Consider the following 101023-nt stretch of genomic DNA (forward strand, 5'->3'; position numbering starts at 1 on the left):
TGTAAGTCCAAAACCGAGCAGGACAGTATTCACTCAATCTTAAAGCTCTATTATCATCAAGAGAACTCACTATCATGTGGACATTACTAAGGAGATAGTGTTTAATCATTTGTCAAGGATCTGTCCCCCATCCTCATCTTTCAACCCCACCCCCAAAATAATCTCCACCATTCTCCCCACACCCTTACCGCCAACACCCATGCTTCACCATGATTAAATACCTTCCACCAGGTCCCAACTTTCACATTCCCCATTACAATTCCACATGAGTATCACTAGGGACACACAGCCAAATCATATTGTTCTGACCCTGGTTCCCCCAAATCTCATATCCTTGTCACACTGTGAAATACAATGATGCCTTTGTTACAGTCCCCCAAAGTCTTAACTCGTTCCAGCATTTACTGAAGTGTCCTAAGCCCAAAGTTTTATCTGACACAAGGCTGCAGTCCCTTCTGCCCCTGAGCCTCTGAAATACAAAGTAAGTTAACTACGTTCAAGGTACAATGATTGTACAGGGATTGGGTAAGAATTCCCAGCCAAAAGAAAAACTTTTGCCAGAAAGAAGCACAAAACACGGATGGGACTTATAGACCCCATGCAAGTCAAAAACCCAGCAGGCCAGTCATTCCATTGTACAGCTCAAATCATCTCTTTCAATCTAAATCCCACATCCAGAGCACAGGGGTGTGATGGCTGGGCTCCCAAGGCCTTGGGCAGCTCTGCACTTGTGGCTTTGCAGTGTCTTTCCACCACAGCTGCCCTCATGGGCTGGGCTAGTGTTGAGTACCTGTAGCTTTTCCACACCAAGGGTACAAGCTGTTGGTAGGTCTATGAATCTGGGGTTTGTAGAATGGTGCCTCCATGTGTGGGGGTTCCAACCCTATATGTTCCTTCTGTACTGCCCTAGTAAAGGTGTCCCATGAGGGTGTGCCTCTTGGAAAAGCTTCTGCCTGGAAACCCAGATTTTTCTGTACATGCTCTGCAGTCTAAACAAAAGCTCCCAAGGTTCTAGTCTTTTGCTCTGTGCACCTGTTGGCTTAACACTATGTAGAAGCCACCAAGGCTTGCAGTTCACACCCCTGAAGCAGTGACCCAACCCATACCTGTGCATCATTCAGTCATGGCTGGAGCGGAAGCTGCAGGGATGCAGGCAGCAGTGTGCTGTGGCTGAGACCAGCAGTGGGGCATTGCTGAGAGCAGCCATGGAGCTAAACCCTGCAAAGCCACAGGTGCACTGCCCTAGTAGAGGTTGTCCATGAGGCTCTGCCTCTGAAGCAGGCTACTCCCCCTTCCTACTGCCCACCACCCTCACACCACCCTACTGCCAGCCCGCACCTCCCCACCCTACACACGTGTTTTTCCTTCCACCCCCACAAACCTCCTGTTTATGACTAAATCACCTCCCACCAGGCCCCACCTCCAACATTCAAGAATACAATTTCCTATGAGTTTTTGTATGTAAACACAGCCAAACCATATTATTCTAATCCTGACACCCCCAAATCTCATGTCCTTCTTAGAGAGGAAAATACAAACATGCCTTTTGAAAAGTTTCCAAAAGTCTTAACTCATTCCACCAGTAACTCAAATGCAACAAGTTCAAGTTTCATCCAAGACGAGGCTGCAGTCCCTTCTGCCTATGAGTCCCTGAATGTACAAGGGAGTTCTTTTCTTTCAATTTACAATGATGGTACAGGCACTGGGTAAGCTTTCTCAATCTGAAGGGAAGATTTTCCCAAAAAAATAACACAATTGGGACACAGGCCCAATGCAAGCCCAGAAGCCAGCAGGAGAGAATTCATTTATCACAAGAACTCACTATCACAGAGACAGCATTAAGGAGATAGTGTTTAACCATTTGTGAAGGATCTGTCCCTGTCTCCACGTTTCACAACCACCCCCACCATGAACCCCCATTCTTCCCACACCCACACTTCCAACCCCCACTGTCCACCATGATTAAATCACCTTCCACCAAGCCCCAGCTTTAACATTCCCCAGTACAATTACACATGAGGTTTGGTAGGGGCACAGAGCCAGATCACATTATTCTGCCCCTGGCCCCCGAAATCTCATGTCCTTCTCACACTGCAAAATACAATGATGTCTTCTCTACAGTCCACCAAAGTCTTAACTCATTCCAGCATTTACTCACATGTCCAAAGCCCAAAGTCTCATCTGAGACAAGGCTACAGTCCCTTCTGCCCCTGAGCCTCTAAGTTAACTACTTCCAAGGTACAATGATTGTTCAGGCATTGGGTAAGCATTCCCAGCCAAAAAGAAGAAATTTGCCATACAGAAGCACGAAACACTGATGGGACTTACAGACTCCATGCAAGTCAAAAATCCAGCAGGCCAGTCATTCCATCCTACAGCTCCAAATCATCTTTTTTTGAATCTACGTCCCACATCCAGAGCACAGTGTGGTGTGATGGCTGGGCTCCCAAGGTCTTGGGCAGCTCTGCACCTGTGGATGGCGGGGTCTTTCCTCAAAGTGCCCTCATGGGCTGGGCTGCTGTTGAGTACCAGTAGCTTTTCAACACTAAGGATGCAAGCTGTTGATGGGTCTATGAATCTGGGGTCTGGAAAATAGTGCCTGCCTGTATGGGGGCTCCAACCCTATATGCTTCTTCTTTAATGCCCGAGCAGAGGTTTACTGTGAGGCTCTGCTTGTTGGAAAAGCTTTTGCCTGGACACCCAGGCTTTCCCATACATCTTTTGGAGTCTAGATGAAGGCTCCGAAGCCTCTAGTTTTGTGCTCTGGGCACCTGCTGGTTTGACAGTACATGGAAGCCACCAAGACTTGGAGCTTATACCCCTGAAGCAGTGACCCAAGCTATACCTGTGCATCTTTCAGCCATGGCTGGAGCTAGAGGTGGAGATGGAGGTGTAGGGGTGCAGCCAGCAGTGTCCTAAGGCTGCACAAAGCAGTGGGGTCATGCGGCTGGCCCAGGAAAACATTCTTTTCTCCTAAGCCCCAGGGCTAGTGACAGCAAGGGCTGCTAGGAAGATCTCTGAAATGCCTTCAAGGCCTTTTTTCCCATTGTCTTGAATTATTAGCACTGGGATCCTTTTTATGCAAATATCCAAAGCCTTCTTGAATTTTCCCCCTGAAAATCAGCTTTTCTTTTTGACCACTTGGCCAGGTTGCAAATTTTCCAAAGGTTTAAGCTCTGCTTCTCATTTAAATATAAGTTCCAACTTAAGGTCATTTCTTTGGCCGCATATAATACCACAGGCTGTTTGACACAGGCAAGACAACTCTTGAGCTTTGCTGCTTAGAAGTTCATTCCACCAGATACACCCTAAATCTTCAGCCTCACGTTCACAGTTCCAGAGATCTCCAGGGCAGGGACACTGCAGCCAAATTCTTTGCTAAGGCAAAACAAAAAAACTTTGGCTCCTGTTCCCAGTAATTTCCTCATTTTCATCAGAGACCTTCTCAGCCTGGCCTTCACTGTCCATTCTTCTGGCAGCCTTTTACTCACAACTATTTAACAAGTCTCTTTCCCTCATTTTCCTGTCTTTTTCCAAGCTCTCCAAACTCTCTAACCTGTGGCCATTACCCAATTCTGAACCTGCTTCTACATTTTCAGCTTTTTTTGTCACAGCCTGTCAATGTGGTAAAAGAAGAAAAGTCCATTATCGGGGGAATCTTCAAGAAGGTTTCAGATATTTGTATAAAAAAAGCCCAGTGCTAATAGTCAAGAGATTGGGGAAAAAGCCTAAAAGTCACTTCATAGCTTCACTTCGCAGCATTAATTTTCTGTATGTCCATAAAGAAAAGAGGATTAATTGACTCACAGTTCTACAGGCTGTAAGGAAAGCATAGTGGTTTCTGCTTTTAGGAGGACTCAGGAAGCCTCCCATTTGTACCAGAAGGCCAAGCGGCAATGAAATGTTTTGTATGGCAGGAGTAGAAGCAAGACAGAGAGAGGAAAGAGGTGCCACATCCCGTTTAACAACCAGATCTCATGAGAACTCAGTGTCAGGAGATCAGCATCAAGAAGATGGTGCTTAACTACTGGTGAAGGATCCGCCCCCAACCCCACATCCACCCCCTATCCTTTCCAGGCAGAAGCCTGAGGCAGAGGCAGAGCCTCTTGGAAAACCTCTACTAGGGCAGTGCAGAAGGAAAATATGGGCCTGGAGCCCCCACACAGGATACCACCATTCTCCAGACCCCAGAGTCATAGACCCACCAACAGCTCACAACCTCAGTGTGGAAAAGCTACAGGCACTCAACAGCAGCCCAGCCCATGAGAGCAGCCATGGGGACTAAAGCCTGCAAAGCTACAGGGGCACTGCCCTTGTAGAGGTTTTCTATGAGCCTCTGCCTCTGCAGTAGGCTACTCCCACTTCCACTACCCACCACACTCATACCACCCTACAGCCAGCCTACTCCTCCCCACCTTACCCACCTCTTTTTACTTCCAACCCCACCCCTCTCAAGTACATGAATAAATCACCTCCCATCAGGCCCCACCTGCTACATTCGGAATTACAATTTCCCATATGTTTTGATAGGGACACACAGCCAAACCATATTATTCTGACCCTGATCCCCGGAATACCATATCTTCTCACCGAGTGAAATACAATCATGCCTTCTCAAAAGGTGCCAAAAGTCTTAACTCATTCCAGCATTAACACAAATGTAAAAGGTTCAACATCTCATTTGAGAAAAGTCTACAGTCCCTTTTGCCTGTGAGTCCCTGAATTTAAAAGGGAGTTCTTTTCTTTCAAGGTACAATGATGGTACAGGCATTGGGTAAGTTTTCTCAATCCAAAGAGATTTGTCAGGAAAATAACACAAATGGGATCACAGGCCCACTGAAAGTCCAAAACCCAGCAGGACGGTATCCACTTAATTTTAAAGCTCCAGAATCATCACGAGAACTCACTGCCATGAGGAAAACATTAAGGAGATGGTGTTTAACCATTTGTGAGGGATCCTCCCCCAACACCCACCTTTCACCCCTCGCCCCCACCATAATCCCCCCATTCTCCCCAATTCCCACCTTCCAACACCCACTGCCCTCCATGATTAAATCACCTTCCACCTGGCCCCACTTTTACAATTTCCAATTACAATTCCACATGAGTTTCTGTAGGGACACACAGCCAAATCTTATTCTGTCCCTGCCTCCCCCAATCTCATGTACTTCTCACTTTGCAAAATACAACGATGCCTTACCTACAGTCCCCCAAGGTCTTAACTCATTCCAGCATTTACTCAAATGTCCGAAGCCCAAAGTCTCATCTGAGACAAGGCAGTCTCTTCTGCCCCTGAGCCTCTGAAATACAAACAAGTTAACTACCTCCAAGGTACAATGATTGTCCAGGCATTGAGTAAGAATTCACAGCCAAAAGGAAGATTTTTGCCAGAGAGAACAAAACACAAACGGAACTTACAGTTCACATTAAAGTCCAAAACTCAGCAGGCCAGTTATTCAAACCCACAGCTCCAAAGTCATCCTTTTTTAATCCTTGTCCCACATCCAGGGCGCAAGGGTGTGAGGGCTGGGCTTCCAAGGCCTTGGGAAGCTCTGCACCTGTGGCTTTGCAGTGTTCAGCCCCCGCAGCTGCCCTCATGGGCTGTGCTGGTGTAGAGTGCCTGTAGTTTTTACCCATGAAGGATACAAAGCTCTTGATGGGTCTATGAATATGGGGTCTGCATGATGGTGGCCTCCAGTGTGAGGGCTCCAACCCCATATTTTCCTTCTGCACTGCCCTAGTAGAGGTTTCCCAGGAGGCTCTGCCTTTTTGGCAGCCTTCTGTCTAGACACCCAGGCACTTTCATACATCTTCTGAAATGTGTGTGGAGGATCTCAAGCCTCTGGACTAGTGCTCTGTGCACCCAGTGGCTTAACACTATGTGGAAGCCACCAAGGCTCATAGCTTGCACCCTCTGAAGCAGTGACCCAAGCTGTACCTGTGCATCTTTGAGACAAGGCCAGCGCAGGAGCTGGAGCTGCCCGGATGCAGGCAGCACTGTCCTGAGGCTGCACACAGCAGCAGGACCATGAGGCTGGCCCAGGAAACCATTCTTTTCTCCCCAGGGCCTGTGACAGCAAGGGCTGCTGCAAACATCTCTGAAATGCCTCCAAGGCTTTCTCCCCCATTGTCTTGGCTATTAGCACTGGCCTTCATTTTATGCAAATTTTTGAAGCCATCATGAATTTTCCCTCTGAAAATCAGCTTTTGTTTTGACCACTTGGCCAGTCTGCAAATGTTCCAAACTTTTGAGCTCTGCTTGTCATTTAAATATAAGTTCCAACTTGAGGTCATTTCCTGGGTCACACAAAAGAGCACAGGCTGTTTGACACAGACAGGACACCTCTTGAGATTTGCTGCCTAGAAGTTCATTCCACCAGATACACCCTGAATCATCACCCTCAAGTTCCAAGTTTCACAGATCTCCAGGGCAAGGTCTTCCTGCAGCCACGTTCTTTCCTACAGCAAAATAAAAGTAATCCTGGTTCCTATTCCCAATAAGTTCCTCGTTTTCATCTAAGACCTTATAAGCCTGGCCTTCACTGTCCCTCCTTCTGTCAGCATTTTAATCACAACTATTTAACAAGTCTCTACAATGGTCCAAACTTTCCCTCATCTTCCTGTCTTCTTTCAAGCCCTCCAAACTCTCCAACTTCCAGCTGTTAGCCACTTCTGAACTTGCTTTTACATTTTCAGCTATCTTTTTCACAGCCTGGCAATGTAGAAGGAAAAAAAAGTCCATTTTCAGGGGCAAACTTCAAGAAGTATTCAGATACTTGCATTAAAAAGAAGACCAGTATTAATAGCCAACACGATATGGAAAAGTAATTGAAGGCATTTCATAGCTTCACTTTGCAGTACTAATTTTCTGTATGATCATAACAAAAGGAGTTTAGTTGGCTTATGGTTCTGTAGGCTGTAAAGAAAGCATGTAACTTCTGCTTCTGGGAGGACTCAGGAAGCCTCCCCATCATACCAGAAGGACAAGCAGCAATAAAATGTTGCATATGGCAGGAGTAGGAGCAAGATAAAGGAAAGGGGTGTCACACCCTGTTATACAACCAGATCTTATGAGAACTCAGTATCACAAAGTCAACATCAAGAAGATGGAACTTAACCATTGGTGAAGGATCTGCCACCCAACACACCTCCACCCCCTACTGTTTCCAGGCAGAAGCCTGATGCAGAGGCAGAGGCTATTGGAAAAACCTCTACTAGGGCAGTGCAGAAGGAAAAGATGGGCTTGGAGCCCCTAAGCAGGAGGCCACCATCCTTCAGACTCCAGATTCAGAGACCCACCAACAGTCTGCACCCTCAGTATGGAAAAGCTACAGGCACTCAACACCAGCCCAGCCCATGAGAGTAGCCATGGGGGCTAAAGCCTGCAAAGCCACAGTGCACTGTCCTAGTAGAGGTCTTCCATAAGCCTCTGCCTCTGCAGCAGGCTACTCCCCTTCCCTACTACCCACGACCCTCACACCACCCTACGGCCAGCCTACTCCTTCCCACCCTCCCTACCCCTTTCTCCTTACACCCCCACCCACCTACCATCCATGATTAAATCACCTCCTACCAGGCTTCACCTCCAAAATTTGGGATTACAATTCCACATTTTTCTAGGGAAACACAGCCAAACCATATTATTCTGACCTTGACCCTTTCAAATCTCATGTCCTTTTCACAGGGTAAAATACAATCATGCCTTTTCAAAAGTTCCCAAAAGCCTTAACTCATTCCAGCATTAACTCAAATATAAAAAGTTCAAAGTCTCATTTGATACAAGGTTACAGTCTCTTTTGCCTATGAGTCCCTGAAGTTAAAATGGAGTGCTTTTCTTTCAAGGTACAATGATGGTACAGTTATTGGGTAAGATTTCTCAATCCAAAGGGAAGAAATTTCCCAGAAAACTAACACAAATGGGACCACAGGCCCAATGCACATCCAAAACCTGGCAGACCAGTATTCATTCAATCTCACAGCTAAAAAATCATGAAGAGAACTATCAGAAGGACAGCATTAACCATTTGTGAAGGATCTGCCCCCCACCCCTGCCTTTCACTCCCAACCCCACCATAATTCCTCCTAATTTACCCCATCATCCCTCCTTCCAACCTCCACTCTCCACCATGATTAAATCACCTTCCACCAGCCCCCACCTTTAACATTTCCCATTACAATTCCACATGAGTTTTGGTAGGGACACAGAACCAAATCATATTATTCTGTCCCTGCCCCTGCAAATCTCATGTCTTTCTCACATTGCAAAATACAATGATGCCTTCTCTACAGTTCCCCAAATCTTAACTCACTCCAGCAAATGTCCAATGCCCAAAGTTTCATCTGAGACCAGCATACAGTCCCTTCTGCCCATGAGCGTCTGAGTTATAAAGCAAGTTAACTGCTTCCAATGTACAATGATTGTACAGGCAATGGGTAAGCATTCCCAGCCAATAGAATAAAAATGCCAGAACGAAAAGCAAACACCAGTGGGACTCACAGGATACATGAACGTCCAAAACCCAACAGGCCATTCAATCCTACAGCTCCAAAATCATCCTTTTGGAATCCTTGCCCCACATCCACGGCAGAGGGGTGTGAGGGCTGGGCTCCCAAGGCTTTGGGCAGATCTCCACCTGTGGGTTTGCAGTGATCAGCCCCTGCGGCTGCCCTCATGGACACGGCTGGTGTTGAGTGTCTGTAGCTTTTCCACACTGAGGGGGCAAGCTGTTGGTGAGTTTATGAATCTGGGGTTTGGAGGATGGTGCCTCCCTGTGTGAAGGCTTCAACCCAATACGTCCCTTCTTTGCTGCCCTAGTAAAGATTTCCCATGAGGCTCTGCCTCTTGGAAAGGTTTCTGCCTGGACACCCAGGCTTTTCAGTACATCCTCTGGAGTCTAGACGCAGGCTCTTAAGCCTCTAGTCTCTTGCTCTGTGCACTACTATGTGGAAGCCATCAAGGCTTGGAGCCAACTCTGAAGCAGTGACCCAAGCTGTACCAGTGTATCTTTCAGCCATGGCTGGAGCTGGAGCTGCAGGGATGCAGGCAGCAGTGTCCTCATGATGCCCGCAGCAGTGAGGCCATGGAGCTGGCCCAGAAAATCATTCTTCTCTCCTCCGCCCCAGGGCCTGTGACAGCAAGGGCTGCTGCAAAAGTCTCTGAAATGCCATCAAGGCCTTTTCCCCATTGTCTTGGCTATTTGCACTGGGCTTTTTTTAATGCAAATACTCTAAGTGTTCCCTAATTTTCCTCCTGAAAATCAGCTTTATTTTTGACCATTTGGCTAGGCTGCAAATTTTTAAAATTTTTGAGCTCTGCTTCTCATTTAAATAGAAGTTGCAACTTGAGGTCATTTCTTAGGTTGCAAACAAGAACACAGGCTGTTTGACACAGACAGGACAGCTCTTGAGCTGTGCTGCCTAGATGTTCGTTCCACCAGATACATCCTAAATGATCACCCCCAAATTCATAGTTTCACAGATCTCCAGGGCAGGGTCACGGTGCAGCCACATTCTTTGCTAAGGCCAATCAAATGTAACCTTGGCTCCTGTTCACAGGAAATTCCTCATTTTCATCTGAGACCTTTTAAGTCCGGCCTTCACTGTCCATCCTTCTGTCAACCTTCTCATCACAAGTATTTAACAATTCTTTTCAGTGGTCCAAACTTTTCCTCATCTTGCTGACTTCTAAGTGTTCCCAACTTTCCCGACTTCTGTCTTTTACCCACTTCTGAACCTGCGTCTACATTCTCAGCTATCTTTGTCACAGCCTGGTAATGTGTAAAAGAAGACAAGTCCATTTTCAGGGTAAAATTCATGAAGGCTTCAGATATTTTCATGAAAAGAAGCTGAGTGCTGGTTGCCAGGACAATGGGGAAAAGGCCTTGAAGGCATTTCATAGCTCCACTTCACAGCACTAATTTTGTATATAATCATAAAGAAGAGAGGTTTACTTGGCTCACTGTTCTGCAGGCTGTAAAGGAAGCATAGTGGCTTCTGTTTCGAGGAGGACTCAGGAAGCCTCCCAATCATACCAGAAGGCCAAGGGGCACATAGGTGCTTCATATGGCAGGAGTAGGAGCAAGACTGAGAGAGGAAAGAGGTCCCATACCCTGTTATACAACAAGATCCATGAGAACTCAGTATCAAAGGTCAGCATTAAGAAGATGGTGCTTAACCACTGGTGAAGGATCCACCCCACCAACCTCACTTCCACCACCCAGTTTCCAGGCAGAAGCCTGCTGCACAGGCAGAGCCAGATTCATAGACCCAACAACAGCTTGCACCCTTCACTATGGAAAAGCTACAGGCACTCAACACTAGCCCAGTCCATGAGAGCAACTGTGGGGACTAAAACCTGCAAAGTCACAGGTGCACTGCCCTAGCAGTTTTCCATGAGGCTGTGCCTCGGAAGCAGGCAACTCCCCACTCACACTACACCCCACCCTTCCACCACCCTACAGTCAGCCTACTCCTCTCCACCCTACCCACCTCTTTTTCCTTCCACCCCTACCCACCTTCCATCCATGATTAAATCACTCCCACCAGGCCCTCATCCTTCTGTCATTCTCTAATCCCTCCAAACCATCCCAATCTCTGTTTGCTACCCACTTTCAACCTGCTTCTACTTTTTCAGGTATCTCTATAGCAGGTGGGCTATGTAGCAATAACACAAAACCCGATTTAAGGGTGAACATTCAAGAAGACTTCAGAAATTTGCATATAAAGAAGTCCTGTGCTAATAGCCAAGACAAATGGAAAAAGGCCTTGAAGACATTTCACAGCTTATCTCTGCGGTTCTAATTTTCTGTATTATCATAAATAAAAGAGGTTTAACTGACTCGGGATTCTGCAGGCTGTGAAGGAAGCATAGTGTCTTTTGTTTCAGGGAGGAGTCAGGGAGCCTCCTAATTATACCAGAAGGCCAAGGGACAATGAGCTGCCTCCCATGGCAGGAGTAGGAGCAAGACAGAGTGAGGGAAGAGGTTCCACAGCCTGTTAAACAGCCAGATCACATGAGAACTCACTCACTGTCAAGAGGACAGCATCAAGGGGATGGTCCTTTATCATTTATGAAGGATCTACCCGCACCATTTTATGACTAAATCTTTTTCCACCTAGGCCCTGCCTCTAACATTAGGGAGTATAATTCCACATGGGTTTTGGTAGGGACACAGAGACAAACCATATTATTCTGTCCCTGACCCTACAAATGTCGTGTCCTTTTCACATTGTAAAATACAATCATGCCTTGCCAGCATGAGTCTTAACTCATTTAAGCATTAACTCATTTCAGCATTCACTCAAACTTACAAAGTCCAAAGTCTCATCTGAGTCAAGGCTACAGCCTCTTTTACCTATGAGCCTCTGAAATAAAAAGCAAGTTCACTGCTTCTAAGGTACAATGATGGTACAGGCATTGTGTAAGCTTTCCATATCTAAAAGGAAGACATTTTCCAGAAAGCTTCTTATTTCTATCTGAAGCCTCCTCAGCCTGGCCTTCACTGTCCATGTTTCTGTCAGGATTTTTGTCACAACCATTTAACCAGTCTCTAAGATGGTCCAAACATTTTCTCATCTATCTGTCTTCTTTTGAGCCTCCAAACTCTTCCAACCTCTGTCCATTGCCTAGTTCCAAAACTGCTTCCACATTTTTAGGTATCTTTATAGCAATGCTCCAATCCTCATTTGCTATTTTCTGTATGATTTATTTTGAAAAAGAGGTTTAATTAGCTCATGGTTCTGCAGGGTGGACAGGAAGCACAGTGGCTTCTGCTTCTGGGAGGCCTCAGAAACCTTTCAATCTTCGTGCAAAGAAAACAGTGAGTTGTCTCACACGGCAAGAGGAAAACACACAGGGTAGGGACATGACACAGAGTTTTCAATGAACAGGTCTCATGAGAAGTCACTCATAATTGTGAGGACAGTAGCAAGGGGATGCTGCTAAACCATTAATGAGAACTTTGCCTTCAGGATTCAATCACCTTAGACCAGGATCCACCTTCCACATTAGGAAATATAATTCAACAAAAGATTTGGTGGGGACACACACTTGAATTGCATCATCAATCTTTGAATATAAAGACATCCACAGCAGGCTTTATCCAGCCAACTTCTTTGAGACTCTTCACAGGGCTTGAGGTCCACAGCATATAAACTAAAATATTCACACTTCAAAAGCAATAAAATAAGTGGTATCATTCTTCCAAAAGTTACAATGGTAGTGTAGGCATTCATAGGCTGATTTAGTTCATGTTTGCTGCTCTTTCTATTCTACCACCATATTAACTGTTTCCTACACAATTCAGTATTCAGCTGAGTTTCCGCTGAGAACAAAACCATCTTTGTCCTACCACCAATAGCTGGCACTAGCTCTTTGCTAGTGTTATTATTCTGCTGTAGAAACTATCCTTGAACTGGAAACAGTCCACAAAGGAGTATCTAGTCATTCAATACTATCAATTCCTGGGTGACTTTTTGAAAAACTAGTATCTCTTGTTGCAAGAAATACTGCATCTGCGAGTCCATGTCTCTCATTTGAACTGGATGGAAGCAGTGAATTTCAGCCAAAGAGGCCAAAGAAATCCTGTTCCTGTGATTCTGGCGTCATCAGCCTCTGCACCTCTGTCTTCCCTTCTGCCACGTGTTGCCTGCTCTGCATGACTTTGGTAAGAGCTTCCTTGTGTATACGGATAAAGTCCAGGATTTTGGTCTGGTGTCCCTGAGACAGCACTAACAGGTCCATGACTGGGTCCAGGTCCTGCCTGGGCTGATTGGCAAAGAGCCAATCAGTGTTGAAGGCATCTCTGTGAAGTGATGGCCTGCTCCAGCTCCAAGACCTGGCCGAGGCTGAAGAACTGGCCACCTTCTGATGCTCTTTCTTAAAGCCCATCACCATCACCTGCTTGCATGTCAACTCATTGACTGTGAAGTTGAACAGAGTGCTCTGTTGTCCATCTTCTTGGTAAAGCACTCAAAAGCCATCAATCTTGCTCTCTCACTTCTAAAGGTTGAGGGCCACCTTGGAGGTGGGCTTAGGGTCGGGAAGAACCTGGAATTCACCATCTCATCCTTCTCAGCCTTCCTCTTGCCCTGTCTCCAGGCTGTCTCTTCAGCGCTGGTGGGGCACATCAGGAAGTGATGGAAGATGTGGCACTGTGCCCGCACCCAGAAGCTGGCTGTGTGGTTCACCCACCAGACTGGGCCCTTTCTGTACTTGAGCATAGAGTCCTCCTCAAGATGGCTTGTGGTCTGCCTCTTGGCACCAAAGAAGCCCACAGTGCTGTAGGAGCCCTGATGCATGGACCGGAGCCCCAAAGGCAGCGCACACCCTGCTCCTGAGCCTGCTGCTCATTTTCTCTATGTGGCTCCATTTGTAGCATAGTTGTTGCACTGAGGCCTGTGCATGCCAGGCAAGGCCAAGCTGGCTCAAAGAGCAACCAGCCACCTCTGCAAGGGTGTGCCAGGAGCAGGTGGATCAGCCACCAACTTCACTCGCTGCCAGTCAGGGTAAATCAGTTATTCCTCCCTGGAGGTAGGGCCCCAGTGCCATCTGCTTTTCCTCAGGCCTCCGCTCCATCAGCTATCAGGTGGCAGCTACTCAGGCTGTGGGAACCTGGCCACCCCTGCTTCCTTAAGGGGGTGAGGTTGGTGGCTGGTCCACCTGCTCCAGGCATACCCTTGCAAAGGTGGCTGGTTTTTCTTTGACCCAGCTTGGCCTTGCCTGGCATGCACAGGCCCTGGGTACTGACAGGCTGCTCTGAGTGAGCTTGTCCTGTCTTGGGCCAAATTCTAAGTCTGGCCAGGGCCATAGAAGGCTGGGTCCCCTGGGTGGTTATCCTGGTTGCTGCTGGGGGCCCATGGTGCCCTTCGCCTCCCAGGGCGCAAGATGAGGCCCGACTGGGCTAGGACCCTTTAGGTATGGATCTTATTGGGCCTCTGTCCCACAGGTTGGGTGAGAAGATGTATGGTATGCTGCTGGCTGCCAGGGTTGTCGGGATGCCACGTTCACCTTTCCCTCCAGGGACATCAAAGTGACCAGCTTCCCCTTTGAGAACGACTTCCCAAGGCCCAGGTGCCATCTGGGGCTGCAGGGCAGCTGGCCGCATGCTGCCCTGACTTCTTCCATGTTTGCTCATCACTACCCATCAAAGGGAGTCAGATGCAGCCACCATGCAGGGCTGGATCTGCTTCTTGGCTATCATGGAGCCAGACTGGGCCTGGTGATAGGGCCCTGATGGGGTTGTCCTGGTGGTCCTAGGGGTGTCCAGAGGAGATGCAGAATGGAATTGCTGTGAGGATGAATAAGATGACTGTCAGCACAGAACAGGCACCTGGTGAGTGCTCAGGGATTACCCTCAGTAGCTGCCCAGAGGCCAAAACCACCCACCTGATAGCGACTGCTCCTAAGCCAGGAGGAAGAGAAGAGAGCAGGTTCCACTCACCTGAGTATGATCAGTCAGCTGTGCTGAGATGTGCCTTTCACCTAGAAAACAGTCCTTCACGCAGAGCCACTCACGGATACTGCTGTGTGTCTCTAACTGCTCCACAACACAGAGGCAGTGGGGGCTCAGCAACAGTGACATCGTGGGGTGACACAACCCACCACAACTGGAGCCTGCTTGGGTCAAGAGGGCCCAGAGTCAGTGTCCTCTATCCACTGAACTGACATGTGTGCATGCAATGTGTTTGTGCATCTGTGTGTGTGTGTACATATGGGTGTGTTTGTTTGTCTTGCTTCTCTGGCCAGACCTAGCTGCTCCACTCACAGGTGCATCCAGGTCCTCATCACTGTCACCACCAGGGCCCAGGGCCAGCATTAGAGCCTCCACAGGTGCTCCTCAATCTCTGCCCTCCCCTCGGAAGGTGGTCCTGGGAATGCAGACAGAAGAGGGGTGCCGGACAGAGTAGAAAGGGCTGGCACCCTCTTTAGGTGGAACCCAGGTCATGTGTAAAGTTCTAGGTCTGTCAAGCAGGGTGGATTCAACACATCTTCTCACGTACTCTTTCTAGCAACCCTCCAGGGTGCCCTGACCCAGCTTCTCTACAGATGGAGGCAAGGAGGATCCACAGACAAACCCCCTGCCTGAGGTCACACAGCGGCCAACTGGCCAGGTTCCTACTTTCCAGGCACCCTTAACCAGGTACCCACTGACGAGTCCCCTAATGACCACTCCTCCATTGACTAGGTCCCACTGACCAAGTCCACACTGACCATGTCTCCATAACCAGGCTCCCATTAATAGGCCTCATGGACCAGACCCCACTGACCAATTTCCCACTGACTTGGTTCCCACTGACAAGAGCACAATTTACCAGGTTGCTGCTAACCCCACCCCCACTGAACAATTCTCCATGGATCAGTCCCTAGCTGACCGAGCCCCCTCTGACCAGGCCCTCACTGACCAGGTTTCAAGCCACTAAGGCCCCACACTGACCATGCCCCTAGTATACTGAATAGACCCCATCAATTGTTTACGTTCCAGCAGTTCAGGTTCCATGAATAAGGCCACCACTGACCAGGTCCCCACTGACTAGGCTTCCAATGACTAGGTCACCAGGTTCCCACTGGTAAAGCCTTCACTAAGGAAGCCGCCACTAACCTGGTCCCTGCTGATCAGGTCCCAGAAAGAATCAGATAACTTATAATAAGAGAAGCAGCAAGGGAATCTCTTTCTTTTTATAGTTGAACTTCTTTTCTTCAAAGCCAGGACCTCTACTTGTAACAAGCTCACCTCATTCTTAAGCCTTTCCATATCTTGCTGTAAGTCTTCTTCTAGATATGCTTTTGATGTTCTGTCACTATGTGGTGGAGAATAACTCACATTTTCTAATTCGGGTTTCGTGCTTTTATAGATATTAGCAGTGGGACTGTCACATGTGGGTCCCTGAAACACACTTGCCAGTCATCTTCTAAGCTTTAGAAGAGCTTCTAAGTTCCATATGGCTTGTGGAACAAGCGCTGTATTGGTTTTTGGTTTTTGTAAGTGTCTGTAACAGCATAAATACTATGGCTTTCTATCTGCATCACATGCTTCAATTCTTTGGAGTAAGCAAACCACAAATCAAAAAGACTTTTTGGATTTCTAGACTGAGGCCAATGTCTAATGTCTAATTTCCAATCTGTGGTGTTTTGGGTTATATTTTCTTGTCATTTGCATATCAAACTCTTGGTCTTCTTTCATTTCAACCATAACTACTGGGTTCCTTAATTTTTCAATTTCTGTATCATTACAACAATTCTCTTTCTTCTTCATCTCTGTGAGAAACAGGCTACATGTCTGGTTTGTTATAATTTTTACAGTCTGATTTATTTTCATTTGAATAAAGCTTAGAAGATGACTGGCAAGTGTGTTTGAGAGACCCAGAGTATAAATGCAATGAAAAGACCTGAGTGAGATGGGCTCGTTCTGTTCAGGCAATGCCTGGAATACTACAGAGTTAGACACTCCAGGTGCATCTACTTCCTCACTATCAGGGATGTGATTCATCAGATTACAGGGCACTCCCTTTAAGTTTGTCCCCCTTTAGGTTTTCAGTGTAAGAGCTCCTCCTCAGGACAAACAGTAATTTTGGATTTTTCAAAACTTTCACCAATCTTCAGTTGAACTTTTTTGTAATGAATTTTTTTTTTTTTTTTTTTTTTTGAGATGGACTTTCACTCTTGTTGCCCAGGCTGGAGTGCAATGGCATGATCTTATCTCACCACAACCTCTGCCTCCCAGGTTCAAGAGATTCTCCTGCCTCAGTCTATCGAGTAGTTGGGATTACAGGCATGCACCACCACACCTGGCTAATTTTGTATTTTTAGTAGAGACGGGGTTTCTCCATGTTGGTCAGGCTGGTCTCGAACTCCCGACCTCAGGTGATCCACCCGCCTCGGCCTCCCAAAGTGCTGGGATTACAGGTGTGAGATACCACATCCAGCATTGTAATGAATTTTAAAAGAAGTCCTGAATATACAGATATATCCTCTTTATTACAATTCTTACTCGGTTCTGGTGCTTGAGACTTTTTTTTGCAGGTGCAAAAGTGGAAAATTAATTTGCTTCTTTTGTTTCTCAGATATCTTTTCTGACAGGGTGCATGTTTTAAAATTAACTTTATTCTAAATTAAGTATGAACAAAGAAAAAATAGAAAATAATTAAAATTGAACTGTGAAACATAATCTATGTTTTACTATCTCTAAATTACTGGATTATAACTAAGAAATAAAAAATAATTTGCCTTGGCTTAATATAGGAGAAAAAAGTGAACAAGGAAGCCTAACTCTTACTGTTTGTTTGGAGTAAACTTAATTCATTATGAATTAAATCTGCCAGAAATGGGTTCACAGATGATATGCAGTATTCTAAAGGCTTTCTGTCTTGGAATGATTTTTACCTCAGCATACCCTAAATAGTGAACCCCTACATTGAATTCATATTTCTAAGGATTAACTAAAGAGTAGGCAAATGCTAAAATATTAGAAGTCAAAATGAACATCAATCAGAAAGAGAAGAAAATTTTTAGATTCTATTCCAATGCTATACTGTAATATGATAGTGTTATCTAGAAGGTTATCAGCTTATATCCAGGTCTAATATATTCTAAGCTCCACTGGTGACAATGGGTTAAAAAATTTTAAAAGCGTTTTCTATAAATGTTAAAACAAAAAAGTTATTTTTTGGACCCTGATACCAAAGTGCCATTCTGGAAGGCATCATTCTCTCAGTAGGCAGTTGGCTTAATTTTATGACCCCATCCTCTCCCTGAACATAGACACCAAAGGCAACCAGAAACCAAAAAACAGACGAAGTCTTTAACTTCAGCACTGGTGACCAGCAACATCAAACTGCAAAGTTTGAACCACTTGGAATGATGACTCCTTTAACATGAGGTGAACTCAGGGGCCGTCACTGTCCAATTGTTCATAATTCCTCTTGCTTAGTAATACAACTCCATTTCTGATGCTACCTTCTTTATCATGAAGAAGGTTATAAAAATGAAAGAGCAAAGAGAGTTCTGGAAATTTCTGGCCTCAATTCCAAAGGGTACAGATAGCTATGAGTTACTATAGACGGTAAGAATATTTCAAATTTTATAACTGGCTAAAATGTTTTAAAATTCAATATGAAATTACGCTCTGTTGGATTCTAAAAGGATAGTCTAAAAGGTCATTTCATTTGGACTATGCCATGGTATTAAAGAAAAACAAGCAGACAAACCAATATTAAACCAGAAATTTAAATTGTTATATACCTGTGGCTGTTTATTTTCACTTCTTTCAAGTCTTTCTTGCTTTTCCTCTGAAATCACTTTTAAGTTGTGTTCTGCTGACAAATCCATATGTTTAGTGAAAATGAATGACTTAGAACAGTTAACTTAAAAAACGGATACAAAATAACATATACTTTGCTTTCTATATTGAAAGTTTAAATGAAGCTTTATGTTTACTGGAATATTTACATTTTTAAGAAACACTTCTAATTATCTAAAACTTTAACAACCCACTTGGGGAGACACTAGATATCAGCAGGTTCAAGACACGCAAAAGTCTCAGTGTCAGCCACAAATTATTCCACCTTAACGTAAGTAAACAAAAGTGCTGGAAACAAAATTTAAAAATATAGTGAAAACATATAAAGTAACACTTTACTATTCTTTACTTCATAATAGTATCTGTTTAACAACATGCTAAGCGAGTTATTATTTACTAATAATTTGCAAAATTTTTGTTACTGTTATACCTTTATAGTGTACACCCTGTTTTTTACATCTGAAATATTTCCTTCTACTATTCTGACAAATTCATTGTTGTGTTTTTAGACTCAGAATGTAGGCTGGGCACAGTAACTCACACCTGTAATCCCAGCACTTTGGAAGGCCCAGGTGGGATAACTGCTTAAAGCAAGTAGTTTAAGACCAGCCTGGAGACCATAGTGAAATCCTGACTCTATAGAAAATTTGCCAGACATGGTGGTGTGTGCCTGTAGTCCCAGCTATTCAAGAAGTTGAGGCAAGAGGATCCGTTAAGCCCAGAAGTTCCAGTTTGCAGTGAGTCTCGATTATGCCATTGCAGTCCACCCTGGGTGACAGAGTAAGAACTTGTTTCCAAAAATGGAAAAAGAAAAAAGGCTCAAAATGCTATGTGAAGTCCTCCTTGAATCTGGCTATCTTTCTCCACATACACAGGCTCTCCTTCCTTGGGGCTCCCTTAGTACTTTGTCCATTTTTCTAGTGTCACTTCACCATCTGAACTGCACATCATGTCTTTGCACGTCTATCCCCTTTGTTGCCAGACTGTAGCAGTCATCTTTGTATAAACAGTCTTTATTTTACTAAATATTTATTGAGTTCCTGCTAAGTGGTAGGCACTGGGGTTTAAAGAATGAGAATAAAAGCTGTCAGGAATGGCTTTTGGAGAAAACATGCCTGGACTGAGACTGAGACAGTGAGGTTCACCAGATTAAAAGAGGCAGAGGGCAGGAAAGATAGTACATGCCAGGCAGTGGCAAGAGAGGGAGAGAAGCCTCCCAGAGTGTATGTATTTGTCTACATGAGAGGGATGGTGACGGGGGCATCAGCAGCAGCTCAGTAATGCCAGAAAAAGAGGCAGACAGAGAAAGGGCTGCAGATGGAGATTTGGGCAGAAGCCAGTTTCTGAAAGCCTTATATAAACCAACTATTATTGTCGTTTCTTAAATTTTTTAAAAAGCAAAACAAATTAGAAAAGCATAATTCCAAGAAAAAGACCAACATTTTACTTTATTGTATCTTATCTTATTTTACTTGATTTTTATCAGAGATGGGGTCTCACTCTGCCCCCCAGGCTATACTATAATGTTGTTATCATAGCTAACTGCAGGCTCAAACTTCTTGGCTCAAGTAATTGTCCTGCTTCAGCCTCCCAAGTAGCTGAGATCACAGGGGCAGAACACCACACCCAGCTACAGTTTTTAAAAAACAGACACAGGGTCTGGCAATGTTGCCCAGGCTGCTGGACCTCCTAGCCTCAAGGGATGCTTCTATCTCAGCCTCCAACACTGCCAAGATCACAGGGAGGAGCCACCATCCCCGGCAACACCAATATTTTCAAATGAATAAACTGGAGCTCCACCGTTTTATTTTATCATGGATGGGTGAAAACCTTGTAATAGACTCATGTACTCCATGGATTTGTGACAAGGAAACTATAGCATTAACTACGGCTGAAGCTTCCCTTGTCTCCCCGTCTCTTTACGTGGTTAAGAGTAGAGACACTCAAGTGTCTTACCTTTTGCAACTTCTTTTCCTTTTTTCAAATTTGCAGGCTTCACAGCTGCTGTTTCTGCCAAACATGCAAGCTTGTTAGATATTCCTTCTAGAAAACATCATCCCTCTGCCGCCTTACCTGGCAAAGTTTCACTTATGCTGCAGGCTTCCTCTAAATCCTACCCATTTTTTTAGAAGCTTGCAGTCATCACCAGAAATTTAAAACTGCATGGCATCTAATGAACATAACAAATACCCAGTAAATAATAACTACACGCTCCCAGGTGACATCTATCCTCCATCTACCCTCTACATAATGGGTCAGCACACTGCAGACCACAGGCCAAATCCTGCCTACCATAAGTTCTTTCTCAGTAAAGTTTTATGAGAGTACAGTCATGCCTATTCACTGACATGCTGCCTATGACTGCTTTCACACTACAATGGCAGGGTTGAGTAGCTACGACAGAGACCACATGGCCTTCAGCTGCTTAAATCATTCTTGAAAAAGACAGAGAGAGAGAGAGAGAGAGAGAGAGAGAGAGAGAGACTCCATGGCCTAAAATATTTCCTATTTGGCCCTTTACAGAAAAAGCTTGCCAATCCCTGCTTTATACCCTGAACAGAATGCCCTAATTCTCAAATCGAATCTAACGCCTCCCCTGCTCACAATTTTCCAATGAATTTCTAGAGCAAACGCTGCTGGCTCCCTAACCAAGAGCAGTTCCTTGTTGTTTCTTGCTGGAGAATCACAAATTTGGATATTTCTTATCCCAATACCCCTTCCCAGCTTCAAAAGGTAAGTGATTATTCAAAGCTAATCACATAACCACATTTGCTTTCCCAGTGCCTGGTTTAGGAATGAGCATGTGGTGTGACCCAGTCAATAAAATATTACAAAAAGGGCTGAGCACGGTGGCTCATGCCCGTAACCCCAGCACTTTGGGAGGCCGAGGCGGGCAGAACACGAGATCAAGAGACCGAGACCATCCTGGCCAACGTGGTGAAACTCAGTCTCTACTAAAAATACAAAACTTACCTGGGCGTGGTCGCACATGCCTGTTGTCCCAGCTCCTGGGGAGGTTGAGGCAGGAGAATTGCTTGAACCCGGGAGGCGGAGGCTGCAGTGAGCCGAGATTGTGCCACTGGACTCCAGACTGGTGACAGAGCGAGACTACATCCCCGAAAAAAAAAAAATTACAAAAAGTCCTCTGCAAGCTTCTGAGTTTTTTCCCAATTTAAAAGACACATGTGAAGAAAAGCAGCCCTTCCAGCCTTTAGATACTGTCTTGTGAGAACATGATGTTTGGAGCTGTTGCTAAGTAGCCAACCATGAAAGGAGACATGAACAAGACACTGCCAACAGCATAGCTGAAAGAGGAACAAGTGGGATCCAATAATATCACCGGACAACCAAAACAAGCCTGGTTCTTATGGTTTGGCCACTGTTATGTCCTCTAGTACCTGCAGCCAGAAGCATTCTACCTCAGAAGTTTCCCCTGGCCTGCAGGATGAGATCTACTCATTTCTATGCTATTAAAAGTCTTTTATTGAACTTGTTTCTAGACACAGGTAAAACAACAACAAAGTCTCTCCTAAGCCTGCCTTCACTGACACGTACTAAACACGATAAATATGTAATAAATAATAACTGTAAGCTATTTTCACCTCATTACCAAGCACTCCATATACATTTTTTTGCACTAGTAAATTTGAACTGCTCATAAACTCTACAAAGTTCACTCAGGTGTCCTATCTTTTGAACTTGCTTCTCGTGTTTTAAAACTTTCATTCCTCGTGGCTGCTGCTTCTGTCAAACATGCAAGCTTGTTAGATACTCCTTCTGCCAAGCATCATCCCTCTGCCTCCTTACCTGGCAAAGTTCCACCCACTCTGCACGCTTACCCTAAATCCTACCACATTTTAGAAGCTTGCATTCATTACCACAAATGTAAATGTGCCTGGCACATACTGAACATGATACATATGTAATAAATACTATAAGCTCCCAGGTGACACTGGACATACAGTAAGCACTATTTAAGGTGGTAAATAAATAACAGTGGTAATAACAATCTCCTAACTGTATTTTTTAAATGTATTTTGTAACATTGGAAAAATGCTTAGTCTATAAAAGATAAATGATAGTTATTTTTTAAGTGGATAAGTATATGAATGAATTAAAATATTTTAAAAATTCTGTTGAAAAAACACAAAAATTAACTAGTTATCTATATTCTATTATGAGCACCTTAAAGACAAAAACTATGTCAATTCCATCTTTGTCTCCTGCAATTTGCCAAACCTAACTTACAGAAGTGGTTTGATAAACATGTATGAAATTAACAGTGTCTTTATACAGTTCAGATTGTACAATGCATTAGGTGTTATATTTGTGTTATTGTGAACCATTTTTATAATTTTATTATAATTTTTTGAGCCCAGAGTTTGGCTATTGGAATATTTATTATGATCATCCCTTGCCTAATGATTAACAGAGTATCTAATCTTTTGTTTTTTTTGAGATAGAATCTTGCTCTGTCACCCAGGCTGGAGTGCAGTGGCACATTCTCGGCTCACTGCAATCTCCACCTCCTGGGTTCAAGCAATTTTCCTGCCTCAGCCTTCTGAGTAGTTGGGATAACAGGTGCCCACCCCCATGCCTGGCTAATTTTTGTACTTTTAGTAGAGATAGGGTTTCACCATGTTGGCCAGCCTGGCCTCAAAATCCTGACCTCAAGTGATTTGCCTTCCTTGGCCTCCCATGTGCTGGGATTACATGCATGAGCCACCATGCCCAGCCTGATAACAGATTATCTTGTTCCAACAAAATTACTATTATTATGATAATTAACCAGCACATAAAACAACACAGCTTGTTCTAAGAAGTGAATTTATCTCATGAGGTTCCAACTTACGGTGAATAAATTAAAAGTAGACCGTGTTTGTATAAGAATATGTAACATAACTTCTGCTTCTCGGGAAGGGATTACTTTTCTGTCTTCTGCATTCAGTAGGTATCTTCAGATATAATCTCCTATTTGTATGGGTGCACAATGGCTCAGTTTTATGGTTCTTATTGCCATTTGTTTATGGTATCAGAAAGGGATTGTTGAATTCCCAGTTCTAAAGACAGTTATTTTCTTAGTGACATAGATTCCTGTGTAATGCAGTTGACCCTGAACAACAAGAGTTTGAACTGCAGGGGTCTACTTATATGCAGATTTTTCTTCTGCCTCTGCAACCCAGAGAGGGCAAAACCAACCATTTTCTTCCTCCTCAGCCAAATCAACCTGATGATAAAGATGAAGACCTTTGGGAGGATTCACTTATGTTTATGAATAGTAAGTATATTTTTCTTTTCTATGATTTTCTTTATAACAGCTTCATTTCTCTTGCTTACTTTATTCTAAAAGCATAGTATATACAATGCAACACATACCAATTATGTGTTCATCAACTGTTTATGTTATCAGTAAAGTTTCCAGTCAACAGTAGTCTATTAGTAATTAAGTTTGGAAGGAGTCCAAGTTATACTCAGATTTTCAACTGAACATGGATTAGAGTCCCTAACCCCCACAATATTCAAGAATCAACTGTAATTAACATTTATTTACTACATATAAACCATTTACTATAAAAATTAAATAGATCCATTTGCATAATAAGTCCAATTTGTAACAATGTAATTATAGAGGAAATCACAACATATTAACTTAAAAATCTAATTTCTTACTTATATTAATACAAAAATATAATCTAGAATTTTAGGAATCATAGGTAAGTAAATGAATTTTTTTCAGACAATACTGTTTGAGATTGAGAATTAGCTAGAACTAACTTTTTAAATAACTCAATTCTAAACTAAAGAAATTAAATTTAAAAAATTATTTTATATATAAATGTATATATTTTAAACTGCTCTTTTATGATTAAAAATATGTAATGTTATTTTTTTTTGTTTTCTTTGGAGATACAGCCTTGCTCTTTCATCCAGGCTGGAGTGCAGTGGTGCGATCTCAGCTCACTGCAACCTCAATTTCCCGGGTTCAAGTGATTCTCCTGCCTCAGCCTCCCAAGTAGCTCAGATTACAGGCGCCCGCCACCACGCCCAGCTAATTTTTGTATTTTCAGTACAGATGGGGTTTCACTATGTTAGCCAGGCTGGTCTCAAAATCCTGACCTCAGGTGATCCACCCGCCTCGACTCCCCAAACTGCTGGGATTACAGGTGTGAGCCACCATGCCTGGCCTGTAATTTTGCTTTTTGAAAATCAGTAAGATCACCAAGAGACATGAGAAATTTACTATCAGAAGTCTTACCTTGATTGTCATTTCGAAGATGATTTTTAAGCATCTTATTTTTATGTTCCAAAATTTGTTGTTGAATGCTATGCATAATAAATGTAACAAAATTAGTATTTTAATAGTGATATGAAAAATAATTACCAAACATATTAAATTCTTAAAGCATTTCAGACAATATCAGAGCTAATATCAGAACTCTAATGTCCAATACACTTTAACATTTTAAGCTCTATAAACTTGTTAAGCTTCTAATTAAAGAAGAAAAACAGAAAGTACACATAAACTGAGAAAAGCATAGCTCAGTAAATTAATTTTAGTTAGCTTAACAGCCTGGAAACTGCCCTGCACTCAGAGTAAGTCCTCGCTCTGTAACCAATAGGTATTTCGTTTTCAGACCAGTTGCTTCTCTTAGGCTCCACGGCTTCTTCAAAAAACAAAGATTTTACTACTTGACTTCACTAGGTTGTTAGGAGGATGTAATGAGATAACATGTTTAAATGTTCAGAGAAATAGTAAAGCAATGGAAAATTTTATTCTTGAGCTGCATTGCTGGAACAATTTTGGAATCTCAAATAAAACCTGATGGGTGTTTTTTCATAGGTTCTAATATTTAAATGTCATAGTTTACAGAGAATGTTATTAAGTACTAATTTTGCTTATTGGTTCTATTCATTGTGGCTTGTAGTTCACAGCATTTTAGCTAGTTCATAACTTGTAACTAAATTTATATATAAATATATTATTATCTCATTAAAACATATAACCTAATTGTCCCCTATTACTGAGCTCATCAATCACACCAAGGGCAGAAAACTAATAGATGTCAAAACCTGGCTGGGACAACTAACATTCCTTCTCTACCTCCTCAAACTCAGAGTCAGCAGGTCTGTGTTAGAGGCTGCATCTTCTGGGTCCTCTCCGACTGACATACAAGACAAAGCCTTGCTTGTATTGTTTTTCAGTTCCATGAAAGAGATGCAAGTTGATGTTTCCTCATTTTCAAGTCATGTACTAACAACATATTTGCATGTAACATCCCATATGCCACTCAGCTCTGTTCTCATTTCACAGATCACCTTACATGAATACTTCTATAATGTTCATAATAACAATTTCCATACCAGGTGTCTCCTGTTTTGGTTTGACTCACATTGTTTCCTTGAAGCTAGTTAACAAATAGTCAAATGACCTTCTGGGGACTGTGCAAGATGTGGAATGCTTTCTGAATTTGTGTGCCATCCTTAGGCAGCAGGCATGCTTATCTGTTCTGTATTGATCCAATTTTAGAATATGTGCTCCTGAAGCAAGTATAAAGCCCTGTTTTATATATGGATATTCAAGAGTCATGGATGAGGCTTAGCTCTGTTAAATCCAAATTACCTACTTTAGATACAGAGAATTCTATTGAATGACTTCCTGTGAGGTAGAATTTTAAAATATTTAAAAAACTTGAGGTAGAGAGGCGAGTAGCCTGAGAGATTTTGATTATTATGGAAACACATTACTTGTAGGGCCAACTGCAAGTTGGTGCCCCCGACTCTATTGAAGGATAATGTGGAGCCTTTTACTTTCTAACAAAAGCTGCTACACAGGACAGAAAAAAGCCTCAAGGTACAGATGTGACAACAAAAGGCAAAGGGACCTCGGCTCTCTGCCTGCAACATTATTTGAACATCCCTAACTGTTGAGTACAATCCAACGAATATTTGCTAGAGAAAAGATGGACACTGGTCTCAAAGGATAACATGCCATGAAGGTATAGGCTAAGCCTAGTCAAGAGGTGGGCTACAAGTAAGGTTTTTAGTATTAGTTAGAATGTCAATTTACTCACTGTGTGTGTGGGTAAAGCCAGGAGGACTTGCTGTCAGAACAGGGTGCCGAGAACAATGGCTGAGCCTATGTACATGAACTAAAAAACACTGTAGCTGTGGGCCGGGCACGGTGGCTCATGCCTGTAATCCCAGCACTTTGGGAGGCCAAGGCGGGTGGATTATGAGGTCAGGAGATCGAGACCATCCTGGCTAGCGTGGTGAAACACCATCTCTACTAAAAATAAAAAAAAAATTAGCTGGGCTTGGTGGCAGGTGCCTGTAGTCCCAGTTACTCAGGAGGCTGAGGCAGGAGAATGGCGTGAACCCAGGAGGGGGAGCTTGCAGTGAGCCGAGATCACAACTCTGCTCTCCAGCCTGGGTGACTGAGCAAGACTGTCTCAAAACAAAAAACAAAAAAATACCCACTGTAGCCTAGCTAAGAGGTGGGCTACAGATAAGGTTTTTAGTGTTGGGGGAAGTTCAGTTTATTCACTATGTGTGTGGGTAAAGCCAGGAGGCCTCACTGCCAGAGCAGGGTGCTGGGAACAATGGCTGAGCCTATCTATGTACATGAACTAAAAAAGCACTGTAGCTGTGGACACTGTGTATGAGTCACCATGGAGAGAGAGGGGTCTGAATCAGTAAGAGCATACTGGTGGCAAAAGTCAATCATTACCAGATTGCAGGACCAGTTACAATGGCAGCAATACAGCAAGTGAATCAATGGAAACAACAGAATGACTAGAACGGCCTTTCCCCCACTTCTTCTGACTTGTAAAGCAAGATTGTCTTCCTTGGACTTAGGGAACCCCTTAGCTTTTTGAAAAATTCAAAGGAGGAAGGCATAGGAGATAGCCCCAGGGGACAATACAAGATTTTCTGCTAAACTGGACATTTCAAGACCCAATAACTACTTAGAAAAGTCAGTCCAGGCATGGTGGCTAGCAGTTTGTGAGGTCGAGGCAGAAGAATCACTTGAGCTCGGGAAGATCAGCAACATAGTCAGACCTTGTTCCAAAAAATAAATAAATAAATAAAAATAAATAAAAAAATTAAAAAAGGAAAAGACGTGACATTATTTATATCTCACATATAAGGAGTATACTTGGAATAAAATAAACAACACTGAGATCCCTAGGAATAAAGGTCTTTAAAAGTCCTGAAAGAACCGTGCACTCATTGCTACTTCTAACTAGTCTAGCTTTCTGTTTGATTTCTGGCTAAAAAGTGGACTAACTAGTGGCCATTCCAAACTACCTCAACCAAACTATGAACTGTCACCTAATGTATAAGATGCAATATTTGTAATTATTTTAAGCCTTAATTTAGTGTTAACCAGTCTTTTCATATAAGCACATACCTCCTCAAATCACAACAAACAGCATAATCCTCGGCAGTTTGGCCAAACATGTCTTGAGAAAAGATATTTACATTTTGTTGAAGGAGGAGGCTGACGATACTTGACGAGTTATGCTGCACAGCAAGCATGAGGGCTGTTCTAATATAAAGAAATAACAGCACTCAAGAACTTTAATAAAGATATTTAATTAGCAAATTTGATATACTTTACCAATTTCATATCTTGCCTGTCAGGATAGACATAATAACCATTTACATGTACTAGCTTATGTGTATAAGCATCTTGGGTGCTCAAGTGTTCATCTTGGTAAATTACCACCAAGGCTGAAAGGCAGGGACAACAAGGAAGCTTCTTGTCCCATTGAGGTATGACATAATACAAGTTACTAATTTATAGTCCTTTGATGGCCAAGAAACTGTGCTGAGGTCACTTATCTAAAGTAGGCAAAGATTTAGATGAAGATTTCCCCATGGCTTTTCTAGTCTGATATATTGTAATTCAAAGTCAGCTAGGGGTCAAATAAGTAAGAGCTATCTGCAGGCTGAAAACAATAGCAGCAGCAACAACAACAACAACAATAATGGTAGTAGTTGTAAACTGAAAGTTAAAGTGTACACTTTATAAAATTAATAAAATACAAAACCCTTTAGCTAATATAAGATTACAGAACTAAAAACATCAGATTACAAATAACAGTCTACAAGAGAAGATGAATCCTACTACATTATCTTTTTTTACGTTGCTCAGTCCAAATAACTGCTTTTCTACCTAACTGATTATTTACTATACGCCAATAATGATAAGCTAAACTTATTAACATTTCTGACTTGCGTGACTGTTACCACTCTAGAACACTCAGGTTTTTAGGAAATAAACAAACAAACAAAAAACAAGCAAAAAACCCAAAAACGATTGCACCTTCTGTAATTGTCAACAGCATGTATATTTGCCTGGTTCTTCAATAAAAATTCCACCATTTGCTGTCTCCTAGAATTTATAGCAAACAAAAGTGGAGTGTTTCCTTCCTGTAAGAAAGCAAAAACAACTTATATTTCACAAAATTATGTATATCTCAACTGAACTAAAAATCTATAAGATGCTATGAACTTAAACATGCAATAAAGAAAGAAAGTAAACGCAAAGCAGTCCTTTCCTTTTCATTCCTCTGTGCTTTCCCACACACTGCCTTGCAAACACCTCTCCTCTGCCTCCCCATGCTAACTTCAGTCACCTCCAAAACTCACTTTATTTACCAGCCCCCAAAACCCTTGCTTCTATCTCAGCATTTAGCACAGTACATTGTAATTATTTCATTGTTTCCCACTGAAACCAAGAGCTTCTTGAGGGCAAGGGCTGTATCTTTTTTCTCTATAACCCTAAAACCTAAGATATAGTAGCAAATACTTTAAGTTTTTAAAATAAATTAATGATCTAAATTATTATCTCTAGACCATTATTTCTTAAGCTATATTCTAAAGAATACAAAAAGATTCCATGATCATCTGCATTTGAGAAGTATTACAAAACTGTATTATATGGCCAACAATCTAGAAATCCCTTGAACTTTGCCTAATCTCAACTTGACAATATTTTTTATGGCAAACATTAACATTTTAGGAACTAAAATCGCAGGGATACAGTTGCCAGAGCTTCCCAATACAATTGGAGATTTCCTCTGGGTGGCACAAACTTGCTTGACTTAGTTCTATCAATGGTGTCAGGATGCCAATATCAGGCACTCCTCATCCAAAGGGATCACCAAGGAAATGAGCTCTGAATTAAGAGAGATTGCCTTCAAATGCACTTATTTTCCTTATTATTAAATAGTCCATGGGATTTTTCCTAATACAAGAGGATAAATTTTTATCTTAACTATTAGAAAGCTCAGTATGTTCTATGTAAGAAAGACCGGTTAAAACTTTTTGAAAATAAATATTAAAAAGCAAAGGTCAGTAAGAGATTCTATTCTCAATTATAATGATAATCCTGGGATGCTAATGCAACTTTACTTTTTAAATCCATTTGTATTGGTTTCCATTTAAATTGCTATTTAACTTTTTTTTTTTTTTAACTTTAGGCAAAATATAAGTCAGAAATAAAAATACAATGGCTTATCAATAAAAGTTCTAATACTGATGTATAGGGCTTATTTCGAGCATAATAAAAGCCAATAAGTCACTTGAATTTTTAAGGGACATTGCTGAGAAGAAAGATATAATGTCTGCAATATTTATAATCTATCCACTTCTCAGCAGGAATGACCTAAAAAGGCTTCTAGGCATTCTCATGAGCAGATGACTATTTGTGGTATATATATTTAAAAAGAGTTAAAAAAACTTCTGAATTCTAAAATTCAAGTCTATAATTGAGGGATTTATATAAACTATAGACTATATATTATGAACCAATATATGCTGTTTTGAAAACCTCGAAATCGTTATGGAAATATACTATAAAAAAGGAATTGTAAACTCAAATACTTATAAAGATGAAGGAGTTACCTAAGTAAGTGAAGTACTTAGGTGGGCACAGTAGGAAACTGGAGAATATGTGCCTCCTACACAGGACAACATCTGCACAGCAGACCAAGCACTGATGCGGTTCAGGGGACACCAGATTTGATTCTTAAGCCCAAGGTCCATATTTCTGCATGAGTCTACTAAATTTAACATGTTGACTCAATTTAAAGAGGCAAAGAAAAAATCTGTGTGCCACATTTAGACTCTAGCCCTTGTGTTTTTATATTTGCTATGAATGTGTTACTAAATGATTGTGTATAAACCAAGTATTTGCAAGTGGAACTTTTTCTTTCTCTAGTATCATATGTTTAATAAAAAAACTCAGGCCCTGACATATACATAATAAAAATTGCTGTTAAGACTCATAATACCCACCTCAAGAATTTTCCCAACATTGATTCATTTTTCAATCTATGTGTATATCATTTTCCCAGATTGCTAACCAAATAGATAATTAGTTCATAGGACTGCGGAAACTGAATTATTAAAAGAATTCCTATTGTATTCTCACTGACTTCAAGGATTTCAGTGTTTAAAACTGACATCCTGATTATGCCAAAGCTCTATAAACTTAACAGACACACTGAGATAGTCCCTAATACAACTTCAACTGAAAAAAAAAAGGGTTCAGGATTTGCTACTAATCTAATTGAGAAAATCTCACTTGTAATGAACATTTGTTGAAACAAAATCACTTGAATGGTGACAAAGGAACATGAAATTGTGAAAGGGTCAGCCTCTACTTATTGAAAGATTACCCACAAGCAAATTGCTGAAGACTCTCTGAATGGCAGTGAATGATTCATGGCGGGAAGGAAAGGGTGTTATTCTGTAAGCTGAGAGCTGTTGCCAATGATATTTCCTTTCACTTCCCAGTCACAAACGTAGAGAAAGACAGATAAGTCAGGCTAATGTTATTGGAAAGGAGAACTTTGAAGAAAGTAGCACCTATCAAATGCCAACTCTTTTAGAGATTTCTTATGTCTTTGAGATACAGGAATTTACATACTGCACTTATCTATTCTGTGCTTCTTAATCAGGAGTGTATTTGAACGCTGAGGTATTTTTTTTTCTCTTGCTGTTGTAAGAGACAAGAGTCTTACTATGTTTCTCAGGCTGAACTCAAACTCCTAGACTCAAGCAATCCTCCCACCTCAGCCTCCTGAGTAGCTGGGACTACTGGAACATGCCACCGTGCATAGCTTCAGACAAATATTTTTAACTGTATATGTTCAGAACTTATTAGATCTATTACATCAAAATCCTCAGGGGGAAAGCCTACACAGGTAGACTTTTAACAAAATTTCCCCACGTCACTGTAACGCACAATTCTAGCTGAGAATTACTGCAGCAGACAATCACTTCAGTTTCATCTCTCACCCACACGGCCAGTATCCTTTATCAGGTTGGGATGTGGCCAGAAAGAGAAAAGAGTACGAGATAGTTATTTATGAAAACTACAGTTAATTTTCCTGGGTGTGGGTATAACAGCGACAAGTAAACTCAGAATCCCAGTTGATTTTGCTATTTATAAGCTCCTTATCTCCCACCTTCCCACCAAGACATTCTAGATTTAAAAGGAGAGTTTAGACTCTTATCTAAGTGGCTGTTTTTGCCAGGATGGGTAATAAGTTAGTTACTAACTTGTTCCACCCTTTGCTGAAGTGTTTCTCACTTCATCACCATCTACTCACTGCCAATCTGGTTTCCTCAGAGTCCTCTAAGAATTAATCTTCATGCAAGTTTCAATCTCTCTTTTTACCAAACCAAAAATGATTACCCCAAAGCTGAAGAGCATGTTGTCTCAATACATAAACTGGAAAAACAAACTAAAAAACAAAACCTCTTCTTGGCATTTTCCCTCATTACCTTATTTCCAACTGACCTGCATGTTTTCGATTACTCTCCTTTCCCCTTCTAATTTTTCCCTCCTAAACCTTGCCAATGAAAGATACATCAAGTTTTTTATTTTTTAGAAAACTGTTAGCAGCAGCAAGACTTCCATTTATTGTAAGTTGCTTTAGTTTTGAGTTTTAAGATAAGGCCTCTTTCCAGAGTAATTTTTTTCCTGTGATTTTTTAATACTAATTAGAAAAAAAATACACCTCGGGTAGGAAACAAATACTTGAAGAGAAGTTTTACCTTAACAAATTCATAAATATTTCCCATAAGTGCATTAAAATAGCTGTGCCCTCTAATGCTTCTTTAAAAGTATCAATATTTAAAGTAAAATTTTAGACAATTAAGTTATTTCAAAATGTTTTCATTCAGGAATGCTTGAGTTCCAAATATGAAAAACTGACTCTTAACTATGTCAATGTTAAAACAAACATTTTGAAAAGAAAGTTGATTGATCTATACCTCATTTAGTGCTTCAATATTTGCATGGTGGGAAAGCAGTTTCTCTGCCAGTGAAGTCCCCTTATTATACACAGCATAATGGAGAGCAGTGTTGCCGTAGATATCCTTAATGTTTGGATTGGCGCCACGTTCCAGGAGAATAATGGCACAAGCCTCGTCCTGGCAATGTACAGCCTATTGGTGTTAGATAAAAAATTAGACTATAAATTCTAAGAATTCAAAATACATATTCCACAGGTTTCACCAACTAGTTATATTTAAATGAGATAAATTCATTTTAACTCTAAGTATTTAAATCAAATCCATTTCATGCTGAAAGAGTTGGCTACTATATACCTTCATTAAAGGTGCCCTGTTAAGTCTGTCATAGATGTCGATCTGGCATCTTCTCCTCAGCAAGAGAGTAACCACTTCTATATGGCCATGGACACAGGCAAAATGTAGAACAGTCCTATGAGAGTGAGAGGAGATTTCAGGAAATTGCAGTGCAGTATCTCAAAACCTACCCTGGTTCATGTAATTGTAAACATTGAATAGCATGTTATTCCTCTGTCTTCAAAACAAATAATTTTCTTTTGAAGAAAATACAATATTTATTAGCTCTTACTGCTCCCTACCTTAATGAAACAGCAGCCTATTTGGATAGAATAAGCTTGGTGTCTAGATTCAGTTCAACTATGGCTTGAGTTCTACTTTGAACTCAGTCACATACCAGCTATTGCTTAGACTTTCTGTGCCTCATTAATAAAATAAAGATGACAATGGCAGCTAGCTCACAGGACAATTATGATGCTTAAATGAGAATCTATGTAAAGCATTTAGAACCATTTCCAGAACAAACAACAACTCAATAACTGTGAGATTTTTGTTTGTTGAGACAGGGTCTTGCTCTGTTGCCCAGGCTGGAGTGCAATGGTGTATTTATACCTCACTGAAGCCTGGAACTCATAGGCTTAAGCAATCCTCCTGCCCCAGCCTCCTGAGTAGCTGGGACCACAGAGCGCACCAGCATGATCAGCTAATTTTAAAAAAGTTTTTGTAGAGCAGGAATGTCACTTTGCTGCCCAGGCTGGTATCAAACTCCTGGCATCATGGGAACTTACCACCTCAGCCTTCCAAAGTTCTGGAAGGACAGGTGTGAGCCGTGCACCCAGCCAGATGTTATAATTATTACTATTACTATTACTTAACAAAAACATTTTAGTTAAGTGAAATGATACAATTATTGCTTTTCTGCAGGATGATTTAAAGGTTAGGTCACATTTTAGTGTATCTGATATTGGAATGGCATTTATAATTCATAACTTTCTATAACTATAATTGGTAGCATTTAAAAAATCATCTTACTAATATAGAAAATAGTAGGGTATCACACAATCCATGAGGTCTTACATTAAGTAGAATATGGTGTACACAGCAGGTCTAGGGCAGTTCTAGGCATCTAAGTGGCACTTAAATACATTTTAATTCCTAAAAGTACCATGGGGAAAGACCACTGAACAACATGTTTTCTTTAAACAAATTATTTCTTACTTTGATTTTTAAAAATGTGAAGGTAAAGGAAACTAATGATTGAGATGAACGGGTACGGCTCATTTTAGTCAACACTTAGATTTACAGAATATATGCAAATCAGACTTTCCAATGATTAATATTAGTATTTAAGACTGATACATTTTGAAAAGGGCAGTTAAAGGTTATCTCTTACTGTTTTCTACCTTCAGAAATGCTTTTGCTTGAAAGGAGGGAGCAAAAGTTTCAATGAGATTAAGTCCTACTATTCCCACTTTAAATCTCTCACATTGCAGGAAGTCAGGGACATCAAACGGAGGGACCAGCTTGAGTCGTGGCAGAGGAACATAAATTGTGAAGATTTCATGGACATTTATCATTTCCCTAATAATACTCTTATAATTTCTTATGCCTGTCTTTACTGCAATCTCTGAACATAAATTTTGAAGATTTCATTTTAATACGGACATTTACCAGTTCCCAAAATTAATACTTTTATAATTTATTATACCTGTCTTACTTTAACCTCTTAATCCTGCTATTGTCATAAGCTGAGGATGTACATCACCTCAGGACCATTATTGTGTTAACTACACAAATTGATTGTAAAACGTGTGCTTGAACAATATGAAATCAGTGCACCTTGAAAAAGAGCAGAATAACAGTGATTTTCAGGGAACAAGGGAAGACAACTATAAAGTCTGACTGCCTGTAGGGTCGGGCAAAATAGAGCCATATTTTTCTTCTTGCAAAGAGCCTATAAATGGACATGCAAGTAGGGAAGATATCACTAAATTCTTTTCCTAGCAAGGAATATTGATAATTAATACTCTGGGAAAAGAGTTGCATTCCTTGGGGGGGAGGTCTATAAACGGCCGCTCTGGGAGTGTCTGTCCTGTGCAGTTGGGATAAGGACTGAAATACTCCCTGGTCTCCTGCAATACCCTCAGGCTTACTAGGTTGGGGAAAAATTCTGCCCTGGTAAATTTGAGGTCAGACCGGTTCTCTGTTCTCGAATCCTGTTTTCTGTTGTTTAAGATGTTTATCAAGACAATACATGCACAGCTGAACATAGACCCTCATCAGTAATTCTAATATTGCCCTTTGCCTTGTGATCTTTGCTTTTGTCCTTGCCTTGTTTCCTCAGAAGCATGTGATCTTTGTTCTCCTTTTTTGCCCTGAGACATGTGATCTTTGTGACCTACTCCCTGTTTGTACACCCCCTCCTTTTTGAAATCCTTAACAAAAATTTGCTGGTTTTGCAGCTCAGATATGTGATGTCACCCCTGGTGGTCCAGCTGTAAAATTCCTCTCTTTATACTCTTTCTCTTTATTTCTCAGACTGGCCGACACTTAGAGAAAATAGAAAGAACCTATGTTGAAATATTTGTGGTGGGTTCCCCTGATACACTCATCTTGCTCAGGCAGAACAGGTAAACAAAGTTTTTTGGTTTTTTGTTTTGAGACGGAGTCTCCCTCTGTCGCCCAGGTTGGAGTGCAGTGGCATGATCTCGACTCACTGCAAGCTCTGCCTCCCGGGTTCACTCCAGTCTCCTGAGTAGCTGGGACTACAGGCACCCACCACCATGCCTGGCTAGTTTTTTGTATTTTTAGTAGAGATGGGGTTTCACCGTGTTAGCTAGGATGGTCTCGATCTGACCTCGTGATCCACCCACCTCAGCCTCCCAAAGTGCTGGGATTACAGGCATGAGGCACCGCGCCTGGCCCAACATAAAGTTTTTAAGTATGGAGGGGTCCTGAGAGATAGTACAAAATGTCTGCTACATAACAGGTAGTCAGGTTATGCTTGATGAATAAATGGATTGATAGAATACAGTTGGGGAGCTCAATATTTTAAAATACAACTTCTATAAACCAATATTTTCATTAGTAATAATATTTACTATTTGTTATTTTTATAAAACTACAACTATAACGAAATGATTATCATTGTTTGCATATATGTAATAAATCTATACATAATAAAAACATATATATGCAATAAAATACATACATAATAAAATCTGCAAGCAGAGATTCCCTTTTTACTTCTGAAGAAGCTAAAAGTTCAAAGAAGATAACAACCCTCACAATAATAATGATAAAATGTAGTGAGAAAATTTTATCTGTACAGGATTCATATTTCTCTCTTCCGAAAAATTATTCCATTAATAATACATTTTTACTAGAAGTTTTATAAAAGCTCACTTCAGAAATCAAAGGTAAGAAAAAGGAACAAAAGACTTTAAAATAATACTAATGCTCAGAAGTTACAAATTTTATCCAATTTTGTACATAGTTTTGTCTAACATAAGACCATAGTACGTTTGTGTGTATGTGCAAGCAAATTTTTTTTTTCTTACTGGTTATAACAAAATACATCTTTACACATCATCATACTTCTCTACCTATTGCTACCTTGAATGGCCACATATCCATTCTATGGGTTCTTGTTAACATAAATGCTGAGAAAAACAAAGTGCATGTATCTCTATTTTCTTTTTTTTTTAAATTTTTTATTATTATTATACTTTAAGTTCTAGGGTACATGTGCATAATGTGCAGGTTTGTTACATATGTATACTTGTGCCATGTTGGCGTGCTGCACCCATCAACTCGTCATTTACATCAGGTATAACACCCAATGCAATCCCTCCCCCACTCCATGATAGGCCCCAGTGTATGATGTTCCCCTTCCTGAGTCCAAGTGATCTCATTGTTCAGTTCCCACCTATGAGTGAGAACATGCGGTGTTTGGTTTTCTGTTCTTGCGATAGTTTGCTGAGAATGATGGTTTCCAGCTGCATCCATGTCCCTACAAAGGACACAAACTCATCCTTTTTTATGGCTGCATAGTATTCCATGGTGTATATGTGCCACATTTTCTTAATCCAGTCTGTCACTGATGGACATTTGGGTTGATTCCGAGTCTTTGCTATTGTGAATAGTGCCGCAATAAACATACGTGTGCATGTGTCTTTATAGCAGCATGATTTATAATCCTTTGGGTATATACCCAGTAATGGGATGGTTGGGTCATATGGTACTTCTAGTTCTAGATCCTTGAGGAATAGTCATACTGTTTTCCATAATGGTTGAACTAGTTTACAATCCCACCAACAGTGTAAAAGTGTTCCTATTTCTCCACATCCTCTCCAGCACCTGTTGTTTCCTGACTTTTTAATGATCGCCATTCTAACTGGTGTGAGATGGTATCTCATTGTGGTTTTGATTTGCATTTCTCTGATGGCCAGTGATGATGAGCATTTTTTCATGTGTCCGTTGGCTGTATGAATGTCTTCTTTTGAGAAATGTCTGTTCATATTCTTTGCCCACTTTTTGATGGGGTTGTTTGTTTTTTTCTTGTAAATTTGTTTGAGTTCTTTGTAGGTTCTGGATATTAGCTCTTTGTCAGATGAGTAGATTGCAAAAATTTTCTCCCATTCTGTAGGTTTCCTGTTCACTCTGTGGTAGTTTCTTTTGCTGTGCAGAAGCTCTTTCGTTTAATGAGATCCCATTTGTCAATTTTGGCTTGTGCTGCCGTTGCTTTTGGTGTTTTAGACATGAAGTCCTTACCCATGCCTATGTCCTGAATGGTATTACCTAGGTTTTCTTCTAGGATTTTTATGGTATTAGGTCTAACATTTAAGTCTCTAATCCATCTTGAATTAATTTTCGTATAAGGAGTAAGGAAAGGATCCAGTTTCAGCTTTCTACTTATGGCTAGCCAATGTTCCCAGCACCATTTATTAAATAGGGAATCCTTTCCCCATTTCTTGTTTCTCTCAGGTTTGTCAAAGATCAGATGGCTGTAGAGGTGTGGTATTATTTCTGAGGACTCTGTTCTGTTCCATTGGTCTATATCTATGTTTTGGTACCAGTACCATGCTGTTTTGGTTACTGTAGACTTGTAGTATAGTTTGAAGTCAGGTAGTGTGATGCCTCCAGCTTTGTTTTTTGACTTAGGATTGTCTTGGCAATGCGGGCTCTTTTGGGTTCCATATGAACTTTAAAGTAGTTTTTTCCAATTCTGTGAAGAAACTCATTGGTAGCTTGATGCGGATGGCATTGAATCTATAAATAACCTTGGGCAGTATGGCCATTTTCACGATATTGATTCTTCCTATCCATGAGCATGGTATGTTCTTCCATTTGTTTGTGTCCTCTTTTATTTCACTGAACAGTGGTTTGTAGTTCTCCGTGAAGAGGTCCTTCACATCCCTTGTAAGTTGGATTCCTAGGTATTTCATTCACTGTGAAGCAATTGTGAATGGAAGTTCATTCATGATTTGGCTCTCTGTTTGTCTGTTACTGGTGTACAAGAATGCTTGTGATTTTTGCACATTAATTTTGTATCCTGAGACTTTGCTGAAGTTGCTTATCAGCTTAAGGAGATTTTGGGCTGAGACAATGGGGTTTTCTAAATATACAATCATGTCATCTGCAAACAGGGACAATTTGACTACTTCTTTTCCTAACTGAATACCCTTTATTTCTTTCTCTTGCCTGACTGCCCTAGCCAGAACTTCCAACACTGTGTTGAATAGGAGTGGTGAGAGAGGGCATCCCTGTCTTGTGCCAGTTTTCAAAGGGAATGCTTCCAGTTTTTGCCCATTCAGTGTGATATTGGCTGTGGGTTTGTTATAAATAGCTCTTATTATTTTGAGATACGTTCCATCAATACCGAATTTATTGAGCATTTTTAGCATGAAGGGCTATTGAATTTTGTCAAAGGCCTTTTCTGCATCTATTGAGATAATCATGTGGTTTTTGTCTTTGGTTCTGTTTATATGCTGGATTACATTTATTGATTTGTGTATGTTGAACCAGCCTTGCATCCCAGGGATGAAGCCCACTTGATCATGGTGGATAAGTTTTTTGATATGCTGCTGGATCCAGTGTGCCAGTATTTTATTGAGGATTTTTGCATCAATGCTCATCAGGGATATTGGTCTAAAATTCTCTTTTTTTGTTGTGTCTCTGCCAGGCTTTGGTATCAGGATGATGTTGGCCTCATAAAATGAGTTAGGGAGGATTCCCTCTTTTTCTATTGATTGGAATAGTTTCAGAAGGAATGGTACCAGCTCCTCCTTGTACCTCTGGTAGAATTCAGCGTGAATCCGTCTGGTCCTGGACTTTTTTTCATTGGTAGGCTATTAATTATTGCCTCAATTTCAGAGCCTGCTATTGGTCTATTCAGGAATTCAGCTTCTTCCTGGTTTAGTCTTGGGAGAGTGTAAGTGTCCAGGAAATTATCCATTTCTTCTAGGTTTTTTAGTTTATTTGCGTAGAGGTGTTTATAGTATTCTCTGATGGTAGTTTGTATTTCTGTGGGGTTGGTGGTGATATTCCCTTTATCATTTTTTATTGCTTCTATTTGATTCTTCTCTCTTTTCTTCTTTATTAGTCTTGCTAGCGGTCTATCAATTTTGTTGATCTTTTCAAAAAACCAACTCTTGGATTCATTGATTTTTTGGAGGGTTTTTTGTGTCTCTATCTCCTTCAGTTCTGCTCTGATCTTAGTTATTTCTTGCCTTCTGCTAGCTTTTGAATGTGTTTGCTCTTGCTTCTCTAGTTCTTTTAATTGTGATGTTAGAGTGTCAATTTTAGATCTTTCCAGCTTTCTCTTGTGGGCATTTAGTGCTATAAATTTCCCTCTACACACTGCTTTAAATGTGTCCCAGAGATTCTGGTATGTTGTATCTTTGTTCTCATTGGTTTCAAAGAACATCTTTATTTCTGCCTTCATTTCGTTATGTATCCAGTAGTCATTCAGGAGCAGGTTATTCAGTTTCCATGTAGTTGAGTGGTTTTGATTGAGTTTCTTAGTCCTAAGTTCTAGTTTGATTGCACTGTGGTCTGAGAGACAGTTTGTTACAATTTCTGTTCTTGTACATTTGCTTAGGAGTGCTTTACTTCCAATTATGTGGTCAATTTTGGAATAAGTGTGATGTGGTACTGACTAGAATGTATATTCTGTTGATTTGGGGTGGAGAGTTCTGTAGATGTCTATTAGGTCTGCTTGCTGCAGAGATGAGTTCAATTCCTGGGTATCCTTGTTAACTTTCTGTCTCGTTGATCTGTCTAATGTTGACAGTGGGGTGTTGAAGTCTCCCATTATTATTGTATGGGAGTCTAATTCTCTTTGTAAGTCTCTAAGGACTTGCTTTATGAATCTGGGTGCTCCTGTATTGGGTGCATATATATTTAGGATAGTTAGCTCTTCCTGTTGAATTGATCCCTTTACCATTACGTAATGGCCTTCTTTGTCTCTTTTGATCTTTGATGGTTTAAAGTCTGTTTTATCAGAGACTAGTATTGCAACCCCTGCTTTTTTTCGTTCTCCATTCGCTTGGTAGATCTTCCTCCATCCCTTTATTTTGGGCCTATGTATGCCTCTGCATGTGAGATGGGTCTCCTGAATACAGCACACTGATGGGTCTTGACTCTTTATCCAATTTGCCAGCCTGTGTCTTTTAATTGGAGCATTTAGTCCATTTACATTTAAGGTTAATATTGTTATGTGTGAACTTGATCCTGCCATCATGATATTAACTGGTTATTTTGCTCGTTAGTTGATGCAGTTTCTTCCTAGCCTCGATGGTCTTTACATTTTGGCATGTTTTTGCAATGGCTGGTACCGGTTGTTCCTTTCCATGTTTAGTGCTTCCTTCAGGTCTCTTGTAAGGCAGGCCTAGTGGTGACAAAATCTCTAAGCATTTGCTTATCTGTAAAGGATTTTATTTCTCCTTCACATATGAAACTTAGTTTGGCTGGATATGAAATTCTGGGTTTAAAATTCTTGTCTTTAAGAATGTTGAATATTGGCCCCCACTCTCTTCTGGCTTGTAGAGTTTCTGCCGAGAGATCTGCTGTTAGTCTGATGGGCTTCCCTTTGTGGGTAACCCGACCTTTCTCTCCGGCTGCCCTTAAGATTTTTTCCTTCATTTCAACTTTGGTGAATCTGGCAATTATGTGTCTTGGAGTTGCTCTTCTCGAGGAGTATCTTTGTGGCGTTCTCTGTATTTCCTGAATTTGAATGTTGGCCGGCCCTACTAGGTTGGGGAAGTTCTCCTGGATGATATCCTGAAGAGTGTTTTCCAACTTGGTTCCATTTTCCCCCTCACTTTCAGGCACCCCAATCAGACGTAGATTTGGTCTTTTTACATAATCCCATACTTCTTGCAGGCTTTGTTCATTTCTTTTTCTTCTTTTTTCTTTTGGTTTCTCTTCTGGCTTCATTTCATTCATTTGATCCTCAATCGCTGATACTCTTTCTTCCAGTTGATTGAGTCGGTTACTGAAGCTTGTGCATTTGTCACGTATTTCTCGTGTCATGGTTTTTATCTCTGTCAATTCGTTTATGGCCTTCTCTGCATTAATTATTCTAGTTATCAATTCTTCCACTCTTTTTTCAAGATTTTTAGTTTCTTTGCACTGGGTATGTAATTCCTCCTTTAGCTCTGAGAAGTTTGATGGACTGGAGCCTTCTTCTCTCATCTCGTCAAAGTCATTCTCTGTCCAGCTTTGATCCGTTGCTGGCGATGAGCTGTGTTCCTTTGCAGGGGGCAATGTGCTCTTATTTTTTGAATTTCCAGCTTTTCTGCCCTGCTTTTTCCCCATCTTTGTGGTTTTATCTGCCTCTGGTCTTTGATGATGGTGACGTACTGATGGGGTTTTGGTGTGGGTGGCCTTCCTGTTTGTTAGTTTTCCTTCTAACAGTCAGGACCCTCAGCTGTAGGTCTGTTGGAGATTGCTTGAGGTCCACTCCAGACCCTGTTTGCCTGGGTATCAGCAGCAGAGGCTGCAGAAGATAGAATATTGCTGAACAGCGAGTGTACCTGTCTGATTCTTGCTTTGGAAGCTTCCTCTCAGGGGTGTACTCCACCGTGTGAGGTGTGGGGTGTCAGTCTGCCCCTAGTGGGGGATGTCTCCCAGTTACGCTACTCAGGGGTCAGGGACCCACTTGAGCAGGCAGTCTGTCCATTCTCAGATCTCAACCTCCATGTTGGGAGATCCACTGCTCTCTTCAAAGCTGTCACAGTCATTTGCGTCTGCAGAGGTTTCAGCTGCTTTTTTTTTTGTTGTTGTTGTTTAGCTGTGCCCTGTCCCCAGAGGTGGAGTCTATAGAGACAGGCAGGACTCCTTGAGCTGCTGTGAGCTCCACCCAGTTCGAGCTTCCCCGCAGCTTTGTTTATCTACTTAAGCCTCAGCAATGGCGGATGTCCCTCCCCCAGCCTCGCTGCTTCCTTGCAGCGAGATCGCAGACTGCTGTGCTAGCAATGAGGGAGGCTCCCTGGGCATGGGACCCTCCCGGCCAGGTGTGGGATATAATCTCCTGGTGTGCCCGTTTGCTAAGATCCTTGGTAGAGCGCAGTATTGGGGTGGGAGTTACCTGATTTTCCAGGTGTTGTGTGTCTGAGTTCCCTTGGCTAGGAAAAGGGATTCCCTTCCCCCTTGCGCTTCCCAGGTGAGGTGATGCCTCACCCTGCTTCAGCTCTCGCTGGTCGGGCTGCAGCAGCTGACCAGCACTGATTGTCCCACATTCCCTAGTGAGATGAACCCAGTACCTCAGTTAAAAATGCAGAAATCACCTGTCTTCCGTGTCCCTGTGCTGGGAGTTGGAGACTGGAGCTGTTCCTATTTGGCCATCTTGCTCCACCCCCTCAGATCGGCCATTAACTGTATCTCTATTTTCTAAAGGTATTTTAATACAATGGAATTGATGGGCAAAGGGCATATACATTTTTAAAATGTGGTAATTATCTCCAAATTATCTACTTGAAAAGTCATCAGCAACTTAAACTTCAAGCAGCAGTATAAGTACCACTGCTCTTTATTCTCACAAACATTGTGGATAGAAAACAGTCTCATTCCTCTTTCAACTTAAATTCTCTTATGAGAAACACTAAGGATTTTTTTCCTATGTACATAAGTAACCTGTAGCTCTGCAAAAAAAGTACTTTGCTCACTTTTAGTTTTCTTGTGGATTTGATTGGAAAGAATTCCCTGTAAAATAAAGATGTGCTTTCTATCTGTATATATATAACTGATATATATAAAAAACATATTATATTAGCAATATATACAATTTGTTATATGTATAATAAATAATATATATCATATCATATATAATAAATAACTTCCCTGTAGGATGAAGATATACTTTCCATCCGAATTCATATTTTTACATATTAGTAAAAATATATATTGTAAATATTTTTCAAGTGTGTTATCTTTTGTTAATTTTTTTCTGATACACAGGGGATTTTAATTAGTTTGCTAAATCAATCTTCAGAATGCCTGCTTGTCAGATCATTCTTAGGAAGGCCTTTGTTAACATAAAATGTACCTGTATAAATAAGTCTTTGTGTTTTCTTCTGGTACTTTTCTCATTTTGCATATGTAAAAATTTTAGTCTGTATTCCATCAGGAACTCATTTTTGTGACATAAAGTTTCATTAGTTTTCTTCACACAGTAGGAATTTTATTAATAACTCATCCTTTCCTACTCATCTGAAATGTTACCATTATCAATCCCTATGTATATATCTTATATATATTTCAGTGTTTTTGAATTTCCTATTCTGTTCCATTTATTTGTGTTTTCAGCTGTTAGTAAATAATTGATTGTGGGAATTAATAGCACATTTTGATATCCAGAGGAGCAAGTCATTTCACTCCATTATAAAAATTTTTAAATGTCACCACAATGGTAAGACAGACAGCAAGTGTCATGCAAAAATGATAAAACCTTGATATTTTAATTCAGTTTATGTAAAACTGATAAACATATTAAGAGCTCACATTTTGAGAAAACTGAGTCTTCCCATTCAAGGAACCCACATCCCACTTCCAAGTGTCCCTCTAAGAAGCCACAGTAAAGAACCTATCTACCTAGGTGGATTCGGATGTGAAACCAACCGACATAGGGTTTTATCTGAGAACTCTTTGCCTACTGAAAATGGCTCCTGGTATTTTTGACATGGGAATGAGTTCTCATTAGGCATTTCCCTATCATGTATATGACCCCATGTTTTAAACGTGTATATGCTTAACTTCGTGAGTTAAATCACTCAAATTCTCCACCAAGCGCTGCAGTAAGGGAATTGCCAACGATGGAAAGCAGCTGAGGCTCCGTTTGGCTCCTCGGCTCCGAGGGTGCCGGCGCCCTCCAAGGCCCCCCGCCTCAGGCGCTGCCGTGAAACCAGGCCTGGGGGCTCCCTCCCACCTCGGGCTGAGCCCCCGCTACCTGTCCTTTCTGTCGCGGGCGTCCACGTCCCAGAATCTGCGCTTCAGGCAGCGCTCCACCTCGGCAGCGTCGCCCTTGATGGCCGCCCTGTGGATCTTCCGCAGTTCCCAGTCCAGGGTGTGGTACCCGCGACCCGCGTACTCTTTGTCCCTGGAGCTCAGGAGCATCTGGCCCAGGCGTCTCCCGAAGCTGAAGAGCCTCCTCATGGTGGCGACTTCTCAGACGCCCACAACCCGCTCCTGAGCCGCCGCGGCCCCTCGTGGCCTTTCCACCCCCACCCAGTCCCAAATCCGCGATCCCCCCACCAACCCGCGATCCACCCCCAAATCCAAGATCCATCCCCAAACCCGCGATGTAGCTCAGAATCCGCGATCCAGCCCGGTCCACCACAGCCTTCAGCAGCGACACTCGCAGCCTCCGACCTCTCAGACTGAGTGAGCCCCGCCAAGCCGTTAGGCGCCTGCCTGCAGCTCCGCGCTCCGACCTCTCAGAAGCCGCGTGAGCCCCGCGAAGCCGTTAGGCGCGCGCCTGCAGCTCAGCGCTCAGACCTCTCAGACCGAGCAAGCCCCGCGAAGCCGTTAGGCGCGTGTCTGCAGCTCCGCGCTCCGACCTCTCAGACCCAGTGAGTCTCGCGAAGCCGTTAGGCGCGTGCCTGCAACTCAGCGCTCCGACCTCTCAGATCCCGTGAGCCCCCGCGAAGCCGTTAGGCGCGCGCCTGCAGTTCAGCGCTCAGACCTCTCAGACCCCGTGAGCCCCGCGAAGCCGTTAGGCGCGCGCCTGCAGCTCAGCGCGCAGACCTCTCAGGCCGCCTGAGCCCAGCAAAGCCTTTAGGCGCGCGCCTGCAGCTCCGCGCTCCCACCTCTCAGGCCGCGTGAGCCCCGCGAAGCCGTTAGGCGCGCGCCTGCAGGTCAGCGCAAGCCGGGACTCCGGAAGCCGCTCCCAAGCCCGCGTGGCCGGCAGGGGGCTGCTGCAGCTCCGGCGCAGGCGCCGCTGGCTTGCGGGTTCTTCTGGGCTCGCGCGGGACGTCCCGGAATCGCAGGCGTGCATCCCTTCCGGCCTGAGGGCCCGCCTGGCCGTGACTCCCGCCGCGCTCCTCCTCTGAAGAGAGATCGCGGCAGCTGACAGGGGCGCTCCGCAGCCACCGGGGATGGGGCTGGGGTTTGGTTCCCGCCCCGGCGCAGCCGCCGCGGGGCAGACCGCCTGGCTTGGCCGCAGCCACGGCGACATCTAGCCCCGGTTCTGCGAGGCTGGGAGCGCCAGCCAGCTTGGGAGTTGCCAGGCAGCTGTCGCCAGCAGGTAGAGGGCGCCTGCAGCTTGGGCGCCCAGGTGGTGGAGCATGGCCTGGGCGGCCTCTGGATCGCGAGTGCACCTGGCCTGAGAGCCCGCCAGGCCCTGCCCCCGCCGGCTCCTGCTCTGCCGGAGCTCGGGACCTCTAGCTCGGGACCTCTAGCTAGGGGCCCTCTGCAGCCACCTGGGATGGGGCTGAGGGCCGGTTCCCACCCCTGTGCTGCCGCCGCAGGGCAGACCGCCTGGCTTGGCCGCAGCCACAGGGACATCTGGCCCCGGTTCTGAGATATGGGGAGTGCGGGCGGGCTCGGGGATTGCCTGGAAGCTGCTGTCTGCACACAGAAGCCGGCTATAGCTCGGGTGCCCAGGCGGGCTGGAGGTGCATGACCTGGTCTGCCTCGGGATCACCGAGCCTGAGCCATGACCGCCCAGCCTGAGGCCCCCGGCCATGCCTCCCGCCCCACTCCTCCACAGGAGGGAGATCGGGGTCGCTGGCATGGACATGGCAGTCACCCGGATTGGGGTTCATTGGGGATTCTCAGTTCTCGCCCCTGTGCAGCCGCCACCGAGCAGAATGCCTTGCTTGGCCGCAGCCACTGGGACACCTCGGGGGCCTGGCGGGCCCGGGGGTGAAATCGCTGGGAGGCGGGTGCCTTCTCGCCCTGTGGCGCCTCTGGGACCCACGGCCTGTCGGCCTCCAGCGCACAGGGCTCCCCAGCATCCTGGGCGCGGGTCCGCTGCCCGCACGAAGTCACCTCAGAGAGGATGAACTTCGGGTTGCCTTGTCCGGCTGTGCTGCCAGGCGGGGCAGCTGACCTGCTGATGGAGTGGCTTTCTTCATCTTCTTGCCCACGGGACAGCGGGCTGGGAAGCCAGGGGCCGCCGGGACCTGTGACTGGAAGCCGCATCTGCCCACAGCCGCAGCCTCCTGCACCTGCCATCCTGGCGGCGTCCTGGCGTCGGAGAAGCAGCAGGCGCGGAGCTCCTGCAGCTGCACCCCTGCAGCAACCCGTCCCGGCGCAGGAGGCAGTGGAAGGCGGCCTCCTCGCACAGCTCCTGCAGCCCCAGGACCAGGGGTGCGGCCAGCACCGCCCTCACCCCCCGCGTCTCGTGGACATTAGTCCTCCCTGGAGGCGGCCGGACCCGAGCGAGGCTCGCAGCGATCGGCCCCCGCGAGGACGCGCATGCAGGGCTCAGGATCCCGCACTCTGGTCCTGCGGCACCTTTCAGCAGCCCTGCTCCTCCTCTTGTTAAACTTTCGTCACTGCCATGAAAAGCATCCAGGCGTCCTTGATTTCGACGCTGCGTCACGCTCAGCCGAGCTCATCGGACCGGCGGTTCTTCCCAGGGCCCGCGGGCAGCTTGTTCCCGGGCGGCGGCTTCTCCTGGACGCAGCTCCTTGTGGGCCCACCAGACTCCGGGGAGCCAAGGCCTGCCGCGGCCAGCAGGCCTGGGGAGAGGAAGAGTAAGGCGGGCTCTGCAGGGAAGCGGGCGGGGACCATGAGAGAGGCGGGTCACTCTGGGCTCCAAGCGCAGCCTCTTGGGATTCCCCGGGACCCACGGCTTATAATGCGCTTAAATCCCACGCCTCGCCGGACAGACAGCGCGTCATCGTCACCGCCCAGCGCTCCTGACCTGCTCCCACTCGCGCTGCAGCCCAGGGTGTGTGGGGGAGAGACGGACCCAGGGAGGGAAAAGCGCTGGGAAGGCGAACATCTTTTCATAAACTTTTCCCCTTCTATATGCCATCTCTGATGGGAGCCTCTTTACATCTTTTGTTTATTTACTAATTGGGTTGTTTGATTTCTTATTGTTGAGTTGTAAGTGGTTTTTAATGGTCTGGATGCAAGACAAGGGTTTTGCAAGTATTTTCTCCCTGTCTGTGACTTGTTTCTCCATTCTCTTAATATTTCCTTTCGCAGAGCAAAAGTTTTTAATTGTAACGAAGTCATACCAATATCTTCTTTCATGGTAAAATGTGCTTTTATGTACTTTAGTGTTGTATCTACAAAGTAATTGCCAAATCCAAAGTTACCTAAATATCTATTCTTTTTGTTATTTTACAGAAGTTTTACAGCTTTTGGATTTAAATTTAGGTCTAAAAATTGAACTCGTAAAAGTAGAGAGTATAATGATGTTTACCGGAGGCTGTGTTGCTGGGGAGAAAAAAAATGAGAAGTTGTTCACAGGTGCAAAGATTCAGTTAAACAGGAGAAATGCGTTTTGAAATCTATTGCACAGCAGGATGACTATAGTCAATAATAATGTACTGTATATTTCAAAAAAACAAAAAGTAAATTTCAAATATCTAACCACAAAAAAATTGAGGTGATGGATATTTTATCCTTGATGTAGTCATTCCTTATTTTATACACATATCCAAGCATCACATTGTACCCCATAAATGTATGCGATTATGGTTTGACAATTAAAAATATTAACTTAAAAATGTATCCTTCGAGTTAATTTTTGAGGAGCAAGGTCTGTGTCTCAATTCCTTTTTTTTTTTTTTTGCATATACGTATGTATAATACATGAAATGGATTCATCACTGTTTTTGAAAAAGCTACCCTTTCTCCATTGAACTGCTTTTACCTTTTTGTAAAAGATCAATTGACTGTGTTTGTGGGCTATTTCTGAGTTCTCTATTCTGTTCCATTGATCACTTTGCAAGTCCTTGAACTTTGTTCCTCCCCTACAATATTGTTGGCTATTCTGGTTGGTTTGTCTTTCTTTATAAACTTTAGAATTAGTTTGTCAGTTTCCACACAATAATTTGTTCATGCTTTCACCAAAGTTGTATTCAATTTATAAATCACATTGAAGAGAATTGACATCTTAACAACACTGAGTCTAATTTTGTGAACATGGATGTCTCTTCATTTATTTAGATCTTTAATTTCTTTCAACAGATTTTATAGTTTTTCTCACATAGACCCTGCCTGTATTTTGCTAGATTGTGTCTATTTCATTTTCTTGATGCCAATGAAAATGGTATTGGGCTTTTAATTTCAAATTCTCATTGTTCATTGCTGGATGTAGGAGAGCAATTGATTTTGTATATTAACCTTATACTGTGCAACCTTGCTATAATCCAGAAGGGTTTTTGGCTGATACTTTGAGATTTTCTACATAGAAAATCAATTTATCAGTGAGCAAAGGGCATTTTAATGCTCCCTTTCCAATCTTTATACCTTTTACTTTATTTTATATTCTTGTCTTATTGCATTAGCTAGGGTTTTAGTATGATGTTGAATAGGAGCAGTGAGAGGGGATAACTTTTCCTTATTTTTTGTGTAAAACATCCCATTTTTCATATTATGTATGATATTGTCTGTAGGGTGTTCTTGTGGTGTATGTTCTTTATCAGTTGAGGAATTTCCCTTCTATTTCTAGTCTGCTGAGAATTTTAACCATGAATGGGCTTTGGAGTCTATAAAATGCTTTCTTAATCTATTACTGTGATCAAATAACTTTTCTTTTTTAGTTAGTTATGTGATAGATTGCCTTAACTATTTTGTGTTAAGCCAGGCTTGCATACCTAGAATAAATCTCACTTGGTCTTGGTGTGTAATTCAACAATGTATTGCTAGATTCAGCATGGTAATATTTTGTTGAGAATTTTTGATGAGAGACATTTGAACATTTGTTTTTCCTTAAATGTCTTTTTCTGCTTTTGATATTAGAACTTCATAGAATGAGTTGGGATATGTTCCTTTTGCTTCTGATTTTTGGTAGCAATTATAAATAATTGATATCTTTTCTTCCTTAAATGTTTCATACAATTCGCTAGTGAAATGATCTAGGCCTGTTGCTTTCTTTCTTGGAAGATTGTTAATTATTCATATATTTCTATACTAGATAAAGAGTTATTTGAATTATCTATTTCTCCTTTTGTAAGTTCTATGGACTAAATTTTTGTGTCTCCCCAAAATTCATGTGCCAAAACCAATCCTCAGTGTGATGGTATTTAGGTATTTGAGGTCCTTTGAAAAGTGATTAGGTCATGAGGTTGGAGCCCTCATAGGTGGGATTAGTAGTTTTTTCTAGAAAGGTTCCTCACCCCTTCTGTTATGTGAGAACGTATTGAAAAGATGGCTTCCATGAGCCAGAAAGTGACTCCTCAGCAGACATGAAATCTGCTGGTGCCTAGAATTGATCTTGGATTCCCCAGCTTCCAGAAATACGAGAAATAAGCTTCCGTGTTTGTGAGCCACCCAGTTTATGGCATTTTGGTATAGCATCCTGAACAAACTAAAAGAATTTTGGTAGTTTGTGTCTTTCAAGATATGGATCCATTTTGTCCAGGTAATCAAATTTGTGAGCACATAGTGTTTATACTATTCATTTATTATCCTTTTAATGCCGGTGGCATCAATACTGATAACCTTTCATTTCTGATACTAGTAATTTTTGTCTTCCGTCTCTGTTTCTCATTTGTCTCCTCTCCTTCATTTCCCATCCCCTTTCTTCCTCTTCTTCTTCCCCTTCTCCTCCTCCTCCTTTTCTTCCTTCTCCTCTTCCTTCTTCTTCATTGTCTTCTTCTTATCCATTAGATTATATAAAAGTAAGCAAAATAGAGATTTTATTTTACCTTCATGTATTCCTTCTCTAAGCTCTCCTTTCTTTATGTAGATCCAAATTTCTTATAATTTTTCTTCCTCCTGAAACTCTTCTTTGAAATTTTTTACAAAGTAGGTCTACTCATGACACATTTCCTCAGTTTTTGTTTGTAAGAGAAAGTATTTTTTCTCCTTCACTTTTGAAGGATAATTTTGCTAGATACAAAAATATCAGTTGATTGTAGTGTTCTTTCAACACTAATATGATATTTCACCTTACTGTCTTTTGATTGGATGGTTTCTGAAAAGAAGTCTTATATAAATCCTATTCTTGCTTCTTATAATCAAGTATTTTATTCCATTCTCTTTCAACAATTTGTCTTTGATTTTCTGAAGTTGAAATATAATTTTCATATGTGTATAGATTTTTGGTATATTTCTGGACTTCCTGTATTTGTTGTTTCAACACTTAATGTTGGAAAATTCTCAGTCAATATTACTTCAAATACTTGTCTGCATTTTGTCCTCTTTATTCTCTTTCTAGCAATCCCATTGTGCATGTGCTACATGCTACAACAATTATTGAATATTCTGTTCTTTTTTTCTGTTGTTTTCTCTTTGCATGTCAGTTTGGGAAGTCTCTATTGACATATCTTCAAGATGACTGATGTTGTTCTTGACCGTGTTCAGTTCACTGATAAACCTGTTGAGGACATTCTTCATTTCTGTTGCAGTGTTTTGTTTTCTAGCATTTCCTTTTTTCTTTTTCTTTTTTTTTTTTTAAGAAAAAGAGTTTATGTCACTGAGACTGGAGTACAGTGGTATGAACATAGCTCACTGTAGCTTCAACATCCTAGGATTTAGGAATTCTCCCACCTCAACCTCTGGTACCACAGGCATGTGCCACTATGCCTGGCTAGTTATTTGTTTTTTTTATTTTTATTTTATTTTTTGAGAGAAGGGTCTTATTTTGTTGCCTATGCTGGTCTTAAACTCCTGGACTCAAGCAATCGTCCTGCCTCAGCCTGGGATTATAGATGTGAGCTGGGATTACAGATGTGAGCCACTGCACCCAGCCAAAATGGATACATTTAAAATATACTCTTTTTAATGTAAATGGAAGATGGAGAATTGCTATGAGTATTTCATTAATATTTTGTGAGAAGCCTAATAAAAATAAAATTTCCTGTGAGTATACCTCACCCCTCCAAATGTTGAGCCACTTCTCCAAGGAGCAGTTCTTTGGCTGATATTTGGTGTTTTATCTTCTGCCAGTAGTAAAATGAATGACATGACTTATGGCCCAAGGCTTTACTCAGAAGCTTGGAGCCTGTTACCAGTGCTGCTGGGAGCTCCTGAGGTAGATACAAAGGCTAGGTGTCAGGGAGACTACCCAAGAGCAAAGAGCCAGAGAAGGGAGGCAGGTGCTGTTGGACACAATTGCCATCACTAGGCAGATGCTGTGAATCCAACACAGATCTGAGTCAGGTTCCATATGCAGGGTCTGGGGCGAGTGCCTGGGATCACTGTGTGGCTGGAATTCTCCAGAAACCTGGTTTATACAAGTGTAATTGAAACTTGAAGCAGCATCTGATGCAGCTGGGGCAAGGCTGATTAGAACTAGGTGGTTGGAACACGGTCTAGCTAGGAAGGGAAGGGACCATGCACATCAGGGTGGAGGCTGCAGGCAGGCAGATGGCCATCACAGCCCAGCGGGCTGCCCATTACTCTCCTCCAGGCCCAGGAGACTAAACACACTTGAGTCACAACTGCCTCTGGGCATGGGAGCTGTGGTCTTGCTTCCACTCACACGTCCCAGCAAGAAGGAGCTTCCGCTGTGCTTGCAGACTTGACCCTACTAGTCTGGGCTGGGGAGTTCTGTGTCTGCCCATGGCTGGTCATTATTGTCTACAAAACCTGCTGTGATCTGTGAGAATTTTTATGACTAGGTAGCTCAAGGGCATGATGACATACATGCCTATGCTATTGCTGAGGGAATATCTCTATTTTCAGGTGAAGATTGTTTCTAATTTTATGTTCAGAATTCCATACAAGAGGCACAGTGGAGGTATATCAATGAAGATTAATCCACCAGCATTCTTTCAAAATACTGAACCACACTTTCTGATAGACATTGGGGTGGGGTGGCTGCAAGCAGAATGTCTGGGTTGGAATTCTCATTCCACAGCTTCATGCTGTGTGATAGTGAGTAACTTACTTTCCCTCTCTGTGTCACAGTTTCCTATTCTCTAAAAACAGATAATAATAGTGACCTACCTTATAGACTGTTATGAAGATTAAATTAATTTATATATGTAAAAAAGACTTGGGACACAGATTTTTCTGTAACTTTTAGCCATTGTTATTGCTACCTGAAGAATAAAAACAGAAATGTGACCCTGGTCCTTGACCTTGGGTGGAATCACAAGATAGGCAATAGTTTAGGGAAAAAATATTTGTACTGGGTATTTTCATTATTCAAAACATTATTAATAATGTGCTATTAAGATAACGTTACAAAATTAAAATATTAAAAAGAAGCCCATGGTACAGAATCAGAAAGTCTTACTGTGCATGTGTATATTTTGACTCTCTATAATTCCTCTGTCAATCATCAGCTTTGCAGATTTCAGTTAACTGGGTCAACTTGCCAGTAATAACTGCTTTGGTCTCCCCATCTCTAACTCACCTCATGATCTATTTGCTGTCCTGCTGCTACGGTAACCTTGCTACAGTTCTCTTACCTGATGATCTTCCTTTTCCCAACAAAACACTTCATACTTTCCCTCATAACACATCTCACACACACACACACACACACACACCATAAACACCCCCATACACTCACACACCACACACCAGAAACTCACACATTCCACACACATCACACACATGAACACCCCAGTACACACATATTCATACCACAAATACCACACACACATCACACCCACCACCTACACTAACATACATACCACACACACACTATGAACACCCCAATACACGCACACTCATGCCACACACACACCACACACACATCACACCCACCACCTACAGTAACATATGTACTACACACACACACCAAACACACATTCCCCACGCACACCATGAATACCCCAATACATGGACACTCATACCACACACACACCACACATCACACAAACTCACACACCGCAAACACTCACCTCCTACATCCACACACACACACGACACACACACACACACCACATGCATCACACACACACCACAAACACTCCCGCATACACTCACACATATCACACAATACCACACACTGACGCATTCTACGCACACACCATAGACACCCCAATACACACGTACTCATACCACACATACCACCACCCCCACACCATATGCACATCACGCACATTCTCACAAATACAACACTCACCACCTACACACACACACACCACATACACACAAACCATACACACCACATGCAGAAAACACACACAAAAACACTCCCCATACACTCACACTCACATACCACACATAGAACACACACACACCGTGAACATACACACACTCATCACACACAGCACGCACATCACACAAACTCTCAAACACACCACTCATGCACACACACCACATACACAGACACCACACACACCACTGCCATCCCTCATACACTCACACTCACATACCACAAACACACCACACACACCTTCCACACACACCCGCCACACATCCTTATACCACACTCATCACATATACCAGTCACATACACCACACACACATCACACACTCTTACACACACTACACATTGCACTCACCATCTACTCACACACATTTCTCACACACACACCACAAACATCCCCCATTCACCCACATACCACACACACACCACACACTCCACACACACACCATAGATACCCCATATATACTTGCATGCTACACCCACACACCAAGCCCACTACACCCCGTATATACTCACACACGCCACATAAACACAAAACACCCGCACCCACACTCACACACATCACACACACCAGTCTACACACTCACACACACACACTCACACTCACACACACACTCACACTCCTTGAAACGCCTCTCTTCACTCACTGATCCCTTTCTGACCCTAATCCACACCCACCGGGCTGCCTGGGCTTTCTTCGACCAGGACCTCCATAGCCCCTGCCTCCAGGGGTTTCTCTCCACTCTGGGCTCCCTATAGAGCCTCTGTTGCTTCTGCAGCCCTTGCTCCCCACCTCCGCATGCATTTGCCTCACTGATTGCGCTGGACCATCTTGGTGGGTTTTCCAGTGTGTCCCCCCATGATAGGTCTCCTCACATACACTGCAGGCCCTTTTGACGAGCCCAGATCCTGGCACCGGCCATTCCTTGGGCATTGTACTTCCCTGCACATAGGACCACATCTGGCACACAGTATGCACTCAGCTGTAATTTCAGAGCATGAGTGCTCACAGGTATTAGGATCAATGTTCAGAAGGTGCTTTCCTTTTTACTGAACCTGTGGCCTACTTGATTTACCTGAAAGTTTGTAATTCAGTTCATTAAATTTCTGTTAAAATATTAATACATCAGGTGACTCTCAATATTGTTGCTGCAAATTATGTTTTCATTAAGATGGACAAAGACTATGAACAAGCCACATGTGCAGGGCACTGAGTTCGAGAATTAGCCTAGAAGCACTGGAGTCTTCAGTGATTTCTGTTTATATCAACAAACAGAAGAAAAAGGATAGAAAAGACAAGTATATACAAATGAAATTAGAAACTGAAAAAAAATTAATAGCTATGTAAAATTAACTAGGTGCTGGGTAAATTCTATATAAAATCTCTATTTTTCATTTGGGGTGCAGTGTCTCAGGACTTTTGCTTCCTAACTGATTAACTGGAGTGTTGTACCATGATTACATTGCCAAGACTACTTTAATAGCATCTGCGCTAAGTATTTTTTTGAGCTTTTGTTGAGGTTTACTTGACATATACAGAAAAGCGCACATTTAAAAGGTGCAGGCTGGGGGTGGTGGCTCACAGCTGTAATCCCAGCACTTTGAGAGGTCAACACAGGATGATTGATTGAGTCCAGCAGTTTGAGACCACCCTGGATAACACGGCAAAAAACCCTTTCTCTACAAAAAATACAAAAATGAGCAGGACATGGTGGCCTGCGCCTGTGGTCCCAGTTACTTGGGAGGCGGAGGTGGGAGGATCGCTTGAGCCTGGGAGGTCGAGGCTGCCGTCGGCCAGGACTGCGCCGCTGCACTCCATGCTTCCCGCCTGGGAGACAGAGATCCTGTCTTTTAATAAGCAAATAATAAAAGGTTCAATTTGATAGGTTTTAACGTGGGTATAGAAGTCTGAAACCATTACAACCATCAAGATTACCAACATATTTCTTGTTTTCTTTGTTGGGGGGGAAAGTGGGGGGGAACAGTGTTTGGCATCATCCAGGCTGGACTGCAGTGGCACGATCTTGGCTCACTGCAATGTCTGCCTCCCAGGCTCAAGTGATCCTGCCTCCTTAGCCTCCCCAGTAGCTGGGACCACAGGAGTGTGCTATCACACCCTGCTCATTTTTGTATCTTTTTTTTTTTTTTGGTGTGTGTGTAGGCACTGGGTCTCCCTGTGTTACCTAGGCTGGTCTCAAACTCCTGGGCTCAAGCGCTGCACCCACCTCAGCCTCCCAAAGTGCTGGGATTACAGGCATGGGCCCCTGTGCCCAGCCATACATATTATTTCCAAGCACTTCCTTGCTTCGCTTTCCCTCCCACTTCTTCCAGCCTACCCATTCCCATGCAACAACTGGAAATGATTTTGATTTAGAATATAAACACACTTTATATGTCTAAAGAGATAACAGGTGGGGAAAATGGAAATAGTAAGAGACTTATTTTGTACATCAAAATTATCAAGTAAAATTGAAAAAGAACAGTATTTAGAATGAAAATTGAATTACTGAAATGAAGAATTTAGTGGATTCTGAAACAGCAGATTAGACATATGTGAAGAGAGAAAGCAAATTAGAAGAAAGCTCTGAAATAATTAACCAGCATGCACAATAGAGAGACAAGAATTGGGAAATGTGGAAGAGATGTTAAGGGACGGGGGGAAGAGGAAACACTGAGGAGATAATCTGCGGGAATGTCCATCTATGTGACTAGAGATGGGCACTGTTGCTGTAGCATTGTACAGCATTGCACCGTCGAAGGGAAGGCATCTCTACAATGAGAAATTGTATGGGTTCATTCACCAAATGTTTTGTCTAGTCTAGAAATGTTATGTATCTTTATCACAAATTCTCCTTTTAAAAATATAGGTAATTATACATTAAGAGAATTTTGTAAAGAACAGCATGCATAGCTGAAATGTATTTGGCAGCATTTATTAAACACTCCCTCTGCATATTGAAGTCTGGGTCACACAAAATAGTCACACAGGGGCTGCTGTCAGCCAGTGAAAAGAAACACTAAATCTATTGACTGAACTCAACATGCTGACAGAAAGACATGCTGAAATAGAAAAAGTGTAAGAAAAGTCAATTCAACCAAAACAAATGTCCCGAATCAAATAGGAAGCTTGACTTTCAGCAAAGTAATTTCGAGAATATTAACACATGATTTGCCCCATCAATCATATCATTTGTCTATCAACCCAACGTTCTCACCTTAGGCAGCACAGAGTACCAGATTCTTCAAAGGAAGACGAACAACTGTCATTACATGTGAAGTAACTCATGCAATGTTACACACCAATTGAAAAAAGCAAAGTATTTCTGTGAATGATGTACAGCAACTAAATTAATCTTTCTTTCTTTCTTTCTTTCTTTCTTTCTTTCTTTCTTTCTTTCTTTCTTTCTTTCTTTCTTTCTTTCTTTCTTTCTTTCCTTCTTTCTTTCTTTCTTCCTCCTCCTCCTCCTCCTCCTCCTCCTTCTCCTCCTCCTCCTCCTCCTCCTCCTCCTCCTCCTTCTTTTTTTTTTTTGAGATGGAGTCTGGCTTTGTCACCCAGGCTGGAGGGCAGTGGCACGATCTCAGCTCACTGCAAGCTCCGCCTCCCGGGTTCACTGCCATTCTCCTGCCTCAGCCTCCCGAGTAGCTGGGACTACAGGCGCCTGCCGCCACGCCCGGCTAATTTTTTTGTATTTTTTAGTAGAGACGGGGTTTCACCGTGTTAGCCAGGATGGTATCGATCTCCTGACCTCATGATCTACCTGCCTTGGCTTCCCAAAGGGCTGGGATTACATGCGTGAGCCACCGTGCCTGGTCTTTTTTTTTCTTTCTTCTTTTTTCTTTTCCTTTGTTTTCTTTCTCTTCTCTTCTCTCTCTTTTCTTTCTTTTTTGACAGAGTTTCGCTCTGTCACCCAGGCTGGAGTGCAGTGGCACGATCTGGGCTCACTGCACCCTTTGCCTCCTGGGTTCAAGCGATTCTCCTGTCTCGGCCTCCCAAAGTGCTGGGATTACAGGCATGAGCCACTGTGCCTGGCATATGTATTTCTTTCTGAAGATTTGTTTTTGTTGGCAAGATTGTTCTTTTTTGTTTGCTTGTTTTGTTTGCTTATTTGTTTGATGATGTATTTTTCTTTCTTCCCTATATGTACATTTATTGAAGTGTAGCAAACTAAAAAGTGCACAGATCATGAATGTCTAGCTCTACGTATTTTTCCAAAGTAAACCACCAAGCAGATTAACTCTTAAGAGAATTATCAGCACCCCAAAGCCTTCTTGTATCTTCTCCCAGTCATAATCCTTTCCTCCCATCTTGCCAAGCTATATGTTAGTTTTATATCTTTTTTAAACCTTTTTATAAGTGAAATCGTACTATGTATACTATTTTGTTCAACATTATGTTAGTGAAATATATTCATGTTATTGTTTGTAGTCGTGTTCCATTTACTTCAATTTCTACATAGAATTCTCATTGTGTGTAAATACAAGTAGGTGATGATTCATATTTTTTAATTCTTGAAATTTTTATTGAGATAATTGTAGATACACAGGCAGTCAGTAGTCCAAAATAATACAACGAGATCACATGTATTCTTTATCTGGTTTCCCCCAGTGGTAACATTTTGCAAAACTATAACAACCAGGACATTGACATTGATCCAGTCTACCAGCCTTGTTAAAACTTTCCATGTTTTATTTGTATTTTGTGTGTACCTGTGTGCACATAGCTCTCAACGACTATGTCACATGTCTTCTCTCCTGAATCCACCACCATAGTCAACCCAGGGCAGCTCCGTCCCCTCCAAATTCTCTGGTGCTTTGTCTTTAAAATCACACCGACCTCCTTGCAATGCCCCTTCCACTATCCCTAACCCCTGGCAACAACTCATCTGTCTCCATCTCTAAAATTTTCTTTACAAAATGTCATACAAATGAAATCATAGTGTTTAACATTTTGGGACTCGACTTTATTCCCTTGGCTTAATTCCCTGGAGATTTACCCCAGTTCTTGTTTATACCAAGAGTTTGTTCCTTTTGATTGCTGGGTAAGTATGTCATGTTGTGGATATACTACAGCTTGCTTAAGCATTCGCCTGATTAAGAATATTTGGGCTGATACTAGTTTTGGCAGATGACACCTAAAGCTGCTATGAACGTGTGTGTGCAGGTTTTTATGTGAACGTAAATCTTCACTTATCTGAGATAAAAGCCCAAGAGTGCAATGGCTGCATTGTATAAATCACATGCTTAGTTTTTAATCTACCAAATTATTCCCCAGACTGGTTGTACCATTTTACATTCTGACCAGCAATGTGTGAGCACCCCAGATTCTCTGTATTCTCAACAGGCATTTGGTGGTGTCAGCATTTTTTTACGTTTGTCTAATAGCTATGTGCATTTAACTGATGGCTAATGATGTAAAACATTGTCTCACATGTTTATTGTCTATCTATACCTCCTCTTTAATGAGAGGTTCCTCTTTTCTTCCTTTTAAATATCAAGAGTTCTTTTATATATTGTAGCATAGATCCCAGTCCTTTGTCTCTCTCGGTGTTGGGTCATGGGATGCTGTTTCTGGATGTTTCAGGTGAGTTTGTGTTGATTCCCAAGCTTGGCTGTGCGTTCTTGTCTTCTCCAGAGAGTACCTGGTTTCTTCTGGCAGTCACAGGACCACCTTAATCCAGTCAGTCACTGGACTGAATCAAGACTATATTTCAGCCTAGTGACTTTCCCAGTGCTCATCTCTTTTTAAGTCACAACCCCAGAGATTGTGATTTTTCCAAGCAGGATCTCCTTTAAAAGAGGTCACGCTGTCATCCCAGCACTTTGGGAGGCCGAGGCGGGTGGATCACGAGGTCAGGAGATCGAGACCATCCGGGCTAACACGGTGAAACCCCGTCTCCACTAAAAATACAAAAAACTAGCTGGGCGAGGTGGTGGGCACCTGTAGTCCCAGCTACTCAGGAGGTTGAGGCAGGAGAATGGCATAAACCCGGGAGGCGGAGGATGCAGTAAGCCGAGATCACGCCACTGCACTCCAGCCTGGGCGACAGAGTGAGACTCTGTCTCAAAAAAAAAAAAAAAAAAAAAAGAGGCCATGAACTCCCATCTCTGTCTCCCAGCACCCACAATTCCCAATGCTGTGCTTAGCTTTTTAGACCACTGAAAGCACCTCTTTTATTTGGTTCTTTTGCTTCTAATCTTACAAAAAAAATGAGGATTGGGCAAATCTATCAAGAACCTAAAGCCAGGCAGATGTCAGGCTCGCTCTCTTGTAATTCTTTCCAGATAATAGATCCCTCAAACTCTCACCGCTTGATAGCCCAGTTCAGGGGTTCTCATATCCTGTGTCTCCCAAAACCACTTTATCTGAGCTGCAGATTCCTGTTTGACTGCAGTGCCCTAAACTGAAACTCAGCAGCAAATCCCCTGAAAGGAAAATGATTTGCAAAATGTGAGAATAATCTTAATACATATGTCTGTGTCTTGATTTTTTCTTTTTTCTTTTTTTTTTTTTTTTGAGGTGGAGTCTCTCTCTGTCGCCCAGGCTGGAGTGCAGTGGCGTGACCTCGGCTCACTACATCCTCCGCCTCCCAGGTTCAAGCGATTCTCCTGCCTCAGCCTCCCAAGTAGCAGGGACTACAGGTGCCCACCACCGTGCCCGGCTAATGTTTTGTATTTTTAGTAGAGACGGGGTTTCACCATGTTAACCAGGATGGTCTTGGTCTCCTGACCTCGTGATCTGCCTGCCTTGGCCTCCCACAGTGCTGGGATGACAGGCGTGGGCCACCGCGCCCGGCCAGTCAGCACCCTTCTGATCTGTGTTCCCACCTCCACTCGCTTCTCCCTTGTTACACGCCTTTGACTTTGAGACTCCTGCCACCACACACCGTGACTCTACTGATGTCCATCATATCCTCCCCTTCATGTAGCCTCTGGCTTCTTGTCACTGCTTCCCGTGAGCAGTCTGCTAATTTTTGTAATGTGACTCATGGTTCCTTGATTATTTTAACCTGGTGACTTTTCTCTCCACTCCACTGCAAGGTGTGACATCAAGGTGCAAGTCATGAAATCACTGGTCATACCTTGCAACTTGCTACACTTTATCATAAAAATCTTAGGCACCTAACCCATCTTTCTGTCCACCCTGCCATATCTTTTAACTATTGTATGCTTGTACTTCCTGAAACACTTTCCCAATATTTGGGGAGGACCTCTATTAATGGTTTTGTCAATTTTTTAACCCAGCCTGAATAAAAAAATAAAATAAAATAAATTCAGTGTAGTCCAAGGGTACTGTGTTTATAAAGTCAGCAATAGTGTACATTAATGTCCTAGGCCTTCACATTTACTCACCACTCACACACTGGCTCACCCAGAGCAACTTCCAGTCCTGCAAGCTCCATGCATGGTAAGTGCCCTATGTAGGTGTACCATTTTTTGTCTTTTCTACCATATTTTTACTACACCTTTTCTCTGTTTGGATATACAAGCACTTACCATTGTAATACAATTGCCGGCAGTATTCTGTATAGTAACATGCTATACAGGCATGTGGCCTCAGAGCTACAGGACATACCATGTAGCATAGGTGTGTAGTAGCTTTATCACCTAGGTTTGCGGAAGTGCACTCTGTGGTTCACACAGTGATGAAATTGCGTAATGACACGTCTCAGAATGTAGTACTGTCATTAAGAGACGCATGGCTTCATATATTTTTTACTCTGTTCTTATGCTTCTCTCTGTAGAACTTCAGTGACACAAATGTTAGGCTTTTTTGTATTGTTACACAGATCCTTAAGGCTATGCTCATTTTTCTTCAATTGTTTTTCTTCTCTATTGTTTATATTGAATACTTTTTATTGATCTATCTTTAAGTTCGTGGACTTTTCCCTTTGTCATTTCTATTCTGCTGTTGAGATCATCTTGTGAATTTTTAATTTCAGTGTTTGTATTTTTAGTTCTGAAATGTAACTGTCGTTTTCACTTGCAAGTTGAGATTTTCCTTGTTCTTTACAGGCTGAACGATTTTGGAGTATATCCTGGATATTTTGGATGTTATCTTATGAGACTCTGGGTTTTGTTTAAAACATCAGGACAATGTGCTTTGCTGTTGTTTTAAATGGCAATCAGCTAGGTCAGATTCAATACGCAAATTCCTCCAATGGGCTGTAGTTCTATTGTTGGTTCAGAGCCATATGGCACAAGCACACAGAGAAAGCGAGCAGTGAAGATTCACTCCGAACTCCTGGAACCATAGATTCTCGGGTTAGAGAGAAGAGTTTCCTTCCTTCAGAGTTGAAGGTGCTTCCTGTTGGTAGCTGTTGCTCTTAGCCCAGCTGCAACCACTGAATCACCACCACGGTATTGCTTAGGTTATAAAGAAAGGAAAGCAGAAAGATAGTAGGGAATTCATCCTCCTCTTTCTCACCTGTAGGGGCTCATTTTCCTTCCCCTCAGGCCAGAAAGAGAGATACTTTGGAGATTCTTTTTATCTATAACCAGGATGTATTTAGTTTCTTTAAGCCTCCTCTCATTGCCCAGTTTTGCATGTTGCTTGTTTTTAGTTTTCAAAGTAAGAAAAATCCTATGATTCTCCTGATGCTTTATACCTCTATGCTTTCAGATTAATGCGAAAGATTATTTAAAAATAAGCTTTCTGTAAAAATGAAGGGCATCCAAAGAAGCCTGCTTTCCACTTGCCTTCTGGCCATCTTTCCTTTCTGTGGGGGTTCAAGAGTTTGGAGGCGTTGGATCTGGCATCAGAGTGGTCACCTTCCCCTCTGATGGGGGAGCCCAGTGGCCTTAGGAATAAACGAAGCCAGTACTGAGGAAGGGGAAACTGAGAGGACCGAGGAAGCACCGATTTTACACGCCTATGGACTGCAGGAACTCTTTATGGCAGGAGTGGGTCTTTATTTTTTTATTTTTTATTTTTAAATAAAATACATGTGCTGAACATGCAGGTTTGTTACATAGGTATACATGTGCTATGGTGGTTTGCTGCACCTGTCAACCCATCATCCAGGTTTTAAGCCCCACACACATTAGGTATTTGTGCTAATGCACTCCCTCCCCTTTTCCCCACCCCCTGACAGGCCCAGGTGTGTGATATTCCCAGAAGTGGGTCTTTATATTAACGAGTCTCTAAGGGGTGAAAGGAGAGAGAAAATAGGCTGGGCTAGCACTCCACTGAGTTCTGCACTGCACTGGTTACCTAACTTTGTGCTGTTTGCCGCTGTCTTCCCTGCTTCTGCCCCTGGCTTCACTTCCTGGAACAGAGCCCTGGGGAACCCAGGAGCTGTGGAAAGCCAGCTCTCCTTTGTGGCCCAGGAAGCACAGAAATTCAGCCAGCCAAGAGACAAAGAAAGAGAAGTAAAGCCAGCACATGGAGATAAGAAAGTGAACATAACTTCAGAGCGGTATCGCCAGGCCCAGTGAGGCATGCTTGGATCTTGACACAAAAATCCCTCTTCGACTTGATCCGGCTCTAGTGTGGATCTTTCACTTTAGCCCAAAGTGCCTCCTTGAACTCTCAAATGTATTCTGAGTGCGATGGTGATTTGGGGTAATCATGATCTTCCCCAGGGGGATTTTCTCTCTCAGAGCTCAGACCTTGCGCATGGCCCCTGTGACCCACCTCTTGGAACTGGGGGCTCTGGGGAATGCCTGATGTGCCTCAGGATGGAACAGGCACGGTCCGCCACCACTTGTGCTAAGCATGGAAACGAAGGGTACATGGGGCATATGTAGCTCAAAGGTTATGTGCAATTTTATCAGAAAATAAGTGTAATTTATTCTAACACTGAAAAATGAATTAGGTCCTCATGCTTCTTTTCTTCTTTTTTTTTTATTCCCAGACTAGGTCTCACTCTGTCGTCCAGGCTGGAGTGCAGTGGCATAATCGTGGCTCACTGCAGCCTCGACCTCCCTGGCTCAAGCGGTCCTCCAGTCTCTGCTCCTGGTTCTCATGTCTGATTGACAGGGGGATAAAATCACATGCCTGGCACCTCTCCTTGTCCGGGAGGTCTGGCCACATTTTGCGGAAGTTGGAGAGGCGTACACTAGATGGCGCTGTTGGCTTGCATTATACAATTCACACTGCATGGGGTGGAGAATTGAATTTCACATTTGAGAAATGGGAAAGGAGGAAATAAAAACTTGGAATGTCCTAACCTTTCTGAAAATCCAAAAAAGGCCCAAGGAAAGCTAGTTCAATTATTCCTGCTATGACAAACTATGATACGGTCAGACATGCGCACTCTGGCGGGGTGTTCCTAGCCTGGGCTGCCCAAGAGGTGGCAGCTATTCTAGGGCAGATGGAGTGTGGACCCTGTGGTGAGCTGGGATCACTCTTAGGAATGACCATTAGCCCAGAGCCATGGGGCTTGTTAGATGCAGGGGTGAGTGGGGGTTTGCCGGAAACAGCCCGCTATCGGTGCTCTGATGTCCGAATGCCACTCTGGTCACCTCGAGATTAAAATTTAGAGGCAGACCATCCTGTGTGGCCTATTGGTGAGACAGGGACTCAGAGGAACACAGGAACCACCCACAGTCTCGCCCTGCCATGGCTACCGGCCGCCCAGGCACGCCTTGGCTCCCTTTGAGTTCACCATCCTCATTGCTGCATCCCGTCCTTTTCCAGACACCTCTGTTTTTCTCACACCTGGAAATTACACCTGCTGGCAGTCTTCAGAATTTTCCAGAGAGTTGGCAACTTGGGGCTCATTTGTTTCTGCTCATTTTTATTTAGTTTTTCAGATGTGCTGTGCTCCAGGCAAGACATGATAGTAGCTCATCAAAGAGAGGCTGTTTTGGGGAAGTGGAGCAGCTGCCGCTGGTTTTGGAGCTGGGGTAGCTGCCGCTGCTACCGCCACTGCAGCGGCCCGAGGAGTGGCCTTGGGAAGGTGGTGGTCACCACGCTCAGAGCTGTGCTTGGAAGTGACAAAAGGTGTGCTGGTACAGAAAGCCAAGACCGCTGAGCAGGCTGAGTGCGGTGATGATGTGGCTGCAGCTGGGAAGGCGGCCATGCCCCAGGGGCGTGCACCCCCAACTGAAGACAGCAATCTGCCCTCTGCCGCCTACAAGAACATGGTGGGTGCCCGCCGTTCTTCCCGGATTCTCATCTCCAGCACTGAGCAGGGAACAGGGAGGAATGAGAAGCAGCAGATGGGCAAAGAGTACCGTGGAAGACAGAGGCAGAGCTGCTGGACATCGGCAATGAGGTTCCAGAGCAGTTGGGCAGGTCCCTCACTCCCCATGCTACACAACCTGAAAGCAAGGTGTTCTTGAAAATGAAAGGAGATCATTTCAGGTATCTTTTTGGGATGGCGTCTGGAGACAATAGACAAACCGCTCTGTTGAACTCCCAGCAGCTTACCAGGAAACATCTGAAATTAGTAAGAAAGATAGGCAACCCACACAGCCAATTCGACTGGGTCTGGCACTTAATTTCTCAGCCTTTTGCTATGGGATTCTAAACTCTCCTGAAAAGGCCTGCAGCCTGGTAAACATGGCATTTGATGAAGCAATTGCCGAATTGGACACACTGAATGAAGAGTCTTATAAAGACAGCACTCTCCCCATGCAGTGACTTCGGGACCATCTCATTCTGTGGACGTTGGGAAATCAGGGAGAGGCAGGAGATGCTGTGGAGGGAGAGAACTACGTCTGCCATGCCTCGCGATCTGTTCAGTGTCACCCTGTACCATCCACATAAATCCCTTTGTGAGATTTTTTTAAAAAAGAATTGTACATCGTCTTGTGATTTTTCACAGCCTCAGCCTAGCAAGAATGGTTCGTGGGATAAACAGCTGGCATTGGTATCTAGAACCCAGATTGGCTGTATAAACACCACGGCATTCTGAAGTTTTGGTTTTGATTGACGTTGGCAAGATTACTGTGTGTTTAATTTTCTTAAAGCTGAACACTGTGGTGATGGGTTTTGAAATTCAGCATAATTCTTTCTGATAGGATAAATAGACCTGAATGTTGTGTACCTCTTTGGAAAGTTTAATCCAGTATCAAAATAGTCACTGAAATACAATTCTGTTGTAAAGTTGTACAGAAAGTTATAGAGGTTGTGTTGTGATGCTGGGATGTGGAGTGAGACACCCTCATTTGGCATTCGAGTTTAATGGTAATTCACAGTGATGCTGCCTGTTCAGAGCTTACAGGCACTGGACCTGTTTGGGCTATTGCCACTCAAAATTCATGACCACAAATGTCCACAGCATCTTCGTCTGAGGAAATGCAAATCCTGAAGCTGAAATCCCTTGTGACAGATAATTGGCTGTGACACCATGAAAAGTTCTAGTGCTCATATGACACACCTGACTAAACCCCCTTTTCTACAGCAATAGGAATATGTTACTGATTTGCAACTTGTGCCTCAATAGTGGAATTATTTTTCATTGTTAACACTGAGCTGAAAAAATGAATGTTCTTTTCTGTTTCCTGGCTAATATCTCCTTCTTTCTTTTCTTTGGTGTGAGGAATTTAATGTGATAATGCATACAAATTGCTCAGAACACAGCATTCATCGAGTGTTAGCCACTCCCATTATAGCACGGAAGTCCCTTCCCCCACGTCTTTGCCCCACATTCCTGGATAATACCTTTAAGAATAAGGTTCTGAGTCAGCCATGGTGGTGCATGCCTGTTGTTCCAAATACTTGGGAGGCTGAGGCAGGAGGATCACCTGAGCCCAGGAGTTTAAGGCTGTAGCATCCTGTGGTTGCACCTGTGAATAGCCACTGCACTCCCGCATGGGCAACATAGCAAGACCTTATCTCCAAAAAAAAAAAAAAAGAAGACTGTTCTGTAAAGATTGCCTTTCACTTGAGGAGTACGCAGTCTTCAGGTTCTTCCTACCTTGGGGCTTTTATTTATTATTTTAATTAATTAATTAATTAATTATTTTGAGACAGGTTCTCCCTCTGTGGTCCAGGCTGGAGTGCAGTGGCACAATCTTGGCTTACTGCAACTGGCTTACTTGCCTCCTGGGTTCAAGCAATTCTCCTGCCTCAGCCTCCCGAGAGCTGGAATTACAGGCACATGACACCACAGGCCAGCTAATTTTTGTATTTTTAGTGGAGATGAGGATTTATCATATTGGTCAGGCTGGTCTCGAACGCCCAACCTCAGGTGATCCACCCTCTCTTGGCCTCCCAAAATGCTGGGATTATAGACATTGCTTGGGGCTTTTAAATTTTGAAATCTAAACATTTATTGTCACCGTCTTTTTTAACTGTTGACTTTGGTTTTCTCTTCTCTTTAAATTTCTGTCCTGCTTTCCTACATTGTTTTACTTTTGAATTCTTTCTTCATCCATCTTTTGTTTGTTCTTTTTTTTTTTTTTTTTGTGAGAGAGGGGAGTCTCGCTCTGTCACCCAGGCTGAAGTGCAGTGGTGCGAGCTCAGCTCACTGCAACCTCTGCCTCCCCGATTCAAGCAGTTCTCCTGCCTCAGCCTCCTGAGTAGCTAGGATTACAAGTGCGTGCCACTACGCCCAGCTAATTTTTTGTATTTTTAGTAGAGATGGGGTTTCACTATGTTGGTCAGGCTGGTCTTGAACTCCTGACCTCATGATCCGCCCATCTTGGCCTCCCAAAGTGCTGGGATTGCAAGCATGAGTCACTGCGTCTGGCCTTTTGTTCACTTTTTTTTTTTCTTTTTTTTTGAGACGGAGTCTTGCTCTGTCGCCCAGGCTGGAGTGCAGTGGCGCAATCTTGGCTCACTGCAAGCTCCGCCTCCTGGGTTCACGCCATTCTCCTGCCTCAGCCTCCCGAATAGCTGGCACTACAGGCGCCCACCACCATGCCCGGCTAATTTATTTTTTTATTTTTAGTAGAGACGAGGTTTCACCGTGTTAGCCAGGATGGTCTTGATCTCCTGACCTCATATTCCACCCGCCTTGACCTCCCAAAGTGCTGGGATGACAGGCGTGAGCCACCGCGCCCGGCCTGTTCATTTTTTAATGCGATGTATGGGCAGGGATGAGAGATATGAGTGAGCACCTTGGTGAGCAAGCCTTGCTTTAGAGTCGAGAAGAGCTGCCTGCACCACAGCTCTGCCTTCCTCCCGTTCTCAACACAGTGTTGCTCTTCAATCATACCGTGATCTGAATCAAAAAAGTATTTTTAAATACCCAGGATTTCTCCCTGTATTGAGGTTGACCCTGATCATGCTTGCAAGTACCTGTCACCAGGTGTCCCAAGTGCACTCATCCAGCTCAGCTCTCAGGAGTGTTTAAACAAAACGCTACCACTCAGGGCAGTTGTGTGGACACTGCAGCGGAGAGGCTGGAGAGGATCCAGGCCCATCAGTCTCCCAGGGTCTCCCCTCCATCTCTGACATTCCAGCTGGCTGCAGGGTCCATCTGTTTGTCCATCCGCCGAAACAAGAAAAGAGAAATTCGTGCACTGACTCAAAACAAACCAAAAAAGAAAAAACAACAATAAAAATCCTTCTCTCCTTTCTAGCTGAACAAAAAAACGTGCATTCAGTTCATACTTGCTGCTTGAAAATGAGTAGTGAATGTGGAACCAAGCTTGTCTTGTTTGTGTATCTTGTAGCTTTGTTTTTCCTTACCAGTATTCTGCCTATGTTTTCTTCTGTGATGGTTCTATTGCCTAGCAAGCATACCTGTGGTTGGGAAAATATAATTGCAAAAAGAAAAGAAAAGAAAAGAAAAACGCCTGGTTGTTGATATACTAGACATATACAAAAGACATATACAAATGTCTTTTGTGTATGTCTTTTAAACAGTTACTGTTTCACCTTACATGGAATAATCAAGAAAAGTGTAAAAATTAAAAAGTGAAATAAAAATTTTTTCAGTTAAGAGAGACTTTTAATTTTCCTTTTTAGGTGGCACTTAGAACACTTCAATTATACATTCCATTATTACATGTGGATATTAGCCAACTAACCTGTTGAGTAAAAGGCTTGACTTCCTTATGTCCATTTAAAAAATTTAGTTTGAATTTTTGTGCATACATAGTAGGTGTGTATATTTATGGGGTAATGAGATATTTTGAGACAGGTATGCAATGCATCGTAAAATGCATTGCATCAAGGCAAATGGGGTATCCTCTTCACTTTTATTTATTATTTTTATTTTATTTTACTTTTTGAAATGAGTCTTCCTCTGTTGTCCAGGCTGGAGTGCAGTGGCATGATCTAGGCTCACTGCAGCCTCTGCCTCCTGGATTCAAGCAATTCTCCTGCCTCAGCCTCCCAAGGATCTGGGATTACAAGCATGTACCACCACACCTGGCTAACTTTTGTATTTTTAGTAAAGATGTGGTTTCACCATGTTGGTGAACACACTGATCTCGAACTCTTGACCTCAAGTGATCCTCCCGCTTTGGCCTCCCAAAGTGCCGGGATTAGAGGCGTGAGCCACCACGCCTGGCCTTCCCCTTCACTTTTAAATGAGAAGTGTTTTTCTACTTTCTCTGCCATGGAGTTTATGATTTAAAACAGAAGAGGGGGAAAGCCATCTTACTGTCCTGCACTTACTGTACTATCAGGTTCATTTAACAGAAAACGTATTTCTAGAGGATGTTGGCTGCCCAAAGTTTTAAAATCTGAGTGAAAAAGTATCCCATTAAGAGGTTTTGGGTTATGAATTTTAGGGAAGTTATTCACTGGACACGTCTAGATGCCCTGTTGTGTATTGTTGCAAAGTATGAAGATTTGTTTGGATCTCACCCCATTATACATATTTTTCTCTCTTTGGAGTCTTTAAAATCTACCAGGTGAATATGTGATGAGGACAAGGTAAATGTGCCCTCTGCCTGTAACATGCCAGTTTAATTACTCATGGCATTTGTGAATAATGTGGTATGAAAAGTGAGGGGAGAGGGAAGTGTGGGAATATCAAGGGCTGCTCTTGACGATGTGTGACTTGCCACAGTCAGGCCAGGCGTGGTGGCTCACACTTGCAAGCCCAACACTTTGGGAGGCTGAGCAGGGAGGATCCCTTGGGGCCAGGAGCTCAGACCAGCCTGGGCAACATAGCAAGCCTGTCTCTACAAAATAAGAATAATAATAAAAATTAGCAGGGCATGGTGGTGCCTGTGGTCCCAGCTCCTTGGGCAGCTGAGGTGGGAGGATCCCATGAGCCCAGAAGTTCAAGGCTACAGTGAGCCCTGATGGTGCCACTGCACTCCAGCCTGGGTGACAGAGCGAGACCCTGTCTCTAAAAAACTAAAAACAAAAAATAAAGAGTGAACCTATGTGAATGGTAGAGTTCATTGACTTTGCTCGAAGACTGGGATCACCTATAAAAAGTGGACCCCTTGTTGCTAGATTAGCTTGGCTCCATTGTGACATGTTTTCAGAACTCCTGCACATTGCCGTTATGGAGGGTTGCTGTGTCTATTAGTGTGAGAATTTGGTTATCATCTTTCTCCTCCACCAGACTAGAAACCCTATGAGCCCCAAGGCTGAGCCCATTTTGCTCACCATGGCATTCCCACCACCCAGCCCAGTGTCCAGCACAGGGAAGGTGCTCAGTGCACTTGGAATCAAAGGCATATCCTGTGTGTCACACAGCTGTGTGACTGGCCTCAGCCCCTTCAGCCTCCCCATAGTTCTTGGAAATGACTCCAGAGAAGTGTGGATGTCTGGGCTGGGAAAGGGGAGATGGGAAACTTTCCTGTATGGCAGAAGAGCAAGCGCCAGGGAGGGCATAGACCTACTCATTGTTTAGTCAGATATCGATTAAGAACTTTTGATGTGCCCAGTACTGGGGAGACAGTGGTGACCTAAACAGACATGAGCTCTGTCACATGGTTTTTGTTGTTCTGGAACAGCCTAGTGAGGGAGATAGACTGTGGTAAAATAGCCACAGACATGAGTATACAATTTCAAACTGAGGGCAGCAGGCCAACCTGTAAAGTCAAGGACCAGGCATCCATAAGAGCATCCATCAGTGAAGCCCAGCATAGACCCAGGGAGACAGAGGAGGCTTCCTATAGGCAGTGACACTTCTGCTGAGTCGAAGGGATCTGAAGCAGAGGGGTCTGTGTAAAGGCCCTGTATCCAGAGGAAGCTAAACTTCTTCAAGCATCTGCCAGAAGATAAGATGTCTGGAACCCTGAAAGTAAGGGAGTCTAGTGCCAGGTGAGGCGTAGAGGTCAGCAGAGTCCAGGTCACAAAGGCCCTTAGGTGTCAAGGGTTTTAGTCTTTATTCTTAAAGAATGGGTGGTCTTGAAGTAAAGAAGAGTGTGGTATAATAGGTGTATCAGTTATCTATTGCTGTGTAACAAATTACCCCAAAGGGTAGTGGCATAGAAGAACTTATATTATTCTCTCACAGTTCTTTGGGCTAGGAAATTGGTCATGGCTTAGCTGGGTCCTCTGACTCTCAGTCTCCCATGAGGTTACCATCCAGTGTCAGCGGGAGCTGCAGCTATCTCAAGGATTGCCTAGGGAGAGGATTCATATCCAAGGTCACCAAGTGGCTGTTGGCAGACCTCAGGCCTTTGCTCACTGCCGGCTGGAGGCATTTCTTCATTGTCTCATGAGCCTCTCCCTAAGGCTTCTCACAACATGGCAATTTGATTCCCCCAGAATGGGAAGGCAGGAGAGAGAGAAAACGTTCTTTTTGTAACCTAATCTGAAATGTGGCATTCTGTCACTTTTACAATATTCTATTCACAGAAACAAGTCACCGGATGCGGCCCACACTCAGGAGGAGATTGTACCAGGGAGTGAATGCCAGGGGGTGGGAATGTCTGGTGCCAGTGGAGATGCTGCCTACCGCAGTGTGGAGAATGGATTGGAGGGGTCAGAATGAACGTAGAGAGAATTCAAAGGCTCCTGCAGGAGTCCAAGCAAGAGGATTGCAGATTGTAGCCTGGAAGAGGCCAGTAGCTGTGGTGATGATGGACACCAGGTAGATATGTTGGAGAGACACTTAGGAGGTAAAATTGACAGGTAGTAGCTTAGAGATGGGTTGAATATGAGAGAAAAGGAAGAGAACATTACAGAGCATTCTTAGGTGTCTGTCTTCCACACTGCATAGGCTGGTGCCATTTGCAGAGTCAAGGACCATGAGACGAGGACCAGGTTAATGGGGAAAGATCAGGGGTTCCATCTTGAAGGGACTGGCATTGAAATCATGCACAAGCAACCTAAGACTCCGAGTCACTTTACTGGACATCCTGTGCATGCAGGGAGATGTCTAAGTCTTGAGCTCAGAGGTGCAGGTTTGAGATTTAAGAGTGGCAACATCAGCAGGTTGCCTTGTAAAGAAAGTTCAGGGTGATGAGGGGTGGTTCCAGGCCTGAGTCTTGGTGAGTTCTCCATGTCATGGTGGGTAGAGAAGGAGCGGCCTAAAAGAAGGTAGATGATAGGCCGGGTGCAGTGACTCATGCCTGTAATCCTGACACTTTGGGAGGCAAAGGTGGGCGGATCACCTAAGGACAGGAGAATGAGACCAGCCTGACCAACATGCAGAAACCCCATCTCTACTAAAAATACAAAATTAGCCAGCGTGGTGGCACATGCCTGTAATCCCAGCTACTCGGGAGGCTGAGGCAGGAGAATTGCTTGAACCCAGGAGGGATGCGGTGAGCCGAGATCATGCTGAGATCGTGCCCACTCCAGCCTGGGCAACAAGAGCGAAACTCTGTCTCAAAAAAAAAAAAAAAAAAAGAAAGTAGATGAGGTGGGCCTATATCAGAGAGACAAAGGTCAGGAAGGGGCGATTTCAGAATTTCAGAGGCACAGGGAGGAGAACATTCAGGAAGGAGGGAGTGGCTGACAGCACCCAGGCTGCTGGGAGGCCAGGTCGGGTGGGGGCCACTGACGACTGTCACTCATTAGCAGACACTTACAGAGCACCTGCTAAGCGTCAGGCCCTGCGAGCACAAAGATGAAATGTCTGCATCTGTGGTCACCTTCCTGCACGTCTCAGCATAGGGGCTGTGTGGGAACCAAACACACTGACGTATACTTTTAAATCCCCCAGCCACAGTGTTAGCTGCCAAATCAACGTTAGCAGCTGCTTGACATCTCATTTTTTCCAAGGGCCCAGTGACTGGCAGGATGGGGTGACTGTTTTGCACGCAGGCTCCTAGCCTGGCTGCGTAAGGCTGGGAACTTTACAACAAAACAGGCAGCAGGACGGTGGGCCCAGGAGATTCTAAGTCAGTGGGTCAAAGGGAACTAAGCAACCGATTTAAAATAATCAGGGTTTTTTCTGGTGCACAGGCAGGATGGAGAGTCCCTCAGAGGCCTGGGCTGAATCCCGATTCCTCCCAGAGTCAATGCTTCCACCCCCTACGGGTCCCTTGCTGAGCCTCCTTTTCCCACCATGTGAGATGAGGAGGATAGCAGCTGCCGCTAGGTTGCTGTATTGAATGGGATCCTGTTTGTGGAAGCACTGGAGTAATGCCTCAAAAGACTCCCAAACCCCAGGGTGGCTGAGGATGGTGCCACTCGGGCATTAATGTGCACAAAGCACCTGCAGATCCTGTAAAATGTACTTTCTGCTCAGTTGCCCTGGGTGGGGCCTGTGAATCTGCTTTTAGAGCACACTCCCATATGAGTCAATGCTCTGTTGTGTGAGTCACGGGTCCTTTGAGTGGTAAAGGTTGAGGAAATCTGCATGTGGTGTTAGGAATGACCTCCTAGTTGAGGTCTTCATGAGGTTGGCATTTGATGACACCATCCCAAGATTGCTTCATATTTGATAAACGGTATCTTCTGCAATACTAATAACCAAAAGAAAAGCCATTCTAACCCCCAAGCCAGCAATAATAGAAACAGTGAACCCTGCAGCTCTGAGCACTGTGATCATAAAAAGCAAGCAGCCCACTAGAGCACTGGCTAGAGAAAAATAGAACAGTCAAACCTGTGATTGTCATAAAGCACTGCATAAGCAGCATACGCTGCATGGGCAGATGAATAAATCAACCCCACCCACTGCAAATGCAGCGTATTTCAACATGCTTCACACCAAAGCACTTTTGATTAGAAAGTTTATTCAGGAGGTAAACGGAAATTACCTCTGGGTGTGTTCCCTTCAGCCAGCTGTTGAGGAATCTTAAGTGCAAGGGTTCAGCATCCACAGATTTTATCTTGTGCAAGCCTAATGATGCACTGTTTTCTTAGGCAGGGATTTTGAGTATGTCTTTCAGAACTGCAATTTTCAGCAGCACAGTCAGGGCGTTTAAAAGGATGATCATGAGAATGAGATTCAGGAGCCAGGGCGTTTAAAAGGATGATCATGAGAATAAGATTCAGGTGATTGGAGGTGCTCAGTTTCACGAAGAGAGTTATTTGAATGGGATACAGCCCAGGATGGCACATGCCAGACCTCTTTTAAGTGGATGACATTTGCAACAGGCTTTAACAAGCAGAGCATGTAGAGAAAAGAAATACATTCTGAAATTATGCAGGTAAAATTAATCAAGCTATTTGTCGTAGAGAGGGCTTGAGAGCAGAGAGAGGAGAAAGCAGAAAGGGTTTGCAGTGGCCCCAGTATTCCAGAATAGCCTTGACTTCAGGGAGACTGCTCTAATGTCCCCATAATCACCCCAGTATTTGTCACACCAAAAATATCATTACCATGAGGGGCAGGCACTAACATTTATTTGTGCTCATGTTGTTTCCAGGCACATTACGTACTTTTTCTTTTCTTTTCTTTTCTTTTTTCTTTCTCTCTCTCTCTCTCTCTCTTTCTTCCTTTCCTTTCTTTTTCTTTTTTTCTTTCTTTCTTGGGACAGAGTCTTGGTGTGTCACCCAGGCTGGAGTGCACTGGCACAATCTTGGCTCACTGCAACCTCCGCCTCCCGGATCCAAACAATTCTCCTGTCTCAGCCTCTCCAGTAGCTCAGATTTCAGGCACACACGCCACACGCCCGGCTAATTTTTGTATTTTCTTTTTTTCTTTGTTTCTTTCTTTTTTTTTTTTTAAGACAGAGTCTGGCTCTGTGGCCCAGGCTGGAGTGCAGTGGCCCGATCTCAGCTCACTGCTCCCGGGTTCACGTCATTCTCCTGCCTCAGCCTCCAGAGTAGCTGGGATTACAGGTGCCCACTACCACACCTGGCTAATTTTTTTTTTTTTTGTATTTTTAGTAGAGACAGGGTTTCACCGTGTTAGCCAGGATGGTCTCGATCTCCTGACCTCGTGATTCGCCCTCCTCAGCCCCTCAAAGTGCTGGGATTATAGGCGTGAACCACCGCGCCCGGCCTAATTTTTGTATTTTTAATAGAAATGGGGTCAGGCTGGTCTTGAACTCCTGACCTCAAATGATCCACCCGCCTCGGCCTCCCAAAGTGCTGGGATTATAGGCGTGACTTTTTCTTATTTAATACTCAAAACAACCTTAGGAGGTGGGACTATTATTATTCCCACTTTGGGATGTGAAATTCCATTGCATGGAATTGAATGATGCTGTTCCCTCTCTGCTCATGGGAGCCTGGCCCAAGACACAGCAGCAGCCTGGCCAGAGTGGTCCCCACTTTATACTTCTGCCATTTACTGCTTCCCGCTGGTGACAGCTCTGCCACCCACACCTCTCTAAGGTCATGTCTTGTCTAAGAGTGGTGTCCCTGATGTATTTTTAAATAAAAAGTGGCATTTTTAGAAAATGCATACAGCAGAACTCCATGAAAAAGAACCACCATCAGGTCTACAAGTGTGCATGCACGTGCTCGTGTGGGTTTCAGATCCCTTGCACTTCCCTCTATTTTGAGGAGGGAATGGGGAGGTGGTCCCAATCACGACTGTATTTTGAGCCTGGTGTGACAGAGCCCAGAACGGAAGTTAATTTTTTTTAGAGAAAATAATGAGGCATTTTACATACACACAGCAGTGAAGTTAAAATTTCATCCTGGTTACACAGTCTGGCAAAGGAGCCAGACTGACCCCAAACGCCAGAGTTTGTCCTCAGTTTTAGCTGCTGCTGTATCCCCTCTGCACCAAGGACCTTTGCTGATTTCTCCACTGGTTGTTAGCAACGCTGCTGACTCCAGAACACTCCAGAATAATTTGGACAGGAACCGAAAGAGTGGAAGGGGACTCTAGTGAGCCCCAGAGGAAATAGCCTGGGCTCCCTTTTTCCAGGTAGAATAGGTACAGTTGGGCTAAGTTTGCAGGGAAAACAAACAGCAAATATAACATTTTATTGTGGTAGTGATGGTGAAAGGGTCTGAACTTTATCTGAGAGGTGAGTCCATTTTGGGGCTTGGCTGTCACACTCAAATGGTTATTCCTGGGAACTGTGAAATAAAGCCTTTCTGTCCTCTGTGCACCAGAATCATTGCTTTTGTCTGCATATTTTCTGAAAGGTGCTTCTCATTCTATTACCCTCTGATTATCAGCATCACCAATGTGAACATTATGAATGAGTTTTATGCCCTGCACAAAATATCATTGTCAGAAACATATTCCAAAGCGGGGAATGTTAGATAAAATCAACAAGGGTGGGAGGAGACCCCTCCGTCCCCTCTGCCACTACCTAGGTGCAGATTCTCCTTGCCTCTTTCTAGACCACTGCAACAGCTTCACAGATCTTCTTGTTGCCCCAGGTCTCCCCTATGAAAAATCTGTGCTGTTGTGCACAGCCACTCAGGGACACAGGCTTCTGTCACATTGTAAGTGGGAGTCCTCTTCACGCAGCCACGAGATGAGGACAGAGCCAGTAAAGAGCTTGTCACTTCCACTCACATGCTGTTAGCAAGAACCTGTGCACATGGCCCCCCTTAACGGCGACAGAGCTTGGGAAATGTCATCCATCTCTGTGCCCAGGGAGAAGAGGAAGACATGGGTACTGGAGAGCACCAGCAGATTCTGCCACAGGGACCAATCCTTCTCAGGCTGGCCCCAGCCCGCCCGTTTCCTTGTTGCCCCATCCCCAGCCCCAACCGTGGGACTGCGTGTCTTTGCTGATGCTCCTGCCCACAATTCTCATCTAACTCCTGTTCTAGGTGTGTTCCACCTGACTGTTTCACTCTTGTGAAACCGCCCTAGAACACCCAAGTGGAGAAACACTTTCTAAGTATAGTGGGCTGTGTTTACTCATGAAGTTGTAGCCTGTTCAGAAATACATTGCTTTGTATTTATATAGAATTATAAAGGATCTTGAATAGTCAAGGCAAATGTTAAAGAATAGAAACAAAGTTGAGGAACTCTCAAGGCCAGATTTCAAGATTTGCACTAAAACTTTGTTAATTAGGACACTGCGGTATTGACACAAAGACAAATAGTCTAACGGAAGAGGCTGGTGAATCCAGAAATAGCCTGCACAGAAATGGTCACAGAATCTACACAAAGCCACTCCTGCAATTTAGTGAGTGAAGAATGTTTTTTTCAATAAATGATGCTACATCAACTGCATATCTATATGGAAAATTTGGACTAAGTTCTTAGCTCACCCCATTTACAAAAATTAATTTGACATGCATCAATGTCTTAAGTTGAAGGTTAACATGATGATTTGAGAAGAAAATATAAAAGAATATCTTCACGACCTTGGGACAGGCAAAGATTCCTCCCATAGACATGACGCATAAGCACTAACAATAAAGGAAGAAGTGATCAATTGAATTTCATTAAAATTAAGAAATTCTACTCTTTGATATACACTATTGAGTGAAAACACAAGCAAAAATCTTGCATATGTCCCACAAAGGACTCATGTCTTAAGTATGTAAAGAACATGTTCAAATTAATAAAAGACAATTTTTTTAAGACAAAAGAATAACAGGTACCTCCCCAAAGAGGATATACAAAATAGGCAAGAAGCATACGGAAATATGTTTAAGATCATTACTTTTCAGAGAAAGGCAAATTAAACTCACCATGAAAGACTACTGTACATTCAACAGAATGAACAAAATTAAGGAGACCGATGATGCCAAGTGCTGGCAGGGATGCCAAGTGTACGGAACGCTCACACACTGCTGCACGGGGCGGACCAACTGCCTTGAAAAACTGGAACTACCTGCTAAAGTTAGACCTATGCCTGTCTTACAGCCCAGAAGTACCAGTTACCTGTAGGTGTTGTCGGGATTAATTCAGGTAGGCTAGAATTAGCCCGAGCTCTTTTGCTGAAGCACCTGCTGAACCCTAGTCAAAGCATGAAACATGATGATTAATTAATGGTGGTGCATGGCACCCATGGATTTGAGGGGCATTGTGTGAGCTGTGCCGGCTTGTCCTCATTGTTCATTGGTAACAGATGATTTGTACCTGGTGTTGCTGAGAATCCTAGAGGGCTCTGCCATTGTAGCCATGATGTTCTGAAGCACCTGATGCATGTTAAAATTAGAGGTAGTAAAATAACATGCTTTGCAAATATCTTTTTGTTAAAATTCATATGAAATGTTGTTTTTGGGGAAGAATGGCCAAACCACCTGTTGAGTAACAGGCAGTGCGTTTGAGCCCCGGTTCAGGGGAGTCGGGAGAAGGGTGAAGTGTAGAGAGCTCTGTGCCACTGTGCTCACAGAGAGGGAGATTAACCATTATCTCGTATGTCTGTGCATTTTGTTTTACTTATCTCTGTATATAGTGTATATAAAGGACAAACGAGTCCAGTTTACATCTAGTTTTTCTAGATGTTAAAGAGGTTGCCAGTGTACGGCAAAAGCAGATTAGTGAATTAATGTATTTTGTACATTTTGTTTTAAAATTCCTAGGAAAGATTATCTTCTGAAAATCTGAGCATTCTTTCTCACTGGGTTGATGGAGCTGGGAAGGGTCCTAGGCCAGAATGTCCATATTTCAAAGACTCTTTCAAATTATAACTATGGTTACATGTGTGCAGTTTATTCCAGACTGCTGTGTACATAGTGGACAAATTAACTCCTTACCTGAAACATCTAGTTTACCTAGACATTTAAAGTGCCTGATATATGTTAAATGTAGAAGTGGCAACATAGCACTTTGTAAATATCTTTTTGCTAAAACTAATAGGAAATACTGTCTTTTGGAAATTGAATTGTGAAGCCACCACTGGGAGCAGTAGAGTACTGTCTATATTTGTTCAATGGCTTAGAGGAGGTGGGAGGGAAGAAATTGCAAAAGATAATGTGCTAGTGTGTTCATACTTGGACATCTTCAGACGCCATTTTTTCTTTGTGCATTTTGTTTTGCTCTGTATATAGTGTATATTGTGAAAAAATGAGTCCTAATTTTGCAACATCTAGTCTCTAGATGTTAAAGAGGTTGGCAATGTATGACAAAGTACTTAGAAAATTAGCATATTTGTATGCCTTATGTTGAAATTCATAGGAAAACTTGTCTTCTGCAAATGACTTTTGGATAGAAATTTGTTCATCTCTAAGCATTACATGTGTCTGTACTTGTCCACTGGATTGAAGGCAGAGAGAAGGAAGTGAGGAGAGAATGGTTTGAGGCCAAAATGTTCATGTTTAGAAGATACTTCAGATTATAACCATTGCTATATATGTGCAATTTTATTTAACAGTGCTGTGTACATGGTGAACAAGTTATATGAAATATCTAGTCTTTCTAGATATTTGGAAGTGCTTGATTATTCTTTTATTTATTTATTTATTTTTATTTATTTATTTATTTATTTTTGAGACAGGGTCTCACTCTGTCACCCAGACTGGAGTACAGTAGTTTGATCTCGACTTACTGCAACCTCCGCCTCCCAGGCTCAAGTGATTCTCCTGCCTCAGCATCTCAAGTAGCTGGGATTACAGGCATGTGCCACCACCACCCTGCTCATTTTTGTATTTTAAGTAGAGATGGGGTTTCACCATGTTGGCCAGGCTGGCCTTGAACTTGTGACCTCCAATGATCCACCCGCCTCAGCCTCCCAAAGTGCTGGGATTTTAGGTGTGAACCACTAGACCCGGCAGGCGATTATTTAAAAGTAGAAGTAGTATAATCACATTATTTTGGTAAATAACTTTTTAAAAATGGATGGGAAATACTATTTGGAATTGGAGTTGTTGAACCACCTCTGCAAACAGTGTACTCTCTCTACTTGTTCATTGGATTGAGGGTGGTGAGAGGGAAGAAATTGCAGAAGGTGTTTTGCTAGTGTTTATTAGAAAATTTCAGCAAACTCCATTGCCTGTATGTTACATACATTTCAATTACCTTTGCTAAACTGTATATATTGTGTATATACTGAACAAATGAGTCCTAATTTTGTAATATCTAGTCCATTCTCTAGATAGTAAAGAGGTTGCCAATGTATGACAGAAGTAGTTAGTAAACTAACATATGTTTTACACTTTGTTAAAATTCATAGAAAGACTGTCTTCTGAAAAGGACTTTTGGGAGTGAAATAACATCAGCTCTAAGTGACTCATGTGCCTATATCCACCTGGTTGGTGGTGAAGAGGAGTTGAAAGGAATGAAGGATTCTAGGACAGAATGTTCCTATTGAGAAGACATTTTCGGATATAACCACTGTTACACGCGTGTAGTTTATTCAGCACTACTGTGTATATAATGGACAAACTTAGATCTTATTTAAAACATCATCTAGTCTTTTTAGATGTTTAGAAGTGCACAAAGTATGTTAAAAGGAGAGGCAAATAACACGTATCTTTTGATGTGAAATATTGTCTTTTGGAAACTGAGCAAACCAATTCCCTGAGCTGTACACATTGTTATACTTGTGCCAGTTTGGGGAGGAAGGAGGAGCAGAAAGTGCAAAGGGCTTTATACCAGTGTGTTCACGGTGAGGCACATTGATCATTGTCTTGTTTTGTTTTGTTTTTTGAGACGGAGTCTCGCTGTGTCCCCAAGCTGGAGTGCAGTGGTGTGATCTCGGCTCACTGCAACCTCCACCTCCTGGGTTCAAGCGATTCTCCTGCCTCAGCCTCCCAAATAGCTGGGACTACAGGCATGCGCCACCATGCCCAGTTAATTTTTGTATTTTTGGAAGAGACGAGCTTTCACCATGTTTGCCAGGATGGTCTTGATCTAAGTCTGCGTTTCTTTTACTGTGCAGATGTTGTATATAAGAGGACAAACCAATCCTAATTTATAGCATTTAGTCTTTGCAGATGTTAAAGAGGTCCAGTGTGTGACAAAAATAGAGTTAGTGAACTAACACACTGAGTACGTTTTGTGTTAAAATTCATAGGGAAGACTGTTGTCAAAAACACAGAAGTGGGCCGGCACAGTGGCTCACGCCTGCAATCCTAGCACTTTGGGAGGCCGAGGCGGGCAGATCACCTCAGTTCAGGAGTTCCAGACCAGCCTGACCAATACGATGAAACCCTGTTTCTACTAAAAATACAAAAATTAGCTGGGCATGGCAGCGGGCACCTGTAATCCCAGCTACTTGGGAGGCTGAGGCAGGAGAATTGCTTGAACCCAAGAGGCAGAGGTTGCAGTGAGCCAAGATCACGCCATTGCACTCCAGCCTGGGCGACAGACTGAGACTCCATCTCAAAAAACAAACAAACAAAAAAACAAAACAAAACCAAAAAAACAAAAAAACCCACACACACAGAAGTGAAATTGTTAGAATCCTTTCTACACATTACATTTGGCTTATAGCTGTCCACAGGGTGGACAGAAGTTGGAAGGGGAAGGGATCTAGGCCCAAATGTTCAGGGGAAGGGTGCTAGGCCAGAATGTTCCTATTTAGAAGACACTTTCAAATTACAGTCTGTGTTATGTATATGCACCATTTATTCAATGCTACTGTGTATATAGTGGAAAACCTAAGTCCTCTTTGGAACATTTGGTCTTTCTAAACGTTTAAAAGTGCACAACATAGGTTAAAAGTAGAGGGCTAAGGTGACACCCTTTAAGCATTTTCTTCATGACCTCTTAGGAGTGTTTGTATTTGGAAATGGAATTGTTAAACTTGATGCTTTGGACTGTTCACAGGGTGACAGTGGGTGGGGGAGGAGGAGGTATGCAAAGGGAACAGTTCTGTGCCCATGAGTGAGATTAGTTCACATGGTCTAACCATTGTTCTATATGCATTTTAGTTCATAGTGGGTTTTATTGTTTGTTTGTTTTTGAGATGGAGTTTCACTCTTGTAGCCCAGGTTGGAGTGCAGTGGTGTGATCTCGGCTCACCGCAACCTCTGCCTCCTGGGTTCAAGTGATTCTCCTGCCTCAGTCTCCTGAGTAGCTAGGATTACAGGTGCATACCACCACACCTGCCTAACTTTTTTGGTAATTTGTAATAGATTTGGTGTTATGCCATGTTGGCCAGGCTGGTCTTGAACTCCTGACCTCAGGTGATCTGCTTGCCTCAGACTCCCAAAGTGCTGGGATTACAGGTGTGAGCCACCGCACCTGGCCAATAGTGGGTATTAAAAGATAAACAAGTCCTAATGCTCAAAGTATGTTAAAAATAGATGTAGTAATACAATCCATCTATAAATGTTCTTTTGTTATATGTTAGGAGGCCTGTCTTCTGGGAGTGACCTTTGTTACTGCACCTCTTGGACCGAGGCATAGTCCTATACCTAGTCACTGGGATGGTGGAAGAGGGAGAAAAGGAAGCGTGAAGGAAAGAACTCTTTGCTAGTGTCTCCATATATAGAAGATGGTTTTAGATGATAACCATACTAAACATGAACATTTTTAGTCAAGTGCCTGTGTGTAATTCTGGACAAAGTTTATTATTTTGCACTATCTAAGCTTTATGAATGTCCTGGGGTGACAACATGTGATAAAAAGTAGAACTAGTGAATTAGCCAATTTGTAAATATTTTCTTGTTACAATTTATAGAAAAGATGCAACTTGGACATGGAATTGTTAAACCATCTCTGAGCTTTGTATGCCGGGACTTGTTCATTAGGTTGGCAGCAGAGGGGCTAAAGGAAGTATAAAGAGAGAGATGTATGCAGACGTCCATATTTACATTTTGATGATAGCCAATGATGTTAGTGCATCTCTTTTAGCTGTACTATAGGAAGACATTAAGTATTTCAATGAAAACATACCTTGCTAATATTTGAATAGTATAGATCTGCTAATGAATTCTCTTAGAAACATTATACTTAGTGTATTCTATTGCTGTATATTTCATTTTAAAGTGAGCATTAAGGTAATGCAGTATTTTAATAAAAACTCTGCCAATGCTTTTATCTAGAGGCGTGTGGCCATTTTTGTCTTTTATGAAAATCTGGCCCAAGAAAGGCAGGATTACATTGTTTTTCCAACAGATCGAGTGGATGTAGTGTATTCTTGGTTATCCAAATACTCATATAGCTTTGAGATTTTGAATTGGTAAATACTGAAGATGTGTGAAAAAGCATGATACATACTGTATGATCTCAGTCCCATAAAATTGACTGTTGTAGCTACAGCCACACAGGACCTAGAAGGACACATTAAACTCTAAACTGCTTGTGATTTTGGATGACTTTGTTCTTTGCTTCTTGTGTTTTTCAGTTTCCTATGATGCACAGAGTAACTTTAAAAAATAAAGATTATTTTTAAAACCTAAATAAAAGAGGAGGTTACAGAATTGAATACTCCCTCAGATAAGGTAAAATCGCCTTACGCTAATGGTTGCTAGATAATGGTATAAGTAAGCTTTTGCTACCGGTATTAATGAACTTTAAGATTTGGAAGACAAAATTCATTTTATATATTCAACTAAGTGTGCTCAGATTGTATTGTGCTAGATAGGCATGTCATTCCAATATAATATGAACGAATCAATAAAGTCCTTACAGTATTGATGAAATGCGGTCATTTCCACATAAATCTTATATGGCTATTTCCATATGAATATTAATAATATGTAGACCATATGTCACTAATAGATATTTAAATTCCCTCAAATACTTGTGGATGTAACTTTATGCCACAGGTTTATATTTGGCATGAAAAGAATGAATGGATAAGACAGACGACTTGTAGGTAGAAACCTCTTGGAGGTTGTGTAACATCTCGTTTCTGCCCAGATCCTGTGTGTAGTCACAGTATTCTGTGGAGAGGAAGCGAGTATAAGTCAAATTCCTAGTACCTTGAATAACACTCAAATCTGCGCCTCTGTTTCATTATCCTGCAGTGCGCTAGATACAGTCCCCTATCCCTTCTCATCCTTCCACCCAATACACACTTGTCCACCCTGACTTTTATTTCGACTTTCGAGTTTGGGGATGTTAAGGGTTGGTGGAGGCAGTGCGGTGCTGCTGCTCAGCGAGAAGCTTGCGTGGCCTTGCCAGGTTCTCAAATCACAAAACCACACACTGTTCTCATTAGTGTGAAGTGCAAGATTATCTCTTCTGTGCTAATTTGCAGAGAAATTAAGATAGTACCTTTCAGTAGAAAACCTTCCCTCAGCGCCCTAGTTCAGAGGAGCAAGGAAATGTAATATGCAGAGAGTCAGATGTTGAGGTGCTCCTCAAGTTTCCTGTAAAAGAGCCGAACTGCAGGCTGCCGGAAGACTCAGGGTGGGGCTGGCACTGTAGCAACTGAGGGATGTCTTTGCAAATATGCTCTTGTATGTTTTTATGTGAAAATAATCTTAAAATTTTCTCAATTCAGGCTAAGAAAAAGAAAGAAGACACAATTACTAATGTCAGAAATGAAAGAGGGATCACCATTTCTGACCAAATGGATGTTAAAGGGACAATAAAGGAGTATTATGGACAATTCTATGCCCATAAATTATATAACTTAGACAAAAAGAACCAATTCGTTGAAAGACAGAACCTACCAACAGTCACATCAGGAGAAACAGATGATCTGAATGGGCCTGTATCTACTACAGAAATTGAATCGATAATTAATAAACTTCCAAAATAGAAAGCCCCAAGTTTAGAGGGGTTCAAAGGTGAATTATATCAAACAATTGAGGAATAAATGATATCAGTTATTCATAATTTTTTCCAGAAAATGGAAGCAGAAGGAACACTTCCTAACTCATTATATGAGGCCAGCATTACCCTAATACCAAAACCAGATAAAGATATTACAAGAAAGAAAAACTCTAGACAAATATTTCTTATGAACATAGATGCAAAAATCCTCAACAAAATATTAGCAAATTGAATCCAACAGTGTATAAAAAGCCACAATATGTGTGTATAAACGACAATCAAGTGAGGTGTATGTCAGGTGTGCAATCTCAACATTCAAAAAACCATTAGTGCAATCTATCACATCAACAAGCTAAAGAAGAATCAGATCAAATGATCATATCAATAGATTCAGAACAAACATTTGACAAAATCTAACACCCACTTATATTAAAAACACTTAGCAAACTACGAATAGAAGAAAAATGTCTCAAAATTGATAAAGAACATCTACAAAAAGTTTACAGCTAACATCACACTTAATGGCGAGAAACGAAATGCTTTCTTTCTAAAATTGGGAATAAGGACAGGATGCTCCTTCTCATCACTCCTATTCAGCATTATACTGAAGTCCTAGTTAATACAACGTGACAAGAAAAGGAAATAAAAGGTATACAGATTGGGAAAGAAGAACTAACATTATCTTTGTCCAAAATGAGATTATTCTACATTATTCAGTAGAAAAACCTCAAATAATTAACAAAAATTTTCCTGGAACTGATACATCATTTAAGAAAGGTTGCAGGATGCGAAACCTTTAATTGGTTTAAATTCAAACCAAATTTAATTTGGATTAATATCCAAAAGTCGGTTGGTTTCCTATATATCAGCAATAAACAATTGAAATTAAAAGCAAAACACCATTTGCATTAGCACTAAAAAAGCAAAACATTTAGGTATAACTTAACAAACCAGGTATGAGATCTATATGAAGGAAAACTACAAAACTCTGACGGAAGAAATAACAAATCTAAAGAAATGGAGAGATGTTTAATGTTTGTAGACAGGAAGACTCAATATTGCCAGGAGGTCAGTTCTTCCCATGTGGGAATCTACAGATTCAATGCAATTCTAGTCACAACCTCAGCCGATTACTCTGTGGATATCAACATACTGATTCTAAAGTTTACATGAAATGGCAAAAGATCTGTGGATAGATCAATTCAATATTGAAGAAGAAGAAAGAATGACATTACCCAACTTTAAAACTTATTGTAAAGTTACAGTAATCAAGAGTCTGGTATTGGTGAAAGAACAGACAAATAAGTCAATGTAAGAGGATAGAGAGCCCCAAAATAGACCTATGTAAATGTATAGTCACCTGATTTTTGACAAAGAAGAAATGCAGTTCAATGGATAAAAGGACTTTTTTTTTTTTTTTTTTTTTTTTTTTTGAGATGGAGTTTTCTCTTGTTGCCCAACTGGAGTGCAATGACGCGATCTCAGCTTACTATAATCTCTGCCTCCCGGGTTTGAGTGATTCTCCTAACTCAGCTTCCTGAGTAACTGGAATTACAGGTGCCTGCCACCATGTCTGGCGAATTTTTGTGTTTTCAGTAGAGACAGGGTTTTACTATGTTGGCCAGGCTGGTCTTGAGCTCCTGACTTCAAGTGATCCACCCGCCTCCGCCTCCCAAAGTGCTGGGATTACAGGTGTAATCCCACGCCCAGCCCAAAGGTATAGTCTTTTAAACAAATGGTGGTGGAACAACTGGACATCACATGCAAAAGAAAAAAAAAGGAATCTAGACAAAAACCTTACACCCTTCACAAACTGAACTCAAAATGGGTCAGAGACCTAAATGTAAAACATAAAAGTATAAAACTTCTAGAAGATAACATAGGAGAAAATTTACATGACTTTGGATTTGATGATGAGTTTTTGATGCTACATTGAAAGCATAATCCATGAGGGGAGAGAATAGGTAAGCTGGACTTCATCGAAATTAAAACTTCTGCTCTGTGAAAGAAACTGTTATGAGAAAGAAAGGCAAAGCCACATGGTTGAGCTTAGACAGAGTTGTGAAAAGACACCAGCATGCTTTTTGTGAGTCATTTCCCTCCCTCTCTCTCTCTCTTTCCCTCTCGTCCCTCAGGTCAGTGGGGAGTGGTTCTTTGTGCCTCCTTTGAGGTCCTTGTTAAGAGATGGAAACTTGTCACTAAAAAACACAGTTACGAATAAAATCCCTGAGTGCAGGTACTGGTCAACAGTGTTAAAAAGCTTCCGTATGTATGAAAATTTGCAGAAATAGAAAAAATATGTAAATAACATTTGAAGTGTTTTCTGTAATAAATGTAAAACATGATAATGTTGGAAAGCTTGGAAACACTTCCAAACTGGACCAGTCCCTTCAGAATAAAATGGCTCTTCCTTGCTGTGGGGGTGATGAGAACACTAGGCTCATTCATAGTTCCAGTCAAAAGAATAAGAGACTTTAGTGACATCCCATAGGCCTAGTTCTCACACTGCTGAAGGAGCCTGTCTGTTCTGAAATCCATAATCTTATCTCAAGAATGAGTGAAGGGGCTGGGCGCAGTGGCTCATGCCTGTAATCCCAGCACTTTGGGAGACTGAGGCGGGCAGATCACTTGAGGTCAGGAGTTCGAGACCACCCTGGCCAACATGGTGAAACCCCGTCTTTACCAAAAATATAAAAAATTAGCCACGTGTGGTGGTGTATACCTATAATCTCAGCTACTCGGGAGGCTGAGGCAGGAGAATCACTTGAACTTGGGAGGTGGAGGTTGCAGTGAGCTGAGATCGCGCCACTGCACTCCAGCTTGGGAGACAGAAGAATGAGTGAAGATTCCCCCTCTTGAGAAAATGTTGACCTGTAAAAGATTGTGAGGACCTGAATTGATCCACTTCTCTGTGGTTCAAAATGGTTTTATTTTCCATGCTATGACCTGGGGACAAGCTAAAGCATTTTTTCTCCTTCCTGATTGCTATAGCAAAACTATCGACATTGTCATGGCTCCAGCCAAAGAAGAGAGTGGCCACGGATTCTTGCCTTGATTTTTTTCTTTTTATTTATTTTTTTGTTTATTTATTTATTTATTTTTTATTCGCTCTGTTGCCCAGGCTAGAGTGCAGTGGTGTAATCTCAGCTCACTGCAAGCTCTGTCTCCCGGGTTCACACCATTCTCCTGCCTCAGCCTCCTGAGTGCCTGGGACTGCAGGCGCCCGCCACCATGCCTGACTAATTTTTTGTACTTTTAGTAGAGATGGGGTTTCACCGTGTTAGCCAGGATGGTCTCGATCTCCTGACCTCGTGATCCGCCCACCTTGGCCTCCCAAAGTGCTGGGATGATAGACATGAGCCACTGCGCCTGACCTCTTGCCTAGATTTCTGTTCATTTTTCTCTCTCCCTGTGTTGGAGGAGCAGCAAGTTGGCTGGCTGGACTGTTCTGATCATGCATGAAATACCTGGTGAGCAAGGAATTCATATGGTTTCCTAGTGCATGTTTAGGGTAACCACATGGGATCTGTAAAGGTGAAAGCAGCTCTGTCATGGCCAGTGGCAGGCTGGAACCATTGGACGGGTTTTCACTGCCTTCTTGGGCTTCTTTTCCAGGAGGACCCACATATGTGACAATGGCTCTTGGGGTCTTGGGGTGAGATAACAGGGATCTTAAGCCTCGATTTAGTGTGTCCTTAGGGAAGTTTTAAATGTTGGGCATTGCTTCTAGCACAGGATTCTTAGTAAATAGTAGTCATGGTACTTTCTGGCTTGCTGATTGCTTAAACAGAAGTTTCAAACATAGAAACAGGTCATGGTTTTTATACGTTACTGTATGCCTATAACTAGATGCTGGTCACAGCAAAGCCAGGTTAAAAATCCAAGATGCTGCTGGTGATGAATCCCATTTGCAACAGTACAGTAACTAAAAATCCAAAAGAAAAAAAAATACAGGAGCTTTCATGACATAAGCCATAAACGTTTACAGACACCAATAAAAGTAGATTTGAATAAGTGGCAGGATACTATAATAAGATTAAATTCAAATCAAAACCCCATGCTATTGGGAGAGCAGGATTGGACAAAGTGTTGCTAAAATATCTTGTAGGTAAGCGCAAATATTCACCAAGAAATCTTTAAAAATCAAGAATATTGGAAATATTTAAGTATATTATAGACCTCTATGCAGATGTAGGTCTGTTATAAGAGTAGATAGATGAATTGGAGAGCACAGGCTGCTTGCAGGACCCCTCCTCTGCTCCACTCCCAGAATAAGAGTTTATAGGCAGCATCACTAATTATGAGGGAAGGAAAACTGGTCAGTCAGTGATGCAGGCATAATAGGTGGGGAATGGATGTAGATTCTCTCCTCATACCGTATACTGACCATAGTTAGTCTCCAGCCTCTTCAGTGGTCAAATGGAGAGAGCATGGTCCAAGGTCTCCACCCTGAAATAATCACACAGTGAGCACACATGCTGGTGTGGCCTGAGACGCCAGGTACACGAAGATGCTCTTGTAAGGCAGGATGTTCTAAGCACCGAGAGGTCACCACCCAGAAACCGGCCAAGGGCCAGGCGTGTTCAACATCCAGGGTTTGAATGCGCCAGACTTTCTGAGTTAACCCTTCACTGCACAGGGGCTACGTGGTGGCTGCACAGAGAGCAGGAACAGGCAACAGGAGACCTGAGGAGCACTCAGGCAGGTGTTTGTAAACAGGGGAAGGGGTGAAGGTCTGGGGGTAGGAAAGAACACTGGAAGAACTCAGCCTGTTGTCTGACGGCATGCATGTTTAAAGGAGGAGTAGCTGCACTGAGGAAAGAGCCCTGGGCCAGAGGCCGAGGCCATGAGGAGGGAAGGCAGTGCCGATGGCTGAGGGACAGGCAGTCCCAGGTTCCAGGGTCCACAGCAGAGCCCCAGCTGCAGCCTCATGCCCTCCTCCCCAGCACTGGCTTAGCAAGGGCCATACCTGCTGATGATCTTGTAGAATGAAGGCTGAGAGTTTTCTAACAGACCACTTGGTCAGTTTCTAATTGGGGAATAAGAAGATTTCTGAAGAGCTTCAAGGCATTGCTGCTGATTCAGGTATTTCCACGGGTGCTGTGCACGTGACTCATTTTTTTCTCTCCTTGTCTTTCCTTCCTTCCTTCCTTCTTTCCTTCCTTCCTTCCTTCCTTCCTTCCTTCCTTCCTTCCTTCCTTCCTTCCTTCCTTCCTCCCTCCCTCCCTCCCTCCCTCCCTCCCTCCCTCCCTCCCTTCCTTCCTTCCTTCCTTCCTTCCTTCCTTCCTTCCTTCCTTCCTTCCTTCCCTCCCTCCCTCCGTCCCTCCCTTCTCCATTCCATTATGAATTCTCATTCCAGGATGTTTAAAAACGTGATTTTCAGTGGCTAATGCCTGTAATCCCAGCACTTTGGGAGGCCAAGGTGGCAGATCATGAGGTCAGGAGATCGAGACCATCCTGGTTAACATGGTGAAACCCTGTCTCTACTAAAAAAAATACAAAAAATTAGCCGGATGTGGGGGTGGGCGCCTGTGTTCCCAGCTGCTCAAGAGGCTGAGGAAGGAGAGTGGTGTGAACCGGGCAGGCGGAGCTTGCAGTGAGCCAAGATCGCCCCACTGCACTCCAGCCTGGATGATAGAGTGAGACTCCATCTCAAAAATAAAACAAAACAAACTAAAAAAAAAAGGTAGTGTTTGCCTATTTTCTGGAAAAAGAACATCTATAAAGATCGGACCAATTCTTGCTATTACCCTCTCACCTCTTGTACGACCCTACAAGAGAACAGACAGCCAGACTGGGGCAGGACAACACGTTCTCAGAAAGAGAATGCCCACAGAGCAGAGGCCACACATATGCTAGCGCTTTTTAGTTCAAAGATCCTGCCCATTCCATCCTCAGGAGCAGTTTTCACAGTTACCAGGGCTTTAGGGCCAAAGTATGAGGAGAAACTAAAAGCTGATCCTTCTTATGCATTCAGTGATTTTTTTCTTCTTCTCCTTCTCCTTCTCCTTGACCTTCTCCTTCTCCTTCTCCTTCTTATTCTTCTTTGATGGAGTCTCTCTCTGTTGCCCAGGCTGAGGTGCAGTGGCACGATCTCGGCTCACTGCAGCCTCCACCTCCCTCGTTCAAGCGATCCTTCTGCCTTAGTCACCTGAGTAGCTGGGATTACAGGCATGTCACCGCACATGGCTAATTTTTTGTATTTTTAGTAGAGACAGGGTTTCACCATATTGGCCAGGCTGGTGTCAAACTCCTGACCTTGTGATCCACCCGCCTTGGCCTCCCAAAGTGCTGGGATTACAGGCGTGAGCCACTGCGCCCAGCCTGAGCATTCACTGTTTTAAACATTAAAACAGAAAAGGATATTGCATTATCTGGTATCTAGTGGGTATGATCCCATAGGAAAAGCAGAAAGTGATGTCATTTCTTGCTGTGGGGCACGAATTCCTGGGAAACAGATGGGCTTTTCTGGGACAGGGACAGTCTGCACCACCGGCCATTGCCCTATGGGAACAGAGCCTTCTCCATGGCAGGGCAAGCCCTGTGACTAAAGCACTGCTTCGTCTCTGTCAGCCAAGCACTCAACGCTGTATCAGAAGATAGTACAAGCTGATGATACGTGCCAAAGCCTGCAATACTTTAATCACTATTTCTCAGATTTATGTAAAAAAACAATTAAGGAAAGCTGTGAAATAAGAACATAAATCACTAGATGAACATTTGACATTTAGTGCCCTGTTACTAGTGACGAGAGGGCACTCCAGCACTGGGCGTTAGTGGACTCTTAAAACAATCTCAAATTATGTGGAATTCAAATTCCGTGGAATAATCAGAAATTTAATAGGAATAAGCTTGTCTCACTTAAGACATTTCTGACTTAACCATTACTGAATTAGCTATGAGCAAGAGTTGGGGAGGACTAGAAAAAAATCCCTTTCATTAAGAGCCCAAAACAGTAAATAAGAGCAAGAGATGAGAAGTAGTAATAGAAATCAAAGACCAGGACTTTTCTCTATATTACTCAACCACAACCCATGCCCTTTACAATTTTACTGAGAGGGTATTCTGCACCAGAGTTTAACCACCTTCTATGTTAAACAACCCTACGCTGTTCTTTAATTATACACTGTAATTAGTACACAAAACACAATGCCTAGTAAATTAAAAAAATAAATTCAGGTCTTAAGATACTTGTACCTGTCTTGATTAAAGTTCTGAGTCAATTATTTGATAAAAGAGTGAGGTGCCTGCTTTTATGCTCAGCTGGAAGAGCCGTACATGTCACAGGAAGGTATTCCATACACCTGGTGCAGGCAGGGCCTCAGAAGAATGAGTCATGGGCTTCTCCAAGCCAAACAACTGGGCTGTCACCTCCTCCGCATGGAATTCTTTTCACGCAAATAGATACAGACCTCATAGCAGAATGGCAAAATTCTGAAAGCGTTATCTCAAAGGACCAGAAGGGGACAGGAAAAAAAGGTGAACCGAGGCTTGAAAAAATGTCACAAATGGTGAACAGATGAGATCAGGGTAAAACAATGCAAATGTTACTGGAAAACAATAAAAGAAATGTTTGGTGGAAGAAAATCTGAAACTCATTTCCTATGATATCTCATATAGACTTTGTTTACTGGAGAAAATAGCTAGCTCAGGAAGTCATCGGTCAGGGAATGATCACTGGAACACCTCACTTTTTTGGAGGCGACCCCTGGTAAGGACCAAGTCCTCTCTTGTGTTCGCTCTCTTGACCCTCCTCGTGGGGGCTGGAGACTCTTCTTACCCTCCTACCTGTGGGGAAATGACTCACCCCTAAACACTTGGTGGGCAGCTTTGAAAGCCACACAGGCAGTCAGAAAAGTTATGGCAGGGACACTTCAAAATAAATCTCTGAGGGAGCTGAAAAAAAAAAATTCAGACTAATCGAAACCCTGAAAAAGCCTTCTAAATCCCACCCACTCTGCCAATCACTGGGGTCTTCCCTGAGGGAACCTCAGAAAATTGAGGTAGAAGTCGAATTCAAATACTGTTGCAGCTCCTCTTTTGGAAAAATCACTCTTTGCTGTAAACTTTCATGTTCATAGGACAATCCAACCAATATTTTAATGCTAATAGTAATCACGAGGCAAGCAGTTCCACTCCAACGTTCAGAAGCCAAGGAATAATGGCATTCTGGCTTTGATGCCTTCTGTCTTTGTTTACATAGTAAACGAGACTCTCTTAACAGCCCTTGGAAAGATGCCCTTTCATATTTGACACTGAGTTCATCTACTACAAATAGAAAACCTTGAGGAAATGTGAGTCTGCCTTCCCCAGAGGTCAGCGCTTGTTATGTGAGCGCCCAGGGCCCTGCTCCTGTCCTTGCTGGGTCTGTACCCCGCAGAGATGCTGGCCACACCTAGCAGAGCCAGCTGCTCTCGGACCAGCCCTTCAGCCGGATCTGTGGTCGCCTCTGAAACCGCAGGCTCCCTCTGTGACGGGCTCGCCAGGCCCTGCTGCTCCCTGGTGCCATTGTCCTCTGGCTCACCGGAGTGCCCTGTGGCGCACGGGGTTTTCACTCTGGATGGAGCCCAGGAACCCCGCTCCCATCAATGTTGAAGTGTCCCCTATCCAAAGAAGCCCCTCTGCCAGCTTATCTTTTCTTCTCCTTCTCCTTCTCCTTCTTCTTCCTTTCTTCTTCTTCTTTTTTTTTTTTTTCCTGAGATGGAGCCTCGCTCTGTCGCCCAGGCTGGAGTGCAGTGGCACAATCTGGGTTCACTACAAGCTCCGCTCCCCGGGTTCCCGCCATTCTCCTGCCTCAGCCTCCCAAGTAGCTGGGACTACAGGCGCCGCCACCACGCCCAGCTAATTTTTTGTATTTTTAATAGAGACGGGGTTTCACCGTGTTAGCCAGGATGGTCTCCATCTCCTGACCTCGTGATCGGCCCGCCTCCGCCTCCCAAAGTGCTGGGATTACAGGCGTGAGCCACCGCGCCTGGCTACTCCTCTGCCAGCTTTGCAGACCACTGCCTGCCTGAAAATCCATCTGACATCCAAAACGTGTATGCCCAACAGTCAGAAAATCCATCTGACATCCAAAACGTGTATGCCCAACAATAAATAAATAAAACTTATTGCTTTTAAAGCCATGTGAATTGGGTGTTGAGACATTTAAAAACAAGACTTAAAAACAAGAGTGGTCCAAACATCTACGTTAGGGACTAACTAGTAGATCGACACTTGCTATCTGAAATTCCACAGTGATGTGGCCCTAAAGCTCCCAAGGCAGGGCCTTGCCCGTGGCGACGGGAAACGTCAGTGAAATGTGTATGCTCAGTGATTTTCATCGACTATTAGGCTTACGGCAGATAGTCTTTGCCAGGTTATAGAATTAGTATTCCTTTTCCAGATTTCTCCCTCACTTATACCTGGACAACTGGAGCCGAATTTATAGAATGGGGAAAAGGTGAATGTGCTGAGAGGAGGAGGAGGAAGAAACAATCCCTCTATTTGTTTAGCCAAATGGCTAAACGCACCCTGACCAAAAGCTGGGGACCGAGAATGAGCCGCTTCAATTTACGTGAAGCAAACTAACATCTCAAGTTACATTCAGCACAGACACATCTGCTGCAGTAATTTTTAAAAACCATACAAAAAGTTGTCAGGCAATCATTGCCAACACAATACAATGAAAAGAGCACATGCCCTAAGTCATGGCTCAGTCCTGGGCACCGAAGCCGAGCTGTGCCATCTCCAGCAAGACCCCGAACATCTCCCGGCCTCAGTGTCCTCCTCTGTGAGGCCTGGATGTGAACCTCATAGGGCTGCGCTGAAGAGTAAATGCGATAATGAATCTGAGGATACTTTGTCAGTGCCATTCAAACGTTCTTGTTTTAAAATTTATTGCTTTTAAAGCTATATGAATTGGGTGTTGAGACATTTAAAAATTCTCACCACATGTGGCAAGGTTTATAGAGCCCTGACTTACAGAATGCCAGTTCACAAATGTCAGCCACACCCGGCTTTGGGGTGGCTCCGTGAGTCTTTGGCTGTGAGAACTGTATTCTCTGTACGCTGCTGCTCCTGGTGCTGCTAGTGCCTAGGTTTCCTCTCTCTTCTCCCTTCCATTTCTCTTCAAAACCCCTCTCCCCCTCCCCACCATCATAGCACAGAGCCATACTTTGGGCATAAGGTAATCAAATAGACTTTCGTAATTGACCTAAATACTGAAGCACCGAGCAGAACTAAGGTTGTATGTGAAAAAGTCTCACAGTTCCCAAGAAACTGACAAACAAATACACATTTGAAGATCAACATATTTGGAGACTGAAGACTGCCTGGACCATATTTTTCCATGTGTAGACCTGGCACAATTTTCTTTTTTGTAAATTAGATAAGGAACATTCACAGCTAAAGACAATCTGGCAAATGCTTAAAGCTATGATCAAGTAGCAAAATCATGAGTTGTGATTCTACTTACTTTTCTATTTCCAAAACTCAGTCAAACTAGGAGTAGAAGAAAGCTTTCTCAATCCGAAAAAAGTTATCTATAAAGACTCTACAGATAAATACAATGAAATACTAAACACATTTTCCCCTAAGTTGAGAACAAGACAGGGATACCCACTCATACCGGCTCTATTCAACCTTGATAGCACAGTAAGTTAAGAACAATATATGAAAGTTACAAAGTCTAGAAAGGAAGAATTAAGGCTGTCTTTATTTGCAGGTGGTAACTGTGTACATAGAACATTCAAATTCAGAGATTCGTATGATGGAACTTTCTGAGGTGTTTAAAACTTCCATATTTTGATCTAGGTGATGGTTACACAGGCATTTACTCATGTGAAAAGTCACTAAGCTTTACACTTCAGATTTGTGAAATTTACTTGGTATAAATGTACTCCAAAATAAGTTATAATGGTTTAAAATCATTTGCATGAAAATATAACCACTGATGGTTTCAAAACATGTTTGCAAATTATTTGATGCTCCTCCTTTCAAAACGTGAACTGTAACGCCCTCCCCTTGAATATGGGCTGAACTTAGTGACTCACCGCTAGTGAATAAAGGTGGTGGTGGAAGTGAGGCCATGTGACTTCTGAGACTAGACCGTCAAAAGGAGGATGCAGCTTCCACCTGGCGCTCTCTCTGTCAGGATGACCACCCTGTGGGAAGGCATCCGCCATCATGAAGACACTCAAGCAGCCTTGGGGAGATGCACGCTTGATGTGGAGCTGAGGCCTCACGCCAGCCACCAGAAGCATTGTGCCGGCTGTGTGAGCTCACCAGTGTGCAAGTAGGTTCTCCAGCCATTCAACTCATCGGGCCCCTGCAGTCCTGACTTTTTGACTCTAGCCTCCTCATGAGAGAGCCTGAGCCAGAACCCCTCAGGGAAGCTGCTCATAAATCCTTGCCCCACAGAAAACTTCGAGAGATAATAAGTGTTTATGATTGTTTTAACCCAGAGAGTTTTGGGGGTAATGTGTTTCACAAACGTGGATAGTCCTTGTCTTCGGAGTTAGTGGTTATGTTTAAATCGGATGCTTCATGGCTGGGAATGATTGAAATGTTAAAAGTTCTAGATATCTTATATTCTAACCTGCAAAACAAGCTTCAAGTGCTATGTATAAGGCGTTATGTAAATTAAAACGTACCAAGTCCTGAAAATGTAAAAGTGCAAGTAATGTTATGTTGTTCATTTTCTAGATGCCCATTTTCACTTTTGGGCCCCAAAACCTCTATATCTGGAGAATGTGGATGACTTTGGAATAAAATACTAAGAATGCAGCAGCCATGAGAAAGTGACATTCTGAGGAATTTTCCCAGGACAGCGAACGAAGCATGACAACTGAGGCCTCTTTTGCTAAATTGACAGTGTGAGAAGGAAGAAGGAAAAGCCGCTGACTAGTTGTATTTTGGTCTCATTATACTAGTTTGTTCTTCTAAGCTAGATGTCAAGTCCCTATAAATCCTCTTCTGGTTTATGGTCTTGAGGCAGCAGGAAGTCAGGTTTGAACTCACCAAATGACAGAGGGTTTGGTGAGCACAGCATCCCCATCACCCCAGCTCCCTCCCATGCTGGCCACCGGGCTCAGGGCACCTTCCACTTTAGGAACTGGTCAGAGCTTGTGTTGCTATTGTCAGAAGACTCAGATCCCCGCCAAGCACCAAACGCTTTACATGGAAGAGCACAGCAGCCCCTCTCCTTGCTTAACACTCAGTACAGAAAGACAAGTTAATTCCCAACACAGTGCCCGACTTTGTAGCCAGGCGCTGCCCTTTCAGATTAGCTTAAAGAAAGCTGCATAGCTGCTTCCAATTCCATGTGCTGTTCCTCCTCAATGTTGCTTTCCCACCTTTCCACTTCTGCAATTTCAACAGTAAGTTTGTTATGTGAGCCCTCTAAAATGCATGGTCATGAATAATTTTAATAGTAAAATGGGGCCGGGTGCAGTAGCTCATGCCTGTAATCCCAGCACTTTGGGAGGCCGAGGAGGGTGGATCATGAGGTCAGGAGATCGAGACCATCCTGGCTAACACAGTGAAACCCCGTCTCTACTAAAAATACAAAAAATTAGCCAGGTGTGGTGGTGGGCGCCTGTAGTCCCCCGCTACTCGGGAGGCTGAGGCAGGAGAATGGCGTGAACCCAGGAGGCGGAGCTTGCAGTGAGCTGAGATTGGGCCACACTGCACTCCAGCCTGGGCGACAGAGCGAGACTGTCTCAGAAAAAAAAAAAAAAGAAAAAAATAGTAAAATGGTTTAAACTATAGGTGCTGGATATAAGTAAGCACCTGATAATGGATTAGTTGCACTTAAGAATTTCCCCTTAAAAAAATCATTAGCATTTCTCTACAACTACTGGTGGGTCTTTTTGTTGTTATTGTTGAGACAGGCTCTTGCTCAGTCGCCCAGGCTGGAGTGCAGTGGCACGATCATGGCTCACTGCAGTCTCCACCACCCAGACTCGAAAGGTCCTCACACCTCAGCCTCCCAGAGTGCGCGAGCCACTCTGCCTGGTCCTCTGGTGGTTTTCTAAGGGCATCAATTTTGCCCGAAGATCAAGGAAGAGTCAATGAACAGGAATGAATACCTGAACAAACAGAGGCATCCTCTGTGCCTCAGGGAGATGTGATCCCCGACCATAGCATGTTCTTGATGCCTTGACACTAACAGTGTGTCCTCATGTGAAGTCATCACGTAAAAAAACACACACCTGAAAGGAAGAATGAGCAGGTACAGAACGTAAAATGCAGAACTCACTGGAAACTATTCTTAAGGCAAAAAAGTTAAGATTCAGCAATAAAATCTTTAATTTAAAGGAATACAAAAGCAGAAGGTTTTTATATCAGGAGAAATAATTGTGTAAGTAGGGTTAGAGTGGAAATCAAGGGTAGATAATACTTACAATGACGGTGAAAATGACTTTTTAGCAATCATGAAAAGAACAGAAACCATTATAAAACACTTCCCCCACACCCCAAATGGTTTGAAGTCTTCTTGGAATCTGGTGGAAGGTGAGACTATGGAGGTAAGATGAGGAAGTCCTGGGAAGATTTCTTTTTCAAACAAAGGAGCTTTGGAAAACCTAAAAGGAGGCAGAGAACAAAAGTCTGGGGGGTGTGTGTGTGTGTTGCTGTGTGAATAAAGCTGAGTGCCCTGAGGGCTGCTGCAGTTGGAGTCTGACAGCTGACATGGAGGGGAATGAGCTGCCCCTCAAGGGCAGAGGAGGCGCGGGTCATGGAGGGCGCGCGGAGGGGAACATGCCACGGAGGTGATGAAAGGCAGCTTTGTGGACAGAAAGCAGGAAACCTCGTGGGGAGATGGGAGATATGGAACTGTGCGATGTTTAGGGTCACTGGAACCATTGACTCAGTGGGGCCAAGGCTGGACGGGGTACTGAGGGACAACGGTGGAGGTTTCAGCTGGTGACTTCATGGCAGGTGCCTCTTTTATCACCTCCTGGGCCAAGAGCAGGATGGGTTATCTCAGCACGCCCTGATCCTGCAGTGGGAGTCTTATGCATTTCATTCCTCACTTACTCCAAGAGATTAGCGTGTTCTTCACTGGGATCTCCATGAGGAGGGTGAGGACGGCAGGATTTAGAGGAAGCCCGGGGGACCCAACCTATGGGAGTCTATGCATGGAGGCAGAGGGCATCCTCCCTTTTCCCCCCAAGATTAAGTGAAACTGCAGAAAGCCAGAATAGACTCCAGCTTCAAGACGGTATTTACACAGGACGCTCCTAACAGTGGAGGCAGAGCCTGGGGCACAGCTCATGGGACCAGGACTTTTAGGGGCTTAGCGTTACCTGGTAGTCCTGCTCATCATGTGCTTTTGATCAGCCAGAGTCCACACGCGCTGAACAACCAGAGTGTGTGGTCAAGTCTGAGTGTTCAGCCACTCTACTTTGTATGGCTTTGCCCATGTGCAAATGACCAGATCTTTATGCCGCTTCCAGGGTGCCATTATAGTGGAAGTTTCTTCTAAAAATGCAGTGGTGAATGCCATATGGAGCAAAGTGGTGTGAAAAGCACAAGAGTTTTAGCACTAAAATCAGATAACAAACCTGGCCCAGCACTCCTTGAAAGCCTTTTGGGCCAGCTGCTTGACCTCTGAACGTTATCCCCTTAGAATGCTGTTGTGGATGCAGATGAGGTCCATCTCTTGCTCCTGGTGTTATAAGTAACAAAATGCGAAGGGTCGTGTGAGTGAATGTCACCTATTCTTGCTCTAACTCAGGGTTGAAATCCTAGACCCACCCCATCTGGCCCCTTAGCAGGGTTTCCTAGAGTCCGGCATGGCTGAGTTTTTCATGAACTTGGTGGGTGCAGACACACTTAGGGTTCCAGGGAGACCACTCGCAGGCTCCACACTCAGCCCCCGATAGGTGAGAGGGTGCTTCTCTGCAGACACGGGGGGTAGGATTGGGCTGAGTGTCTTACTGTAAAAGAAGTTCTGGCCAGGCGAGGTGGCTCACGCCTGTAATCCCAGCACTTTGGAAGTCTCAGGTGGGCGAATCACAAGGTCAGGAGATCGAGACCTGGCTAACATGGTGAAACCCCGTCTCTACTAAAAAATATATATATAAAGAATTAGCCGGGCGTGGTGGCGGGAGCCTGTAGTCCCAGCTACTCAGGAGGCTGAGGCAGGAGAATGGCGTGAACCTGGGAGGGAGAACCTGCAGTGAGCGGAGATCGCGCCACTGCACTCCAACCTGGGCAAAAAAAAAAAAAAAAAAAAAAAAAAAAAAAAGACATTCCACTTCACATTAACTTTCAGAAATTACAAACTGCTTCAGAAGTCTGATTCTAGATTCGCTAGTTTTGAAACTTTGATGAACAAAATCAATGGAAAACCGACCGTTTAGAAACTACCAGGTGGCTTCCTCTCTTGTAAGAGATGAAGACCAAATTAATGGTTGGAGGAAAATTGCTCTTCTGTTTGAGAAAAGGGAAGAAAGACACTTCACTATGGGTTTTAGTTTTCGAAAGGTGAAGCCAAAATCCTACTCTGGAATAGCTTTTAAGACACTACAGAACCACACGATTTTCTATAATAATGTCAAAGGTGGTCTTCACTGTGGGTAGAACTGCATTTCTCCATTCATTCAAGCATTGTTTATTGAACTAGGATGTACGGAACCCAACCATGTGCCTTACACCCTCCAGGCCTGGGTGCTGCCTGCATGGGGCCTGCAGTCTAGTAAGAGGAACAGACACCAATCTACCATCACATCACTGCCACCAAGTGCTGTGACGCCAAGGCGATGCACGATGAGGCACCGAGCCTGGTTTTGAAGGTTTCTCTGAAAAAGTGACTTTTAAGCCAAAATCCAAAGATGAGTCAAAGTTTATAGACAAAAGGGGGTAGGGTGCCCACTTCGGCAGCACGTGTACTAAAATTGGAGCAATTCAGGAAAGATTCACATGGCCCCTGTGCAAGGCGGACTCATGAAACATTTCATATTTCTGTACAACAATGTGAAGGCATTACTGTACACTTACAGTGCTTAAACTGGTACATTTTATGTTATGTATGTGATAATATATATCACAATTTTCAAAAAGAGAGAATGGGTGGAGTTGCAAAAGCCCCATTGCAGGCAGAGGGAGCATCAGGTCCAAGTGTTCCTGGACCAAGAGGAAACCCAGCAGCCAGGACTTGTGTGCTGAGACTTGTGGGGTGGCGGGTGGCCCAAGATGATCCTGGAGTTGCAGCACCTGGTTATTGGTCTTTGTCTCAAGGCCAGTAAAAGATTCCTGAAAAGCTTTTATTAAGGCAGTGACATAATTTGGTTTTAAAAAAAAGTCCCCCTGGACTAGGATGAGTGTTTGGAGGGGCAGTGAATGTGGCTGACCAGGTGGCTAGCTGTCAGAGTTCTTCAGGAGAGAGATGGCTGTCACTTGGAGTAAGGTGCTAGAGCTGAGATGCAGAAAAGTGGGTAGATTTGAGAAAAGCTGGAGGACAAATGGCTGAATTTGTCGATGGGTTGCTCTGGGGGTGAGAGAAGGGACTCATTGGGACGGATCTCCACGTTTCTGGGTGGACGGTGGTGCTGGTAACTGGGGCAGGAAGCACGGAGAGAAGGGGTTAGAGGATGGATGGCTGTGCTTGTTTTGGGTATGGTGTTGGGTTTGTGCCTCAGTGAGGTTTGCAGCTGCCAGAAGGG

General features: G+C 43.2%; 2 protein-coding genes, 1 non-coding gene and 2 pseudogenes across 3 annotated transcripts; 2 read left to right on the top strand and 3 right to left on the bottom strand.

Moving 5' to 3' along the window:
- Positions 1 to 14144: 14144 nt before the first annotated feature.
- LOC103219806 (ankyrin repeat domain-containing protein 18A) lies at positions 14145 to 44997 on the bottom strand. The gene is made up of 10 exons (XM_037998675.2): positions 44353 to 44997; positions 32925 to 33039; positions 32589 to 32762; positions 28627 to 28733; positions 27709 to 27846; positions 24553 to 24620; positions 20253 to 20306; positions 18239 to 18309; positions 14442 to 14537; positions 14145 to 14288 (listed from the first exon to the last, which is right to left on the bottom strand). Exons 1-10 carry the CDS (start codon positions 44556 to 44558, stop codon positions 14145 to 14147), a joined length of 1173 nt encoding a protein of 390 aa, XP_037854603.2. The 5' UTR covers positions 44559 to 44997.
- LOC119624575 (U6 spliceosomal RNA) lies at positions 25742 to 25844 on the bottom strand. The gene has a single exon (XR_005240739.1). It is a non-coding gene; the product is annotated as a U6 spliceosomal RNA (small nuclear RNA).
- An 805-nt stretch (positions 44998 to 45802) lies between the features above and the next one.
- On the bottom strand, positions 45803 to 46825 carry LOC119624167 (uncharacterized). Its single transcript, XM_073022158.1, is given in 4 exon segments — positions 45803 to 46098; positions 46101 to 46376; positions 46456 to 46695; positions 46783 to 46825. Coding segments are annotated over 4 exon segments (855 nt in total).
- Positions 46826 to 47139: 314 nt separating this feature from the next.
- LOC103219918 (14-3-3 protein beta/alpha-like) lies at positions 47140 to 65347 on the top strand (annotated as a pseudogene).
- A 34878-nt stretch (positions 65348 to 100225) lies between these two features.
- Positions 100226 to 100324, top strand: LOC119624581 (U6 spliceosomal RNA; annotated as a pseudogene).
- The last annotated feature ends 699 nt before the right edge of the window (positions 100325 to 101023 follow it).

This window comes from Chlorocebus sabaeus, chromosome 12 (genome assembly GCF_047675955.1).
Source record: "Chlorocebus sabaeus isolate Y175 chromosome 12, mChlSab1.0.hap1, whole genome shotgun sequence".
Taxonomy (NCBI): domain Eukaryota; kingdom Metazoa; phylum Chordata; class Mammalia; order Primates; family Cercopithecidae; genus Chlorocebus; species Chlorocebus sabaeus.

Coding starts and splice junctions, on each gene's coding strand:
- LOC103219806 (XM_037998675.2), bottom strand. CDS start 44,558: ATGAGGAGGCTCTTCAGCTTCGGGAGACGCCTGGGCCAGATGCTCCTG. Junction 27,847..28,626: donor GCTGTTGACAATTACAGAAG/GTGCAATCGTTT, acceptor TCTTTATATTAG/AACAGCCCTCATGCTTGCTG. Junction 24,621..27,708: donor GTTTGTTGTGATTTGAGGAG/GTATGTGCTTAT, acceptor TATTATGCATAG/CATTCAACAACAAATTTTGG.